This window comes from Oncorhynchus clarkii, chromosome 27 (assembly GCF_045791955.1).
Source record: "Oncorhynchus clarkii lewisi isolate Uvic-CL-2024 chromosome 27, UVic_Ocla_1.0, whole genome shotgun sequence".
Classification (NCBI taxonomy): domain Eukaryota; kingdom Metazoa; phylum Chordata; class Actinopteri; order Salmoniformes; family Salmonidae; genus Oncorhynchus; species Oncorhynchus clarkii.
Window position 1 is genome coordinate 5,984,626 of NC_092173.1, and position 144,179 is coordinate 6,128,804.

A 144,179-nucleotide genomic window follows, 5' to 3' on the forward strand; every position below is an offset into this window, starting at 1 on the left:
ATCATTAATACCTAAGAAATTCGCAGAAAATGACAGAGTGAAGGATCAAACTGCAATTGAAAGTCCTGCCTCAGTAGCCTCCTTCACTCATGCTGCCAAACATGCCCTTATTTTAAGTGTCTCTGAAATGGAAAAACAATTGTAACCATTTCCCTGTTTGGCCGCTAGGTTTGCTCATGGTTGCCCTACGTATTTGTTGCATAAAAAATATAAGGAAAGCTATTAGTGTTGCCAGTACAGACATTGGTGAAAAACACAATTGCATAGTAAACTGTCCTTTGGAGGCTTCTGCTGTGCACGAGTGATGTATGGATGTCCCATTCCCTATGGTTGTTTATCTCTCCTTAGTCCCTAACACTTGTTGCATTTTTGAAGGACACTCGCCCACCGAGGGACATTCGAAAACGAGGGGGGAGGGCTAAAATGAGTATTGGGATTGAGCCAATGGCCGTGTTCGAGATCATCAAAACGACTGCAGGTGAGTGGCGACTGACTGATCTACAAATCACTTTGCATCATAAATAATGACTCAATATTATTTGCAGATCAGTCCGTCAGTCACAATTTATCCATGATAAAATGTGGTTATGAGCCTCTCGAACACGGCCAATGGCTTTCAGTTCTGTAGCCTTCACCAAGTGAGTGCCAAAGTGAATATTTTGTTATAATTGAAATTAAACTCTCTATGACAATACATTTCATATATCATAAGGACATACTTTGACAGCCTAGTTTTACCCTAACACAGTGGTCTGAATCTCCTGGTTTGCAGGCACATCGGGCAGGTCACATTATGCTGGCTTGCAAAGTGATATGGAATTCCCAGCCAGAGTTAGGATATCCAATTTGTTTTACTTTTAATCACCCGCAACCTGCATTTGGAATGACTGCAACCTGCATTTGGAATGACTGCAACCTGCATTTGGAATGACTGCAACCTGCATTTGGAATGACTGCAACCTGCATTTGGAATGACTGCAACCTGCATTTGGAATGACTGCAACCTGCATTTGGAATGACTGCAACCTGCATTTGGAATGACTGCAACCTGCATTTGGAATGACTGCAACCTGCATTTGGAATGACTGCCAAGATAAGAGAACGAGACTAACTAAACCACCTAAACTGGAACAACCATCTCCGTAACGGGTTGGATTAGTTTAGAAAAATGTGTTTTATTTATCTTTGTCTGGCATAAAATCAACACATTTATGTGCATACAAAAACACACACATTGAAACAAAAATTAAATCTAAAAATAGACTGGCAATAGAACATGCTGGGAAATATGACAACGATGGGAGGGGTTTTTGAGTGTGTGATGATTGTACCTTCTTTATAGTCAACATTTTTGGTACAAAAATGTACCATTATACTAGATTATCTGCACATGTACCCTAAAAGGTACCACACCATGTTATATTATATGTGTACCTTGAAATGTACATTATGTGTATTTTAATATTTTTGTACCCCATGGAACAAATACCGTACCCTTAACCGTAACCTTTTTTTCTGAGAGCGAATGACAAGTTTAATGGGCTCCTGAGTGGCACAGTGGTCTAAGGTACTGCATCTCAATGCAAAAGGTGCCCATGGTTCAAATCCAGGCTGTATCACATATGGCCCTGATTTGGAGTCTCATAGGGCGACGCCCAGGTTTGGCCAGGGAAGGCGTCATTTTAAATAAGAATTTGTTAACTGACTTGCCTAGTTACATAAAGAACATTGTATATACAGTATATATTTATCACTGCGGCTGATGCAATCCAGCCCTTTGTGTAATTTAGGGCAGTGATAGGCTACCATGCAGGATTGAGAAATACTGATCTATCCTAATTTTAGTGTACTTCTAATTGCTAAAATGTAATGTCATTCATGTCATTTAAACATGAACATAAAAATAAGCATGATTTAATTGCTCATTATGTGTTTACTTATTTGTCCCATTGGAATATTTGAATTGTGCAGTTATGGTTTAGAAAATGTCAAATTATATTGCTCCTTTTCTATTAGATTTGTACAATTATTTTGGTATTAGGACAGATGGCCTAGGTAAATGCCTTTTTGATTAGGAATGGTTGGGGGACCTGCATGCAGGAGCCCGCCCCTGTGTGACGTCCTTACCAACGTGTCTATTTCGTGGAGAGATAGCGCGGGTCGGGTTATAAATTACGCGCTGAGAGGCACAGCAACACACGGACAACCCGGGCCATTTCGCTAAAATACAAGCCCATTACTACCGCCAACAGCTACACCAACAGACAATATAGTCAAACATTTTCTTCATATAAGTATTTCGTTCCTTTTTTAAGGTACACTCAGGGCGCACAATGGCAGAAAACATGGAGGGGAAGGTATCCAACGGAGAAGCGCATCTTGATGAGCCGGTAGCCAACGGACTCCGCCACAAGAAGTGTTCCAACGAGACAACCGTGGAGAAAATAAAGAGGTTAGTCATGGCCAACTTGCTGGTGATTCTCACAGTGGCCGGGGTGATCATCGGGGTGTTCATCGGACTTGGTGTGCGCCACATGGAGCTGAGCAGGACACAGATCCTCTACGTGGGCTTCCCCGGCGAGCTGCTCATCCGGCTGTTGAAAATGATCATCATCCCCCTGGTGGTGTGCAGCCTGGTGTCCGGGGCGGCCAGCATCGACCCCAAAGCTCTGGGCAAGCTGGGTGGCTGGGCGATGATTTTCTTTTTGGTCACCACTTTAATTGCATCAGCCATCGGGGTGATCATGGCGTTCATCATCTCCCCCGGATCAAACACCGGCTCCAAGCCAATTTTGTCGGATGACGGCGAGCTGCCCCAGGCCAAAGAAGTGGTGGACTCCTTCTTGGACCTGATCAGGTGAGATCATGGCAGGGGTGGTGATTTAGGCTTAGCAAAAAGGGCAGACGGGCTGATGTGGCATCTATCCATTTGGGGGTAGTTCACTGCCTTGTTTTGTCACCATGACAAAGTGCTCACACGTGGCAGACCCATTAGCCAACAGCAAGCTAACGAACCCACTGTTTGAATTTGACCGGGTCTCCTTTTTGATGTTGCTTTGTTCCCCCAAATTAGGCATACATTCCCATATATGAATTAGAAAACCGAGCAAAGTAGTCTGGCTGCGCTTGTATCGTCTTTAACACTTTTACAGTCAGTGCTCTCTTGCTGTGTCAGTACAAATAAGGTATCTTGAAACTGTGAAGGGTGGGTACTCTCAGCCCTGCTTTCTGGGATTGTTGGTGATATCCGCGACATCCAGTTTAATTAAAGGCACAGTATCCCCCAACCGGCCGGGGTTCCCTTCGCCCTGCGCCCAGAAAAGAATCTCGCATACCTCGGTCAAGTCCACACACCGTGCCATCATAGCGAGACGGTTGAGAAGGTATCGGTGTGCTAACGAGCTTTAGTAGTTGCTAACTACACTAGCCAGCCAATGAATTCCTCTTGCTGTAACATAGGGGGGGTAGTTGCATCAGCTCATGGTGCAGCCGGTTAAATCCTCGGAAGTTTATTCAGCGTCCAAAGACAGATGGATGTCTTGACCTGTCCCCTCTTGTCATTCCAACCCTCTTATCATCAGAAAAAAAATTACAACCTGTTTAGCCTACATACCTGATAGTATGTAACACATGCATGTGCTTAGGACAAATACACTGCATGGGAAACATTGTAATGATCGTCGTAGCGTGTGTGGGGCGGTAGTTCTGAGTAGGTTTTTAGGCTGGCCCCTTTCTTTCTAGGAATAGACCCTTGTATTTCCAAAAATGGGCAGTACGTTTCGTTCCAGCCGTGTGTTTTTTTTTTAGACACGGACGAGGAACGATTTCTTGAACATTCCGTTCTTTCAAATAAAACTTGTGTTGGTCACATACACGTGTTTAGCAGATGTTATTGCGAGTGTGGCGAAATGCTCTTGCTTCTAGTTCCCCGACAGTGCAGCAATATCTAACAATGTTTGGTAGTGAGTGGAAACGCCAAGGGGATGCTTCATATTTATACATCCCGTGACCTATCTTGTCTCATTGTTCTCTGTGCTTCTACTGCTTTGATGCCCTAAAAGCCTCTCAAGCGTATGAGTCAAGTCGTTTTGACTGGCCCGGGAGAGGGTGATCTCTTCTAAATGGAGAGCAAAAGGTGTTAGTGGAGGAATGTGTGCGCGTGTGTCGAGCCACTCCCTTTTGTACTTCTATTTATCTAAAGGATGACCACGGCTATGCCAAACTGAGCCTTGATTCAGAAACAAACCATCCTTTTTTACTAATTTAATATACCGTACATTTCTACATTGAGCGTACTTCTACGCACTCGCTCTCAATGTAACCTCGCTGTTGGGTTTAGGAAGGAAGTGGTGAACAGTTTGTCACCAAAGCCTCATGTTGGCGCCTACAGTACTCAAAATCCACTAGGAATGTGGTACAAAAGTGTCAGTCTGCCGCGAGCCCTTACTGCAACAGAACTGATGTCATAAAACAAACTATTTGCTGGACCTTGGGTGTTGTAAACCGTCTCCATACACTGCTGTTCCATAGCATCAGGTTGTGTTACAGATACCCCCTACAGTGACTGTTAACAGGAAGTGCTCAACTGTCAAAAGGTCCTTTGTGCGCATGTCACAAATTTCCTGCATCACAGGCACATCATAGGCGAGGGGAGTCATGCCCCCCCCCCACTGCTAGATTAGGCCTACTAGTTAGGGGTTTTCGAACCTAAACATCTTGCCAATCATTTAGCCTATCACATGTTGTGCCTCAATTGGATAATAAAGAACGGGCTATTCTCCAGGGCTCGAACTGAACTAAAGGACCCTGTGTTTTCCGGTAGGATTAGAAACCTGACTAGACCACACCCAATCTACAGAGAAGTCATTGTTTATGGTGTGCCCTCTCGTCTTTTCACCATTAAAAAAAGCGCCTCGCTCAGGTTATTTCAATTCATTTGGAGGCCCATTCTTCACACAACCTAAACGAGGCCTATGTCTGTTTCTTTGGGTTTATAAAGAGAAGCACATGTAGCGTCTCTGGCTGCATGGCATCAATTTAGTCTCGAGACTCCTTGAGATGTAGTCTAGTATGGATTGATGCCAGTTTCTGCCAGCGGCTTACTTCTTGTAAAACAATTAGCTAGCAAGGCAGATGTACTATTTTGCTCTATCTGGCAGAGGGAAGGCAGCCAAAAGCACCACCCCATATATCAAATCAAATTTATTTATATAGCCCTTCGTACATCAGCTGATATCTCAAAGTGCTGTACAGAAACCCAGCCTAAAACCCCAAACAGCAAGCAATGCAGGTGTAGAAGCACGGTGGCTAGGAAAAACTCCCTAGAAAGGCCAAAACCTAGGAAGAAACCTAGGGAGGAACCAGGCTATATACTCAACCTTTAAATTATTTATGAAGTTCACAATCTTTTTTGTTGTTGTTGTCAGTCAGCTGCTCTGTTCCTCCCGGTCAGCATTATGGGTGACCTCTAAACCTCAAAATTCATTGTGGGTGGTGAAAGTCAGAGGCTACTTTCCAAAGTCTGTCTCAGCCTTCAGCTAGTCCAGACCCCCTAGGTCCCAGTCCAGACCCCCTAGGTCCCAGTCCAGACCCCCTAGGTCCCAGTCCAGGAAAATGTCCTAAATACACTTCAAACTGTTATCAAACTCAGATTACACGGGTGGGGTGGAATTGGGTAATGCATATGCTTTAGTTTATAATCCTTCACCTATAGTTGTCGTTATGACTTAGTAACTCGCCCTTTGCATAATACAAGTTGCGACAGGGTGGTCTCTCCTTCCAAATCCAACGCATAAGGAATCTACTCGTTTATAATACTTCATTTCTATGTTTTCAATTCGGATTAGTCTTTCTTGGATGCGTGTGGCTCTCGGCGGGGAATCAATGAGAAAGGTTGTCAGTCTCGGGAGGACACACACAGACACACAGAAAGGCCACAAAGGATGATGGTTAATTGTGCCGCTTGCGTGGCTCATTAAAGCGACCACTCTCTGTCGGGGTCCCGTTTTGGCAGCGGCCGGCCCGAAGAGCAGTTCACTACAGCAGAAACGAGGATCCCTTTAAAGTATGCACGCTCACACACTGTATTTCAATTCCTCTCTCTCTCTCGCTCCTCCGTTCTCTCGCATACATACTAACACAATATCACAAACAGTTGTGGCAGGTTCTCGTAGTTACAAATGAACTACGACCGGCTTAAACCGGTCAATGGGTTAAATAAAGGTCATAAACCAACTGAAGTGGGATACGGCATCACATTTCCCGACCAGGTACGATAAACCCTCCCTCCCCTTCCACATCCTGGTATACTTTGCTGCTTATCTCACAAGAGGGTTGCCGGGCACCTTAATTGCGAGGACGGGCTGGTGGTAATGGCCGGAGCGGAATCAGTGGAATGGGATGCCCTTGGATCCGTTCCAGCCATTATTATGAGCCGTCCTCCCCTCAGCAGCCTCCGCTGCTTATATCCACCTGGCTCTCATCTGTTTTTGCTCTCCCGCCTGTCAGCCCAATGCGTCGTTCACAGGTATGCAGGCAGTGTTGTACCTCTTGTTTGTTTACGGATCAAGGTTTGATATGCCCAGTAACTCATTCACATGGAGTGACTGGTAGTGTTGGACTTCAGTTGAAAGTCATTGTCTGTCCCGTTTTCGACTTGTTAGTTTAACCCCGAGACGTAAACCCACAGACAAACATACAGGACAATGGAGGGTAGCTGTTATACGTAGACGGCGTTAAGAGAGAAGGGCGGCGCTACTATTCACTGGATTTGAATGGGGAGGCAAGTCATTTAAAAAAAAAAGCCTTGGGACAAAATAATTGGTCTGCAGGAACAAAGAAAGGTGGAGGTAGAGTATCAGGTGTTGCGTCAATCACCCCCCCCCCCCCTTCCTGTAACATGCCTCTACAGTTCGCTCTCTATGGCATTTGGTTCACCTACCTGAGCAGTATTTCAGGAGTGTCCAAGACAGAGAAAGCGTTTATTATATATTTTTTTATATATACATTTTTTTATATACCTTTTTATATACTTATATATAAAATTCTTATTTACAATGACAGCCTACCCCGGCCAAAACTGGGCCGATTGTGCGCCACGCTATGGGACTCCTAATCACGGCCGGATGTGATGCAGCCTGGATTCGAACCAGGGACTGCAGTGACGCCTCTTGCACTGTAAACACAACACACAGGCAGGCTGTGTTGTGTGTATTTATGCTGTTTTACCAGCCCCTTCGCTCTTTACTCAAACACCACGGTAATGCGAATACAGTACCAACCCGCTATTACACTAAGCGTGTACACCGCATTGATGGCAAAATGTAAACTGCACATTTTTACAATAACATGACAAACGGAGGCGTACGCACGGCTGGACGCACGCACACACCGACCGCATGCCAAAACTGGACCCTGGCCGAGATGGGTTACGGTTTAATATGTGCTCCGTTGCACGTTCAAAGTAGTGTGTCTACTTTTCCTTGGGTGTTTGGGTCTAGATCCGGCTGCCACCCGGGAGCGTTTGTTTCGCTTGAGGGTGTTTCTGTACTGGTCAGGGAGGGTGTATCAGTCCTTCGCCTGCAGCCCCGTTTGCGTTGTCTTTTTCCCTCGGTCTATTCCAACCACCACCCGATGTCCCAGCGTCTAGCCGCGTTAATTTGGCTTTAATGACCGTGGTGGCATTGGGTTGTCATGACACGGCCCACGGTGACATTGGGTTGTTATGACACGGCCTACCAGGAAGTAAAAATAAGGAAGGGGGGGGGGGGGGTTAGGTGGGGTCAGCCGGGTATTAAATCTAAACAGAGATATGTGGCCATCGTCCAGCGAGTTTTGGGCAGGCAGACGGTTGTCCGCTGAAACTTGACACCCACGTTAACGTCACTGCTTCCTGTTTCTGTGGAATCTTCACTCCCAGCCAGAGCAAGATGTTTTTATTTATTTAACTAGGCAAGTCATTTCCGTTCCCTTTAAAATATATATATATATATATATACCAAGTCCTGCGACAGCCATGGAAGTGGAGTGTGTTGAATTGACAGGGTTTGTTAGACGGTAGCGGTCAGCTTCCTAGAAGTGTGGTTTAAGGGCCACTTCTACCTTAACTCATTCTACCCTCGGTCACATGGTTGCGGCCGTTTAATCCCACAATGCGTTGTTTCCTGTCCCGCCCGTGTTCAGGTCAGAAAGAGCTGCAGGATAAACACACGAAACAAGTTCATCCCTTATTACTTTAAATCTATATGGATGTTGACGGAGAGGGACGTGTGGGGGTGTGACTTAGTGCTCTGAGGAGAGTTGGCCTGTATGTGGCTTTATTAAGGAGTGGTACAGTAACCCCACTGGGGTGGGTCTGTGCTGTATCGTAGAGCAGTAATCTGCCCACCTCTCTCTGTGAGGTCTGGGTTTGGGCATGAAATCCCAGCAGCAGCAGTTTTTGGGGGCAGGTCGGAGGATTAAAACACTGACATTTTTTCCCGCTTTTCCCACATGACAGAACTCGTGGTTGGTTCCCTCGTGAGGCGTCGGTGCCCGAGGGTATAGGCGCCGAGTTAGCATACAGGGATCCTGGAAAGATGGCTTAGAAGTTAGAACAAGGAGTTCAGTTAGGTGTTGTATCCCGTGGGTTGTAACCTTTAGCCACAGACCTCGGATCAGTTTACCTTTCCCCAAATTCCATTTTTGGAATGATAAGTTAATGATGGAGATAAATACCCATTGATTTTTGAAGAGTTGAATTCAGAAATGCCTATTTAAGCTTAGTTCAACTGTTGTACCCCACCAGAACTCAAAATATAAGTGCATTTTCGCCAATGTTTGTAAATATACACTGAATAGCATCAAAGAATGGTTAAGGCTATGTGAAGGGTCAGTTCTTGCATCCATAGCTGTGTCTGTTTTTGAGAGGCACGTAGAAAGCTTAGTTACGGTTTCAATTAAGGATTCTCTTTTGAGCCATTTAAGGGGGGAAACTCCAAATGGACTGTAGATGAATGTCCCGTGGCGACTTTTTAGATGAATGTCCCGTGGCGTTCTCTTGTAGAGCCTCTTGTAGAACGCCAAAGGGTACACGGCTCTCCGTATACCGTTACACACCAGAAAGTCAAGCCAATACATTTCAGCCCTGACTGTCACACACCTGCACTAGCAGAGTCCCTCAGAGATGAAGTGACTGAATGTTTCCCTTCCTGTAATCCCCCCCCCCCCATCCCCATATTCTGGTTTCTAGCTGTGGTTTCTGATCATAATTAGGGTCACTGTCAGCACAGCTGTTGCCTTTGTAGTGTACTGAATGTGTCTCTTGTTCTCTCTTCCAGAAACATCTTCCCCTCCAACTTGGTGTCTGCTGCCTTTCAGTCTGTGAGTGTCCTCTTGTACTGCACATACAATAGAAGGAGAGACACCGAGACGGAAAGGAATAATCCCACTCAAACTCTTTTTTTTGTGACATTTTTTGTTTTCCTCATTAGTCCGCTGTTGATACGATCCCAATTTTGTTTGCATGTCTGCAATCGCGTTTTCAAGATGCAGGGCTTTCAAAAAGCAAATTGTAATTTGCCCCGCGATGCAAAACGCGTCATCATGATGATGTGGCAAGTTACAATTGGCCGTTTTGAAAGTCAAATATCTTGAAAACGTGATTGCTGACATGCGAAGCATGTCAAGGTTTTTAAGGCTTTAAAAAAAAATCCACATAATTAGTTAAACAGAACACGTCTCGCATCGGTGTGCTAATGAAATATGTCCCTCTCTGTCTGCAGTACGCTACCAGTTACAAGTTTGTGACCAAGAATGTCTCTAATGGCTTGCCCAGCATCACAGTGGAGAAGGTGCGTTGACTTGAATGCCGAAATGAGTTTGTCATCTAAATGGGATGTCACATTTTACTTTCTAATATCTATGGCTGTTGACAGTTTGAACGCATCTAAAAGGGCATCACTCACGCCGACCTGAGTTACCGCATTGTGTTGAGTGGCTTGTGTGTGTGTGTGTCTAGGTTCCCTTTGGCACAGACCAGGACGGTATGAACATCCTAGGACTGGTGGTGTTTGCCATAGTGTTTGGTGTGGCCCTGAGGAAGCTGGGAGAGGAGGGAGAGATCCTCATCAAGTTCTTCAACTCCTTCAACGAGGCCACCATGGTGCTGGTGTCCTGGATCATGTGGTAAGGGAAGCCGTTTGCCCAGCAGCACTGCAGGGACTAGATCTTGGTGTGAGAGAGGATACGCGGATGATGTGTGTGTGCGTTTTGCCACCCCACGTTTGTTCTCTTCCACACGTCAACTCGTGATTTGTACTAATAATATGGTATTTAAATAGTATTTTTCAAGGACCTTAAGTCACTAATTGTTGTATTTGTACTTGCTTCATATGTGGTAATATTGATGCATATTTCTTCTTTTTTTTAAATTGTATTTGTACTTTGGATTGCGTCCTTACAAATTCATAACGGTAACCCACCTCTCCCTCCTCTCTCCAGGTATGCCCCCCTTGGAATCATGTTCTTGGTAGCAGGGAAGATCGTGGAGATGGAGGACGTGGGAAAGCTGTTTGCCAGCCTGGGCAAGTACATTGCTTGCTGTATCGTCGGCCACGCCATCCACGGCCTGCTGGTCCTGCCGGGCATCTACTTTATCATCACCCGCAAGAACCCCTACACCTTCCTGTGGGGCATCTTCACCGCTCTGGCCACCGGCTTTGGAACCAGCTCCAGGTACGGTTGGAGTCACTAGATCACCATACTAGAGAGGATGGTAAAATCCTTAATTACTCTTATACCAAGAATGCTCAACTCCATTACTATGCAGTTAAAATACAATTATTCAAGTGACATGTAACATGTTACCAAAAGTGTTACTGGGAGGAGAAACATTGGTGAATAAGTCAGAACAGAAATTAGCCCTCTTACACACACACACACACACACACACACTCATGCTCTCCCTCTCTCTCTCAGCTCTGCCACCCTGCCCCTGATGATGAAGTGCGTGGAGGAGAACAACGGTGTGTCGAAGCACATCAGTCGTTTCATCCTGCCCATCGGGGCCACGGTGAACATGGACGGTGCCGCCCTCTTCCAGTGTGTGGCGGCCGTCTTCATCGCTCAGCTCAACAACATCCCGCTCAACTTCATCCAAGTCTTCACCATCCTGTGAGTCCCGCTCCCTCTAGTCCGTTTGATTCGGTTCCGTTTGATTCGGTTCCGTGTGATTGTGTTGGGTAAAGCGGAGCAAATTCAAATGTAGTAGCTGTTCTACACGCATGCTAAACAGACTTGAATAAAGCTTGGGTCAAACTCGCCAGGATGAGTATTAGGAAACGCTGTGCTCTTTGAGTGGCTAATTCTCTGCATGTCCCGCCCCCACTGTCAGAGTGACAGCCACGGCGTCCAGTGTGGGAGCAGCAGGGATCCCCGCGGGGGGCGTGCTGACGCTGGCCATCATCCTGGAGGCAGTGGGACTGCCCACCAGCGACATCTCCCTCATCCTCGCCGTCGACTGGCTCGTGTGAGTACCTCGTGTTGACTGCGGTTCTACTGGAACAGCTCCTCCATCACACTCTATAATGCTGTCGTATACATGTCATAACACCCTGTGACCGTTTGTCTGCTTCATACACTTGACACAGCATTGACATGACAAATGAATGCATATGGTGACCACCCTGGGTTTGAATGGTTTAACCGTGGTCGGACCATTGTTTCAGGGACCGTACCTGCACCATTCTGAACGTGGAGGGCGACGCCTATGGAGCCGGACTGCTGCAGTGGTACGTGGACCGCTCTGACAAGCCCAGGGAGGGGCCGGAGCTAAGCGAGGTAAAGCTGGAGGATGGCACGCCCGCCTTGCCGGAGCACTCGCCCCTCATCGAGGAGAAGGAGAGCAGCAGGGGCGCGGGCGACGAGACGGCGGCGGCTCGCGGCTCTGAGAAAGAGTCGGTCATGTAGAGTGTTCGCTGACGTGTCATCGATGACCCTCCGTTTGACCCCTCAATCATGCCAGAAAGGAGGGGAAGAGGGCCTTTTTAGACTTCCATTTAAAGACGATTCCTCTCCTTGTGTCTTCTCTCTTTCTAAGCGAGACTGAGAGATCCAGGTAGGGGGGGTTGGTGGGGGGGGAGAAAGGAGAGTGTGAACAGAGGCTGTTCAGATTTGAACGGGACAGTGTTTTTGATTAAGGACTCTAATTAGAGTCCTTTGAATGCTGCTTTGGTTCAGAAGAGCTGGGCCCTGACTTCCACTCCCTTTTTAAATATTTATAACAGTAACCAGTCTTGAAAAGGCAAATATCTCCATGTTTTCTATATCATAGCCGCATGTACAGTTTGTTTCTCTGTTTATGAAGTAGCCTGCACTAATTCTCACTGTACTCTGTGAGAGTAGATGATGAAAATTCCAAAGTTATCACACAAGATCCTCTGTACTGTATGATGTACCAAATTAAGTTGAATCCTACATTATGTTCCACTGCTGGGAGAAAGGACTTTTCTCACACAAGAACTGTGGCTCTGCTCAATGCTTCTAATCTGTAGCTGTTTTTATCCCAAACATTTCAGTCAGTCTGGGGCCAAGCACAAGAGGGTTTGCACAGTCCAAATGGAGGCTTCATGTTCTCACAGTGGTTTTACAATGTTAAAAGAATGTGTGAGAGGTGTTGCAATAGAGATCCTATTAAATTACTAAGAGGGGAAATGTCATATCTCAAAGTTTCAGAATGGGACAAAATGGCAGCCATCTTGGTCAGGGCGAAATCCAAAAACAGTCATGGGAATGAATGGCAGTAGAGGCATAGGTGATGCATTTCCTGCTTTTACTTAAGCGGGGGGGGGGGGGGGGAGTAAGGCATGTTATACATCATGAATTGTGCTATATTTGAGCTAGTGTATGGCTGTGGATCGACTGCATTGTTTGAATAGGAATGTTGGCATTTTAGCAGTTAATTTGAAAAAATGTATAGGATCATTCCTCAAACTGTCTGGCTAGCTAGCTAATAGACACATGGAGTGCAGATAAATTTTTGTTTTACACTATATTATCACAGCACTGGCAAACCATGGTTGACCACCTCCCTGACCAACACGGCTGACCTTGATACGGAGGTTAATGGCCATTCTAGTGTTTGAATTCTTAATTCTATGGGTGTTGCCCTTCCTGTTCCTTCACTAGGCTAAGAGTCGCAGTAACCTAATGTTGCATGTCCTATGTTTATTGGAGAATAGGACTTCTGGCAGACGAGTGGGAAGATAAGTGGGGGGAGTTACAGTGAGCAAGTCTGAGGCAATTTCATTTAGAGGAATACATTATGAAATTTTGATTTGTCTCTATGACAAAAGTGTATCTTTTAAAGCAAGGGGTTATTGACTGTAGGCCGTTTATCAATTTGTGTTTATTTCACTGCTTTTTTTTTATTTTTTGAAATGTATTTCTTGAATCAGATATACTTCAAAGCAGGCGAGGCCAGTGGCTGAGTAGGAACATACTCGTCAGCCTCTTTTTGGATCAGTTCTACTGTTTTAAATTGTCTCCAAACTGGCTTCCCTTCATCAAGTGAAGAATGTACCTTACCCAAATCATGAACACTTTTTAAAAAAACATTTTATTTGTAGACTTATTAATGTTATTTGAAAGTTTATTTTTGCTAGTTATTTGATGCTTTAATAATTTGTTGGTAATAGCTTTTTATACTCAATGTTTATCATTCTGCACAGAGCCGCTTGAAAACCTTTTGGCGAGACAGCATTTTATTTTATTTAACTAGACAAGTCAGTCCCTATGGGACTCCCGATCACGGCCGGTTGTGATACAGCCCGGGATCAAACCCGGGTCTGTAGTGACACCTCTAGCACTGCAATGCAGTTTCACCACTTTCAATGCAGTTTTACCACTTTCAAAGCAGCAGCACCTATGGGCCAGTAACTTGTGTTCCAGTTCAACACTTACCTGCTCTGTAAACTGTTTTCCTGAGCAAAAATAAGCGACTATAAATCTACTCGCTGAGCTTATTTTTTGGGGGGAAAGTGATTTACAACGGTAAACCTTCAACAGTGAACATACAAGCAAAAACTTTTTAGCATTCGTCTTGGCTATCTTACTGTACTAGCCAGGTTGATTAAGCAATAAGGCCCAGGGGTGTGTGGTATATGGCCAATATACCACGGCTAAGGGCTGTTCTTAAGCACGACACAACGCGGAGTGCCTAGATACAGCCCTTAGCCGTGGTATGTTGGCAATATACCACAAACCCCAGAGGTGCCTTATTGCTATTATAAACTGGTTACCAACGTAATTAGAGCTGTAAAAATAAATGTTTTGTCATGACCGTGGTATACCGTTCATGACCGTGGTACACCATTCAGGGCTTGAACCACCCAGTTTATAAAATCTCTTTTGGAACGTAATTGTCTTAAAGGGACAGCGTCCTATTTTGAGATGTAAAACAAATATTCACAATGACATACTTTTAAAGAAAATAAGGGAATGCAATTAATACTTTATTCTTTAGAACTGCATTGTAATGGCTTGCATTGCGAAATTATATTAAACAGGTTTTTTTATACATATAATAGCCTATTAATAGCTGCATATAGAGAGAAAGCGTGCCAACATATGGGCTCTGCATGACCCCAGTGCATCGATTCTTTAAGGCCCAGTCAGGCCGACTGGCCTATTCGGGCCAGTGAGATAAAAGCTAATAGGCCGTCATTGTAAATAAGAATTGGTTCTTAAAATAACTGACTTGCCTAGTTAAATAAAGGTTAAATAAATAAATTGTGCTGGACCCTGCCATAGCCTATGAATAGGGCCCAGACCATGACCCGGTTCATGAGATTAGGAAAAACTCCAGGCACCAGAAAAGACACCTATGAATTATTTTGCTACGCTACTTTCGAACCTGTGGTGCCACCTCTGATTCTGCAGATTCTGCAGCCCCCCCTGCTGTCTCTTTATGTTTTGTGCAATGCTTTAAAAAAAACATTCCACAGGGTCTTTGGTGTGTGTGTGTGTGTGTGTGTACAGATGTATGTATGTATGTATGTGTGGTGATGGTGGATGTGTAGTCAGTCACCATGGTCACATGACAAAGTTACTAGAGCTGTAGAGAACCACGGTTTTGCTCTGAAATGACTCTGTTATTTCTAGAAATAAAATACTTTTTTATTAATATTCACTTGTTGACTTTGCCTCTTATTTCATATTTCTAAATAATAATACGATAATCTATGACATTTAGCAGGCGCGACTTTCAGCCCTGCCCGTATTCTTTTTGCGCCCCCGGGAATCAAACCCATTATCCTGCCGTTGCAAACGCCATGCTATACCAACGGCGCCACAGAGGACCTAATGGTAATGGCTGTGTACATAAATATTACAAAGGTTGATGTATAGACAGTGTACGGGTAACACCTTCCTAATATTGAGTCGCAACCCCTTTTTGCCCTCAGAACAGCCTCAGTTCGTGGGGGCGTGGACTCTACAACGTGTCGAAAGCATTTTCCAAGGGATGCGGGCCCATGTTGACTCCGACGCTTCACACAGTTGTGTCAAGTTGGCTTGTGTCTCAAACTCAAACCGGTGTGTCTGGCACCTACTATCACACCCTGTTCAAAGGCACTTCACCCTCTGAATGGCGCACACACACACACACACACATCCATGTCTCCGTTGTCTCAAAGCTTAAAAATCCTTCTTTAACCTGTCTCCTCCCCTTCACCTATATTGATTTTAAATGGATTTAAGTTATATCAATAAGGGATCATAGCTTTCACCTGGTCAGTCTTGGGCATTTTGTACACTCAGTGTATCCACTATGACACGTTGTGAATAGGCCCTCCGGACAAGACAAGTTTGTCAGGTTGTAGTTAACGGCGATGCCCATGAAGGAACATATTACACAGACTACCTGGTGCTATGTCCTGCTTCCATGAGGTGTTGACGGAGAGACATGTACTTCTATTCATTCTAATGGAACTTCAGACATGCCCCTGGCTATCGCCTTCTCTGCTCGCTGGTCACCATAGCAGCACCCACCCGTAGCACGCGTTCCAGCAGGTATATCTCACTTGGCACCCCCAAAGCCAATTCCTCCTTTGGCCGCCTCTCCTTGCAGTTCTCTGCTGCCATTGACTGGAACGAACTACAAAGATCTCTGAAACTGGAAACACTTATCTCCCTCACTAGCTTTAAGCACCAGCTGTCAGAGCAGCTCACAGATCACTGCACCTGTACATAGACCATCTATAAATAGCCCAAACAACTACCACTTCCCCTACTGTATTTATTTATTTTGCTCCTTTGCACCCAGTATTTCTACTTTGCAAACTCATCTACTGTCAAATCTACCATTCCAGTGTTTTACTTGCTATATTGAATTTACTTCAACATTGCCTATTTATTGCCTTTACCTCCCTTATCTCACCTCATTTGCTCACATTGTACATAGACTTATTTTTCTACTGTATTATTGACTGTATGTTTGTTTTACTCCATGTGTAACTCTGTGTTATACGTGTCGAACTGCTTTGCTTTATCTTGGCCAGGTCGCAGTTGTAAATGAGAACTTGTTCTCAACTTGCCTACCTGGTTAAATAAAGGTGAAATAAATAAATAAAATATAGACCTTTCCCAACACACACACACACACACACACAATGCAGTCACCAACATTACAATATTACATCACCTAACTGGGTTGTGTACGTACACACACACACACACAATGCAGTCACCAACATTACAATATTACATCACCTAACTGGGTTGTGTACGTACGTACACACACACACACACACACAATGCAGTCACCAACATTACAATATTACATCACCTAACTGGGTTGTGTACGTACACACACACACACACACACAATGCAGTCACCAACATTACAATATTACATCACCTAACTGGGTTGTGTACGTACACACACACACACACACACACAATGCAGTCACCAACATTACAATATTACATCACCTAACTGGGTTGTGTACGTACACACACACACACACACAATGCAGTCACCAACATTACAATATTACATCACCTAACTGGGTTGTGTACGTACACACACACACACACACAATGCAGTCACCAACATTACAATATTACATCACCTAACTGGGTTGTGTACGTACACACACACACACACACACTGGGAAAGTGCCCAATTTATTGATCCCACACTAACAGGTGTTGAGAGGTTTCATATCCTATAATGAGGTTCAGTGCTATATGGCCCCGTTGGTGGAAGAATAGCTGGCATTAGTTTTTACAACTGGGGACATTTAGGGTACGTCTTTCTATATTGACATTCCTAGGTCTCCTATTAGGCCTGTTCATTGTTGTTCTGTTAGCAATGTGGTAACTTTACACCCCTCTCAATTGAATTCAGCCAGTGGTTCAACTTTACATGCAGAGGGGACAGAACGGTTGGAAGTATTTTCAGTTCACTGAAATGTCTTCTGGTGTTCTTGAACTTGGATTTAGCAAATCAATGTAGGATTCAGAAATGTAATTTAGTTGGATGTATTTTGTCTGGGCGGATTTTGCAGCTAGTGACTTTCCCACGGCAATATTCACAAGTTACCCATTCAATGTCCACTACATGCCGTCTCTCATTCAGAGGTGGTTAGAAGTGGCCAAGGAAGCGGTGCAAATGTTAAGGCTCTTCTGCCACCTGCTGGTGAAACAGGGGAGTTGCATACTAAATCCTTCTATTTTTGTCAAACCCGAAGACAGCTTTCAGCCCTCCTGGTAAATGCATTTCTTAAATTATTCCCCCGAAACACTGGAATGTATACAACGTTGTCTCATCAAATCCACAAACCTCAAATGACGAAACACAAACAACAGTAGTGTTATAATTATTATTTTTTCTTCAGTACATGAAATGGAGTGACACACATTGACAGCAAGAATTCTTTTGTGCATTTTTCCTCACTTGTAAAACGATAGGTCAAGCGCAAACAAGTGGCACCTATCAGATATCAGTCTTTCACTCACAATTCAGATGACTTTATACATTCCAGTCAAGGCAGGACACGAATGAAACAGCAACACTCAACAGATGACACACACATTTAATTTAGTATATTGGATAGTTCAGTTTTTTATAATTCATACCTGGGATTTGAATGCACCTGAATGGACTGATGGAGCTTTAATCATGACATGAATATCCAAGTCAGAGTTTAAGAGAAAGCTCCTCATTTTACCACTGGGAAATGGACAGCCAAAATCGTCATGCTGATGGGACATGCCAAAGCCTACCCAGTGGCATCAGTTGACAGTTCAAAAGGTCAAAAGTCATACATATCGTACCCTGAACATGAAGTAAACAAATTGAAAATAAGAAAGTGAATCAGTGCAACAAATCCACACATATATTTCATGGAGTACATCTTTAGCTTTAGGGCAGAATTCAATTGTATATTCCTAATATCAATAATAACACAGCTATCAACACTGATTGTGTCAGATATTGCTTAAGAGCAGCTGATATTGTGGTGTATATCTGGTAGCACTTTAATGATCACCTGATAATTACCAGAAAACTATGTGGTAATGACAACTAATACTTTATGGTACTACATCAAACATTTCAAAACAATTCATAACCACCTTGTACCCAATGGTGCCCCCCCCAAAAAAAAATCTTGAAAATAAATGTATAATTACTGTGTAATTACCATTTTACCATAGCATTTCTTACTATATACCTGGTCATTTATGTACCGGAAAATGATGTGCAACAGAATACCGTTTTGAATGAATAAATACTCTGTCTCTATACTTAATTCACAGCTTATACAGAATAATGGACCTCTGCAAGGAGTCTTCAGTCGACCTGTCATGTAGGTCAGCAGCAGTCCCCTTGTGTTCCATAAAGTGCTGATCTAGGATCGGTTTTGCCTTTTAGCTCACACAGAATAAGATGACATGGGACGCCGGGGGACCTGGTCCTAGATCGGCACTCCTACTCGACGAGACGCTTTATGAATGCAGGCCCTGTTCCACAGTCTCAGTCGCAGTGACGGACACGTTCCTGACAGAGGTCAGTCAGTCACGCCTCCTGACGTAACGCGCAGTTGCTTCCCCCACGGTGAGGATATTGTGTTAAAGAGACAGATGACAAAGGCAGGCAGTAAATCAAACAAACACACGTCTGTTGCATCAGTGTGGCTGGCTCGGGTTAGAGCAGCAGCGTCTGTTCTCTCTTAACCCACTTCCCTCCAGGGAGTTTTAATTGATCCGTGCATTTTGGCAACCTTAAGGACAGTTATTCCCAAAGGATACCCACTTGCGACCCAATCACGGATTGCTATCAATATGTTTTGGGTTGTGGCTAGAATCGTTTTGTCCTTTTGGTGGGGCCACATGAAAACCCCAAAGGTCCCAGCCACACCCCTCCCTCACAGCCGGCTCCTGTCCAGCCTCTTCTTGGCAGGATTGGGGTACTGGGGGTTCTCGATGACCCCCTCCCCAAACTTGAGCTCCAGGAAGGCGCGGTGGTTGTTCGGGCCGTAGGCGGTGACGCCGGCGAACGGCATCGGCACCAGCGGCTGCAGGAAGTGCTCGGGGAACTCCACATCCTGCTTGTGCTCCATCCACGTGTCTTTGGTCATGACGCCGTTCCGCGGGTAGAAGGGCCACAGGTCGACGTGGAGGTGGTTAGCCTCGCTGTATTGCACCCGATAGAAGTCCCCCTCCACTGCCCGCTCCCACACATAGCCGTTAGCATCCACCAGAGAACCAGAGTCCAGGTTCTTCAGGTAGTCACAGTTGGGCACGTCCTCCAGGTAGATGCCCAGGTCCACATCATAGTCCCAGGGGATGATGTCCTGGTGGCGGGCCGCCCCCAGCAGGGAGCCTCCTTCCAGCCAGTAGCGCACCCCGGAGCTCTCCAGGATGTTGATCACATACTTGGTGGTCTCACGTAGGGCGCGCAGGCAGCAGGGAGGTGTCCAGCGATCCAGGTACAGGTACTCAGGGGTGTCGTCCCGGACTGTACCGAAGCAACGCGCCGTCTCCTTCCCACAGCCGTGCCACTGCTCCTTTCCATCAGCCAGTAGGAGACGCTTCAGCCCAAAGTTCCTCATCAGCCGGCTAGTGGCCTCCTTCAGATGGCTGTCTGCCTTCCACTGGTTGTGGGCTGAGCTGAAGAGAGGCCGGTGGCTGGCGGAGAAGCAGGGGCTCTCCAGGAGCTTGACCTTCCAGCCATGCAGGGAGGTCTGGATGAAGAGCGAGGGCAGCAGGGGCCTCCCCAGTGGGACAGACAGGTTGAAGAGGTCCTCGGAGCGGATGAGGACCACTGCGTCCCCCTGAAGGGCTGTACACACGCTACCACTGCTCCCAGACGCCGCTGGGGTGTAGGTGGCCGTCCACTCTCTCAGACTGACCCGCAGGTGCAGGCACTGGACGGCCGAGCGTGCCAACACGGGGGCCGCCACCAGCCTCACCGGCCCCCCACCTTCCCCCTCCAGCTCCCGGATCAGCCTCTCCACAGCCCGGCCCTGCTCCAGCTCCACCCCGTCAGGCACCAGCAGCACAAACTCTGTCTGGACGTGGAACTCTGGCCGGTGGGCCTGCGGAGGCTGCTCGGGGCTGGGGGAGAGGACCAGGAGACGGGCCCCATCGGGGAGAGACAGAGGGGGATAGGGCAGGGTGTCAGACACAGCCAAGAAGGGCAGCTCAGGTCTCTGGTGCAGGAAGGAGCGTGCCACATCACCGACGTAGTTCTCAAAGTCCTCAAACTCCCGTAGGAGGACAGTCACACGGGGGCCGTGGCTGTTCCCCTCTCCCCCGACACCTCCAGGGCCAACCATCCCCCCGCCAACCCCCACCAGGCCCCCCATGCCACCCCCCAGCCCGGACGCAGGTAAAGCAGCCTTCCTGGAGCCCCTTCCTGGGTCCCGGCGTTTCTCCATCATCTGCTGCTGGGCTCGTGACACATAGTAGAGGATGAGCAGGTTCAGAACAATGGCTCCAGTCAGAAGGCCCTGGCAGAAACTCACCCGCATGGCACCTCTTGCTGCACTCGTCTGGCTCAGGGAAAGGTATAGGATGGAGCTCTCTATTCAGAAAGCCTGTCCATAAACATCAGGAACCCATCAGTAAAGAGCTACAGCCTATGTGTGCCGGAATAATAATGGCCAGCTGCTGGAATAGCTGAAATACACAGAAAACACCACAGGAATTTAAAACGTGATTTTAAAACGAGTCCTAAAACAAAAAAGCACTTCAGATGGCTGTGACAGGCTTTAGAGGCTGTAGTCTAGTTTATTACATTATATTCAAACGTCAAGGGACTGGGTGCAGTGTGTCTCCCATACATGGACTGGATTGCCCTAGTTCTCTTCAGCCAATACATTGACCTAGATTGTATTCTTGACTATCAATTACAGCCAAATGAGCTACAGAGATGCTTCAAATTGATGCTCCATTTAAGTATAGGCCTATGCTCCCTTCTAGAATAGGTAACGTAGGCTATCAAGTATTGCTACAGCAATAATAGTGCCTAGAATTGTCTGCATAAGGCAAAATACGTTTTATTCCGTCATTTAACGCTGTCAGTAGACTACACCAATGCTGTATGGCTTTTATGCAACCATGGAACCAATGCAACCACGACCATTCTCAATAAATTATTTTTTATCATGATAAATAACCAAAGAATCATTTAATGTACATCATTTCATAAAGGCCACGCCATGACCCCTCTAAAAGCTTCATATGCAGAACTCATCGGTCTTCAAATGTGATTCATGTTCTCCCCGTTACATAGCCTAACATTCCCCAAATCGTTAAGAATAAGACAGAGCATACAAACCCACAACGCACGTACATCGAATTCGCTCTCTGTGTGTAGAGGTGGCTGAGCTAAGCACAACATGGAGACACCGCCAGTTCAATAGCTCTTACTTACAGTGCAAAATACTGATATTATACTGACAAATTAACTCAAATAGTGGTAATATACTGAGACGTTTAGTTTCATTTCAATGCCGCGGTCTGTAACATTGTACCCTTGCTTTGCCGTTTCGGGAAATAATCACAGGAAGCTTGCGTGAGATCACAATATGGCAGGAACGACGTCCCTGGTTACCACTCATGGAAAAAACGATTCCCGTCGAAGCAGTAGTGGATTTGCTCTTAGCTCATTTTTTGGCACCCTTTCTCCATGAGTTATTGCAGTTGCTCTTTACGCGAGAGAGGAAGAAAGAAGGGTAGAGTGCTTGTGCTGGGTCTGTGAGGGTTGGGTTGTTATTATTACCGCTGCTTGTTTTCCACCTCCTTGTCCTGGCGAAAGCGAGAGCGCTAAAATGGAGGCGGAAAGATCCGGCGGAGTAGCAGGGGGAACGAACCAGAACTCTGGAGGCAGCGGTGTGGGGCGCAATCCGAACGGGCCGAAATCGGTACTCGGGCAGGCGACGACGGAAGCGGCCGCGGCGGCATCAGCGGCCGGGGCGATGGCTGGATCGTCGCAGCCTCGGGAACCGCAAGACGGCGACGCAGGCCTATCGCTTCCTGGGATCTTGCACTTTATCCAGTTCGAATGGGGACGCTTCCAGGCCGAGAAATATCGCTGGGAGGCCGAGAGAGACGAACTCAGGGTAATTACAATGTTATTATTTAGCTATAGCTATGTAGACTATTTATGACTATAGTAGCTTGCTACGATTTTGGAGGAAAAAAAGCTAGCTTAGCATTGCCATTATTCAGATCCCACAGAAATCACGACCGCTCGTCAATAGTTTCACTAATCGGACGGGATACTGTCCACATAATCACAAATGTTTTCATCCTGTGTTCCAGGATGTTAGCTGGAGTAACTTCAAACAATGTTGCTATGTTTGCGTCAGTTCAAAAGCGTTGATGTGGTTTAGACGCACGCGTTATTCTGGGATCAAAGCAAACCCAATATTTGGGGATTCCAGAAAATGATGTCACCTTTCTTGACTAATCCAAAACACTGGATTGTGAATTTACTTAACATCTTGCATCACTCACAGGACTTTAAATTGTCCGTGTGTGTTAATTGCGGTGTTACATTGAGGCGCAGTCAATGTCGTTCACCCCCTGATCCCAACGCAGCCAGACATATAATCGACATTGTCTATATATATAGCGGATCACACAGGTGGAGGTGTCAATCGGCTATGTCGAGCTGCTCCAACGGTAATTAACGCGGTTAGAATTAACGCCAGGCGGTTGGCCTCCGCTGTTTCTGAACCTCTTTGATGGTTTCTATTTACGGTGGGCCACGTGACTCACTGTCAATTACAACAGGGGTTCAGTAATGACAATTGCGTTTGTAAAATCCCGGAGCCACGCACAAAAAAAGACAGGTGACGTAATGTGGTCCTTTTCCGCCGTTTACGCACATGAACATTTTCACTCATGCCTCCCTTAATTAAGGAGTGCAAAGCCTGTTTTTCTTCATTGCTTTCCCCATATGTGGCCTCCTGTCAACACGTTTTCTTATAAGTAAACTGAATGAGCATGAGCTGCTGAAATAGGAGTTTTCTTGATTATTTACAGTAGCCTAAAGGCCTGTGTAGAAAAACAATGCCATTCCACTGCTCTCAGTGTATTTCACTATCCTTCTCACTCTACCCTATAGGCTATAGCCTAGATATAAATAGGAGCTTTATATATTATGGATGAACCATAACAAACAGGCCCGTGTGGATATTATAGCAGCGGATGGATGTCGGAAGTACGTCACCACCACCACTAGTCTCTTACTGGGAAGAATTTCTATGTGTGAACATGTGTGTGAAGGCGTGAATGTTTGTGTGTGAAGGCGTGAACTTGAGTGTGTGTTTGTGCATGCGTGTGTGTGTGTGTGTGTGTGTGTGTGTGTGTGGTGTGGTCTGGTTTTCTCAGGCCAAATTAGCGGGGAGAACATGGGACAGGAGAGAGCGAGAGGAGCGGTTGAGTGCCCTGTTCAAACAGTAGCCCAGCAGTTTACATAAGAGAACCCCAGTGGCTGCTAAACTAGGGAAAGCCCAGTGGCACAAACACAAACACACAGAAGGCAATGTCTGGTGTGTTTTCTCTGCCAACCCTCTTGAGCCGAGGATGTGCCAGGGGTAGGCATGCTCTGAGACCATGTGTGCAGGACACACACTTGTCCATTTATAACTCACATGTGCTCTCTCATCTCCCACAAATACATGTATGTACAGTTGAAGTCAGAAGTTTACATACACCTTAGCCAAATACATTTAAACTCAGTTTTTCACAATTCCTGATATTTAATCCACGTAAAAATTCCCTGTCTTAGGTCAGTTAGGATCACCACTTTATTTTAAGAATGTGAAATGTCAGAATAATAGTAGAGAGAATGATCTATTTCAGCATTTATTTATTTCATCACATTCCCAGTGGGTCAGAAGTTTATATACACTCAATTAGTATTTGGTAGCATTGCCTTACAATTGTTTAACTTGGGTCAAACATATTGGATAGCCTTCCACAAGCATCCCACAATAATTTGGGTGAATTTAGGCCCATTCCTCCTGACAGAGCTGGTGTAACTGAGTCAGGTTTGTAGGCCTCCTTGCTCGCACACACTTTTTCAGATCTGCCCACAAATGTTCTATAGGATTGAGGTCAGGGCTTTGTGATGGCTACTCCAATGCCTTGACTTTGCTTGGGCTCACTGTCCATTTGGAAGACCCATTTGCGACCAAGCTTTAACTTCCTGAATGATGTCTTTAGATGTTGCTCCAATATCTCCACATCATTTTCCTGCCTCGTGAAGCCATCTATTTTGTGAAGTGCACCAGTCCGTCCTGCAGCAAAGCACCCCCAGAACATGATGCTGCCACCCCCGTGCTTCACGGTTGGGATGGTGTTCTTTGGCTTGCAAGCCTCCCCTTTTTCCTCCAAACATAATGATGGTCATTATGGTCAAACAGTTCTATTTTTGTTTCATCAGACCAGAGGACATTTCTCCAAAAAGTACGATCTTTGTCCCCATGTGCAGTTGCAAACCGTAGTCTGGCTATTTTATGGCGGTTTTGGAGCAGTGTCTTCTTCCTTGCTGAGCGGCCTTTCAGGTTATGTTGATATGACTCGGTTTACTGTGGATATAGATACTTTTGTACCTGTTTCCTCCAGCATCTTCACAAGGTCCTTTGCTGTTGTTCTGGGATTGCTTTGCACTTTTCGCACCAAAGTACGTTCATCTCTAGGAGACAAGGCGTCTCCTTCCTGAACGGCATGACGGCTGCGTGGTCCCATGGTGTTTATACTTGCGTACTATTGTTTGTACAGATGAACGTGGTACCTTCAGGTGTTTGGAAATTGCTCCCAAGGATGAACCAGACTTGTGGAGGTCTACAATTGTTTTTCTGAGGTCTTGGCTGATTTCTTTTGATTTTCCCATGATGTCAAGCAAAGAGGCACTGAGTTTGAAATACATCCACAGGTACACCTCCAATTGCCTCAAATTATGTCAATTAGCCTATCAGAAGCTTCTAAAGCCATGACATAATTTTCTGGAATTTTCCAAGCTGTTTAAAGGTACAGTCAACTTAGTGTATGTAAACTTCTGACCCACTGGAATTGTGATACAGTGAATTAGAAGTGAAATACTCTGTCTGTAAACAATTGTTGGAAAAATTACTTGTGTCATGAACAAAGTAGATGTCCTAACCGACTTGCCAAAACTATAGTTTGTTGAAAATACATTTGTGGAGTGGTTGAAAAACAAGTTTTAATTACTCCAACCTAAGTGTATGTAAACTTCCGACTTCAACTGTATGTATGTAGGCCTGAATTGTCTCCATACACACAGAACACACAACAATATACAGAATATAGCCTAGTTTGCTCTGGGCTGTTGCTCTGTCTCAACCCAAAAGTTGTCGATTGATGACTGCCCGGTGTGTGGAAAACACTTTTGACCTTCCCTCCCACGTGACTGTGTGTGTGTGTATGTGACATTGACAGTGTGTGTATGGTGTGCCAGTGGTGTGTTTTTTTTAGGGCTGAATCAGGTCGTTAAACGGGAACACTTGTGGCACTCTATCTCCTGTGACAGCCAGCCAGGCAGGCTGTGGAGGGGCCAGGCCGAGCAGTTGGCTGGGGCAGGCGTAACCTAACGTAGCAGGCGTTTCTTTTAGGGGGAAGTTCTCTTCTGCACTGTTCAACCAATCAAGTGGAGTGTCGCCTTGTTGACATCCAAAAGCGGAAGTCGCTTCACAGGCTATTTTTTTTCTCCATTTCCCCTGGAAACCGGATGCGTCCGTTTATATACACACCCAGCGTAGGGTGGACCAGGTGTGACGTCCCCAGAGCAGAGCCACAGGGCCACGTGACTACAGCCAGCAGGCCAGGCCAAGGGACAGACAGGTGGCACTGCAGAGGGCACCACTCTGGGCCCTGTTAGTCATCACTGATCTCACATGACAGGGGATAGGACTAAGGTGTGGTGGCAGCCCTGGCTTAATCCTGTCCGGTCAGGTAAGATCAGCGATTCCTTCAAGAAAGAGAGGATGAGGGATACTGCTATAAAACCCGTAAGCCTCTCAACCTCTGTCAGGCTATATCTGTCTCTTAGAACTGTAGAAGGGTTCCAAATCAAGCAGTCATTTCTCTACTGAATATCTGAATATACTCCTGCTGAGTCTGTGGAGAAAAGAGAAGAGTGTTTCTGCTCTTGTCCTAGTTCATTATGGTAATACAGTTGGTGCTGATCAAGGACCTACAGCAGTCCTAGTTGGATAATAAACGTCAGATTACTGTAGATTTAAACGTTGCGATCACAATTGTGGCACAGTTACTCCTTGCCATAAATAGAAGGACAGAGCGCTTTGTAGCCATTGCTACTCAAGATCAGTGGCACTCCCGACTAGTGGTGACCAAGATGACATCACTTCCTGCTGGGGCATGTTAAGTGGGGGGCCGTAATGCCCTTCTCTCAGCTCTAATGAAAAGCCCAGTGCTCTAATGCGTGGCACACGTACAGTGGGGCAAAAAAGTATTTAGTCAGCCACCAATTGTGCAAGTTCTCCCACTTAAAAAGATGAGAGAGGCCTGTAATTTTCATCATAGGTACACTTCAACTATGACAGACAAAATGAGAAAAAAAATCCAGAAAATCACATTGTAGGATTTTTAATGAATTTATTTGCAAATTATGGTGGAAAATAAGTATTTGGTCACTTACAAACAAGCAAGATTTCTGGCTCTCACAGACCTGTAACTTCTTTAAGAGGCTCCTCTGTCCTCCACTCGTTACCTGTATTAATGGCACCTGTTTGAACTTGTTATCAGTATAAAAGACACCTGTCCACAACCTCAAACAGTCACACTCCAAACTCCACTATGGCCAAGACCAAAGAGCTGTCAAAGGACACCAGAAACAAAATTGTAGACCTGCACCAGGCTGGGAAGACTGAATCTGCAATAGGTAAGCAGCTTGGTTTGAAGAAATCAACTGTGGGAGCAAATATTAGGAAATGGAAGACATACAAGACCACTGATAATCTCCCTCGATCTGGGGCTCCACGCAAGATCTCACCCCGTGGGGTCAAAATGATCACAAGAACGGTGAGCAAAAATCCCAGAACCACACGGGGGGACCTAGTGAATGACCTGCAGAGAGCTGGGACCAAAGTAACAAAGCCTACCATTAGTAACACACTACGCCGCCAGGGACTCAAATCCTGCAGTGCCAGACGTGTCCCCCTGCTTAAGCCAGTACATGTCCAGGCCCGTCTGAAGTTTGCTAGAGAGCATTTGGATGATCCAGAAGAAGATTGAGAGAATGTCATATGGTCAGATGAAACCAAAATATAACTTTTTGGTAAAAACTCAACTCGTCGTGTTTGAAGGACAAAGAATGCTGAGTTACATCCAAATAACACCATACCTACTGTGAAGCATGGGGGTGGAAACATCATGCTTTGGGGCTGTTTTTCTGCAAAGGGACTGCAAAGGGATTTTGAGTGAAAACCTCCTTCCATCTGCAAGGGCATTGAAGATGAAACGTGGCTGGGTCTTTCAGCATGACAATATCCCAAACACACCGCCCGGGCAACGAAGGAGTGGCTTCGTAAGAAGCATTTCAAGTTCCTGGAGTGGCCTAGCCAGTCTCCAGATCTGAACCCCATAGAAAATCTTTGGAGGGAGTTGAAAGTCTGTGTTGCCCAGCAACAGCCCCAAAACATCACTGCTCTAGAGGAGATCTGCATGGAGGAATGGGCCAAAATACCAGCAACAGTGTGTGAAAACCTTGTGAAGACTTACAGAAAACGTTTGACCTCTGTCATTGCCAACAATGTATTGAGATAAACTTTTGTTATTGACCAAATTCTTTTTTTCCACCATAATTTGCAAATAAATTCATTAAAAATCCTACAGTGTGATTTTCTGCATTTTTTTTCTCATTTTGTCTGTCATAGTTGAAGTGTACCTATGATGAAAATTACAGGCCTCTCTCATCTTTTTAAGTGGGAGAACATGCACAATTGGTGGCTGACTAAATACTTTTTTGCCCCACTGTATGTACAGTGGTGTGCTTCGCTCGCCCCCACGCACTTCTGGGCCCTTACTGTACGTCCCCCCCACTGACTCTCTCTCTCTCTCTTTCTCTCACACTCATACGCACGTAAAGACACACACACCCATGCACGCAAGTTGACATTTTTGCAGAACTTAAGCTCACACACACACACACACACACACACACACACACACACACACACACACACACACACACACACACACACTCCAGCTCCCTGTCCCAGTAAAGTCCTCTGCTCTACTTGTCGGCTGATGTGTCTCCGAAGGATGGAGGATGGCAGAGAGGGTATAGGAGAGGGAGAGCTGCCCTTGACCCTGTCCAGAGGCAGGGTGGGTGGGACTGACTGAGCTCCTCAGCAGGCCACACGGAGCTGGCCATACAGGAAGCGCGGTAGTGCTTTTACTGAGAAAGGTAGTTCTTTAGCCTGTCTTCGTGCTCAGACTGCTGTTGGTTTATGTGCCAGTTTTCAACAGGCATGTTTATAACATAGTTGATGCCCTTTTAATTACAGTTCACAGCTGTTTCTTTTGGCTGAAGTTTCAACTTAATTTGTCCCAGAGGGCAATTGGTTTCGCAGCAAAGAATAACGTGAAACATACATACGATGCTACAGCCATCGATATAAATACAACATTGCTCATGATCAACATTATCAGCGGCAATAGTATAAAGTAAGGCCCACACCGAAGGTAAGTGAAGTGCGCTGTGCACATTCTCAGAAACATCACGTCAACATCATCAAAATAGAGTATTCCCTGTATTCAAAAGGCCAGTGGCCGTAGGGGTAAAGGGTAACGGAGTGCTCGTACTTGTTTTAGTCTTAACAGTTGGGGAATCTACACAGTTGGGTCAGAGGGTAGGCCATGGAGCTCCTGTTGTAGGGGGTGGGCACTGTCAGACAGGGTGGATTCTGCCTTTCGCACCACGTCGTCTGTTGTACAGGTCAGACAGGTCGACCTGGATCTTTGGAAGGTGTTGCTGGCCCTTCTTTACCCTTCTTCCACAACTTGTCAGTGTTCCACTCGAAGCTCAATTCATCATCAATCACGGTCCCAAGACACTTAGAACTGGCTACAGTTTCTACCACCTGGCCCTGAAGGATGGCGTTATGAGGGGTAGGGGTCCATACACATATCTTTGTTTTTTGTGTGTCACATTCGGGTTGTAACGAAAGCACCGTGGCAACCATGTACAAAATTCTTAACAACCAGGACCGTGGTTACTTTCATCGGCGTGAAGCAGACTGACCATTACTGAGTCACCCGCAAACTTCAGGATGTGTTGGTTCTCGCACTGGCTACGACGTCAGTGTACAGGATACAGAGGAGGAGGGGACACAACCCCCTTGGGGGAGGCTATTGATGATGGGGTGTTCCCTGCCAGGCACCCGTTCACCCTCACCCTCTGGGTTCTGTTAGTAAGAAAATCAAGGATCCGGCCCATTATATTCGAGTCTACACCAAAATTGATTAGTGAGTTTGTTCATAGGCCCTGTGAGATACTTTTGGTCGTGTCGTGTATGTGGACACCTGCTCGTAGAACATCTCATTACAAAATCATGGGCATTAATGTGGAGTTGGTCCCCCCCCCTTTTGCTGCTATAACAGCATCCACTCCTCTGGGGAGGTTTTCCACTAGGTTTTCCACTAGATTGCTGCGGGGACTTCCATTCAGACACAAGTATTTGTGAGGTCGGGCACTGATGCTGGGCGATGGTTAGTCCTGGCTCGCAGTCCTGGCTTTCCAGTTCATCTCCAAAAGTGTTCGATGGGGTTGAGGTCAGGGCTCTGTGCAGGCCGGTCAAGTTCGTCCACACCGATCTCAACAAACCATTTCTGTATGGACCTTGCTGCCAGATGGATCTCGCTGACAAATTCATCACTCCAGAGAACGCGTTTCCACTGCTCCAGAGTCCAATGGCTGCGAGCTTTACACCACTCCAGCCGACGTTTGGGGTTGCTTATGGTGATCTCAGGCTTGTGTGCGGCTGCTCGGCCATGGAAAACCATTTCATGAAGCTCCCGACGAACAGATTGGAACCTGGGTAGTGAGTGTTTGCAACCGAGGACAGACGATTTTTACGCGCTGTGTGCTTCAGCCCTCGGCGGTCCCGTTCTTTGAGCTTGTGTGGCCTACCACTTTGTGGCTGAGCCGTTGTTGCTCCTAGACATTTCCACTTCACAAAAACAGCACTTAAAGTTGACCGGGGCAGCTCTAGCAGGGCAGTAATTTAAAGAACTGACTTGTTGGAAAGGTGGCATCCTATGACGGTGTCACGTTGAAAGTCACTGAGCTCTTCAGTAAGGCCATTCTACTGACAATGTTTGTCTATGGAGATTGCATGGCGGTGCACTCAATTTTTAGACACCCTTCAGCCGCGAGTGTGGCTGAAATAGACAAATCCACTAATTTGAAGGGGTTGTCCACATACTTTTGTGTGTGTATATATAGTGTATATGCTTGGAACATTTTGTGATGTGTGGTTGATCACAGATCACTGATCTGTAGGGAAGCCCTCTCAGAGTGAACTAAATCACCTACAGTAGACTCCTTTACTCCAGCTCTTCCAGGAAGGAAAGAAGGAAGGAAGGAAGGAAGGAAGGAAGGAAGGAAGAAAGAAAGAAAGAAAGAAAGAAAGAAAGAAAGAAAGAAAGAAAGAAAGAAAGAAAGAAAGAAAGAAAGAAAGAAAGAAAGAAAGAAAGAAAGAAAGAAAGAAAGAAAGGAAGGAAAGGTGCATGTCTGAAGCGTTCGAACGGGGCACTGGATTGGACAAAGTCCTGCTGTTAAGACAGGGAGTGGATGTGATGTTCATGGATCCTGATGACATGCTCCTGTGTGTACACTGTAACACCACACACACACACACACACACACACACACACACACACACACACACACACACACACACACACACACACACACACACACACGCACACACACACACAAGGCAAATAAAGCCATGTCAGATTGCAGTGGGCCAGTGGAGACAGAAGCCAGGAATGTAAGGAATAGTGTTGGGAGAGATCACTGATGCTTATCTGAGATGGGAGGGACATTCCAAAGAAGTAAGTGTGTGTGTGTAAAGAACAATGCGTTAGAATGACAGGTCGCAGCTCGCCCCTGTCAGGGAAGGAACAGAACCATGTGAGAACCCCACCCACTTTACGACGACGTCCACAACGCCCCCTCTCTGTGTCCCAGTGCTCTGCTCTCCTGGCTCCACCCAACCACAGTGCACCTACCCGGTAGCTTCCTTCACTACCTGGCTCGGCTGCTCCCCTGCTCCCCCAGACAGACACAGCCCTGAGCATGGTGCCCTGCAGGTGTATTTTAGTACCTGGAGTCTGTAGGTATGGCTGGAGTTGCTGCTAGAACCAGATAGACACTTCTAGCTGAAACACACAGGAGATGCTGTGTTCTCAGAATAATAGCCAGTTGTAACAGATATAGCATGTCCCAGTAGCGTGTCCCAAAATGATGCGCCATCAGCAGAGGTAGTTTTTGCAGTAGCACCGTGCCATTATTTTGTTTTCACGGGTGCGGTTTGTGTGTCCCGGCTGTATGATCTTGCCGGCGTCGCGCGGACCTGATGAGACTGCGTTTTCTTTTTAGGCTGTTCTACTTTTCTGGGGCTCTGTGTGTTAGCGAGTGTGTGTGTGTGTGTTTTGCGGTCTCAGAAAAGCAATGGGACCACGCACGCACGCAACACACACACACACACGCACGCACTCCTCTCCTCACGATTGTTTTCCCCTCCAGATGTCTGGCTCGGGTTTGCTGGTCAGTGGAAGTTCTAAATCCAGAACGCAGCTCCCTTCACAACCCACCACTTAGCCTGGGACTTGTAAGGAACGTCGGTTTGCCAAACCAAACAGCGAGCATTTCTGCACTGTACATGGCATTTGTTTAGTGGGTCCCAAACAGACTTCGCTCAAAATAACTGGGAAATGGTACACTCAAATTCAGTTGTGTTGATTGGTAAAAGACAATGTTATGTGTGTTGTGTGTGTGTGTGTGTGTGTTTGTGTGTGTGTGTGTGTGTGTGCGCTCAGGCTCAGGTGACGTTCCTCCAGGGTGAGAGGAAGGGGCAGGAGAACATGAAGCAGGACCTGGTCAGGAGGATAAAGATGCTGGAGTACGCCCTTAAACAAGAGAGGTCAGACACACACACACGCGCACGCACACAGAGTGTAGGGCTTGGGTAACACGGCCATCTTGTGGTTCTTCCTCTCTCTGCAGGTCCAAACACCAGAAGTTGAAGACAGGAAGTGACCAGAGCCCAGGGGAGAAGAAACCAGAGGCAGAACAAGGTATGCAGGCTCTATGTAGACCTTATGTCGACTCTATGTAGGCTCTAAGGTCTGTCTTCAACGAGGTCCGGAGGGCATCCAAATGTTCGAGATATGTTTCCTCTACCCATCATTTTCGATGCTCCCTGACCTTCTGGCTTTCATTAGGGTCATTATTAGCGAGCTAGACACAGTCAAGATACTGTATGAATGTATGTCCATGATCATTTCTACACTGGGTTTTAGTCATTTTAAAGTATATTGAGTTCGTTCCACCGTACCCCCTGATTTTTTGTTTTTAATAAGAAAAACACACAAAAACAACAACATTTATGTATTTTTTAGTCTGTGGACTATCCGAAGACATTCCATTTTTCCATGTAAAACTGTCATCCCTCTGTGTCAGCTCACTATATCTGCTACCAGACTTGGTTTTTTACCGTGGAGAATGTGTGTGGCCTAATGGGTTGCATCAGTGATTGGTTCACTATGTAGCCTAGATAAAGCAGAACTAGTAATTTCCCCATGCTTTTGTTTCCACATCTGTCCCATTTAACTGTGTGTGTGTGTGTGGGTGGGGGGGAGGTGCACCAAGCTTTGAGGGTTGCTCTGCTGCTTGCTTCTGTTACATCAAAGCTTCCTCCTCTGATCGACTCTTCGTCTATCCCACAGTGCCCAATGGGCCAGCAGAATCTGAATCTGAGCCAGCCAATCAGATGTCCTGGAAGGAGGGCCGTCAGCTACTGCGCAAGTAAGGCTTCCTCCCCATAGCGAGAGTAAGGCTTCCTCCCCATAGCGAGAGTAAGGCTTCCTCCCCATAGCGAGAGTAAGGCTTCCTCCCCATAGCGAGAGTAAGGCTTCCTCCCCATAGCGAGAGTAAGGCTTCCTCCCCATAGCGAGAGTAAGGCTTCCTCCCCATAGCGAGAGTAAGGCTTCCTCCCCATAGCGAGAGTAAGGCTTCCTCCCCATAGCGAGAGTAAGGCTTCCTCCCCATAGCGAGAGTAAGGCTTCCTCCCCATAGCGAGAGTAAGGCTTCCTCCCCATAGCGAGAGAGCAGCACTGTCTCCAACACTTTAAACAAACTGTTGAGTCTGAATGAAGAGTCTAATCGTGTGTGTGTGTGGCCATGGTTTGCGTGTGCGTGCGCGCGCGTGTGTGTGTAGGTACCTGGAGGAGGTGGGCTACTCGGACACCATCCTGGACATGCGTTCGAAGCGTGTGCGCTCCCTGCTGGGTCGTACCAGCCCCGAGGCTAACGGCGCCCCGGCCAGCAGCGAGGAGCAGCCCGCCCCGGACCCCGAGCCCCTGGCAGGGGGGGAGTCACTCCTCATCAGACAGATAGAGGAGCAGATCAAGAGGTGAGAGAGACACACACACACACCCCTGTCCTCGGTGTAGGGGGCTGTGGACAGTGATGAATGGAAGCTTGTCTCCGCGGTAGTTGATGAGTACTACGTCTGTGGTGGTGTATTGCACGTTTTTGTCAAATTTCTATAACTGTCAGTAATGTTGTTACCGTTGGAGGTTGCCTCTGATGTGTGTGTGTTGCCTCTGATGTGTGTGTGTGTCGGTAGGAACGCGGCGGGGAAGGATGGTTCTAAGGAGCGTCTGGGCGGTTCCGTGCTGGATAAGATCCCCTTCCTACACGGCTGCCAGGATGATGATGAGGATGACAGTGATGAGGAAGATGACTTCCAGGGCATGGGCACGGACCGTATAGATGGGCAGCGCAACAAGAACAAGAAGCCTCGCGTTAAGGTCCGATCACGTCAACACGACAAAGTGTGTGTGTGTGTGTGTGTGTATGTGTATTAAAGCCCCCTCTCTCTCTCTCTGTGTGTGTGTAGATGGGGACTGAGCCCATGACCACAGACCTGGACCCTGATGATGAGGAGGACGAAGACGACTCTGAGGATGCCCTGAGCGAGTTTGACTTCCTGGGATCAGGGGAGGAGGGGGAGGGGGCGGGAGAGGCCCGTATCTCAGGGGACGGCCGGGAGTTAGGTACGCCATCGTCATAGCAACCACCTCAGCCACACCTGTCTGTCTCTTCGTCTGTCCAGCTTTTTGTCTGTCTCTTTCTATTTGCCAGTCCCGCTCTCCCTTCATCCCTATCTCTCTCTTTCTAGGGAGTCACATGTTCTGTACTCTCACCTCTACTGCCAATAAACCATTGCCTATGGTGAACCATTGTCTGTGTGTCTCACTATCACATATGTTGTGTTTGGTGGGTGCCTTTTGTCATCCACGTGTCTCTCTCTCTCTCTGGAGCAATGTGTTCAGTTAGCAATAAGCATGCTCTTTGGTGTCTGGCTACTTTATCTCTACATCCACCTCTCAGCCTGTCTCTCGGCCTGTCTCTCGGCCTGTCTCTCGGCCTGTCTCTCGGCCTGTCTCTCGGCCTGTCTCTCGGCCTGTCTCTCGGCCCGTCTCTCGGTCCGTGTCTCTTCGTCTCTTTCTATTTCTCTGACCACTCATCGTCTCCTTCGGTATGCGTGGTCATGTGTACTCTCGACCTTCACGTCTCTCTATCTTTCTGTCTGCACTCTCTCTCTCTGCATGACAGTGTGTGTTGTGTGTGTGTCTCTCTCTCTCTCTCTCTCTCTCTCTCTGCATGACAGTGCGTGTTGTCCCTCTCTCTCGTTCTCTCGCTCTCTCTGCATGAATGGTGTTGTGTGTGTGTGTGTCTCTCTCTGCATGACAGTGCGTGTTGTCCCTCTCTCTCGTTCTCTCGCTCTCTCTGCATGACTGTGTGTGTTGTGTGTGTGTGTGTCTCTCTCTCTCTCTCTCTCGCTCTCTCTCTGCATGACTGTGTGTGTTGTGTCTCTCTCCTCTGGCCTGGTTCAGAGAAGCGCAGGAACAAGTTACAGGGCATGATGTCGGACTTCCCCCCCAAACCCTCCCCGCCCCCCTCTGTGTCGGGACAGTCTCGCTCCGGGGAAGGTAAGACAACACCCGACCCCCAAAACTCTCCCTGTCTTGCTGTACCAAATGTTCTACACTGTTCTGTATTGTTTCATGTTTTGCGTGGACCCCAGGAAGAGTAGCTGCTGCTTTCGCAACAGCTAATGGGGATCCTCAAATACCAAAGTAGCTAAATTGCTTCTCTCTCTCTCGTCTAAAGGGATACTGCTCTGAAGAGGTAATTGTTTAAGTATTGAAAAAAGGAAGGGATGTGTTTTTGATCAGATGGTGGGTGAATGTAGCCGTTCTTCCTCCGCTCCTTAAGGTGGCGCTCTGGGTTTTTCCTCTGACGTCTTCATCCTGGACGCCGTCGGGGGCGGAGACATGAACCTGGGAGAGCTGGCTGACCTCACCGTGGCCAACGACAACGACCTCACCGTGGATGTGAATACTTGAACACACACACACACACACACACACACACACACACACACACACACACACACACACACACACACACACAACAGAGGGGGGGGACGGGACTGAGAGAAGAAATTGCAGTTTTAAACATGGCTTAAGCCGTGTTCTTATGCTATCTGAGGGACTCAACCCCCCCCCCACCCCCAAAATAAATAAATAGGTGGCAACAATTTAGCAGTGGGGGCCCGCTGCTGTTAAATGAATACATTCACAAACACTCTGACACCTGTGTGCGTGTAGCTGCAGGATAACCGGGAGGAGTTCAAGAAGACGTGGAACCCTCGCTTCACGCTGCGTAGCCACTTTGATGCCATCAGAGCGTTGATGTTCCACCCCAGCCAGGCCGTTCTACTCACAGCCTCCGAGGATGGAACCCTGAAGCTGTGGAACCTCAACAAGGCCATACACTCCAAGAAGTAAGAGCCTAATGAATAGCTGATCTAGGATCAGGTCCCTCCTGTCCCATGTAATTTCATGAATGGTTATTTAAAGGGGGAAAAAAACAGATCCCAGATCAGCACTCACTCCTAATCTAAGATGCTTTATGAATACAGGCCCAGGAGTGGGAAAGAAACTGAATGGGGTCTGGTAGTTTGCTATAACACTGTGTTATAATGTGTAAACTGATGTTGGTCTTTGCCTCAACAGAAATGCAGCGCTGGACGTTGAACCCATCTACACCTTCAGAGCCCACAGGTGCTCTCAGACCACTCGCGCGCGCACCCACGCGTGACGCACGCACGCGTGACGCACGCACGCAAACACGTTTGTTGCAACTATCACGTGCTTTGGTGTGTTTCTGGGTATAATAGCTACTCTTTGTGTAATTGTGTGTGTGTACAGTGGTGCCGTTCTGTCTCTGGCAATGGGAGAGGACGGAGACTCGTGCTACAGCGGGGGTCTGGACGGAACCGTGCGCTGCTGGAAGATCCCTGACATCAACGTGGATCCCTACGACAACTACGGTCAGCCCCTGACCCCTGTCTGACCCCTCTATCACCTTTCACCTCCGGTCAACCAGTCAGAACTAGCCAGGTTTATCCCCAGCTAACGTATTCAGCTCTGAGTCAGTGGATTGCACATGATCATGATCATGCTATGCAATCTGGTTTCAGAGCTGGTCATGGGTGCACCTCAGCCACGCTCAAGGTCCTAAACGACATCATAACCACCATCGATAAGAGACATTACTGTGCAGCCGTATTCATCGACCTGGCCAAGGCTTTCGACTCTGTCAATCACCACATTCTTATTGGCAGACTCGACAGCCTTGGTTTACCAACTACTTCTCTGATAGAGTTCAGTGTGTCAAATCGGAGGGCCCGTTGTCCGGACCTCTGGCAGTCTCTATGGGGGTGCCACAGGGTTCAATCCTCGGGCCGACTCTCTTCTATGTATACATTAATGATGTTGCTCTTGCTGCTGGTGATTCTCTGGTATACCTCTAAGCAGACAAAAACATTCTGTATACTTCTGGCCCCTCTTTGGACACTGTGATAACTAACATCCAGACGAGCTTCAATGCCACACAACACTCCTTCTTTGGCCTCCAACTGCTCTTAAACGCAAGTCAAACTAAATGCATGCTATTCAACCGATCACTGCCCGCACCTGCTTGCCCGTCCAGCATCACTACTCTGGACAGCTCTGAATTGAAATACGTGGACAACTACAAATACCTAGGTGTCTAGTTAGACTGTAAACTCTCCTTCCAGACTCACATTAAGCATCTCCAATCCAAAATTAAATCTAGAATTGGCTTCCTATATCGCAACAAAGCATCCTTCACTCATGCTGCCAAACATACCCTCGTAAAACTGACCATCCTACCGATCCTCGACTTTGGTGATGTCATCTATAAAATAGCCTCCAACACTCTACTCAACAAACTGGATGCAGTCTATCACAGTGCCATCTGTTTTGTCACCAAAGCCCCATACACTACCCACCATTGCGACCTGTACGCTCTCGTTGGTTGGCCCTTGCTTCATACTCGTCGCCAAACCCACTGGCTCCAGGTTATCTACAAGTCTCTGCTAGGTAAAGCCCCACCTTATCTCAGCTCACTGGTCACCATAGCAGCACCCACTCGTAGCACGCGTTCCATTAGGTATATCTCACTGGTCACCCCCAAAGCCAATTCCTCATTTGGTCGTCTTTCCTTCCAGTTCTCTGCTGCCAATGACTGGAACGAACTACAGAAATCTCTGAAACTAGAAACACTTATCTCCCTCACTAGCTTTAAGCACCAGCTGTCAGAGCAGCTCACAGATCACTGCACCTGTACATAGCCCATCTACAGTGCCTTGCGAAAGTATTCGGCCCCCTTGAACTTTGCGACCTTTTGCCACATTTCAGGCTTCAAACATAAAGATATAAAACTGTATTTTTTTGTGAAGAATCAACAACAAGTGGGACACAATCATGAAGTGGAACGACATTTATTGGATATTTCAAACTTTTTTAACAAATCAAAAACTGAAAAATTGGGCGTGCAAAATTATTCAGCCCCCTTAAGTTAATACTTTGTAGCGCCACCTTTTGCTGCGATTACAGCTGTAAGTCGCTTGGGGTATGTCTCTATCAGTTTTGCACATCGAGAGACTGAAATTTTTTCCCATTCCTCCTTGCAAAACAGCTCGAGCTCAGTGAGGTTGGATGGAGAGCATTTGTGAACAGCAGTTTTCAGTTCTTTCCACAGATTCTCGATTGGATTCAGGTCTGGACTTTGACTTGGCCATTCTAACACCTGGATATGTTTATTTTTGAACCATTCCATTGTAGATTTTGCTTTATGTTTTGGATCATTGTCTTGTTGGAAGACAAATCTCCGTCCCTGTCTCAGGTCTTTTGCAGACTCCATCAGGTTTTCTTCCAGAATGGTCCTGCATTTGGCTCCATCCATCTTCCCATCAATTTTAACCATCTTCCCTGTCCCTGCTGAAGAAAAGCAGGCCCAAACCATGATGCTGCCACCACCATGTTTGACAGTGGGGATGGTGTGTTCAGCTGTGTTGCTTTTACGCCAAACATAACGTTTTGCATTGTTGCCAAGAAGTTAAATTTGGGTTTCATCTGACCAGAGCACCTTCTTCCACATGTTTGGTGTGTCTCCCAGGTGGCTTGTGGCAAACTTTAAACGACACTTTTTATGGATATCTTTAAGAAATGGCTTTCTTCTTGCCACTCTTCCATAAAGGCCAGATTTGTGCAATATACGACTGATTGTTGTCCTATGGACAGAGTCTCCCACCTCAGCTGTAGATCTCTGCAGTTCATCCAGAGTGATCATGGGCCTCTTGGCTGCATCTCTGATCAGTCTTCTCCTTGTATGAGCTGAAAGTTTAGAGGGACGGCCAGGTCTTGGTAGATTTGCAGTGGTCTGATACTCCTTCCATTTCAATATTATCGCTTGCACAGTGCTCCTTGGGATGTTTAAAGCTTGGGAAATCTTTTTGTATCCAAATCCGGCTTTAAACTTCTTCACAACAGTATCTCGGACCTGCCTGGTGTGTTCCTTGTTCTTCATGATGCTCTCTGCGCTTTTAACGGACCTCTGAGACTATTACAGTGCAGGTGCATTTATACGGAGACTTAATTACACACAGGTGGATTGTATTTATCATCATTAGTCATTTAGGTCAACATTGGATCATTCAGAGATCCTCACTGAACTTCTGGAGAGAGTTTGCTGCACTGAAAGTAAAGGGGCTGAATAATTTTGCACCCCCAATTTTTCAGTTTTTGATTTGTTAAAAAAGTTTGAAATATCCAATAAATGTCGTTCCACTTCATGATTGTGTCCCACTTGTTGTTGATTCTTCACAAAAAAATACAGTTTTACATCTTTATGTTTGAAGCCTGAAATGTGGCAAAAGGTCGCAAAGTTCAAGGGGGCCGAATACTTTCGCAAGGCACTGTATATACAGCCCATCTATCTACCTACCTCATCCCCATACTGTATTTATTTATTTATTTACCTTGCTTTTTTGCACCCGTGTATCTCTACTTGCACATTCATCTTCTGCACATCTACCATTCCAGTGTTTAATTGCTATATTGTAATTACTTCGCCACCATGGCCTATTTATTGCCTTAACTCTCTTATCTTACCTCATTTGCACTCACTGTATATAGACTTTTTGTTTTCTTTTTTCCACTGTATTATTGACTATGTTTTGTTGATTCCATGTGTAACTCTGTGTTGTTATTTGTGTCGCACTGCTTTGCTTTATCTTGGCCAGGTCGCAGTTGTAAAGGAGAACTTGTTCTCAACTAGCCTAGCTGGTTAAATAAAGGTGAAATAAAAACAGATTGACTGAAATTAGGGCTGTGACGGCCATGGAATTTTTGAAGGGGGGTTATTGGTCAGACAAATGACCGCGGTCACCGGTCGTTGCCTAGGCCAGGGGTTTTCAAACTTTTCTTGCCCAGGGAACCCCGCCCAAGCAAACCGGTGACCCAAGGGCCCCGTTTTAAAGGGATAGTTTGAGATTCTGGCAATGAATCCATGAATCTACGTACTTCCCCAGAGTTGTACGAACGGGAACAGCTAGCATGCTAACCGTTCCTATAGAGATCGTCATTGAGCTAACGCTAGTTACCGTTGCCTCGTGAAACTGTCTAAGAGACATAAAAATGGTATCCACAATGGTATTCTGTTGTAGATAATGATATTCATACAAAGTTATTTTACACATAAAAAAATCCCCCCCAAAAGAAAATCACGACCCCGTATATAAGGGGCCGCGGACCCCAATTTGAAAACCGAAGACTCGTTTGCTACAACACCTTGCTTGTTTCAGCAAGAAGCACCACAGTTTCATCCCGTTGTAGAATCCATTTGTGTGTTCTCTTTGTTGTGTAGACCCGGGTATAGAGAGCAGTGTGTTGTTGGGTCATGAGGACTCGGTGTGGAGTCTGACGTACTCTGCTGCCCACCATCGCCTGGCCTCCTGCTCCGCAGACGGGACCGTTCGCATCTGGGACCCACAGAACTCTGCCCCCTGTCTCTCCGTCTTCAACAAGGAGAAAGGTGAGCATGTGTGTTTCTGTGTGTGTGTGTGTGTGTGTGTGTTATATCTCAACTCTCTCCCCCCCCCCCCCCCCCCCCCCCCCCCCCTCAGAACACGGAACGCCCACCTCGGTGGCCTTTGTGAACTCTGACCCCAACCAGGCAGTGGTGTCATTTGACGGCGGCGAGACGCTGCTCTATGACCTCACCACAGAGCAGAGCATCATGGTCCTAGACACCGGCACCAAGGACGGTGAGTCCTAGGGCCTGTTCTAATACTGTCAGAATGTTTCCTGTGGCCTGGTTGGGCTAGCGGTAATGCCGCAGCCTCTGGCACACGCGTACTGTGTTGGCTAGGGGTGTAGTGGTTCACCGGTACCTATTGCGGTTTTTAGGGTCAAGGTTCGATTACATTTCGGTACAGCGGGAAAATGAAATGCCATTCACAATGTTTAGCATTCACAATGTTTAGCATTCACAATGTTTAGCATTCACAATGTTTAGCATTCACAATGTTTAGCATTCACAATGTTTAGCATTCACAATGTTTAGCATTCACAATTTTTCTTGGCATTGTCTGCTGTGAGAGGATTTTTCTGTTGGGCCTCTCAAGTTTACACTCTGATGCTGCGTTTGTAACCATGTGGGAGGTGGGAATTTGACCAAGTTCCCACCTCCCACAGAGGTTGTAGATACCAGTTGGGTGCGTTCACGTGATTTGAACTCGTTGAGAAACGGCGATTGGCTAATGGCCAACAAGCTGCGCAAACCATCAACTAAAATTACAGCTATCATGCTTTTAAATAAATTATAGAGTAAAAAAAACGAAACAATTCTAGATAGCTTTTTATATCTTATTTTGTTGTTGCATTTAACTGCCGAAAATGCTGTTATAGAGGCCATTTCCTTAGTAGATGATGTCAGAGGTCAACATGTGGGAGAAGTGGGTGCTCAGAATGATAGATGAGTTTCTCACTAGTAATTACCAGTTGAAGGGCCATTCAAGTGGATTTTTCCCAGTGGTATGTGGTAAATTCCCACTTCCCACATGGTTACGAATGCACCATGACGTTGCCTCCTTCAGTGCCAGATACGCACTTGTGACTCTCATAAAGGGGCGTGTCCGTAGCACATCTCCCACTCCGGGGTAATGTGATGGACTGTGACTTAAGCAAGCGCAACACAGGATGCATTGGCCAATTCATTGAAAACTTTGGCTTTGGCTTGCTTATATAGAGCGGGGTACTAGCTGTTTGCTGAAATGGATGCGAGAGGGAAGTTCGTAGCGTGGCTCGAGCACTTTCAACGAGGTGCTGAAACACCCTATTCTCAACCACCGAGAATGGACGCATATCCACGGCTATGTACTAAAGAATATAAACATAGCCTACCTATCGCTCTTCTATTTTCTTTGGCCCGGTCAGAATCAGCTGCCAAGGGCTGCTTGAATGCAGAAGGGAGACGATGTTGTGTTGTTTTTTTGCGTTTCCGTCTTGCTCCGGAATACTGGGGTGATGTCGGTGTTAATGTGTCAACATATTTGAGGTGTTGGCAGCTGCATAGACAGTTCTCGTTGCACGTGGCGACATACTGTTAACATTTTATCCACTACTCTCTGCCCATCGCCGTTGTAATCTACTGGGAAACCAACATTTTCCCAAACTGGCGATTTAAACAACGATGGGAGTATATTCACAAAATGATTGTTTTAAAATGTTCATCTGAGGTACCTGAACGTCTTCGGTACGAAAATGTGTACCCTTACACCCCTAGTCGGCACAAGTTCAAATCGGGCATACTGCTCCATCCTTCCCCTCTCTCATCCTCTCTCTGTTCAATAAAATCTGAAAATACCTTAATATATATATATAAAATGCATCCCTCTGTGCCTCCCTTCCATGAGAGGAGCCAGGAGGATCTCCCTCTACTGATCTGTATGTGTCTGTGAGCTGATCTGTGAGCTGATCTGTGTGTGTGTCGCCCCCTGCAGGCAGTGAGCTGATTAACTGTGTGGTCAGCCACCCCTCGGAGCCCATCTCCATCACCGCACACGAGAACCGCACTATCCGCTATCTGGACAACAAGACAGGTCAGCCCCCTGTCCACGGCTAAATCCTACCTTTCTGTAACTACGCCAGAGTTAGGCCTCGTGCCTGATCTGTTTTTATCTGGGTCGAACTAGCCCATAGCTCCAAAACTTGCTTTTACCATTTGATTTACTTCAATGAAATGTAATGCCCACCTGTGTGTGTTACCAGGTAAACTGATCCACTCCATGGTGGCACACCTGGATGCTGTCACCTGTCTGACCACGGACCCCAAAGGCACTTACCTCATCTCTGGCAGTGAGTACCAGTAATCCAGTGTTTCTTAAAAGGGCTGCAATTGAGTCCCCAGGACCTTTGAGTCCCCAGGAATTGAGTCCCCAGGACCTTTGAGTCCCCAGGAATTGAGTCCCCAGGACCTTTGAGTCCCCAGGACCAGGACTGAGAACCATTGCTTCTAACCTCACCACGTGCTTCCGCTGTTACTCTAACCGTGCTCTCCGCTTCCTCCCTGCAGGCCATGACTGTTCGGTGCGTCTGTGGATGCTGGACAACAGGACGTGTGTGCAGGAGATCACGGCCCACAGGAAGAAGCACGACGAGGCCATTCACGACGTGGCCTTCCACCCCTCGCAGCCCTTCATCGCCTCGGCTGGCGCCGACGCACTCGCCAAGGTCTTCGTCTGAGAGGAGGCACAGACAGGGACTCAACATCATCTTCACTGGTAGAGAGAGAGAGAGAGAGAGTGTGTGTGTGTGCTTTATCTTACAATCTGTTAGTTGAGTTTCTTTACAGTTTCTGCTTCTATGAACTTGTCCCTTCTTTTCATTACAGCCCGACTAACACAACTCGGCCAGAGGAGAGTGATGACTACAATGGACGAACCTCACACACAATTCCACATTCACAGTTACACACGTACCCATCCAGTGACATACACACACAAAAACTGTTGTCCTGCACCCCACTGGCTGGGTCATCGCCAACAGGACACTATTAACCACAGTTCTCTAGCTGATCCCATGATGCCTCAGTAACTTGTTGCAATACTAACCATACTGCTTTTCTAACGACTAGATCGGACTGCTCGGTTTATTAGGTCAGTTTACTACACTACAATACTCTCATTCATTTCTACTTTTTACAGTCCACTGGCGGTTATTATAAGACAATGTGTGTTGACTTGGATCACTACGCATGCTGATGCGGCACCTACTATGACGCGGCGCGCACCCGGGTTCACTTTCCGTTTAAAGCTTTTTGGTTTTTTAAGAGATAAGAAGCTTAGCTCACCAGTTGCTAACACACGTAAGCACCTAACTACAGTAGAGTCCAGTACCCACCCGTTGATGGCAGTAGCAATTGTCTGCTGCACCACAGTGTGGGGGAACAATGCATTTCATTCCAAAGACTTCTGAGGGTTTTAGTTTTTTTGTGTGTGTGTGTTTTGGAGACGCCTCCTAACCGGTGTTGGACAAACGGCTTTAATATCAGCCTCATCGTCAAGATACTAAGCCTGAGCGTTTGTGTGTCCGGTATTGTACGGTCGGTCGGTCGGTCATCCATTTCAGTAGAAAGGTGTGTTTGTGTGTGTGTTGCACTTGTTTAATCTTGGTGCTAAGACCTCATCAGTCCGAGTCTGAATCAGGGACCTGTTTTCATTCGAGGTGTGTGTGTGTGTGTGTGTGTGTGTGGGGGTCCTGTTTGTCTCACTGGGATATTTGTCATCAAAAGTAGCATGATATAGCTTGTATCGTCACTCTCCAGCCACGTCAACTGTTTGTGTTGAGATACTGTATGGGTCATTTGTATCTCATAGGAAACTAACACGCTATGCTAAGCAGACACTTTTCTACTGGTTTCTTTTTATATATAGTGTGTGTGTGTGTGTGTGTGTGTGTGTGTGTGTGTGTGAAGTTTTGTCATTTCATCGGGACAGCTGGTTTGTGAAAGAGTATGTGGAGATGACGGGAGTAATTTAATGTTGATGCCGCAGTAACCCCTCTGACTGAAACGGTGGACATTACCAGAAAGTGGCGTCCTGTATTCTCTCTCTGTCCCTTAAGTCGGCATCTAGTCACAACGGCCTTTGGAAACAATCTTATTGTCCAATGAAATGACTGTTGTTGATTAGGTTTCTGTTTCTTGTGCGAGGGGCGGGGGGGGGGGGGGGGGTTTGGGTTGCACTGAATTGCCCAGAGTGCTCATAGTGGGAAACTGGTGCCTCTCTCCCGTGTCAACGGGGCCAGCAGGATACATTTGCCCCCAGGATATGGGAACAAAAGCCACATAAAGAGCCCTCCTTCCTCTCCCTTTCCCCTTTGGAGAGGAAACAAGAACAAACACTACCTGAATCCCCCCCCCCCCCCAAGACCCTTTACATTGGCCTCCGACGAAGACTGAGTTTAGACAGGGCTGGTGACCGTTCACCAAGCCACCACTTTGTGCTTGGATTATTGCGGAGCTGTTTTTCCTGGAAGTGGTAACGAGGTTGGACAAAGGGCGGAGCCTTGGGCGTCTGCTAAAGATTGACATATAGGTCAGAGGTCAGGGGTGATGTCGTTGAGTAACCGGCCTCCTGCATCCTTCAAGTTTATTTTTGAACTTTCCGGGGTGGAAGATAGGCGGCGGGTAGTGGTGGGGGGGGGGGGGCCGAGGGCAGATCTCTGGCTGTGGAAACATGGTTCCACCAGACCAGGGCAGAGCAGGGCATGGCAGTAAAGATTGAATGGCCCAGTAGCTCCATGTCAATCAGTAACTGGCCCCGAGCTGACCCCCCCCCCCCCCAAACGTACTAATCAACCCCTAGCACATACGTCAGAGGGAGGGGGTAGAACTCGTCTCAAACCACTGATACCAGATCAGGTATTTTTTCCATCCCCTTAATGGTTAAAGTCAGCATTGGGGTTAGGGTAATCTAATCCTAGATATGTGGTTAAGGTCAACTTTAACCAAGAGCGCCTACATGCAACAGGGGTCAGAGAATCAAAGGTTGCTGGTAAAAAAATGACTGAGACGTCAACGTTTCTCTCCACTGCAAGACCTTCTGGGAAGCCACTCTCTCTGGTTAGTCAGGTTTTTGTGGGCTTGGTTTAGTTAATGTCAGCTTCATGTGTTTGCTTTTACATGATGGTTTCAGATGCATTGAATTTGATGAGGCAGAGAGAATGCCTAAGTGCTACTTACTGTAGCACACTGGGTGCTGTCATGCGTTGTTGTGGAGAGGATAACTATAGTACGCAGTTGTCAATCACCCAGCTGATGGTATCACCCACCTCTTGGAAGTCCGGTGGCCATTTTTTGTGTAACAGTGCATCCACTCCCACCAACGTTATAGCTTCCATACGAAGTGCATTCCAGTGACACACTAACTAACGGTTGGCTATATGCTGCATTGCATCAGCTGCACTAGACCCCAAGACTAGACCAAGAGGTTACCTGGAGCCTGTTTGTGTCTTAGTGCGGCTGTGGAGCCCATGGCCCAGTTTCCCAAAAGAGTCTTAAAGAGCGACTGGCCCTAAAAAGTAGCATTGGTGTAGCATCGGTGTGAGTCAGAAGCATTTATTTTACTGTCAAAATTGACTACAATGTGCAACTAGAATAATTTTGGTCATAAAGTCAGTCTTGTCCGAAACTGAGATTTGCGAGATAGGAAAAAAACTGTATTTCACGGAATGAAAAGCACCATAACAGTTTTCCATAGGTTGGGTTTATTTGAATCCTTCCCACAGCTGGCTGCACCCAAGTAATCATCAATTCTGAGTGCAGCTGCATCATGACCCAATGTAATGTTCATGGTCAATTTGGTTTGTCTTTGGATATCCTTATGGGGCAAGTTAGGGACCATCAGTAAATTACACAATGTACATGGGACAATATTTGAAATGTTCAAACCAACTATACAATGCAGAAAACCAACTATAAATCATATCGCAATATTGAAAGCAATTAATGAGACACCTAAAAGATGTGCAACATGAAAATATTGTCCCGGTTACATTGTGTAATTTATTGACGTCCCAAACTATCCCCAGAGATAAGCTATCCAAAGTTAAACTAATTTTGCCACGGTGACGTACCAGCTAGCTGAAGCTAATTCGCGAAACGATTTTGGCGAACTCTTCCCTCCTGCGAACACGCACAAGAGACACTCACATCAAACCACACCCCGACTGAATTCAGTCCTGGCCGCTAGCATTTACTAATGAACCGAATCTAAAATGAGGACAAATCAGGAAGTGCAGTTCATCGTTAGCATCTTCATAGGAGCGTCGTTAAATCGCCAAGCTGTTTCCCAAAACCATTACTAAAGTCGCATTTGAAATCGACTGCCTCAGAACAGCGAAGTGTGTCGTTAGATGCTTAAATTATTATTATTATTTTTTTTTTACCCATCCTGGTCACTTTATACACAGATCAGAAGATGTAATCTAAACAGAATTTGAGATGTTTATCTGTCTCACTGTGAACGCAGATAACTTCAGACCGAAGTTGACTGCTAAGTTGACCGCAATATGTATCAAATGAAAACCGAGTTGACTGCATTAAAAGATGGATACAGAAAATAGGTTTATAAAGGCTACATACATAGGCCTGTTTATTTAAATCATATTGAAATCCATTCCATGTTCAATCAATTGAGTTCTATTTAGCTGGCTAGTCTGTCTGCAATTTTTGCCTCAATACATTTCATTTGTAATGTGCGCAATGATATGCCAAATCTGTGATTTGTGCATTATTATTGGTTAAGCATTAGAATAAACCACCTCAATATTTGCAGCCATTAGGTGATCATCTCTCTAGGAGCTGACCGGTTGCCAGTATTGTGAAATAATTATGTTAAGGTAAGATATGAATAGCGAAAGCGGCCTTTCTTTTTATCCTATAGGTATCGACACATGCTCCAACGACGCACTTGGCGAACGTTCTTTCTGCGTGGTGTTTTGGGAAACGCATGTTACATCTTCGGCCGTTGCAGGAACGATGCATCGGTTAAAATACTTGTACGCCTAAATTCCATCGCTACCGGGAAACCAAGCCCTGAAGTGTCTCCCTGGTATTTCTCCTCCCTTCAAGTAAATATTAAGACTGCATGAGTGTGTTGGACGAACTCTGCACTCCGTGTTTGTGTGTCAGTCAGAGTCCACATGTACGTCTGCAGCATTGAGCTACAGACTGGTCCTGATATAACGCTCAAATATGTCCCGTCTTCTGAGTACAGACAAATCAATGTGAATCAAAAAAATCAAGAAAGCAAGAGGAAAATAGATATGACTGTAAATGATAGAAGACTAGAGCAACCATTATCTGATTTACATGTCCAGTCTCATTTTTTATTTGTTGCTTTTTTCCCCCCTTTGATTATAATTATTATCTAAGAATACTGTAGTATCATCAGTGAAATCTTTCTTCTTTGCTAGGCTTAGAACTTGCTTGTGATTGATAATGACAATGTATACCTTGTAAAAAAAAACAACAACTAAACGGTTAACAAATCAGAAGGAAAAAAGTGATCAGTCCGAGGCCAAGGTAAAGGACTCGTTTCTTTGTGTTTTTATTTTTTTAATAGCAACTTATCACTGTGTGATATTTTGTACATCATATTAAGCGGTATTCAAACAATGTCCTCTAACTACAAGGGATAAGAGACCTGCTTCTTATTGAGTTTGTTTTATTATATATATTTTTGGAGCTGCATTCTAGCTCGTATCAAATTACAGATTTTCCTTTCTCTTTATTTTGCGGGTCTCGTGTTGTATGTCATTAAAGAAGAAAAACACAAAAAATTCGAATAAAATAACGATTTTGTACAGTGAATTGAGAGCAGTGTTGTCGTTCATTGTATCATGGCAACTGTAATTGATTACTGTATTACTACATATTCATTATCAACTTATTGATACATGGTTTCTTTATTTATGTTATTTTTATTTTAAAATGTATCTAAATTATATATATCTTTTTTCAATGACGATCTTTTCTCATGGCTGCAACTCCCCAACAGGCTCGGGAGATGCGAAAGTCGAGGCATGCGTCTTTTGAAACATGACCCGCCAAACCGTGCTCCTTAAAACACGCTCGCCAGCTGCACCAATGTGTCAGAGGAAACACTGTTCAACTGACGACCGAAGTCAGCCTGTCCTTCTGTGCACCCTCTGAGACTTCTAGGAAGATTTAAAGCCACTTAACCTCAACATTTCTCCCAAGTTTTCCCCATTATTGCAAAGCCCTAGTTATTTTGTTGCTTTGACAAAGTCATTTCGTCCCCAGTCCACCTGGCCATGCTGCTGCTCCAGTTTCAACTGTTCTGCCATATTATTATTGGACCATGCTGGTCATTTATGAACATTTGAACATCTTGGCCATGTTCTGTTATAATCTCCACCCCGCACAGCCAGAAGAGGACTGGCCACCCCACATAGCCTGGTTCCTCTAGGTTTCGTCCTAGGTTTTGGCCTTTCTAGGGAGTTTTTCCTAGCCACCGTGCTTCTACACCTGCATTGCTTGCTGTTTGGGGTTTTAGGCTGGGTTTCTGTACAGCACTTTGAGATATCAGCTGATGTACGAAGGGCTATATAAATACATTTTATTTGATTTGATTTTGATTTCTAAAGATGATTATTTATTAGTGATTCATTTTATGCTTACATTTTTTTCTCTCACTAATTGTAAGTTACGTTACGTGGACTGAACTCTCATTTTAATATGGTGAAACTATTCCTTTTTAAATCTTTTTTTTTTCTCCAAAAGAAACATTGAACATAAAATAGTTAAATCATAGCATGAAATCATGACCTGGTTCTACTCTTTTCGGCCATTTTGTGGTGGAAAACTGAGCGTGTCGGGCATAATACGTCAACCCTGTTGCCCATAGCTCGACAGGCTAGAAATGTTTGAACGTTCTCCCTGTCACAAGGAGCTTTATGATGTAAGATGGCGTCGTCAACCCTGTTACTTTGCAGGTATTTTTGATTTGCTTATTTAAAACCGCCTGAGATGGGGAAAGCATGTTTTTTTATTCAGTGTATCCTGTCCTCTTTATGACAGAGTGTAAACATTTGCAGAAATCAAACAGGTTTTTTCCAGCACCAAGTTCCACTGCCCAAAAGGGACTCATTTCGTGGAACGACCCAATACGCTCTTCTCTCCCTCACCTGACTTCTCTTCAGACCAGGAATGCCTGAAGTACCCGTCTTCTAACCCGGTCATTGCCAATTCTGCAACTAGACAGTTTTTCACAGGGCTCTAGGAAAAGATACAACAGGACCCACAGCAAGCAAGTGACCAAGGGATTGTTAACGAACAAGCCACATTAACATGACAATCTTGACAGCCACCTGCTACCCATGCTCTGGAGAAGACAACCCAGAAATATCAAGCTCACAGCACCCCTTCCTGAAGATGAGCAAGGCCGGTTTTATTAGTTATGTGATGAAGATCAAAACAGACCATGGATCTGTTCCAGTGTTATGATTATGTCAGAGACTCTGGGGGATACAGCACCCTCTAGTGGCCCTTAAAGGAGGTACAACTCAGAACAACCATCATAAGAAAGTGCTTCTTACAGTAGGTTTATTGTGGCCACGTCTCTTATTTAAATTAGCATCATCTATGGCTAATTACCTATATCTAAATAATCGTTTTTCACAATAAGCAATTATACGTTGAACAGATATCAAACAAAGAGTACCTACCACAAGTTATAAACTGAGTGAACTATCAAAAGTCATTTTTTTACAGCTCTTTTCTACTTCACTGAGTAGAATGGTAGTTGCACTGTAGGTGTGGTCCTACATTCGAATCAGAGAGAGGCCTGAATGTCATTGGCACTGCCAAGAGGGTGAGGAGAGAGAACAAAAAGCAAAGCCACAGAGAAAAGAGGGATAGTGTTTTAGAGGGAGAGAGATACATAATTGTGTGCAGTTCCCCTCGGGCTAGAGTAAGAAGAGCCCAGCTGTTAGAGAAGGAGTAAACAAGACAAATTACTGCAACATAAAACATAGAGCATGGGAGAAGACCAGGGAGTGGGAGGGACTGACATGGGCTTATCCAGAGCTCTCCTCCACCCATTGGCCGAGAGTTGTGTCAGTCATATCACTTCCTCCTTGGCTGTTGCAAGTTCAGAAAGGAGGGAGCAGGAGGGAGAGGGAGGTACTCTCGGTCTTGCTTTTCTACAGAAAAATAGTTAACTCGGCTGAAACTGAAACAGGACAAGACTTGTTAAAGAAAAGCACCACCAGGCTGTCTCTCCTTCATTCTCTCAGTTTCCTGCTCAAGGAAGCCATTTTGTACAGGCTGGAGTCTAAGGACAACAAACTTTTTCCCCCCTTCTTTCTCCTTCCTCAAGTGTTTCCTGTGAAAATTGAGACTTTCTCATCAGCAGAACAACTTCTTCACCCGAGAAGGAGGAGCGGTGGGTAGGAGGGGATACGTTTTTCTCAGTCTGTCCCTCACGCTTGCCTTGCCGGGATAATGAAAGAAGACGTGTGAGTGCAGATGACAAAAAATCAAGAGGGAGAGATAGAAAGAAAGAAAAGAAGAAGCAGGTCTTCCTGGATAGGGATCTCCTCCTGACTCCTCTGGGAGAAGGGGTGGTCACAGGGCAGAGACTCCCAGTAGAGGTGTGTATTTGTCTGTGGATCACCGTGTCGACACCCTCGCGCTCCTGCTCTTTTGAGGGAGGTAGAGCGTGCGCGTGTGTAGCGAGGGATGGCCAACGCCAGCCCCTGTATGTCGTCGGGACCCCTACCCCAGGTCTTCTTCCACACGGGGGGCCCCTCTCCCCCAGGCTCTGTGGTGATGCAGCAGGGGACCCCCATGGCCGTGCCTCCCTCCCCTGCTCACGGTGGTCTCCCCCCTGTGGAACTGGGGGCTGGGCTGGGCCCTGGGGGGGTTGCCAATTCCTACGTGCCCCCCACCCCAGCTGGGGTCTCCTTCATCATCCAGATTGGGCTGACCAGAGAGTCAGTGCTGCTGCCACAGACCGCTGACCTTGCCTACGTCAAACAGATTGCCTGCTCCATTGTCGACATCAAGGTGAGAGCACAAGGTGTGTGTGTGTGTGTGTGTGTGTGTGTGTGTGTGTGTGTGTGTGTGTGTGTGTGTGTGTGTGTGTGTGTGTGTGTGTGTGTGTGTGTGTGCGCGCGCAGCCTGGTACAAAACATACATTACGTATTTCTGAGCATCTCCAAGATGTATGGTCTAGTTACTTTAGACAGAAACAAAAGTAGGGAGGTTGATCAGGGAGGATAGGTGGGCGTACTCTGCGACCGTCTAGCAATCCAAAGGTTGCTTGTTTGAGTCGCGATGTGTCACATATTTAAGTACAGAATAATACAAATTGCTCTGAGACCATGTCGGCGTGTGTGAGATTTACCTACGGAATACTATATTTGCCCTGAATTGGTGTGTGTGTGAGTGTGTGTGTGTGTGTGTGTGTGTGTGTGTGTGTGTGTGTGTGTGTGTGTGTGTGTGTGTGTTGTGTTTATCTGTTTAGTAATCGCCGATCAGCCCTAAATGCCAGTGCTATCTTTTTCCAGCTGTCTCTGACATCTCATAGCTAATGGTGAGGAATTTTGGCAGTGAATGTCTCTCTCTCACACACACACACACACACACACACACACACATACACACACACACACTGAGTACATCCAGGTGCCATGAAGTGACGTATAGATGTATATGATTTTGCCTCGAAGTAAGTCCATGTTCATGTAACGAGCAGTTGATGACATCCAGGCCAACACCGTTACATCACTGTGACAGACTATGAGCTAAAAAAGGTCACAAAACCAGGACGCCTACCAGGCCACTCTAATAACGACAAGTACCCCTGCTTGAGCATCCCATGTCTGAAAGGATACCTTCCATAATCTGCATTCGCAGTCCAATTTATGAAACGCATTTAAAGCCACTGATGATGTTTTCGTTTGATTTGGTTGTGCTCAGAGTGGCACCCAATCTATGTGCATCAAAAGGAAAAGTGAACAATTACTGAGCAATCCGCCGTGGTGTCTTACAGCCAGGTTTTTACCTGGGCCATGCATGTGCAGTACAGGGAAGAAGGCGGCCATTTTGCAGCAGCCAGCAGGAGAGCATAATCCTCAAGTCAGTGTCTGGCATGAGAGGCGTTGGTTTCTCTCAGCCAATTACACTCTGAGATGGTTAGATTACCAGATTTCCAAAGCCAGTCGCTGGAGGTTGGCCAACAGCAGCTTGAAAAATGTGCAACAGGGTAACTGTTCCAGGGAACGCTGCTTTCCCTAATCTGTTTATTGTTTTGCGGGAACAAAATCAGCTCCACGCCTGCCCCTTCATATCCCGGGTTTCAGAAGTCCCTGTGTCAACTGTAGATGTTTATGCTAGGACTCCCCTTTTCTCCCCCTTCGGGAAACACTCTACCGTACTCGTCACGGTTCACATTTTAATGTCACGTGCGCGAGTACAGTGAGGTGCCTCGCTTGCAAGCGCTGAGCCCAACGATGCGGTCTTCAGCATCAATGTGGCGCCACAAATAAATAGAACTCAAGAACACACGGAAAATCAAGAAATAGGAAGAACACGAGATGGTAAGAAGCTATGACACCGGGTCAGTTCCCATAACATATTTCCAAGGTGCAGGGATACTGGAGTGACGGAGGCAAATATGCATCGGGGTTAAGGAGACTGGGCATCAGGATGTGTGATAAACAAGAGTAGCAGCGGGCGTAAAGGAAGATTGCATTGGAGTGTGTGTGTGTGTGCATGTTATGTGTGTGTTGGAGTGTCAGTGTGCGTGAGTGTGTAGAGTCCCGTGTGGGGCAGTCTTATTGCTTGTGGATAGAAGCTGTTTCAGGCGTCTGTTGGTGTCAGACTTGATGCACCGGTGCCGCGCGGAGAACAGTTGATGGGTTGGGTGGCTGGAGTCTTTTAACGTTTTTCCGGGACTTTGTTTCACGCCGCTTGAGGGTGGAAGGCAGGGAGCTCGGCCCCAGTGATGTACTGGGCTGTCCACACCACCCCCTGTAGCTCCATGCGATCGAGGGCGGTGCTATTGCCACACCAAGCAGGGATGCAGCCAGTCAAGATGCTCTTAATGGTGCAGCTGTAGAGCTTTTTGAGGATTGGAGGGCCCACATGCTAAACTTTTTCAACCTCCTGAGGGGGAAGAGGCGCTGCCGTGCCTTCTTCACGACTGTGCGTGCGTGTGGACCATTTTAAGTCTTTAGTGATTTGGACCAGAGGAACTTGACGCTCTCTACCCGCTCCACTGCAGCCCCATCGATGTGGATGGGTGCATGCTATTGGTTCAAAGGAGACTGGAGGGCCACTTTAATGAACACCAGCACCTGAAAACCAGTCAGTCAGTCCCCCTGTCCTTACATATGGATGGCATGACAGGGACTTTGTATTTAGGGAGATTTCAGGTTTGGCAGTGTGTGTTCGTGTGTGTGTGTGTGTGTGTGTGTGTGTGTGTGTGTGTGTGTGTCAGGAGTAGGGGTGTTTTGTCACGGTTCCATCATTCCCTTCAGCTCTCCTCTCCCGTCCGTCCGTCTCAATCAGAAATGTTGAGTCACCAGCCACGGCCAGGCCAGGCTGCTCTCTCTCTCTCTCTCTCTGTTTATTTAACAGCCAGCCAGCCTCGCTGTGTTCCACTGACACGTTTTTCCATTAACTTCAGAGCCTACAATATGTAGGAGGACACTCTCTTTCCCTGCCCCCCAGCCCCTGCTCCTAGTGGCATAAGATCAAATAAGACCTTAACGCTAGTGCTGTGTATGTCTGTTCAACCCTGAAACAGCACAACACTTGATGGTTTATTCAGTGATTTGTGGACTCTCCTTCCTTCATTCTCTTCTTCCCAAAAGCTGTTTTTCTCTCTTCGCCTCCCGTCCTCCCTTCCTCTCCCCCATCCTCACCTCTCTCCCCTATCTGCTCCTCTCTTCCCCTGTCCTTCCCTCTCTTCTTCTCACATCTGTTCTTCCCTCCTCCTCCTCCTCTCCCTTTCTCCCCACTCCTCCTCTCCCCATCACTCTCCCTGCTAACGGTGGCCCCTTGTCTGACAGATAAAGAGGAGGAAATGAGGCCTGTTTCCTCTTGGAGTCCACTCCGTCCGGGGGCGATCCACGTCCTCCTCCTCCTCTTCCTCCTCATCCTTCCACCTCCATCCCCTCCCGTCGTCCTCCACGTATTCCCCCAGGGCGCCTCCCCCTCTCTATGGGGTTGGTGGGAGACGAGGTAGGGTAGGGGGAATTTGGTGCTGACCGTTGGGCAGATCTCCCTCATTGTTTCCGGACAATTGGGGCCTATTGAGCCCCTATTGTTGCTGAGTTTCATACAGTAACTCTGACTCATAGAGACCACCCCCGTTTCCCATTGGTCCGAGGCTAATATGGACTTCCTGTGAAGCCACAGGATCAAACGTTAAGTCCCCATAAGACCATGGCTGGAAGGCAAACCTACGGGACAATATACAGTAGATATGTGTGTCGGGGATGTTGTACTGCATGCTAGAGACGTTTTAATGTCGCAAACAAGCACCAATTGAAAAGTGGCAATTTGTGTCTCGTCATAGAGCCATTCAGTCCCATGTGGCTGTGAGCTTGTTGTGTCTCTTTCATCGGCCAATCAAGTCTCACTCTGCCAAGAGGTGTGCCTATTCAAGCTGATCCTTACCTCTCAGACCAATAACCTGTTTACTAATTGGACTTGTAATGAATGGTGCGTGTGTGCGCCCGTGAGACTGGGGTGGGCCGACCTGTCGAGGCTTGACTGTGTCATTTGAAGTGTTACCATAGTTTCATCACGTCAGATGATTGTTGTAACAGGATTGTAATAACTGATGCCTGAACGTTGCACTGAGGTTGGTATGGTTATTCACTAAGAAAACACTAGCAAACCCACCCTTCATTGGTTTCCCGCAGACGGAGAGAAAATACTCTCAGGATCACAGATTTCTACTGTAAGTCAACCTTGTTTGCTTGCTATTTAGGTTTCAAAATGGCAATGTCCCCGTGCGCAAAGCGAGGTGTGTATTTAGTGTAGGTGTCTGTGATTCTCAGTCTAGCATACAACACGTGGCCACCCTCACTACTCCTGCACTCTAGATTGGCATCTGTAGTGAATGAGTCTCACAGAGTGATAGAGAGGAATGGAGAGACCAAGAGAGAAGAAGAAAGAGTTTAAAATAAAAAAATAAAAAACACTATAAAGACAGAGAGCAATTGAAATGTGGAACTGTACACAGGAAGAGGTGTAGCGATTTGGACAGGTGGGCCATATCCCCTCACACACACGCACACGCACACACACACAGCTGCAACTGAAAGTTCCTGGCCATTGTTTCCACCTCCGTTCTGGCAGTTTCTTTATCTGCCTCCCTGGAGGAGCTGGGCCTGGGAATGTGATCATACACACACACTATCTCCTGTTTACCTCTGTCTCTCTTTTACACACACACACACACACACACACACACACACACACACACACACACACGCCCATGTGTACGCACGCATGTAAGCACACATAGACACCCAGTGGTGTTGTCATACTTGAGCGAAAGTAAAGATACCTTTTTAATATAAAATGACTAAAGTGGAAGTCCCCAGTAAAATACTACTTGAGTAAAAGTTTAAAAGTATTTGGTTTTAAATGTACTTCAAGTATCAAAAGTAAAAGTAGAAATAGTTTCAAAATCCTTATATTAAGCAAACTAGACTGCACAACTTTCACGTTTTTTATTATTACGGATAGCCAGGGTCACACTCCAAACCTCTGTCACGTATACTCCCTCTCCGGCCTCTAGGTCATCAGCCTGCTGATTATCCCGCACACCTGTCACCATCGTCTCGCGCCTCATGACACTCACCTGGACTCCCATCACCTCCTTGATTACCTGTCACTCCCCTTGGTTCTTTCCTCAGGTGTTAGTGACTCGGACTCTGTTTCAGTTTCATGTCTGTTCGTGTTTCTTGTTTTGTATTATGTTTTCATTTATTTATTCAATTATTCACTCCCTGAACTTGCTTCCCGACTCCCAGCGCGCACGTTACAACCTCAGACATAATTTACAAACAAACCATTTGCGTTTATTGAGTCCGCCAGATCAGAGGCAGTAGAGACGACCAGGGTGTTCTCTTGATAAGTGTGGGAATTGGGCCATTTTCCTGTCCTGCTAAGCATTCAAAATGTAACGAGTACTTTTGGGTGTGAGGGAAAAATGTATGAAGTTAACTTCTTGACGCTACCCATCCCTGTCGCGGGATCATTTTCGTCAGCAACCGCTGAATAGCATAGCGCAACAGTCAAATAATATTACTAAAAAATATTCATGAAATCACAAGTGCAATATTGCAAAACACAGCTAGCCTTTTGTTAATCCACCTGTCGACTCAGATTTTGAAATTATGCTTTACAACGAAAGCAATCCAAGTGTTTGTGTAAGTTTATCAATAGCCTAGCATAGCATTATGTACACTTAGCATCAGGAAGCTTGGTCACGAAAATCAGAAAAGCAATCAAATTAACCGTTTACCTTTGATGATCTTCGGATGTTTTCACTCACAAGACTCCCAGTTACACAACAAATGTTCCTTTTGTTCCATAAAGATAATTTTTATACCCAAAATACCAACGTTTGTTTGTCGCGTTATGTTCAGAAATCCACAGGAAAGAGCGGTCACGACAACGCAGACGGAAATTCCAAATAGTCTTCATAATGTCCACAGAAAAATGTCAAACGTTTTTTATAATCATTCCTCAGGTAGTTTTTAAAATATATATTCGATAATATATCAACCGAGTGTGTAGGTTTTTCAATAACAGCGGCTTTACTCTGTAACGCAAAAACTCACTCTGAGAGCCCCCACCTATCCACTTACGCATTGTGATCTTTCACGCTAATTTTTCAAAATAAAAGCCTGAAACTATGTCTAAAGACTGTTGACACCTTAGGGAAGCCAGAGAAAAAGGAATCTGGTTGATATCCCTTTAAATGGAGGATAGGCATGCATAGGAACAGAAGGGTTTCAAAATAAGAGGCACTTCCTGATTGGATTTTCCTCAGGGTTTCGCCTGCAATATCAGTTCTGTTATACTCACAGACAATATTTTGACAGTTTTGGAAGCTTTATAGTGTATTCTATCATAATCTGTCAATTATATGCATATTCTAGCATCTGGTTCTGAGAAATAGGCCGTTTACAAGAGGTTAAAAGTACATTTCCTTTAGGAATGTAGTGAAGTGAAAGTAAAAGTAGTCAAAAATATAAATGGTAAAAAATATAAATGGTATAAATGGTGAAGTACATTTCCCCCACAAAACAACTTTAAGTAGTTATTTAACCCTTTGACGCGTATCAACACACAGGTGTGATCATTCTACAGTTGTCCCTGTAGCATAACCTCAAACCGCTTTGATTAAAGCACTTATTTAGAATGCCCAACGCAACAGTCCGTGTTAAAGCTGGCTACACTGTTTTTTCACAGATGCATTTTGCACAAACACGGTCTTTACAAGGTTATGTCCTCAACGCGACCAATTTATTTTTGGATGCATTTTTCAGACTTTCACAGATGTAGCGACAGCATAACACAATTCTCATCCAAACCGGAAAATGTAGGCTACATTTAGTCATAGCGCTAACTGAGGAAAGATTGACATAACACAAGGGTTATATTTAGTTAACTCTTGGCTGACAGAATCCATCATCTGAATGAGCTAATAGCAATTACGATCTAAATAACTGAGTAAAACACTTTTTAAAAATCAAAAGTAATTCAACGATGGGTGGTTTGTGCACTCCGCCATGTTTGTTTTTTCGCGTCAACCAAGATAAGAAGAGGAGACAAGATGAGTTCGGTCTGTTCGCAGTGTGCATGTTGAAGGGCGTGTGTCATCTACCATCATTCACTTCTGGAAGTTTACTCGAAAGATGAGTGAACCATCCCTTCACCTCATTTTGTTATAACATCTTTGGTCTGACAGACATGTCCAAAGTTATTATTTGTAAGGAAAACAACAATGAAGGCAATGCGGGTACCAGCCGGAAAATGTGCCAGGGGGAAAAAGTTTGTTTAAGGCCTGTTCTGACTGGAAATGCGCAAATGCCTGCATCGTTGATCTTGGGAAACACTGGGGAAGTGCTTGGGCTCTTGTTGAAGAGAGAAGTATCTCCACTCAGTAAAGCCTCAAACAAAAATTGTCCACAACAATGAAATGGGCCCCCAAAAAATATTTGCATTTTATTTATTTTTTTACCCCCTTTTTTCTCCCCAATTTCAATCTAGTCTCATCGCTGCAACTCCCAAAGGGCTCTGTAGGCGAAGGTCGAGTTATGCATCCTCCCGAAACATGACCCGCCAAACCTCGCTTCTTAACACCCTCCCGTTTAACCTGGACGCCAGCCGCACCAATGTGTCCGAGGAAACCCCGTTCTCCTGATGACCCGAGGTCAGCCTGCAGGCACCTGGCCCACCACAAGGAGGCGCTAGAGCGTGATGAGCCAAGTAAAGCCCCCCGGCCAAACTCTCCCCTAACCCAGACGACGCTGGGCGTTACTACAGACCCGGGATCAAACCCGGGTCTGTAGTAACGCCTCTATCACTGCAACTGTCCTGTTGTGTAACAATCACATTTTGGAACAGTGAGAGCATTCTGACATCCCGCACATAAAAAAAACTCCCGCTGGGGCGACCGTTAGAGATGTTTGGAACTCACATGTGAAAACGTTAAAGTATTTTTACCAAAATACACCACTGCACACACCACACACAGGCAGGAGCATACACACACACACACACACACACACACACACACACACACACACACACAAGAAAGCAGTAAAGAATACTTGCGCACGCACACACACTGCACCGCCAGTCCTGATCGTGACGAAAAGGGTCCAGACTGATGGACAACGTTGTATTGTGTGGCGGAAGACAATCCTCTAGCATTCAATATTATTGCTGTTATTGCAGCTACATGACGACTCCGCCTAATCCAGGTCTGTCTGTCTCAACCAATCCAGCCCTCCGAACGAATGATCTGCGTGTATCACATATGTTCATTTGATACATTTTGATCTTGTTCTAACGCATTTTGGTTGAGTGTGTGTGTGTGTGTGTGTGCGTGTGTGTGTTTTGGGAGCCCTAAATCAAATTGTATTTGTCACACGCGCGGAATACAACCGGTGTAGACATTACAGTGAAATCCTTACTCACAAGCCCTTAACCAACAATGCAGTTTTAAGAAAAATACCTAATAAAATAAAAAATTAAGAAATAAACAAAGTAACAAATAATTAAAGAGTGGCAGTAAAATAACAATAGCGAGGATATATACAGGGGGTGCCGGTACAGAGTCAATGTGGTGGCTATATACAGGGGGTACCGGTACAGAGTCAATGTGGAGGCTATATACAGGGGGTACCGGTACAGAGTCAATGTGGAGGCTATATACAGGGGGTACCGGTACAGAGTCAATGTGCAGGCTATATACAGGGGGTACCGGTACAGAGTCAATGTGCAGGCTATATACAGTATATACAGGGGGTACCGGTACAGAGTCAATGTGGAGGCTATATACAGGGGGTACCGGTACAGAGTCAATGTGCAGGCTATATACAGTATATACAGGGGGTACCGGTACAGAGTCAATGTGGAGGCTATATACAGGGGGTACCGGTACAGAGTCAATGTGCAGGCTATATACAGTATATACAGGGGGTACCGGTACAGAGTCAATGTGGAGGCTATATACAGTATATACAGGGGGTACCGGTACAGAGTCAATGTGCAGGCTATATACAGTATATACAGGGGGTACCGGTACAGAGTCAATTTGGAGGCTATATACAGTATATACAGGGGGTACCGGTACAGAGTCAATGTGGAGGCTATATACAGGGGGTACCGGTACAGAGTCAATGTGCGGGGGGACCGGTTAGTTGAGGTAATATATTCAAGTAGGTAGAGTTATTTTAGTGACTTATGCATAGATAATAACAGAGAGTAGCAGCAGCGTAAAAGAGTGAAGGGTGGGGGGTGGGGGGCAATGCAAATAGTCTGAGTAGCCATTTCATTAGATGTTAAGTCTTATGACTTGGGGGTAGAAGCTGTTTAGAAGCCTCTTGGACCTAGACTTATCAGACCAATTCGCTAAACCCAGGCAGGTGCACAGCTCAGTGAGTCAGGAAAGCATTAGCGTGGTAGCACAATGGTCTGAGCCGCCACACCTTTACCACACCACAGCTTTATGAAGTCACACACACAACCAGCAGGCTTCTAGAGGAAATGGTGTCCCATATTGAAACGACAGCTTCCGCCATTGATCCACACAGCGCTCCTTTACCCAAACCCCGTACTCTTCCCTCTTCCCCACTCTGTTCATTTGCATCATAGCAGAGCAGCTCGGAGCAGCTTTGCATGAACGTACAGTGTTTCCTGGCGGGCATTAGCAGGCAGCGTACTCCTCCATTTGACTATTCAAAGCACTGCTAATGACATGTCCACTTATCAATTAGAGGAGGGGGAGAGGGAGAGAGGATGACAGAGAGAGAAAGAGAGCGATATAAAGGGGTATTGACAGGGATTGAGAGATTTAGAAAGAGGGAGAGAGAGAGAGAGAGAGCGAGAGAGGAAAATGACATTTACAGAGATTGAGAAATAGGGAGGGAGAGAGAGAGAAAGAGAGAGATGGGAAGCAAGGTTCAGGCCATACGCTGCTAGGATCAAGGGGAATGCTGTGGTTTTGTACCTAGTTTGAAGCCACGGTTTTCTAGAGTTGAGCAATCGTTCTTTTAAGCGCACTGAAAGTGGACTCGATCATTTCGAAAATGTTGAGGCCCGTCCGTCACTCAGTTAGTCTAGGTAGTAACAACCTTGTCAGTGTTTTTCTACAGAAGGTGTCAAAGGCTGTAGAGTAGGTCCATACTTACTGTTACTGTAGAGCCCTGCATTCCAGATCACCCCGAGACATTATGATACTAATCCAATGATTTAGCTCTGCTAAAAACCCGTTTTGTACCATAATCCAATTTGAGGCAGCAGAAGCATTCGGTGGCATGTTACTATGCAAAACCCTCCCAGCTGGTCCGGCAGGCAGGCAAGCAAGCAGGCAGGAAAATTCCTCACATTTCCAGGGCAGCAGACGGAACACACAGGGCTCTTTGAGAGCAGGGAGAGAGCTCTGCGGATCAAGGGCAGACAGACATGTGCACTTCTATCTCTTCAGACAACAACGCTCACTCACGTAAATGCCATGAATCCCTAACCCAGTTGGTATACATTCAAACCCGAGGAAGGGGTTCCTAAAGGTGCACTATTCAGAAATGGCTCTGCCATTTCCTGGTTGCTAAAGTTCCAATTTCCGTTTGGTGACGAAACAAGCAAGTGTCGGTTAGAGAATCGCTGTACCATTTAAACCGCTGTGAAATACGCCACATGGCCATAAGTATCGTCGAACATGTCATTCCAAAATCGCGGGCATTATTATGGAGTTGGTCCCCGCTTCGCTGCTATAACAGCCTCTACTCTTCTGGGAAGGCTTTCCTCTAGACGTTGAAACATTGCTGCTGGGACTTGCTTCCATTCAGCCACAAGGGCATTAGTGCGGTCGGCTGATGTTGGGCGATTCCAATTCATCCCAAAGGTGTCCGATGGGGTTGAGGTCAGGGCTCTGTGCAGGCCAGTCAAGTTCTTCAACGCCGATCTCGACAAACCATTTCTGTATGGACCTCGCTTTGTGCACGGGGGGCATTGTCATGCTGAAACAGGAAAGGGCCTTCCACAAAGTTGGAAGCACAGAATTGTCTAGAATGTCATTGTATGCTGTAGTGTTAAGCACACATAGAACAGATCTACCTCTTCTTAGACTTGCTTTCAATGACAATGACAGATCTGTAACTCACATTTCATTTTTAGGTGAATTTGGTCAGATCGGCCCATATTGCAGCTTCAACTTAGATGCCGTTTCTTTTGGAGATGCTGCCTGGACGATGTTCTTCGGTGCTTTCCAGGAAATGCCGTGTTTGCTTTGGAGGGTCTGGGGCGGCCTTTTTCTACAAGGTCACGGATGGTATCCGTGGTTACCAGGCACGGCAGCAGATACTCAGAGGGTTACGTGTGTGTCGGTGCTGGTCCGCGACGTGTGTCGGAGGCCTACGTAGGCACGCACGCACGCGCACACACACTCTACCGCACTCGGGGGAACCTGAGGTTAGAGAAGCATTTAGTAAATACACTTAACACTGAGGCTGGCACTGCTGTGACTTTCATAAAAAGAGGAAGGAGGGGACATAGATGATTATCAAAGATAGATTATATGAGAGAAAGATATAGGTGTGTCATGTGGGTCTTCAACCCTATCGGTCTCGTGCGCTGGGCTCACAGTGAAAAGCTGTTCAACCGTGGCTAATTACTTTGAGTATGTGGGCTGACAAACGTGATTTATCCCAACTAGTGGTTTCACACTCTTATGGGTTTTCTAACATGCTACTTTGATTTTGTTAGAGCCGTGGTGTGTGGTTTGAGGAAGGCCAGGACTAAAAACAAACAAAAGATAACTACTGTAAAATATAGTGTGTCCGTAAAATGTATATAGTATGTATAAGCTGGAAGTAGAAGCCTAAGTGTTGTTGTCCATTAGTTTACTACAATTAGGTTAGGGGAAAATAATGAAGGAAATTATATTTTTTAAATATGTGTGTGTATATACAATATAAATCTAGATATTTGCAAAACATATATGGGGGATTGGAAATGATGCAGACAATTACATTGATGAAAGCTACAATCTATCTGCAGTATTAAAGCTCATCTACCACCTAAAAAAAACACCAAAAAATACACAGGAAGTACAAAAACCTTAAAGATCAATTCTACAGAAGTCGGTATGTAGTTTCATATCCACATTACAATCCAACATGAAGCAATACCAAAATGGCCGCCATATGACAAGAAGGGTTTAGTTTAAGAGTTAAGGTTGGTGTTTTAGTAATGGGCCGTGTTAGGTAAGCCTGACGACAATGGGGTCAGTGTGCTAGCTGGCTGGGTGGGGTCACCCTTGTCCGCCTGGGGCTGTTTTGGGACTGAGCCTGAGGGGGTGAGAGGACTGCCAGACTGGCTGGGGGAAGGGATGGGGGGTGGGAGGGCAGGAGAGGAGCTACCTCAAGTAGGTAAACAAATTACATTAGGGCTGAGGAGAGGACTCTGGCAGTGGAAAGACAAGAGTGGAGAGAAAATGAAGCAGGAAGGTTAGGGAGAGAGATGAAGTCAGAATGAAATGATTTGTTTCTAGTATTATGCTGGGAGAATCACTAGAAGGGAACGCTGATGTCTCTTGTAAAAATGTCTAGACAAACTCTTTGTAGAGGGGAGCGCTGACATTAGTCATGTGACTGGAGCTGCAGCACCAGCCTGCATCTCTCTCTCCATCTTGTTCTCTCTCCACCCTCTCTCTCCACTCACTCACTCACTCAATCTTGTTCTCTCTCCACTCTCTCTCACTTGTTCTCTCTCTCTCTCTCTCTCACTCACTCACTCACTCACTCACTCACTCACTCACTCACTCACTCACTCACACACACACACAAAAGCAGTGAAAACCCCTCCATCCTGACCTGGGAATGAGGGATAAAAACCAGAACGGGTTATGGGAGGAGGGAAGGAACAAAAGCAGAGGGAGGAGAGGGAGCCTACATAAAGGGAATGACTCACAGCCCAGTAATGTGTCCATTGTGGTTCCCAGTGTGGATGGGGAGGGATGTGTGTGTGTGTGACCGACCATGCACTCCCAGCACGCCTTGGGAATGTTCAGCAAACACATGTTGTGCAGTGTTCTTTTGAGATCTCCCTGGAGAGTCCCATCTATAACACCCGGCCTGCTGAGTGGAGGTGGGATGGAGGGAGGAGGAGGCGTTTGTAGGGAAAAGAAGAGGGGGTCTTTCTATTTTCTTTACATTTTGCCCATCTTAATCTCCTCCTCTTCCATCTCTTTTCCTGCTCTACAGATGCAGGACCTTCATTTGATCCCCCTGTTGTTGCACAGCAGGAAATGTAAACTTGTTGTGCATTGAAGGTTTCAAAAGGCTTCTAAAGTTTGCACTTTCCACTTAAAAATGTCAGATTTGTATCAACCCCTACGAAAAATGTCCATGAATTATAATCCACACAGCAATTCACAATTTCCTGTTGCTGCAGGTTTATTTTCCTGCTGTGAGAAACATGGTCAAATGAAGATCCTACATCGGTATGCTTCGTACACCTGTTCCTCTCTCATATCCCTGACTCCTTTACTTTCTCTCTTTTTTTTCTTTCAGGTCTCGCTCTCCATCACCCTTTTTCCCTCTCCCTCCTTCTCTTGTGAATAAAGAAAGCTGTGCTCAGTTCCGAGTGTGTAGAGCGAGGCCCGGGGGGATCAGGGGCCAGGTTCCTATCGGCTTACCTGGCCAGGCAGAGGGAGAGGCAGGCCCACAAAAGCCCAGTCCAGTGCAGCGGAGCGCAGCTCCTTTATCCCCAGCCCCCCCGCCCCAGTCTGGACACGCCTCTCATATTACCTCCCCGCTCCCCCAGAGCAGAATAAGACGCTTTGTCGCCGAGCCCCCACCCGAGACCAGCCCCCTCTAACACACCGATCCCACCAAACAAACTTAAATGCATGTGTGCCCACACATGGAAATGAACACAGACCTTGCTTATAGCGTATAAGCTATCCCTCTCTCCTACGCATAATCCTCCCGTTTCATAAGAGACACCTCACAGGACTGGGCTGCTGGTTTCTGTGTACTATAATAGCTGTGTGTGTGTGTGTGTGTGTGTGTGTGTGTGTGTGTGTGTGTGTGTGTGTGTGTGTGTGTGTGTGTGTGTGTGTGTGTGTGTGTGTGTGTGTGTGTGTGTGTGTGTGTGTGTAAAATATGCCAGATGTTGTTGTGGGGGGAGGCCAGAGGGAGGAGCTTATTTTGGTAGTGGGTTGCTTTTTCAGCTCCTACTTGGAGCAGACCTTTGCCGACAATTTACTGAAATGCCAGCCCCTTGTGTTACACCTTAGTAGCTTTGGTTATCAGCGCAAGCCTGTGGGGCTGATATTCAGGAGTCTCAGCCATGTACTTAGGCTGACAGTATGTGGCCTTCAGATTGCAGGCCTGAATAAGCAGCTAGCGAGTTAACGCTCTGTGTCGGCTTTGCTGTGTGGAGAAGGTACTATCTGTATCCACAAGTGTCCAGATATCCATGTCCTTTGAAATGGTTGAATCCTTCTCAACTGTAAAGTGATTTGTGGATTCAAATAAAGTATTTAAAATTGAGTGTGTGTGTGTGTGTGTGTGTGTCTGTAGAGGATATTGGTCAAGTTATTACTATAAATGATTAATTTATCTTGTTATAAATCGGGGCACCAGTCCGTTATTGGACAAAAATGACCTTTTTAAGAAGACCTGACCCATGATGTATCTTAACAATTGCACAATAAGAACAAAATGTGAACAATAGTACAAATGGAATTATCTGACGGTATATCGGAGGAGCCTAATGTCAGACTGGTGAATTCGTACTGTTTTCTAGAGTGTTTTGTATCAGAGAAACAGCAGGTAAAATACAAAAGCTGAATAATAAAAAGAGTAAGATTGAAGGATGATAATGGCAGATGATACAGGGGGGGGGGAAGGTGAATAATAAAAAGAGTAAGATTGAAGGATGATAATGGCAGATGATACAGGGGGGGGGAAAAGGTGAATAATAAAAAGAGTAAGATTGAAGGATGATAATGGCAGATGATACAGGGGGGGGGGAAAGGTGAATAATAAAAAGAGTAAGATTGAAGGATGATAATGGCAGATGATACAGGGGGGGGAGGTGAATAATAAAAAGAGTAAGATTGAAGGATGATAATGGCAGATGATACAGGGGGGAAAAAAGGTGAATAATAAAAAGAGTAAGATTGAAGGATGATAATGGCAGATGATACAGGGGGGGGGGGGGTGAATAATAAAAAGAGTAAGATTGAAGGATGATAATGGCAGATGATACAGGGGGGAAAAAAGGTGAATAATAAAAAGAGTAAGATTGAAGGATGATAATGGCAGATGATACAGTGGGGGGGAAAAGGTGAATAATAAAAAGAGTAAGATTGAAGGATGATAATGGCAGATGATACAGGGGGGGAAAAAGGTGAATAATAAAAAGAGTAAGATTGAAGGATGATAATGGCAGATGATACAGGGGGGGAGGTGAATAATAAAAAGAGTAAGATTGAAGGATGATAATGGCAGATGATACAGGGGGGGAGGTGAATAATAAAAAGAGTAAGATTGAAGGATGATAATGGCAGATGATACAGTGGGGGGAAAAAGGTTCATAATAAAAAGAGTAAGATTGAAGGATGATAATGGCAGATGATACAGGGGGGGAGGTGAATAATAAAAAGAGTAAGATTGAAGGATGATAATGCAGATGATACAGTGGGGGGGGGAAAAGGTGAATAATAAAAAGAGTAAGATTGAAGGATGATAATGCAGATGATACAGTGGGGGGGAAAAGGTGAATAATAAAAAGAGTAAGATTGAAGGATGATAATGCAGATGATACAGTGGGGGGGAAAAGGTGAATAAAAAAAGAGTAAGATTGAAGGATGATAATGGCAGATGATACAGGGGGGGTAAAAGGTGAATTCAATAGTTTGTTTACCAGCAAAGTGTTAGAGCATAATACTGTCAATTTGCATAGAGCAACATTTACATACTCAAGACTATTAACAGGTCAAGCAGGTGCATACCGCGAAAGAGTATGGTCTGTGAATTATGAATGGAGGAAGCAACTTAAAAGGGCAAGTAGTGGTTCGGTTATAATGTTAAAGTTACCTAAAGAGCTACATATTACACATCATGCCAATGCTAGGGAGAGAAAGGGACATTTGCTGTATAGTTACACTCAATTGATGGAATGGGGGTCTTTGGTCAGATGACAGTGCTGCCGCACTATCTGACAGTAACCCTTAACCCGTTAACCTAACTCCTAACCTTAACCTCAAACCCTAACCCCTAGCCTAGCTAACATTAGCCACCTAGCTAACATTAGCATTAGCCACCCAGCTAACATTAGCAACAACAGATTGGAATTTGTAAAATATCATACATTTAGCAAATGTGTAATACATCATACGAATTGTAATTCGTAACATACAGTATCACACAAAATGGATGATGGATGTCCACAAATGAATACATATCATACTGATGGTAGTGTCTCGGATTTACGGTAACTATGTTACGTCTACCCCTGAGTCCAGGTTGGATATGTTGGTCCATTGTTGAATAAGTAGGCCTGTTTTCTTAGGCTTGCCACGTTCTGTGGTCAAGAGGAGGTATATGAATCTGGACTTTTATTCCCTTGTTGTATACTGGAGCAAAAATGATTCCAGCTTGGGCTCTTCCGGTTTGTGTAGAATATGTCATATAGCCTTGGATCCAGATAGCAGGCTGATTGCCGCCATATCCTGGCCCTGCTGGTCAAGATTGGCATTATTGGTACTAGATGTGGGCATATCTGTATTTGCACTCTAGTGTGTGTGTATCTGTGTTGTCACGCTTGTGTGTGTGTGTGTCATCAGTTTTTCCACTCCTCTCCCACTCCTGTCCTGCTGGTTTACAGAGTGTGTTCTGGTATGCAGCAGCCACGTCAGGAATGTAAACCTGTGTGCCTTTCCATGCCCTGCTCTCCATGACGAAGTTCAGACAGAGCACTGCCTCATACTTCCTTCCACCGCTAACCACGAGTCAGCAAAAAAAGGCGCGTTCACTGAACAAGAACACATAAATAGCATTCCTCTCTGTTTGAGTAGACTAAATTAGCTGCATTAGCTAATTAAGTGAAAGGCAAACAAATAAAATGAAATATAGTTAGCTCTCTCTGCTGCTTCTCCTGCATTTTTGAACAAAATGATTTGCTCAAACTGTTAACTATTGCCTTTCTCTCTCTTTGACTCAAGTACGTACCACACATTACGCACTGCAGTGCTAGCTAGCTGTAGCTTATGCTTTCAGTACTAGATTCATTCTCTGATCCTTTGATTGGGTGGACAGCATGTCAGTTCATGCTGCAAGAGCTCTGATATGTTGGAAGACGTCCTCCAGAAGTTGTCATAATTACTGTGCAAGTCTATGGAAGGGGGTGAGAACCACGAGCCTCCTAGGTTTTGTACTGAAGCCAATGTACCCAGAGGAGGACGGAAGCTAGCTGTCCTCCGGATACACCATGGCGATACCCTATAGAGTGCTGTTGATGCTACTGTAGACCTTCATTGCAAAATAGTGTTTCAATCAGTTATTTGGTGACGTGAATATATTTAGTATAGTTTTATCTTAAAATTATAACTAAGGTTTCACAATTTTTATTTTTATTTTTATGAAATTCACTGAGTAGGATGTTCCTTTCCTTCCTCAGAGGAGGAGCCTCCACTGCATTACACAGCACTATGCCTATAACCATGTAGAGGGCAAATGTTAAAATCACATACTTAGGGTTAATATTACTATAACTTTATGTTATTCTCTGAAACTTGCGCCAACAGTCTGGCTATTAGGAGGCCCGGGCCTGTTTCTTCCTCTGTGTGTGTGTGCGTGTGCGTGTGCGTGTGCGTGTGCGTGTGTGTGTGTGTGTGTGTGTGTGTGTGTGTGTGTGTGTGTGTGTGTGTGTGTGGTAAGGCTGAATGTGAGGACGCAGGGGAATACTGCACTCAGGCTTGTGACACAAACACACTCTTCTAGCGAACGATCTCACTTCCTGTCTTTCAGAGAGTATTGGGCCTTGTGTCTAGGTGTAGTTAGTAGGTTTGGATATCAGCGATTCTGCAGTCATCTCAGAGTTTGCAACAACCGGTCACTCTCACACTTCCGCATTGGATTTATGGCATTAACAATAGGCAATATTCCTACCACCACCCTCCACTATGTTTTTCATTTTACTGTTGAAATCGGAAGTTTACATACACTTAGGTTGGAGTCATTAAAACTCGTTTTTCAACCACTCCACTAATTTCTTTTCAACAAACTATAGTTTTGGCAAGTCAGTTAGGACATCTACTTTATTCATGACACAAGTAAGTTTTCCAACAATTGTTTACAGACATTATTTCACTATAATTCACTGTATCACAATTCTAGAGGGTCAGAAGTTTACATACACTAAGTTGACTGTGCCTTTTAAACAGCTTGGAAAATTCCAGAAAATTATGTCATGGCTTTAGAAGCTTCTGATAGGCTAATTGACATAATTTGAGTCAATTGGAGGTGTACCTGTGGATGTATTTCAAGGCCTACCTTCAAACTCAGTGCCTTGACGTCACGGGAAAATCAGAAAAGAAATCAGCCAAGAATTGTAGACCTCCACAAGTCTGGTTCATCCTTGCGAGCAATTTCCAAACGCCTGAAGGTACCACGTTCATCTGTACAAACAATAGTACGTAAGTATAAACACCATGGGACCACGCAGCCATCATACCACTCAGGAAGGAGACGCATTCTGTCCCCAAGAGATAAACGTACTTTGGTGTGAAAAGTACAAATCAATAGATACAAAAGTATCTATATCCACAGTAAAACGAGTCCTATATCGATATAACCTGAAAGGCCACTCAGCAAGGACGAACCCTCTGTTCCAAAACTGCCATAAAAAAAGACAGACTATGGTTTGCAACTGCACATGGGGACAAAGATCGTACTTTTTGTCTGATGAAACAAATATCGAACTGTTTGGCCATGATGACCATCGTTATGTTTGGAGGAATAAGGGGGATGCTTGCAAGCTGAAGAACACCATCCCAACCGTGAAGCACGGGGGTGGCAGCATCATGTTGTGGGGGTGCTTTGCTGCAGGAGGGACTGGTGCACTTCACAAAATAGATGGCATAATGAGACAGTAAAATTATGTGGATAAATTGAAGCAACATCTCGAGACATCAGCCAGGAAGTTAAAGCTTGGTCGCAAATGGGTCTTCCAAATGGACAATGACACCGAGCATACTTCCAAAGTTATGGTAAATTGGATTAAGAACAACAATGTGAAGGAATTGGAGTGGCCATCACAAGCCCTGATCTCAATCCTATAGAAAATTTGTGGGCAGAACTGAAAAAGCGTGTGGGAGCAAGGAGGCCTACAAACCTGATTCAGTTACACCAGCTCTGTCAGGAGGAATGGGCCAAAATTCACCCAACTTATTGTGGGAAGCTTGCGGAAGGCTACCCAAAACGTTTGACCCAAGTTAAACAATTTAAAGGCAATGCTACCAAATACTAATTGAGTGTATGTAAACTTCTGACCCACTGTGAATGTGATGAAAGAAATAAAAGTTGAAATAAATAATTCTCTCTACTATTATTCTGACATTTCACATTCTTAAAATAAAGTGGTGATCCTAACTGACCCAAGACAGGGAATTTTTACTAGGATTAAATGTCAGAAATGGTGAAAAACTGAGTTTAAATGTATTTGGCCAAGGTGTATGTAAACGTCTGACTTCACCTCTATCTGTCATTCTCTCTCTCTATAAACTCTGACGTCACTGGCCTGTGCTGCCACTCTTACCCTGCCGGTGCTGATTCGGGGGCAAAGGGAGGACAGGAATAGAAGACATTCCTGTCGTCTGTTTCATCCCTCCGTCACAGTGACCTCACGGGGTTAAGAATAGCCCATGCCCCGCTTACCCACAATGAGAAAGGAGAAATTCCAGCTACGAGCCAAGCTGTTGTCAGGTGCTAATGAGGCTGCACGCTGACGTCTTTTACACCCCAGTCACCGCGGCAACGCCTCATTAAACACTTGTCCCTGTGTTCAGTGGCAGCATGGTTCTCTTTCATGTCCTCTGTTAGGCCTCGTTCTAAACATGTCCCTGAACAGGGAGGGTCCCAACTCCCCACAGGACTTTCCCACTATGGAGGACTTTCCACGCCCTGTCTGGAGATACTCACACTCCCAGTGATGGGGATTGGCATTGGTGCTGTATACTGTACAGTGTGTTCAGCTGAAAAACGAGACATGGCTGTCTAAACAATGGCTGTTGTTTGAGGAGGGTGTATGTTCCTCTTACCTTTAGAAGAACAGGAGGACAAAGCTATCGTGAGAACTCTTCTGTTTCTGACTCTGTCGTAAAGCCATGTATGGCTATTGAAATATTGTACTGAGGAGCCTTGTTCACAACACAAGGCACGAGTTATGTTATTGATAAAAGCAACTTTTTGGATAGTTGCATAGTATTGAGGTAGAGGGAGGATAAAAGCGGTATTTCTGTGTCCCTGCGATCATAGATTGTGTGAAAATGTCATCACTTTGGCGATCTAAAGGCTGTCAGAATAGCTGGAGGGGTACACGGTAGAGGTAGACCGATTATGATTTTTCAACGCCGATACCGATATTTGGAGGACCAAAAAAAGCCGATAACGATTAATCTGACTTTTTATTTATTCATTTGTAATAATGACAATTACAACAATACTGAATGAACACTTATTTTAACTTGATATAATACATTAATAAAAATCTATTTAGCCTCAAATAAATAATGAAACATGTTCAATTTGGTTTAAATAATGCAAAAACAAAGTGTTGGAGAAGAAAGTAAAAGTGCAATATGTGCCATGTAAAAAACTACCTTTGAGTTCCTTGCTCAGAACATGAGAACATATGAAAGTTGGTGGTTCCTTTTAACATGAGACTTCAATATTCCAAGGTAAGAGGTTTTAGGTTGTAGTTAATATAGTATTTATAGGACTATTTCTCTCTATACCATTTGTATTTCATATACCTTTGACTATTGGATGTTCTTATAGGCAATATTGTATTTCCAGTGTAACATTATAGCTTCCGTCCCTCTCCTCGCCCCTACCTGGGCTCGAACCAGGAACACATCGACAACAGCCACACTCGAAGCAGCGTTACCCTCTGCAAGGGGAATAACTACTCCAAGTATCAGAGTGAGTGATGTTTGAAACGCTATTAGCGCGCACCCACTAACTAGATAGCCATTTCACATCGGTTACACCAGCCATTAGGCTGATAGGCTTGAAGTCATGAACAGCGCTGTGCTTGTGAAGAGCTGCTGGCAAAACGCACGAAAATGCTGTTTGAATGAATGCTTACGAGTCTGCTGCTGCCTACCATCTCTCAGTCAGACTGCTCTATCAAATCATAGACTTAATTATAACATAACACACAGAAATACGAGCCTTTGGTCATTGATATGGTCGAACCCGGAAACTATCATTTCGAAAACAAAACGTTTATTATTTCAGTGAAATACGGAACCGTTCGGTATTTTATCTAACGGGTGGCAACCCTAAGTCTAAATATTCTTGTTACATTGCACAACCTTCAATGTTATGTCATAATTACGTAAAATTCTGGCAAATTAGTTCGCATTGAGCTAGCCTGCCCAAACTGTTGCATAAACCCGGACTCTGCGTGCAATGAACGCAAGAGAAGTGACACAATTTCACCTGGTTAATATTGCCTGCTAACCTGGATTCCTTTTAGCTAAATATGCAGGTTTAAAAATATATACTTCTGTGTATTGATTTTAAGAAAGGCATTGGTGTTTATGGTTAGGTACAGTCGTCCAACGATTGTGCTTTTTTCACTAATGCGCTTTCGTTGAAATCAACCTCCACCGCTGCATCGATTATATGCAACGCAGGACACGCTAGATAAACTAGTAATATCATCAACCATGCGTAGTTATAACTAGTGATTATGATTGATTGATTGTTTTTTATCAAATAAAATAAGATTTCCAAAATTAAAACCACTTGAATCTGATTTCCTGGTGTTTTTAAGTGTTTTATGTCCAAAAAAGAAAAATCTGTAAAAAATAATAATAAAAATAATTTGCTCAGAAAACTTGGGGGCCCACATAAAACCACCTGCAAGCTAAATTCAGCCCGCGGGTCACCAGTTGGTGAACCATGCCAAAGACAGTCCCTCTCTCTTGCTTTCTCTCTGTCTGTGATGTCATAGACAAAGTTGCTCTTTCTGTGAGGTCATAAACACAGTCCTTTCTGTTGCTGTGAGGCCATGGTGTAAGCACTGTAGAATGCTATGAATGCTCTAAATGAGAGTTTTTCCTAGGAGAGGTCACCATAAAAAACCTCACATGTCTAATCTCTCTCAGGGCACCTCTTTAATAATGTCGGGGAGTTGTGGTTTTGCCTCGCATCATGTTGTTGTTTCCTGTTACGGCTTTGTGTTTTACTGAGCGAACCCACATGAAAAAATACTATAGAATACTACAGTACTTTCTATAGAATTCTGTAGTAAACTGTAGTATACTGTAGAATACTATACTACATACTGTAGTATCCCTCAATTGTGTACTACTTACTAAATAATGTTGTAGTATATTGTAGAATACTATAAAAAATGCTAAAATAGTATCCATAAAAACACTATATTAAATACTACAGTAATGTCCGCAAAAACGCTACACTTTAAAAAAAAACCTGTAGTAAACACTACAGTATTTAATTTGAGTATACCCTGTGCATCCCCCTCCCCCATTTCCCGATTTATTGCCACCCATATGTGAGAAACCTTACAGTACATGCCAAGTATAGACAACATACTGTGTTCCCAATAGGTTATAGAAAAGAGAATAAGCTCTGGAAAATGTGCCCTTTTAACATTTCTCCAGTAGGTTTCCTCAAGGAGAAAGCCTCCACTTCTATGTCAAAGATAATAAAACAGAAACACTATAGTAAATACACGCCTCATTTCCCTGTGGTTTTCCAACACATTTTCATCATATCCTATTCTACCATATGATCACATGGCAGTGATATGTCTGGTCAATCCAGGACAGGAGCGAAAGTCAAACGATTTAGGGTTGGATTAAATCCGTAGCACGTTGTAGCTCAATTTACATTTAAATGTAAATGTTCCCACATTAGCGGAGTTTGCATTCACTGTAAAAAACTGCACACTCGGCTCAATCGGAAATTACCTTTTCATTTCAATCGAGCGATCACACAGATTGAATCTAATCAAACCCTTAGCCTCAAGAGAGAAAGAGAAAGAGATGGAGAGAAAATATGTCAGGAGAAGCCGGGCCAGAATCAGGACAAGGAGCTCTCTGCCAGAGGCTACTGAATACAGCCTGGATGATCACAACAGATGACCACGAGGTCAGGTGATAGCACTGTTAAAAGAAACAAGAAAGCAAATAAACAAACAAACTGATCGAGAGCAGCGATGTGGAGAGGGCTGCTTATGAAGCATGACGTCATTTGGTCTGAATAGAATATATTGTTCTCTGAGCTCCCATTTCAAAATCAAAGAGACTTCTCCATGACACCCAGCCTATTCATTTGTTTGTACTGTGTGCGTGTGTGTGTGTGTGTGTGTGTGTGTGTGTGTGTGTGTGTGTGTGTGTGTGTGTGTGTGTGTGTGTGTACCCTTGACTTCACTATGTTTGTTTTGAGTGCTGACGTTTTTATATTTTTGATGTGTGTTTATTTCAATTACTTCGGTTTGGACAATCTACCCTCTGCCCAAGGTAAAGATTCTAAACTCAGCAAAAAAAGAAACGTCCTCTCACTGCCAACTGCGTTTATTTTCAGCAAACTTAACATGTGTAAACATTTGTATGAATATAACAAGATTCAACAACTGAGACATAAACTGAACAAGTTCCACAGACATGTGACCTCTCAGAAATTGAATAATGTGTCCCTGAACAAAGGGGGGAGGGGGGGTCAAAATCAAAAGTAACAGTCAGTAGCTGGTGTTGCCACCAGCTGCATTAAGTACTGCAGTGTATCTCCTCCTCATGGACTGCACCAGATTTGCCAGTTCTTGCTGTGAGATGTTACCCCACTCTTCCACCAAGGCACCTGCAAGTTTCTGGGGGGATTGGCCTTCACCCTCCGATCCACCAGGTCCCAGATGTGCTCAATGAGATTGAGATCCGGGCTCTTCGTTGGCCATGGCAGAACACTGACATTCCTGTCTTGTCGGAAATCATGCACAGAACAAGCAGTATGGCTGGCAGCTTTGTCATGCTGGAGGGTCATGTCAGGATGAGCCTGCAGGAAGGGTACCACATGAGGTAGGAGGATGTCTTCCCTGTAATGCACAGTGTTGAGATTGCCTGCAATGACAAATCCCGCTCCAGAGTACAGGCCACGGTGTAATGCTCATTCCTTCGACGATAAACGCAAATCCGACCGTCACCCCTGGTGAGACAAAACCGCAACTCGTCAGTGAAGACTTTGTCAGTCCTGTCTGGTCCAGCGACGGTGGTTTTGTGCCCATAGGCAAAGTTGTTGCCGGTGATGTCTGGTGAGAACCTGCCTTACAACAGGCCTACAAGCCCTCAGTACAGTCTCTCTCAGCCTATTGAGGACAGTCTGAGCACTGATGGAGGTATTGTGCGTTCCTGCTGTAACTCGGGCAGTTGTTGTTGCCATCCTGTACCTGTCCCGCAGGTGTGATGTTCGGGTGTACTGATCCCGTGCAGGTGTTGATACATGTGGGCTGCCACTGCGCGGACGATCAGCTGTCCGCCCTGTCTCCCTGTAGCGCTGTCTTAGGCATCTCACTGTACAGACATTGCAATTTATTGCCCTGGCCACATCTGCAGTCCTCATGCCTCCTTGCAGCATGCCTAAGGCACATTCACGCAGATGAGCTGGGACCCTGGGCATTCTTATTTTTGTGTTTTTCAGAGTCAGTAGAAAGGCCTCTTTAGTGTCCTAAGTTTTCATAACTGTGACCTTAATTGCCGTCTGTAAGCTGTTAGTGTCTTAACGACCGTTCCACAGGTGCATGTTCCTTAATTGTTTATGGTTCATTGAACAAGCATGGGAAACAGTCTGTTTGGGATAGGAGGCAGCATTTTCACTTTTGGATGAAATGCGTGTCCAGAGTAAACTGCCTCCTACTCAGTCCCAGATGCTAATATATGCATATTATTAGTAGTATTGGATAGAAAACACTCTTGGGTTTCTAAAACTGTTTGAATGATGTCTATGATTATAACAGAACTCATATGGCAGTGGAAAACCTGAGAAAAATCCAACCAGGAAGTGGGAAATATGAGGTTTGTAGTTTTTCAAAGCTTGGCCTACCGAATACACCGTGTCTATGGGGTCAAGTTGCACTTCCTAAGGCTTTCACTAGATGTCAACCGTCTTTAGAAACTTGTTTCAGGCTTCTGCTATAAATGAGGGGGAATGGGAGCTGAATGAGTCATGGGTCTGGCAGAGTATCTCAGGCTCGTGACGCGTGGTCCCGACAGAGTTAGCTCTCGTTCCAGTGCTTTTCTACAGGCAATGGAATTCTCCGGTTGGAACATTATTGAAGTTTTATGTTAAAAATATCCTAAAGATTGATTCTATACATCGTTTGACATGTTTCTACGACAAGTGGCTATTTGGACATAAATTATGGACTTTATGGAACTTTATGAAATAAATCAGTCATTTATTGTCGAACTGGGATTCCTGGGAGTGTATTCTGATGAAGATCATGAAAGGTAAGTGAATATTTATAATGTTATTTCTAACTTCTGTTGACTCCAACATGGCGGATATTTTTTGGGCTGGATTGGGCTCTGAGCGCCATATTCAGATTATGCTTTTTCCTTAAAGTTTTTTTGAAATCTGACACAGCGGTTGCATTAAGGAGAGTCTATCTTTTCTCAATGTTTATTATGAGTATTTCTGGGATTTTATGTGGCTATCTGCAAAATCACCGGATTTTTTTAAATCAAAACATTACTGCACATAACGCGCCAATGTAAACTGAGATTTTTGGATATAAATATGCACATTATCGAGCAAAACATACCTGTATTGTGTAACATGATGTCCTATGAGTGTCATCTGATGATCATCAAAGCTTAGTGATTAATTTTATCCATATTTCTGCTTTTTGTGACTCCTATCTTTGGCTGGAAAAACGGCTGTGTGTTTTTGTGACTTGGCTCTGACCTAACATGTTGTGCTTTTGCTGTAAAGCCTTTTTGAAATCGGACACGATGGGTAGATTAACAAGAAGTTTATCTTTCATTTGATGTATTGGACTTAATGTGTGAAAGTTCCATATTTCTAAAAAATATTTTTGAATTTCGCGCACTGCCTTTTCAGCAGAATGTTGTCGAGGGGTTCCCTTTACAATGAAGATCTGTGAAGTTATTTGGATTTTTACGAATTATCTTTGAAAGACAGGGTCCCGAAAAAGGGACGTTTCTTTTTTTTGTTGCTGAGTTTAGTTGTTATTGACAGCGTCAACATGGTGGACACTTGGATAAAGGGACAGTGTGCAGTCTGTAGTACATTTTCTGATGAGGGCTGGCTGCTATAGGGACTGCTATAGGGTCATCTCTCTCCCTTCTACTCTTTGTGTGACTCAAAACATAGTCCAGTCAGTGAGAATAGAATGAGAGAGAATAGATCCTGTACAATTAATATACAGTGCCTTGCGAAAGTATTCGGCCCCCTTGAACTTTGCGACCTTTTGCCACATTTCAGGCTTCAAACATAAAGATATAAAACTGTATTTTTTTGTGAAGAATCAACAACAAGTGGGACACAATCATGAAGTGGAACAACATTTATTGGATATTTCAAACTTTTTTAACAAATCAAAAACAGAAAAATTGGGCGTGCAAAATTATTCAGCCCCTTTACTTTCAGTGCAGCAAACTCTCTCCAGAAGTTCAGTGAGGATCTCTGACTGATCCAATGTTGACCTAAATGACTAATGATGATAAATACAATCCACCTGTGTGTAATCAAGTCTCCGTATAAATGCACCTGCACTGTGATAGTCTCAGAGGTCCGTTAAAAGCGCAGAGAGCATCATGAAGAACAAGGAACACACCAGGCAGGTCCGAGATACTGTTGTGAAGAAGTTTAAAGCCGGATTTGGATACAAAAAGATTTCCCAAGCTTTAAACATCCCAAGGAGCACTGTGCAAGCGATTATATTGAAATGGAAGGAGTATCACTCCACTGCAAATCTACCAAGACCTGGCCGTCCCTCTAAACTTTCAGCTCATACAAGGAGAAGACTGATCAGAGATGCAGCCAAGAGGCACCCATGATCACTCTGGATGAACTGCAGAGATCTACAGCTGAGGTGGGAGACTCTGTCCATAGGACAACAATCAGTCGTATATTGCACAAATCTGGCCTTTATGGAAGAGTGGCAAGAAGAAAGCCATTTCTTAAAGATATCCATAAAAAGTGTCGTTTAAAGTTTGCCACAAGCCACCTGGGAGACACACCAAACATCTGGTCAGATGAAACCAAAATTGAACTTTTTGGCAACAATGCAAAACGTTATGTTTGGCGTAAAAGCAACACAGCTGAACACACCATCCCCACTGTCAAACATGGTGGTGGCAGCATCATGGTTTGGGCCTGCTTTTCTTCAGCAGGGACAGGGAAGATGGTTAAAATTGATGGGAAGATGGATGGAGCCAAATACAGGACCATTCTGGAAGAAAACCTGATGGAGTCTGCAAAAGACCTGAGACTGGGACAGAGATTTGTCTTCCAACAAGTCAATGATCCAAAACATAAAGCAAAATCTACAATGGAATGGTTCAAAAATAAACATATCCAGGTGTTAGAATGGCCAAGTCAAAGTCCAGACCTGAATCCAATCAAGAATCCGTGGAAAGAACTGAAAACTGCTGTTCACAAATGCTCTCCATCCAACCTCACTGAGCTCGAGCTGTTTTGCAAGGAGGAATGGGAAAAAAATTCAGTCTCTCGATGTGCAAAACTGATAGAGACATACCCCAAGCGACTTACAGCTGTAATCGCAGCAAAAGGTGGCGCTACAAAGTATTAACTTAAGGGGGCTGAATAATTTTGCACGCCCAATTTTTCAGTTTTTGATTTGTTAAAAAAGTTTGAAATATCCAATAAATGTCATTCCACTTCATGATTGTGTCCCACTTGTTGTTGATTCTTCACAAAAAAATACAGTTTTATATCTTTATGTTTGAAGCCTGAAATGTGGCAAAAGGTCGCAAAGTTCAAGGGGGCCGAATACTTTCGCAAGGCACTGTATTTGATCTCACTTTAATAGATCTCAGCTTTTTGTTGTCGAGTGCTCCAACTCCTTTCAACCTCAAATTAGTCCTTTTGGAAGTTTTTCTTGGCAAGCCCTTCCCTTGTTCGAGATCTGTTTGTGCTTTTTGCGTACTCCATTGTCAAGCATGACAATCCATATGGCGTTGGCAAAAGAGCAGAAACAGAATAGTACCCAGGCTAGAATGAATAGCCCACCGACAGAAATCCTGGAGAATTTGATCATCTAACATCAAACCCAGAAACAGCAGAGCTCCTCCAACCACTAGCCAATCCAGAACAGAACTCCCTCCCCTCAGTCACAGCCAACAGCAACATGACTTCATCTGCTAATAGAGGGAATGAACCCACCTCGCTGGTGGACACATTTCTCCCCATGTTTGTTGGACTTCTGAACGACGGGGCAGGAAGAGGTCAGACGGCTGGAGGTGACAAACGTGGCAATGGCATCACTGCTTATTAGCGACAACCTGAGGTACTTTGTCGAGATTGACTGGGGTTAGAATGAGTGGTTGGTTAGATTTTTAAAGCCCTGCCGTCCTGACGGGTTTTACCTTGAGCTGGGCAACTCTTCCTCTTCCTAACTTATTCTGAAGCAGTGGATGATGGGGATGGAAAGAGCAGGGAGGAGTGTGTGAGAGGAGGCAGAATTGAGAGAGTGGAGGAACCAGGAAAGAGGGGAGTCGAGAGAGAGAGTAGGGCAGGAGAAAGTAGGAAGGGGGAGGAAAAACAAAGGAGGAATATGGCAGGATGGAGAGTGGGAATGGGCGGAGAGGAGGGCCTCCATAATTGATCAGTCAGTCATAATGAAGGCATTGGCCCGAGGAGGGAGCAGGCGGGAAACCTGATCCTTGGCAACACAAAGACGCTGGCTAGAGACACAGCCCTGTCTCCAGGCAAAGAACTAACTCAATCTGCCAACAAGATATGATTGCACCCGCTCCCATTGTCTGAATACATACTGCACAAACGCGCCTGTGCAAATAAATACTCACACAGTCTACATGCATTTAGATATAGACTGCTTAGAAGCCTAGTACACTATGCCGCCCATGCACTATGCTAACCCAGATACTGTGAAAGAGAGGATGTCTTGTTACCCACACCACAAGTCGCTCCACTTAAAAGTAGAAGAGCCAGGCCAATGAAAAGGGAGGTTTGGTTATGTCATCTAGCCGAGGTGTCAGACTGTTAATGCATTCAACAATACTACATCGTTGCCTAGGTTAAGTTTGGCCCAACCCAAATTGGCTAAAGACGCTGGCAGCCAGGCTAAGGATGTTATTATCGTCCGCATCAAGGCCAGGAGGCTAGCAGTGCTACAGTGTGAGGAGGAGGCAGTGTTGAGAGCATTGGAAGCTGCTGAACGCCTGTTTGCCTCAGTAGAAGCGCGGCAATTGCCCTAGGACGCCTAGCAGGGGCGCCATCGCGTGGATCGACTGGGGCCTGTCGTCGGGTGGGAAGGCAGTGGTTGCGGAGTCGCGTCTGCAGCAGCAACATGGCAGTGTGTGTGGCGTACTTGGATAGTGTGACAGTGTTGTGATTAGGGCCCACTGTGGTTTGGGACGATGGACATTATAACCTTGAGTAGGTCTGTGGTGACAGTGTTCTGGTCTGGCCCTATAGCAGGTTTGGGTGTGATGTTGACAAACAGAGTTGGAAGGTTAGTGTGGGAGCAGTAAGGATGGGGGGGTTCCTTTGTGGTTCTGGGTATTGGGACAGGCCTGGTTTGGGTCTCACTCTGTGTGTTGTTGACTCCTGTTCGGCAGCATAGTAGCATGACCCAGCTGGGTGTGGTGGGCTAACAGGGTTGTGTTGTTTGGCAGGGAGTCAAGCAAAGCTCTTGGCCTCCCTCAGATGTGATGTTATTGATTCCCCGCTGGGAGAAAGAAAGAGGGTGTGTTTGGTGAGCAGCAGAGACGTAAACAGAGGGACTGTGGGAGTGTGTGTAATGTGTACAGGCAGGGAGTGTGTAGTGTTGTTTTTACAGCTTGTTCTTTTGTTGTTATATATAGACATTTTACATACATGGCATTATTAGTAAAAATGTAAAAAATTCATTGCATGAATGAAGTAATCTGTCATCAAGGCAAAGGGTGGCTACTTTGAAGAATCTCAAACATAAAATATATTTTGTTTAACACTTTTTAACGTCACTCCATGATTCCATATGTGTCATTTCATAGTTTTGATGCCTTCACTATTGTTCTACAATGTAGAAAATAAAGAAAAACCCCCTTGAATGAGTAGGTGTGTCCAAACTTTTCACTGCTAATGTATATACTTATAATGCATGTGATTTTTCAGCCATTCCTGAACCTGTGACCAGAAACAAGCCACATACTGTAGGGGCAATTCCAGAATAAGTTATCTAATAATTCTGTCTCTTCCTAGCAAAATCTGCAGAGCTCAGATCATTGTGTGCCCCATATACATAATGTCTGTTTGAGGCAAGAAATGTGTAGAATCATTTAAATTGAAGAAAAAACAAACTACTTCAGTTCTGAATCAAATGTCGTTTTGCGTATCAGTTCGTAAACCATGTGGCATGGAATCGGCACGTCGAGAATCTCTTTCCAACTTTTTTGCAACCGCAGTCAACATTTTGGTCCCCCCACCAAACAGAAAGTTGCTAATTCTGGTCTTTGATAACGGGAAGAAAAAACAACTTCCCTATCTTCTCCCCCTTCCGCTTCCCTCTTCCTGTTAGTGTGTAGGGTCTGGCCAGATGGGCTGCAGGGTGGAATCATGGGAACAACCGGGGGGGGGGGGGGGGTGGGGAGAGATGGGGGTGGAACAGAGAAGGAGAGAGACAGATGCTGAATACCAAACCAGTCCCTTCCCCACTCTCTCCAGCCCTCCATTTGCACGACAAATGTCCCAAAATTGATCGAGGGTGTACAGTAGGGGATAGGCTGCGAGGAGTTTACGCAATTTCATGCTAAATAATGGAGAGGCGTGCGTGATTATATGCCGCGTGCATTTGTTTGTCTCTGGTTGTCGCGGCGTGACACGTAAGACACGAAACGCCTCCCAAGTGAAACGGTTGAATTGTTACCGAGGTCGACACGGTATATTGTAAAACGACAGGGAGAATTGTTCTTTTGAAATTCATGCTCGTTTCATCATGTGGAATATGGAATTGCATCATTCGAGTCCCGATTGCTTCCAGAAGTTGATGGGTTTATTTGATATTCTTCTCGCCAGTCTGGAATTCGACAAACATGAGGGCCTTCCGGGTGAGGTGGTAGGGGGCGAGCGAGAGGTCGGGGCCGCTTTCTCTTGACCAGCTCCAGTGCTCTGTTAACAGTATGTACGTTCCAGCACGCAGGCCTTCTCTCCTAGTAAACGAGTAACGCTATCCCATAACCCCATCATCCCTTTGACAGGCCTAGTAAACAAGTTCAACGTACCTGTGCCACGCCCCATATGGGAGAGGTCACCACCTCGCTGTTCTCGATGACCCAGATACACCGACTCCCTTACTAACATTAGCAGCATGCTGCATTTTATGCCGCCACCAAGCAATCCTATTTCATAGGCCCATATACTGTGCGTGCCAGCTGTTTTATACATCACCCTGGGGATTCTTGTGGTGCTGGATGAAGTGGTCATGTCCCAGCCCTGTTGACCCGCGCCCTGTAACATGTATAGTGCTGCTGACTTGAACCAGACTATACGAACTATTCAGGAGCACAGGGCTGTCCATACAAACCACTAGCCTCGCTTAGGTGGCATTGACTGACTCATTCATAACTGCCAGGGCACTTTTGGAAGTGTGTGTGTGTGTGTGTGAGAGACAGGGGTATAGTGTTACCCCTGTGGCTTTTTCGATGTATGCCGAGGAACTTAAAACTTGCTACCCTCTCCACTACTGTTCCATCGATGTGGATAGGGGGGTGTTCCCTCTGCTGTTTCCTGAAGTCCACAATCATCTCCTTAGTTTTGTTGACGTTGAGTGTGAGGTTGTTTTCCTGACACCACACTCCGAGGGCCCTCACCTCCTCCCTGTAGGCCGTCTCATCGTTGTTGGTAATCAAGCCTACCACTGTTGTGTCGTCCGCAAACTTGATGATTGAGTTGGAGGCGTGCGTGGCCACGCAGTCGTGGGTGAACAGGGAGTACAGGAGAGGGCTCAGAACGCAACCTTGTGGGGCCCCAGTGTTGAGGATCAGCGGGGAGGAGATGTTGTTGCCTACCCTCACCACCTGGGGGCGGCCCGTCAGGAAGTCCAGTACCCAGTTGCACAGGGCGGGGTCGAGACCCAGGGTCTCGAGCTTGATGACGAGCTTGGAGGGTACTATGGTGTTGAATGCCGAGCTGTAGTCGATGAACAGCATTCTCACATAGGTATTCCTCTTGTCCAGATGGGTTAGGGCAGTGTGCAGTGTGGTTGAGATTGCATCGTCTGTGGACCTATTTGGGCGGTAAGCAAATTGGAGTGGGTCTAGGGTGTCAGGTAGGGTGGAGGTGATATGGTCCTTGACTAGTCTCTCAAAGCACTTCATGATGACGGATGTGAGTGCTACGGGGCGGTAGTCATTTAGCTCAGTTACCTTAGCTTTCTTGGGAACAGGAACAATGGTGGCCCTCTTGAAGCATGTGGGAACAGCAGACTGGTATAGGGATTGATTGAATATGTCCGTAAACACACCGGCCAGCTGGTCTGCGCATGCTCTGAGGGCGCGGCTGGGGATGCCATCTGGGCCTGCAGCCTTGCGAGGGTTAACACGTTTAAATGTCTTACTCACCTCGGCTGCAGTGAAGGAGAGACCGCATGTTTTCGTTGCAGGCCGTGTCAGTGGCACTGTATTGTCCTCAAAGCGGGCAAAAAAGTTATTTAGTCTGCCTGGGAGCAAGACATCCTGGTCCGTGACTGGGCTGGGTTTCTTCCTGTAGTCCGTGATTGACTGTAGACCCTGCCACATGCCTCTTGTGTCTGAGCCGTTGAATTGAGATTCTACTTTGTCTCTGTACTGGCGCTTAGCTTGTTTGATAGCCTTGCGGAGGGAATAGCTGCACTGTTTGTATTCGGTCATGTTACCAGACACCTTGCCCTGATTAAAAGCAGTGGTTCGCGCTTTCAGTTTCACACGAATGCTGCCATCAATCCACGGTTTCTGGTTAGGGAATGTTTTAATCGTTGCTATGGGAACGACATCTTCAACGCACGTTCTAATGAACTCGCACACCGAATCAGCGTATTCGTCAATGTTGTTATCTGACGCAATACGAAACATCTCCCAGTCCACGTGATGGAAGCAGTCTTGGAGTGTGGAGTCAGCTTGGTCGGACCAGCGTTGGACAGACCTCAGCGTGGGAGCCTCTTGTTTTAGTTTCTGTCTGTAGGCAGGGATCAACAAAATGGAGTCGTGGTCAGCTTTTCCGAAAGGGGGGCGGGGCAGGGCCTTATATGCGTCGCGGAAGTTAGAGTAACAATGGTCCAAGGTCTTTCCTCCCCTGGTTGCGCAATCGATATGCTGATAAAATTTGGGGAGTCTTGTTTTCAGATTAGCCTTGTTAAAATCCCCAGCTACAATGAATGCAGCCTCCGGATAAATTGTTTCCAGTTTGCAGAGAGTTAAATAAAGTTCGTTCAGAGCCATCGATGTGTCTGCTTGGGGGGGGATATATACGGCTGTGATTATAATCGAAGAGAATTCTCTTGGTAGATAATGCGGTCTACATTTGATTGTGAGGAATTCTAAATCAGGTGAACAGAAGGATTTGAGTTCCTGTATGTTTCTTTCATCGCACCATGTCACGTTAGTCATAAGGCATACGCCCCCGCCCCTCTTTTTACCAGAAAGATGTTTTTTCCTTGCGCGATGCGTGGAGAAACCTGTTGGCTGCACCGCTTCGGATTGCGTCTCTCCAGTAAGCCACGTTTCCGTGAAGCAAAGAACGTTACAGTCTCTGATGTCCCTCTGGAATGCTACCCTTGCTCGGATTTCATCAACCTTGTTGTCAAGAGACTGGACATTGGCAAGAAGAATGCTAGGGAGTGGTGAGCGCTGTGCCCGTCTCCGGAGTCTGACCAGTAGACCGCCTCGTTTCCCTCTCTTTCGGAGTCGTTTTTTTGGGTCGCTGCATAGGATCCACTCCGTTGTCCTGTTTGTAAGGCAGAACACAGGATCCGCGTCGCGAAAAAACATATTCTTGGTCGTACTGATGGTGAGTTGATGCTGATCTTATATTCAGTAGTTCTTCTCGACTGTATGTAATGAAACCTAAGATGACCTGGGGTACTAATGTAAGAAATAACACGTAAAAAAACAAAAAACTGCATAGTTTCCTAGGAACGCGAAGCGAGGCGGCCATCTCTGTCGGCGCCGGAAGTAGACAATGTGGATACTACAATTCCATACAGAGCACCCCTGCCCATCCACGTATGATATGGAGTTGTCTTATCTATCCTGTTGCCTCGTCACTTCACCCCTAGCTATATGTACAGTACATAGCTACCACAATGACCTCGTACCCCTGCACAACGACTCGGTCCTGGTACTCTCTGTATTATAGCATGTTCATTTTTTATTCGTTATTCCCTGTGTATTTATTTCTATACATTTTATTTATTTTATATTTATCTCTGGACAAAGGAAGTATTTCAACTGTTAGTCTACACCTGTTGTTTACGAAGCATGTGACAAATAACATAAGATTTGATTGTTGCTTCTCAGTTCTGTGGCTCGGGGATGGGTTATCTTAACACTGACCCCCAGTCAGCTGTGAATTTGATTTGACAGCTGCTCACTGAGCCTTCATTTTGCACCGTTTAGAATGAATCTTTTTTCGAAAACTCTCTTGTCAGTACATTTTAACCGCTTGATATCTGAAATAGGATTCTGGATTATATACAGTGAGGTCTGAAATGATTGACATAGCCCTAAGACACGCTAACCTCTCGCCGTTACCAATGACACGAGAGGTTAGCGTGTCCTAGAGATATGGCCTTTGACCCTCCTGAAACTTTCTCACTCATCATTGTTCACGATTCGTTCAGGATTTTCCGTAATAATTGTAGTATCCACATGAATGTAAAGTGGCATAGAAACATATATTCTATTCTTATTTACACTAAAAGTGACTCCAAAAATGACACAGTACATTATTCACCATTCAATTCTATTGGGCACAAAGTCATTTGAAAACATTAGTCTCATGATATAGCACATTATTTTAATTATTTACTTAATATAGTCATTATTGCTCATCCTTATCAAGGGTGTTAATTATTTTGGAGCCCACTGTATGTGTGTATGTGTTTGCCATGTGACCAGCATGGTTTTCTCAGAATAGTGAGTGTGTGTGAGAGCCACACACACACACAACAGGAAACGGTTAATTACCCCCCTTCCCCCTAACTCACCACCCAGTTGCCAGGTGTGTATGTGCATGTTTGCCTGTGTATGTGCGTGCCCCCCCCCCCCCCCCCCCCCCCATTCCCTTTGTGTTATCCTTAACGCTTCACTGAATAGAGTGTTCCACTGGGGGCACACCTGCAGCCTATCACTATGCAAAGAAAAATCTGTTTTGTCAGCATTTATTTAACAACTTGGGTGTGACACCATATAGCAATTCCGTAGACTACACATGATATGTCTCTCACTCTCATATGAGTGTCTCCAAGATTACCTTGGTTTTTAGAGATGGTGAAATGATACAAAAAAGAAGAAGATATGAATGAGGTATTCATCTATTCTTTCTGTCTGTCTGTTGTAGTTCCCAGAGTGTGGCTTCTATGGCATCTATGACAAGATCCTGCTATTTAAACATGACACAGGCACCAACAACATCCTGCAGCTGGTCAAGGCTCCCCAGGACATCCAGGAGGGAGACCTGGTGGAGGTGGTGCTCTCCGGTGGGTAGCAGTCTCTCATCCACTTCTGCTCTCTTTTCATCCGCCCGTCCCTCTTCTCCCCTTACTCATCCTTTCATCCGCCCGTCCTCTTCTCCACTTACTCATCCTTTCATCCGCCCGTCCCTCTTCTCCCTTACTCATCCTTTCATCCGCCCGTCCTCTTCTCCCCTTACTCATCCTTTCATCCGCTAGTCCTCTTCTCCCTTACTCATCCTTTCATCCGCCCGTCCCCTTCTCCCCTTACTCATCCTTTCACCGCCCGTCCTCTTCTCCCTTACTCATCCACTCGTCCCCTTCTCCCCTTATTCATCCTTTCATCCGCCCGTCCTCTTCTCCCTTACTCATCCACCCGTCCCCTTCTCCCCTTATTCATCCTTTCATCCGCCCGTCCTCTTCTCCCTTACTCATCCACCCATTCCCTTCTCCCCTTACTCATCCTTTCATCCACCCATCCTCGTCTTCCTGCTCCCCTCCTCTTTTTTTCTCTCTGATCCCCTCGGCCTCTTATTCCTCCGAACCCTCTCTGTTCCCATCCCTTGTATCCTTATGGAACGCTAAGTAGAGCCACAGGGAACATGCATAACACCATGCACTCAACACCATATGTGTTTGGACAATTTGCCTCTGTACTCCAGCATTTTGGATTTGGGCCAAAGATAATCGGAAACGCAACCAAAACAACCTGTAAATGCATCCACTTGCAGAGTCACACGCTTCATGTAATCATTGTGTGCAGGGAATATAGGACCAAATACGACACTTTTGACTACTTTTGAAGTGTTTGACTACACTATAAGTGCATTTGTCCAAATACTGATGACTCCTGCAAATGGGGACTAGATACAAACAGCGCTTTCATTTCTATCCGGAAAAAAACAAATATGTATGAAAATACCCTCAAATGAAAGGTGACATTCTGTAATGTTGCCTGTGAAACATGTGGTCTCAACTCCAAAAGGCTGAAGTACGAAACATATTCACAGACAGTATATCATTGCTAATGTGTTTAACAGGTTGATACCCAGGTTGATGCCCAGACTGACTGTTGTGTTCTCTGTTGTGTTGTCCGTCTGCAGCTGCGGCCACCTTTGAGGATTTTCAGATTCGGCCTCATGCCCTGAACGTCCACTCGTACCGTGCCCCAGCCTTCTGCGACCACTGTGGAGAGATGCTGTTTGGACTGGTCAGACAGGGCCTCAAATGTGACGGTATGAGAGAGAGAGAGAGAGAGTGAGAGGAGGGGAGGAGGAGGGGAGGAGGAGGGGGCCTGTTCTGCTTGCCCGTTAAGAACTTTGTCTGACGAAGGATATGGGTTTATATTTACATTAAGCGACTTACTAACTGTGAGCATTCATCTCAAGATAGCTAGGTGGGAAAACCACATCTCAGTATTCTTTCTCAAATACAGTTGCTATCAGCAAAGTCATTTCCCCTTCGTGGGTGAGCTCATCTCCCCATCTCCTCCCCCTTCCTTTCTCTCTATCACGCTCTCTCTCTCTCTCTCTCTCTCTCTCTCTCTCTCTTATTATATATATATATATATATATATATATATATATATATATATCCGTCTCTCCCCTCTCTCTATATATATATATATATATATCCGTCTCTCTCTCTCTCTATATATATATATATATATATATATCCGTCTCTCCCCTCTCTCTCTCTATATATATATATCTCTCTCTCTATATATATATATATATATATCCGTCTCTCCCCCTCTCTCCTATCACGCTCTCTCTCTCTCTATATATATATATATATATCCTCTCTCTCTCTCTCTCTCTCTATATATATATATATATATATATATATCCGTCTCTCCCCTCTCCCCTCTATCACGCTCTCTCTCTCTCTCTATATATATATATATATATATATCTCTCTCTCTCTATATATATATCTCTCTCTCTCTCTCTCTATATATATATATATATATATATATATCCGTCTCTCCCCTCTCTCTCTCTATATATATATATCCATCTCTCTCTCTCTCTCTCTCTATATATATATATATATATATATCCGTCTCTCTCTCTCTCTCTCTCTCTCTCTCTCTCTATATATATATATATATATATATATATCCGTCTCTCCCCTCTCTCTCTCTCTCTTTCTCTCTCTCTGCCACCCTCCCCCCTTGCAGGCTGTGGACTGAACTACCACAAGCGCTGTGCCTTCAGCATCCCCAACAACTGCAGCGGCGCTCGCAAGCGGCGCCTGTCCACCACGTCTCTGACCAGTAGCCCGTCGCTGCGTCTGTCCACCAGCGAGTCCCTGAGCAGCGTGGGGACCAGCTCAGTCAGTACCTGCATGGAGGATGCCAGCCTGATCCGCTCTCACACCACCCAGACGCTCCCGAACTCCACCTGTACCGCGTCAGCGTCCCTGGGCCTGTCCACCAGCGCCTCCATCACCAGACCCATGGCCCGCACCAACACTCACATGGTGAGCCAACGCTCGCATTCCATTTCAATTCAATATATGCAGGAAGTCATGTGACGCGTGGCTTTTCAGGAACATTTGAGTGATGTCAGGTTTACTCCCCCCCCCCCCCCCCCCCACCGAACCGTGGCTCTGTGCGGTAGTTAAGGGGAAAGCCAGCGCTCTGATTTACATAGGTAGAAATGCCACTGATAGATCTGTGTAAGTCTAGTTTCTTGGTCTCCTCCCGTCCCCAGCCGCGGACCCCCAGCGAGGCGCGGCGGTTCTACACGGGCCGGCCGGTGCACCTGGACAAGATCCTGATGAGCAAAGTGAAGGTGCCGCACACGTTCGCCGTGCACTCCTACACGCGCCCCACCGTGTGCCAGTACTGCAAGAGGCTGCTCCGGGGCCTCTTCCGACAAGGGCTGCAATGCAAAGGTTAGTATGGAGTCAAAGGTTAGTGTGGGGGCCCCAGGGGTTTATCAAGAGGGGGATAAACGTATTTGGAGTGCATATTGGGAGGAAGATGAACTGTCTTAACAATGCCGCTGATTGTTCGCGTTGTGTCGTAGACTGCAAGTTCAACTGCCACAAGCGCTGTGCGTACAAGGTTCCCAACGACTGCCTGGGGGAGACCATAGGAGGTAAAGCTGACAAAACACGTCTTTGTTGTGTCACGTTGTGTCATGTTTTATCGGGTTGTGTCACATTGTGTCATGTTGTACCATGATTTGTCATGTTATGTCATGTTTCATCGGGTTGTGTCACATTGTGTCATGTTGTACCATGATTTGTCATGTTGTGTCATGCTGTGTCACGTTGTGTCATGTAGTGTCATGTTGTGTCATGTTGTGTCACGTTGTGTCATGTTGTGTCATGTTTCATCGGGTTGTGTCACGTTGTGTCATGTTGTACCATGATTTGTCACGTTGTGTCACGTTGTGTCACGTTGTGTCACGTTGTGTCACGTTTCATCGGGTTGTGTCACGTTGTGTCATGTTGTACCATGATTTGTCATGTTGTGTCATGTTTCATCGGGTTGTGTCACGTTGTGTCATGTTGTACCGTGGGCAGTGGCTTGTGGGCCTGCGTACCCACATCCATATCCCCAATATTATATACAGTATTAGTACTTATATGGAGCACTAATATTATATAGTACTTACTTTGCGCATTTTATTTATTTTATCAGACAACGCAAGTGGTAAGTACAGCCTACATACGTACTGGTATAGTGGGGCGTTGTAATGGAAGGTGGTGTTACCCTGTTTTCTCTGTCTATTCTCTAGATCAATTTGTAGTCATGTGTGGCTGGCTCTGTCCTCCTCTCTCCTGCAGACATGTTGAGTCCCAGTGTGGACCACGAGGTGCCTATGGACTACAGCAGTGAGTATGCCGACTCAGACAAGTCTTCTCTGATGGACGATTCAGACGAGGCCTGCAGCATCCCTGGCTCTTTCTCCCCCGAGAGCAGCCAGGATGGGGTCGGCGGGGACCAGAGGTACGCGCGTACGCTCACGCACACTAACGCCCACACGCATCAAACCCGCCGACCACCTAACCCTGTCCCGCTTGTTCCTCAGCGCTAACATCCCGTTGATGAGGGTGGTTCAGTCCATGAGGCAGACCACCCGTCGCTCCAGCACATCCATCAAAGAGGGCTGGGTGGTGCACTACAGCAACAAGGACACACTGGTAATGCTACTGACTGACTGACTGACCGACTGACAATGTGAGACATTTTCTGTACCACACCAGATTCTATTCTCTATTCTCTCTCTCTCTCTCTCTCTCTCTCTCTCTCTCTCTCTCTCTCTCTCAACTTTTGCATACAATACATTTTCTCTACCACACCAAATGTTACTTTTTTACTACTTCTTTTCTAAAACGTTCCTTTATTTTTTTATTCTACTCTATTTTAAGGGTACCTAATTAACATGAATATATATTTTCTTACACATCCTGTTTTGTGTGCTTCTTCTTTTACCAGGTACTGCAGTAATGTCTACCAATGGCTATCCGATTAAACTCAACGATTTACGCTAGAATTGTGCGGCGACTAGTGTGGGCGGACTGGAGCTCCACATTAACTTCACATAAAAGGATGTTTTTATCAAAAAATGACTGATTTCAGCACCCAAGGAATAGCCCGCAATTACACACCACATAGTTCTGTGTAAATGGGGGCTATTCTTTGGGTGCTAAAATCAATCGTTTACATTTAAAAAAATATATATATATTTTAAAAATTGTGACGTCAGAGCTCCAGTCCTCCTAGTCGCCGCTCAACGCCATCATAAAACGTTGAAGTTGAGTTTAGTCAGCTAGCCAATCACATGCCCATCCTGTTGTGACAAATTAAACTGGTCACTTAAAAAAAAGACTTAAAAAGTACAAATAGTGCTCACTTTAGATTAGGGACTGCAAAAAGACTTAACTAATGGTAAATGGTTTATACATGTAATAATACATGTTGTAGTAATGATTAATACATGGTGAACACATACAAAGGCTGTAGAAAGGGTTTATTAGGTTCCCTTACAATAGTGTTTCCACTCCTTCTTTTCTAGAACTTTCAGAGAAGCTTTCTCCTCCACCTTTGTTCTCCGCGACATTGACACACCGTTTATCATTCTCCCCTACCCCTCCAGTCCTCCGCCTCTTCTTCACAATGTTTTCGGTCGGAGTTTCTCTTACCTCTGCAACTTTGACCTTCCCCTTTTTAATGCTCTCGTTAATGCTCTCCCTTTTTTCATCTGTGTGAAAGTGTGTGTGTGTGTCTCCGGCTGAGTGGGATAGATAGTGTATACCTGCTCCCCGCCGCAGGAAAACACCCGGGAGACGTGTGTTGAATTCACATCCGCAGCCCTTTTTTTCTCTCTTCTTCTTCTCTCTCTCCTTCCTCTTAGAAAGTGTTGCTGTTTACCTGAACTCAGGCCTGAGACACTTTCTGCCTTCTCAAAGCCAACCTGTCCTGGCTTTACTGACACTGTCACTGTCTCTTTTCTCCTTCTCTCTTCCTACCGTTCCCTTTCGTTCCCTCTCCTCCACCCATCAGCTGGCCCGCCTCATCCTTCTCCTTGTCCACTCTTCCTGGACCACAGCTTAACCTCTGACCCCCTCAGTGAACCTTGGTTGACCCCCTTTACCCCCCTGTCCCCTCCTACTCCTCCGGCACCCCCCACAGAGAAAGCGGCACTACTGGCGTCTGGACTGCAAGTGCATCATCTTGTTCCAGAACAACACCACCAACAAGTACTATAAGGTATTGTATTCTCCAGCTCCGCTCAACTAGGTTAGCAAGCCAATAAACTTCACAGGTACTATGTGAGTCGGGTCTCAGTCAATCGATCAGTCAACTTTATTTTATAGAGCCTTTTTTTTTTTTACATCGGTAGTGGTCACAAAGTGCTTATACAGATACCCAGCCTAAAACTCAGAAGAGAAAGCGATACAGATGGGTAGACGCTCTCACATACATTGACCTGGTGAAAGTCTACACACCCCTTGCGGAGTTTTCACATTTTTCTGCCTTAAAATGTCATCTAAAAAGGGATTGAAAAAAACAAACAATCCTATTGATCTACACAACCTATTCCACATTTTCAAAGTAAAAAAAAATAAAAAATGTCTCGATTGCACTTGTCTTCACATGATTGATTGCGTACATCCCCTGGCCTCACGTCCTTCCCCCCCGTCCTGTAGGAGATCCCTCTGTCTGAGATTCTGGAGGTGCGCCCCGCAGGTGACTTCACCCTGGTCCCGCCGGGCACCAGCCCCCACTGCTTCGAGCTTGTCATGGGCACCATGCGCTACTTTGTAGGGGAGGACCCCAACGTCCACGTCCCCACCCTGCCCCCCAACACCCCCCAGGCCTTCCCCCCCACACCCCCCTCCCCCAGCAACGTGGTGCCCAATAGCGGCGTGGGGCGGGAGGTGGCCAAGGCGTGGGAGGGCGCCATTCGCCAGGCCCTCATGCCAGTCATCTTCCAGGATGCACCACCGGTAGAGGGACACACTCCTCACAGTAAGATATAATATCACCTTACAATAATAATATGTTCATTTAGCGAAACTTTCATTCCCAAGTTTCTTAGTTCTAACGTTAGCCATCTGAAGAACAGAATCACGAGGTCTGGATCTGATCTCAGTCCTGCTCTTAGTCTGGATTTAGTGTGTGTGTGTGTGTGTGGGGGGGGGGGGGGGACTGGTGTTGTGGGAGATTAACAGTGAAAGGCTTCTGAGTGGTATGCAATCCATAGCTCGAGGAACTCAGAAGCTTGTTTTCAGAGCTCTTTGCACACACACACACACACACACACACACACACACACACACACACACACACACACACACACACACACACACACACACACACACACACACACACACACACAAGCTCAATCATTCTGTAGTGACCCCACATAAGCTCAGGTGGAAGTCCTGTATATGTTAGTGTGGATGGTTAGCATTTTTGACTTTGATCCGCAGGACAGGCTTCAGTCAGCATCTCAGTGTCCAACAGTGTGATCCAGGAGAACGTGGTGAGTCGTCTCTTGCCACGCGGTCGTAATACACCATCGTACATTATACCCGTTCACAATCATTACCCAGGACTTTGTAGTGATGATGATGGTGATGATGCTTTTTAAAAAATCTATTTCTCCTCCAGGACATTGGTATGGTGTACCAGATATTTGCAGATGAAATCCTCGGCTCTGGACAGTTTGGAGTGGTGTATGGGGGTGAGTGTCCCTAATCGTCTACACTCTCTGTTTTGAGTCGTTGAATCTCAGTTAATCAGACTCCTGTAATTTCCTCTCTTCCTCTCTTCTCCCCCCCCCCCACCACCAGGGAAGCACAGGAAGACAGGGCGCGACGTGGCGGTGAAGGTGATTGACAAGCTGCGCTTCCCCACCAAGCAGGAGAGCCAGCTGAGGAACGAGGTGGCCATACTGCAGGTGACCACCAGGGGGAGACGCAGAAACACATTTTCAACGGGTCTCCCACTACAAGTCTAGTTCATCAGCTAATTGTTGGCTGGCTGGTGACTTACTGCTGCCACACAAGCGTTGCATCCCAAATGGCACCATATTTTTACCCCGATAAAAAGTAGTGCAATATGTAGGGAATGGGGTGCCATTTGGCATGCAAACCTCGAAAACACTACACGCTATCAGCAACAAAAGAGTGATCAAATTAAGGTCCAACGTCTGTACAGGCCACGAGGGTTCATTTTTACATCATGGGGTTGTCATGCCAACTGCATTCAATTACATTGGCAGGTTTTGCAGCATCGTTATCAGCTCTATGGGGTGTAGTTAGATAAAGGTCAGTAAACACTGCCTTCACACTATACTCTAACTAACTGATACTCATTCTAAATCTCTCTCACTCTTCCATCCCCTCCGCTCTACCTCTGTTTCTTTCTCTACCGCCCTGTGTGTCACTCCCCCCTCTTCTTCTGCCCGTTCTCTCTCTCTCTTCTTCTCTCTCACTGTCTCTCGCACTTTTTCCCCACTTTCCCCACGCTTTCCCTCTCTCGCTCAAACCCCTCCCCCTCTCCCTCCTCCCCCTCCCTCTCTCCATCTCCCAGAGTCTACGTCACCTGGGCATAGTGAACCTGGAGTGTATGTTTGAGACTCCAGAGAAGGTGTTTGTGGTGATGGAGAAGCTCCATGGAGACATGTTGGAGATGATCCTGTCCAGTGAGAAAGGACGGCTCCCAGAGAGGCTCACCAAGTTCCTCATCACACAGGTGTGTGTGTGTGTGTGTGTGTGTGTGTGTGTGTGTGTGTGTGTGTGTGTGTGTGTGTGTGTGTGTGTGTGTGTGTGTGTGTGCGCGCTCTTGCTCCCATATGGGGGGAAAAAATACATTTAAAATTGTATTTTTCATAATCCTTTTAGGATACATGTGAAATATTTACAATCGGGCAATTAATGTATTTGTCCAATTGAAATGTTCCACGAAATGAGTGCCTTTTTTATAAGTTAAGTAACAATTATGCACTAATATTGAATTTGTAAATGTCTGTTTATATGAAATGAAGTCCCCTGAAAACGGAAGATTTTAACCCCCTGGAAATACTCCAGGTTTTCACCGTAGTTAGGTTTCCATCCAATTGGCGACAAATTTTCATGCGAATATTAAAAAAATCTCCATGAAGAAAACATGTGCATTTTCCCACCGGTGGTTCCACCAAACTGACTTGTTGCGGATAAAAAATCAGTGTGTGATGACGTAGTGCAAACAAAATTAGATTTTTTTTTCTTGTTCTGAATAAAAATCTACATTTCAATGTGTTTCCATCGCATTTTTAACTCAACGGAAAGTTTTGTCACAAAAAAAGCTGTTATGACAAAACAAATGTGCCTACTCTGGTCTTGGTACACACGCTCAACAGCCAACAGCTCACAGATACATTGCGGGTAGGCTGTGCAGGTAGGCTAGTCTACATGATGAGATTCTTATGGATAAGAGCGAGGCTATTTGTATTTGTCAAACAGTAGTCAAGCATCGATCATCATGTCACCAGAATAAGACCCTCGATATTTATTGGAAAGGAGCGTTATAAAGCTCATCACCGAGCGCTTTCGCCACCCTGTGAAGTTCATCGTAACTTATTTCATCTGTAGCCTAGTAAACTGCATGGTTACCTCAGTCGTAGTGGGAGGATCACACAACATAACATGACTTCGATATGACGGTTATTATATCAATATTTGAGCAAAAAGGCGTTTCCACCTCCATTTCTCGCATCATTCATTTTACCAACACAAAAAGATCCCACCATGTTGAACAAACAAATGATCTGTCGCCATTTATAAAATTGTACCAAAACTTCCTGTTTCCATTGCAGCTGTCGTGATGTTTTTGTATATTTTTTAAATACGGTATGACTTTACTCGCAAAACAACTGTGGATGGAAACTTGTTTTTTTGTAAAGCCTTAGTTATTGTGTTAACTTATTTCTGAATAATATTCTGTATTTAATGTGATTTAATGATTTGTCTACACATGTCCCTCCTTTTAAGGTCTACCCCGTTACGGGAACCAAACTGGTTTTAATATGATGAAACTATTCCTTTTTTTAAAAATATATATTTATTTGAAAAGAAACATTGAACATCTACCGGTCAAATCATAGTATAATAGCAGCTGATCTGGTTCTACTTTGTCCATTTTCTGCTGTTTTGTGGTGAAAAACTGAGCGGGTCGAGCATAACACATAAACCTTGTTTACCTATACATAGGCAGGCTAGAAATGTTTGAACAATTACATGTTTTTTTCTCTTGCATTTACGGTAATTGCCCCTCCCTGTTGCACATAACAAGCTTCCATTACCCTTGTCACATGGGGATTCATGGCTGATTTAACCAGTTGGAGTGCGTTCAAGGGATTTTCCCCAGATGTGGTAAATCCCCACTTCCCCCTTGGTTACAAACGCACCCCTGTAGAGCCGTATAATACCCCTCCTTGGAAGCAGAAGACCTAGACCTACACGTTGACATGTTGCGGAGTTGTGCGATGTATAGATTTAGTTTGAATCGGTATTTTCAGCTGTTTGAAGCTGGTGTACAAAACTGAACGTAAAAGATGCAAGAAACGAAACTTAAGAACGGGAAGCATAGAAATTGCACACACAGAACAGATCTACTGCTTCTTTGACTTGCTTGCAATGAGAATGACAGATCTCACATTTCTATGTGAATTTGTTTTATTCGGGTCACAAGATAATTGATGCTTGGCTGCCCTTTGGAAAAAAATAAAATCTTATAAAAATAAAATTGTTTTGGTCCATAATAATCTCATTATGTACGCAATACACTGAGTATACCAAACATTAAGAACACCTGCTCTTTCCATGAGATAGCTTTCACCTGGTCAGGCTATGATCACTTGTTAAATCCACTTCAATCAGTTTGGATGAAGGGGAGGAGACAGGTTAAAGAAGGATTTTTGAGCCTTGAGACAACTGAGACGGATTGTGTATGTGTGCCATTCAGAGGGTGCATGGGCAAGACAAAATATTTAAGTGCCTTTTGAACGGGGTATGGTAGTAGGTGCCAGGCGCACCGGATTGTGTGGAGAAATGCAACGCTAGTAGCAACAGAACGTATGATGCAGAAAACATTTCTAAACAATGTTTTGTACTGATGGAAAATTAAGTTATTCACAACTCTATTCCTCAATTTCATATTTCATTGTAAAAGATAAATGCGAACTTCATCGTGAAAGATAAATGCGAACTCCAAGCATCACACAGAACACATCCACAGCCAAACTCAATCCATGAACCAGTCTAAAATAACAAAAATAAAACACAAGTTAGCGAGCGAACAGCTAGACTTGTTTACAATGTACCACATCTCTGGCAGGCACAACGAGATACGTGTCAGCTAACAGCAGATAAATTGTTTACGACGGCAGCCATGTTTGTTTGTGTTTGACAAGTGAAAACTCCCTAATCCCAGAATGCCATTCACTATAAAACACAAGTACTCAAAGTCAAAGATGGCCGTGCCCATTGCCCGAATAAGATCAACTTAGTTTAGCCACTTTGGCAACTCAATATTAGGAAGGTGTTCCTAATGTTTGATATACTCAGTGTACGTGTTCTCTAGCCAACAGCAGATAGCGCTGTTGGCTAGAGTGCATGTGCCAATACCATAGAGGACACACTCGCTATATAAGGCAACATTTTTGTGAGAAAACCTTCAGTAGAGTTGAAAATGTGATGGAAACCCATTTAACTTGTATTGTCTACCTTGTATTTTTTATTCAGTACTTGGGAATTTTAACCACAAAATGTATTTTTTTTTTTGTGCACTGCGTCATCACAGGACACCCTTTCATCCTTTCATCTGCAACAAGTCAATTTGATGGAAACACATCTCTGGTGGGAATATTCACAGTCAAATCTGTGCCAATTTGGATGGAAACCTAACTACTGATCAATACGAGTCATTTAAGAAGCCAAATTAGTAACCAGTTTAGCCACCCTGTAGACTAGATGTCACAGCCACGCATTTCTGGAATACGGTCAGGCATTACATGCATTTTTTAGCAGAGATTCAAATTTGAAATGCATTTGAAATATATATAAAAAAAGATTTGATACTGTTTTGGATACAGTTAAAAAGAAAAAAAATGTAAAGCCGCAATGTTCATATTCGCTTGAGGGTTTGCTGGTCACCGTTTCGTGTTGCTTTACTCCACAGATCACTCACTATGTAACACACACGTTCTAGGTGTATGTGTTTTTTTTCGGGGGTGTATTCTCACTCTCTGTGTGTTTTTTTTTTTTAGTTTCTTGTTACGACCCAGAAAGTCAAAGCCAAATCCCGGTTTGTTTGTGTGTGTAGATTCTGGCAGCTCTGAGGAACCTGCACTTTAAGAACATCGTCCACTGTGATCTGAAGCCTGAGAATGTCCTGCTGGCCTCTGCCGAGCCCTTCCCCCAGGTACAGAACCCTGTCATCGCACTATCACACACAGACTCTACACATCCAAGCTAATGTAGACAGCCCTTTACTCCATGTAATGCACCTTCATGCATAGTATACAAATTCACCCTGACTTTATTCTACTCCAAAGTAGCGATTCATGCAGTATTTCTTCTTCTTATTTACTCCCTCTCACTCTTGTCTGCCCCCCCCCCAGGTGAAGCTGTGTGACTTTGGCTTTGCCCGTATCATTGGTGAGAAGTCGTTCAGGCGTTCGGTGGTGGGCACCCCGGCCTACCTGGCCCCAGAGGTGCTCCTCAACCAGGGCTATAACCGCTCCCTGGACATGTGGTCTGTAGGAGTCATCATGTACGTCAGCCTCAGTGGCACCTTCCCCTTCAACGAGGATGAGGACATCAACGACCAGATCCACAACGCTGCCTTCATGTACCCACCCAACCCCTGGAAACAGATCTCACCTGATGGTAAGACACACGCACACTTGCACCGTTAAATGGCCAATGCAAGTGTCTTGTGCATGGTTAAGTATACCCAAATATACAGATTATTTTGGCATACACATACTGTTCTCACCTGTGTCCCTGTGTTTCTCTTCAGCCACTGACCTGATCAACAACCTGCTCCAGGTGAAGATGAGGAAACGCTACAGCGTGGACAAGAGCCTGAGTCACTCCTATCTACAGGTACGCTAGTCAACAGAATCATGGCGGCTATACAGAAGTCCATTACCTACAGTGGAGACACAAGGCCCCCTAACTTACTTATTTCTCATGTTTCTCTCCATCCTCATACCTCTTGTCTCATCCACTTCCCTCCTTCTATGCTCTTATCTTCTTCCCCCTCATGTCTATTCTCCCTCCCTCCCTCCCTCCCTCCCTCCCTCCCTCCCTCCCTCCCTCCCTCCCTCCCTCCCTCCCTCCCTCCCTCCCTCCCTCCAACCCTTCCTCTCCAGGACTACCAGACGTGGTTGGATCTGAGGGAGCTGGAGACCAAGCTGGGTGAGCGCTACATCACCCATGAGAGCGACGACTGCCGCTGGCAGATGTTTGCCCACGAGCACACGCTCCCCTACCCGGCCCACCTGGTTCCCCCTCTGCCTGCGCCTGGCTCCGACGATGAGGCCGGGGAGGACGCAGACATGCAGGGACTCACCGAGAGGGTCAGCATACTCTGAGAACCTGGAGAACCAGCAGAACCAGGACCCACGAGGGCCCAAGGGACTCAAGACTGACCCAGGGAAGAGGAGGGGAGTGTGGGGAGCGAGTGGAGAGACAGAGGGGCTGGCTGGATGGATGGTTGGAGGTCTGGAGAGTGGGGAGGGTGAGGCTGGGAGGTTTAGCTGTAGAACACCGCCTTCTATAGACATGATCCCGCCCCTGTCCGTCTACTAATGGTGTCCCACTCCTGCCCAAGCCTGTCCAATCTCCAGACCCCATCCTTGACCACTCTCTCTTCAACCCTAGAACTCTTTGAGTTTAACAGACTGCTCTTCTATATCCCACAAGGACATACTGTATCCAGTGGTCAGGGGATGTGTAGAATATCGTTGCTGCAGTGTGCTCATTCAGTCAAAACTGCAGTATGGCAAAGGTCAGTTTGGATGCGAGAGAGAGAGATGGAGAGGGAGAGAGACAGACAAAAAAAACATTAAGGACTTGATCGATCCACTAATGCGTAACTTATACCCACCCATAAACAAATCCTTATGAACCGTTCCTTTTTATTTTCATTGAATGTGATGAGTGGAATCGCCCTGCATGTGCTGTCAGACCTGTTTGCTGCAGACCAGTCATTTAGTGCCTGTGACTGGTAGATAAAAGGCTTATAACTGTAGGCAGCAGACCAGTGCTTGTGGGGTGTCATGGTCTCAGAGGAAATCTGCAGTTCAAATGACAGCAAAGAAAACAAAGCCAGAAATGGATGTAGTAATCGAAGATTGCCCCTTTTAAAACTGTCATCTGATACAGTGGCTTACGAAAGTATTCACACCCCTTGGCATTTTTCCTATTTTGTTGCCTTACAACCTGGAATTAAAATGATTTTGGGGGGGGTTGTATATAATTTGATTTACACAACATGCCTACCACTTTGAAAACGCAAAACATTTTTTATTGTGGAACAAGAAATAAGACAAAAAAAACAGGACTTGAGCGTGCATAACTATTCACCCCACTAAAGTCAATACTTTATAGTGCCACCTTTTGCAGCAATTACAGCTGCAAGTCTCTTGGAGTATGTCTCCATAAGCTTGGCACATCTAGCTACTGGGATATTTGCCCATTCTTCAAGGCAAAACTGCTCCAGCTCCTTCAAGTTGGATGGGTTCCGCTGGTGTACAGCAATCTTTAAGTTATATAACTGATTCTCAATTGTATTGAGGTCTGGGCTTTGACAAGGCCATTCCCCTTAAACCACTTGAGTATTGCTTTAGCAGTATGCTTAGGGTCATTGTCCTGCTGGAAGGTGAACCTCCATCCCAGTCTCAAATCTCTGGAAGACTGAAACCGGTTTCCCTCAAGAATTTCCCTGTATTTAGCTCCATCCATCATTCCTTCAATTCTGACCATTTTCCCAGTCCCTACCGGTGAAAAACATCCACGCAGCATGATGCTGCCACCACCATGCTTCACTGTGGGGATGGTATTCTCGGGGTGATGAGGTGTTGGGTTTGCGCCAGACATAGTGCTTTCCTTGATGGTCAAAAAGCTAAATCTGACTAGAGTATCTTCTCCCATATGCCTTTTGGCAAACACCAAATGCGTTTGCTTATTTTTTTATTTAAGCAATGGCTTTTTTTCTGGCCACTCTTCCGTAAAGCCCAGCTCTGTGGAGCATATGGCTTAAAGTGGTCCTATGGACAGATACTCCAATCCCCGCTGTGGAGCTTTGCAGCTCCTTCAGAGTTATCTTTGGTCTCTTTGTTGCCTCTGATTAATGCCCTCCTTGCCTGATCTGTGAGTTTTGGTGGGTGGCCCTCTCTTGGCAGGTTTGTTGTGGTGCCATATTCTTTCCATTTTTTTAATAATGGGTTTAATGGTGCTCCGTGGGATGCTCAAAGTTTCTGATCTTTTTTTTATAACCCAACCCTGATCTGTACGTCTCCACAACTTTGTCCCTGATCTGTTTGGAGAGCTCCTTGGTCTTCATGGTGCTGCTTGCTTGGTGGTGCCCCTTGCTTAGTGGTGTTGCAGACTCTGGGGCCTTTCAGAACAGGTGTATATATACTGAGATCATGTAACAGATCATGTGACACTTAGATTGCACACAGGTGGCCTTTATTTAACTAATTATGTGACTTCTGAAGGAAATTGGTTGCACCAGATCTTATTTAGGGGCTTTGCACACACAGCTTTTCCGTTTTTAGTTTTTTCACTCCACCAATTTGGACTCTTTTGTGTATGACCATTACATGAAATCCAAATAAAAATCTACTTCAATTACAGGTTGTAATGCAACAAAATAGGAAAAATTCACGGAACTGTCCTGGTTGGTGCAACACCATTATTGATGATGACTTATTAGGGAAGACTAGAGACTACTCGTCTTCCGGAAGTGCTAAATCACAAGCCATGGTGGTTCGAGTGGGCCCTAGACCTGTAGACATACACTGCTATGATGGAGGCAATGTGGACGTTTTCTGAATTGTTTGTCATGGACACCATTAAACACCAATGGGCAGTTGGGGGGGTGCTATTGCTCTTTTAGATACTGCAGAAAGACAACAAACGGCCCATCTCTGGAGTCAATGTTAAAGTGTGGGAGGAGGGCTATGATATTGATGACTGACTATGAACCTAGCATGTCAACAAGTTGCATGTCCATGTGAAGTAGATTTGTCTAGGAGAAAAGCATAGTTATGAAGGACTATTAATGTACACGTATAACCATGTCTTTATGTAGTGTGATCGATGTATGCCTGGCGAATGTAAACCTATCGAAGATCCCGGCATTTATATGTAACATCAGTACAAACCTTGACATACCATTTTTCATCTGTGTCATTTTATTCAGCGCGTTGCCTCTTGAACAATGAGACGGAAGATTAGGGGGGCATATGGAAGACTTGGGAGAATTACGGGGGTGAATAATGATGGTTGTGCATGCCACTCGTATCTAGATCAAATTGCGCCCCGGCACGTATGTTTTTGTGACATGCCTCAGTGGTGCTCATCAGACATTATCTGCTCAGAGTTTCCATCACACTGCAACACATACAGTATGTGGATTGAATGACCGATTGAGAGAGAGAAATACACAGAGAGAGAACGAGAGCGTCGACCATGCTTAATAATCAACGCGTGTGGGATGAGATTTTCCTCGTAAGATGTTTTCTCCCCTTCTGATTGACAGGCCAATATCTGCCTACTTAATACATCTTCATCACATTTTGGGGGTCCTGCTTCCAAGGCCTTTTCACAGCCTGTCAATCAGCTCTCCTAGATCTCGAGTGTAAATGCCATACTACAGATGGGAGAGAACTGGGGCTTCAGATAGACATGGCTTCCAACCGCCTTCCATTCAATTCTCATGGTTTAGAAGGGGGTAGTGCGAAACTCATTCCATGCAGAGCCGAGTGTCTGTTGATTCTTGTTATTTTCTTTCAATTTGTGTCCACTTTAGACCGAGACAACCAGGTAAGGGGATTTCTTAACTAATCCGTGACCTTAATTGATCAATCATGTACAATAGAGGAGAGAAAACCGCAGACACTCGTCCCTCCATGAAATGAGTTTGACACTTGTCAGGATACAAAGCCAGCTTTTTGCATGATTCTACACGGGTATATTATGAGAGCCTTGTGGCCAGCTGTGAAGGAAAGTACCTGCTATATATATATATGCCATTTAGCAGATGCTTATTTCACATTTGCATATGGTGGACCCAGCTGGAATTGAAACCACGACTCTTGACGTTGCAAGCCCCCATGCTCTACCGACTTAGCTGCACAGGACCAAACTGAATGGTGAGAGTTCTTCACTAGCCTGCTGGGTCTGACAGAGGAACACTTGTTACTCCTACTGGTTGGTAAGTGGCAATCTCACACAGCAGGTAAAAAGGACATCATACTCTGAACTTATTGGTGGCAACAATAAACCCATCAAACATGAGTTCAAATACTTCGGTATTTGTTATTTAAATATGTATTTTCTGTGTATTTGAGTATTTTCAAATAATCAACTACTTCTATTGGAAGTATTTGAAAGATCTGTCAAATAATTTCCTATAAAAAGCCTACCATTTGAAAGTGTATTTTAATACTTATTTCAAATCCTATTTTCAAATACCAGGGTTAAATGAATGTATTAGAGTGAGGGTATTTGAGTATTTTCAAATACTTTCCAAGTGAATTTCCAAATACATTCAACTGTCTTTTCAATAAAAACAACATTTAAATAAACCCAAAAAGTATTTGAAAGTAATTTAAATACACTAAATAGTATTTTAACCTAGGTATGGAACCCATACTTGTTAAATTATGCGACGTGATCCAGAAAGATGGTTCCTTCACAGTCAAGTTATGGAAGGGGGTATTTCAATGAGAGGACTCTGCCTAGACCTTTAGCTGCCATGGCAACAGACAATAGGCCTACAGTATACATTTTTAGACTTAGTTCAGTTTTCCTCTCGGTACAATGCCAAACATGGTCATGAGTTAGGAGTCATCACATGCACACAGACACATGGAAACACACACACACACCAACTATTTAAAAAAAAAAAAAAATGTAAGTACAGTGCTGGATGTCATTGTGACATTGTAATCCCTCTCATATATACTGTATCTCAGAAACAGACCAGGCCAGCGCTCACCTCTATGCATCCACCCACCTTGTCCTACAGAGTTTCTAATAATGGGCTGACATATCCCAGTTTTGACCCACGTAACGTACAGCCATATTGATTTAAGACTTCATAACATGTTAAATGTATGTCATTTGACAACTACTTTGGCAAAGCAAGTGGAACTGATAATGAAAAGCTTAAGTTGCTCTACTACGCACAGATAATGTGGAAGAATACATGACCTGTCCATTATCATATTTTTTCCAGCTCAAACAAAATATGGTATAACATGGATACACGTTGTTTGGCTCTAAAATACCAACTACACTTTACAAAAGATAAACAGTGTCACGCTGGAGGTTAAATGCGTCATGATTCATCAACCATTTATCTGCAAAAAATAAATACAGATTTAAAAAAAAGAAAAGAAAAGTGAGATGAACAAACTGCGTAAAGATATGTGAAGCTGAAGCATGTGTAATCATAGCAGAGCTATCTGTCCTCCAAGCTGAGGGCTTGTTTACCATACAGCCGTGATTGGACAGCTGCAGTCATCAGAAAAACAGTCCCTGGTTAGCTAACACAGGACTCGACTTGGCACCAGCTGCTCTGCGGACTGTCAGCCAGGGTGATGTGGCTAGAATCATAAGTAGCATGATGGTGCCATGGTGAATTCTGTGCCCCTATGTGCATCTGTGACCAGTAGCTGTTTCCAGGCACTAAAAAGGTTATATGTTAGATTTTAGAGAAGATTATAAACATGGGCAAGTTTACTTTTTTTTTACCCATACAGGGAAATTAGATGGCCTAGTGGTGATGGATGTCACGTGCCAGTGATTGGTCTATTCAGTCTTAAATGTCATCAAACAGAGAACACACAATGCCCTGTTATCAACCTAGATTACACGGTAGAGACATCCTGTCCAAGATCTTATTTTGCACAACTTCCTGAATTTGCTGTGGATAAGTTGACACTATTGGTAACTGTAGAGCAGGGATTCTTGAAAGTCGGGACAGTCCTTATCCGGCAGGGAAACTTTTTTTTTTTAAAGTTGACATTTTTGCATTTGGTTACATTATTTGACCTTAAACATTTTACAAGGGGAAATGTTCAATAGTATTCATTTCCATGTCAACTTTATACCCAGAAATGCCCTTTCAATGCCCTTTCAAACTCTCCGAAAAAGTGTTTTGGCTAGTCAACTTTCAGTGGACACCCCTCCTAAAACCCCACGTTTCATTTTGGTTGTTGTCAGTGACTCTTTGTTAGTTTCCCCTTTTGTGTGGGCAACATTTTTCTGGCAGCTTCATTAAATAGTACAATCAAAACACCAGTCTCAACGTCAACCGTGAAGGGGTGACTCCGGGATACTGGCCTTCTAGGCAGAGTTCCTCTGTCCAGTGTCTGTGATCTTTAACCCATCTTAATCTTTTCTTCTTATTGGCCAGTCTGAGATATGGCTTTTTCTTTGCAACTCTGCCTAGAAGGCCAGCATCCCGGAGTCGCCTCTTCACTGTTGACGTTGAGACTGGTGTTTTGCGGGTACTATTTAATGAAGCTGCCAGTTGAGGACTTGTGAGGCATCTGTTTCTCAAACTAGACACTCTAATGTACTTGTCCTCTTGCTTAGTGGTACACCGGGGCTTCCCACTCTTTCTATTCTGGGCCAGTTTGCGCTGTTCTGTGAAGGGAGTAGTACACAGCGTTTGTACGAGATTTAGATTTTCTTGGCAATTTCTCGCATGGAATAGCCTTCATTTCTCAGAACAAGGACAAACCGACAAGTTTCAGAAGAAAGGCCTTTGTTTCTGGCCATTTTGAGCCTGAAATCGAACCCACAAATGCTGATGCTCCAGATACTCAACTAGTCTAAAGAAGGTCAGTTTTATTGCTTCTTTAATCAGAACAACAGTTTTCAGCTGTGTTAACATAATTGCAAAAGGGGTTTCTAATGATCAATTAGCCTTTTAAAATGATCAACTTAGATTAGCTAACACAACATGCCATTGGAACACAGGAGTGATGGTTGCTGACGCAAGAGCACAAAAAAGGGCACCTCCTCCATTGGCCCCGCCTCTGGAATGGGAGCCGAACAACTGGTTCAATGACATACCTCGGGTTCAGGCACCACCCCCAGATGAAGGGGAGGATGAGTCATCAAGCAAGACGGAGGGAGTCAAACCAGAAGTAGAGTTTGACTGGGTGAACTTGACGGAAGATTTGGGTTTAGATGATGCATAGACACAGCCACCAGAAGCACTGCAAATAATAATAGCACTGCCACCTCACGACACAGCCACCCGAAGTACTGCAACTAATAATAGCACTGCTGCGACACGCTCACAGCGGCATTTTCAGTGCTAGGCTACGCTGTGAAAAAAACATAATTCAGAGCATGGGTTGACTTGGTCCCGACAAAAGAGTACATAAGAAGCATGCCTTCAACAGATAGGCATGACAGTGCTACTTGACTTAACACTGACAGACAGCTCGTGATACTTCAACTATCATCAACCTAAAAGGTCATATCTGACTTTCATACTCTAGAACAATTGTATCTCTTGACTTCTGATTTCTGAACGAGACAAACTGAGACAACTACCCTCTACACCCCTGTTGCTTAAAGATATCCACCCCTTAACCGGAGTAGATAAATAGCATCAGTGTTGTTACAAAGGGTCTTGATCTCGAACCGTTCTCTTCACTAATCAGTAAATCATAGTACAAACGTCTAGTAGGAGAAACAGATTGAGTGATTGAATAAGCCTCTAGAGAAATTGTGAGTTGGAAGAATACTCTTTGGGGACCAACCAGGTCAACCTGTTCTAAGGTAATTAACCGCTTGTTGTAATACATATATAAGGCATTAATAGTAGTAAGTGTTTTGATGATTGTTGATGTTATAGATTAAGGACTAAAAATAAACTGTAATAAGGTGTACAACTGTGTGAATTGCAAACATTGAATAAAAAGCAGAAACTAGACCCAAAACCCTAGGGGAGAGAACACCTCTGTAACGGTTTTCTTCAGGTGAAAGAGAGTCGGACCAAAATGCAGCGTGGTATTCTTGATACATGTTTAATGACGATGAAAAAACGAACAATACAAAAACAACAAACGGAACGTGAAAACCTACACAGCCTATCTGGTGACAACAAACACAGAGACAGGAACAATCACCCACCAAACACTCAAAGAATATGGCTGCCTAAACATGGTTCCCAATCAGAGACAACGATAAACACCTGCCTCTGATTGAGAACCACTCTAGACAGCCATAGACTATACTAGATACCCCTACTAAGCCACAAACCCAATACCTAACAAAACCCCAAGACAAAACACACCACATACAAAACCCATGTCACACCCTGGCCTGACCAAATTAATAAAGAAAAACACAAAATACTAAGACCAGGGCGTGACAACCTCTGACACTCCCAATCTAGGGAAACAAGTCTAGTTTCTACACTAAAGACAATATAATGGTTTGGACAGAATAATCATTTTATTGTAATAGTAAAACTCTATATTAATACTCAAGCAGTATTAGTCGACGGACATAGACTGTAAATCGTAACCAAGGTATAGCTTGCGTGAGTATAGATATAAAAGCATACAAAGGGAAAGCTGAAGTAAAACAAGAGGTACTCTAAGTCTGATTGATATTATCTAAGATCCCGAAACCAGCCTAACGGCATCACATAAGGCTAATCTCTGAATAAAAGGGCAGGATACATAACCAGGCCAGTCCGGCGGACCTGTGAATCACCTGTTAGCCGGGTGACATAAGAACTTGAGTGAGACGACTTGTATCACTCTCGACGGGGGTACCTTAATAACGGTCCTATAGCAAAATCCCCTACCGCGATAATGCTGATAATGTGCCCCTGCATGCCTATGTAGATATTCCATTCAAAATTAGCTTTTCCTTTCAAAAACGAGGACATTTCTAAGTGACCCAAAACTTTTGAATGGTAGTGTAGCTCTGTCTCTCGTCCCATCTTTCAAGAATCCCTGAGATATCAGTTTCTCCTCTGGGCTACAATGTATTAAGAGCTCTATTCAATCCGATTCGATTTCGCTGACAATCGCATAGAGCTGTTTTGGCGGTGTCAGAGGTGGAACTATAATAGAGGTGTCAAATCTACAAGTGGCCTCAAAGCAGACATTGCCATTGGCTGCACAGAATCACATGAACAGAAATCCCATGCAGCCGTGTAAACAAGTTAAAGCACTGGAATGTGAGATGCAATCTACACCTCCATTTAAGATGAACGAAACCCTCATTATTTAGTTGAATGATTTTTCAATTTGAGAGTTATTATTTCTATATGGCCTACACTTACTCATTCTGAACTTCCAATATGAATGTGGCAGGTGTGACTTCATGAAAATGATGCATGAGCAGCATCCCACGGAATTGAGTGCTCCAACGCAATTTCCCCTCCGACACAGCCACAATATGCCCTATGTGGGTGTCTGCTATCACACGTTAACACGTCATCTGATTGAATCTAGGCCTTAGTAATACATTCACATCGTATTTGTAATATCTCCAAACATTCAAAAGGCATGGATGGACATATACACTCTCAATTGTGCACTCAGAGTAGAGTAAGACCATCACCCATATTTTTCATGACATTTCTACCCAAATTAAATGTTCCTACTTGCTAAGTACAGATGACCTTGATGCTAACTGCTACAGAATGTTACAGGAGACAGGCATCGCCATAACTACTGTATGATGCAGTGTAGAGTTTTGGCAGACACAGACAGCAGGAACTAACTGAATTCAGGGAGGAGAGCAGAGGTGGGACAAGGAGACATGTTGTCCGCAGAAAAATGTCAATTCAAATATGTCTGCCTGTCTGCCTGCCTGCCTGTCTGTCTCTGCCTGCCTGCCTGTCTGCCTGTCTGTCTCTGCCTGCCTGCCTGTCTGCCTGTCTCTCTGCCTGCCTGTCTCTCTGCCTGCCTGTCTCTCTGCCTGCCTGTCTGTCTGTCTACCTGTCTCTCTGCCTGCCTGTCTGTCTCTGCCTGCCTGCCTGCCTGCCTGTCTGTCTGTCTCTGCCTGCCTGCCTGCCTGCCTGCCTGCCTGCCTCCCTCCCTCCCTCCCTCCCTCCCTCCCTCCCTCCCTCCCTCCCTCCCTCCCTCCCTCCCTCCCTCCCTCCAGGATGACATACCTGAGGGGGCATAACTACTATTGTGTTACAGCCCTAATAACACAAGATACAAAAATGTATCTGAAATGTAGCCGTGGACATCAACAACTGTCATTTAACAGAATAACACAAGAAAGTAACCCAGTCTTAATTTGTACATATAGTACATCATTAAAGAGAGACTGGGTTGCAAGAAGGATATGTGCCCCACTAGGATATGTGTATCCGAAATGCAGCTGTAGATGCAGTAGGCCAACGTATAATTTGCGGCTTTTAAAAATATATATATTATTTAACTAGGAAAGGTGCACAATATTTTCTGTGTGGGAGAGTTTCAGGAAAGCAAACTCAATCAAAGTAAGTGCATGTTCCACAGTCATAGCTGATGTAAAATGTTCTACAGTCATAGCTGATGTAAAATGTTCCACAGTCATAGCTGATGTAAAATGTTCTACAGTCATAGCTGATGTAAAATGTTCTACAGTCATAGCTGCTGTAAAATGTTCTACAGTCATAGCTGTTGTAAAATGTTCTACAGTCATAGCTGATGTAAAATGTTCTACAGTCATAGCTGATGTAAAATGTTCCACAGTCATAGCTGATGTAAAATGTTCTACAGTCATAGCTGATGTAAAATGTTCTACAGTCATAGCTGCTGTAAAATGTTCTACAGTCATAGCTGATGTAAAATGTTCCACAGTCATAGCTGATGTAAAATGTTCTACAGTCATAGCTGATGTAAAATGTTCTACAGTCATAGCTGCTGTAAAATGTTCTAAAGTCATAGCTGTTGTAAAATGTTCTACAGTCATAGCTGATGTAAAATGTTCTACAGTCATAGCTGATGTAAAATGTTCTACAGTCATAGCTGTTGTAAAATGTTCTACAGTCATAGCTGATGTAAAATGTTCTACAGTCATAGCTGATGTAAAATGTTCTACAGTCATAGCTGATGTAAAATGTTCTACAGTCATAGCTGTTGTAAAATGTTCTACAGTCATAGCTGATGTAAAATGTTCTACAGTCATAGCTGATGTAAAATGTTCTACAGTCATAGCTGATGTAAAATGTTCTACAGTCATAGCTGATGTAAAATGTTCTACAGTCATAGCTGATGTAAAATGTTCTACAGTCATAGCTGATGTAAAATGTTCTACAGTCATAGCTGATGTAAAATGTTCCACAGTCATAGCTGTTGTAAAATGTTCCACAGTCATAGCTGATGTAAAATGTTCTACAGTCATAGCTGATGTAAAATGTTCTACAGTCATAGCTGATGTAAAATGTTCTACAGTCATAGCTGATGTAAAATGTTCCACAGTCATAGCTGATGTAAAATGTTCTACAGTCATAGCTGATGTAAAATGTTCTACAGTCATAGCTGATGTAAAATGTTCCACAGTCATAGCTGATGTAAAATGTTCCACAGTCATAGCTGATGTAAAATGTTCTACAGTCATAGCTGATGTAAAATGTTCTACAGTCATAGCTGTTGTAAAATGTTCTACAGTCATAGCTGATGTAAAATGTTCCACAGTCATAGCTGATGTAAAATGTTCCACAGTCATAGCTGATGTAAAATGTTCTACAGTCATAGCTGATGTAAAATGTTCTACAGTCATAGCTGATGTAAAATGTTCTACAGTCATAGCTGATGTAAAATGTTCCACAGTCATAGCTGATGTAAAATGTTCCACAGTCATAGCTGTTGTAAAATGTTCTACAGTCATAGCTGATGTAAAATGTTCCACAGTCATAGCTGTTGTAAAATGTTCTACAGTCATAGCTGATGTAAAATGTTCTACAGTCATAGCTGATGTAAAATGTTCCACAGTCATATCTGTTGTAAAATGTTCTACAGTCATAGCTGATGTAAAATGTTCTACAGTCATAGCTGATGTAAAATGTTCTACAGTCATAGCTGTTGTAAAATGTTCTACAGTCATAGCTGATGTAAAATGTTCTACAGTCATAGCTGATGTAAAATGTTCTACAGTCATAGCTGATGTAAAATGTTCTACAGTCATAGCTGTTGTAAAATGTTCTACAGTCATAGCTGATGTAAAATGTTCTACAGTCAAAGCTGATGTAAAAAGTTCTACAGTCATAGCTGATGTAAAATGTTCTACAGTCATAGCTGATGTAAAATTTTCTACAGTCATAGCTGATGTAAAATGTTCTACAGTCATAGCTGATGTAAAATGTTCTACAGTCATAGCTGATGTAAAATGTTCCACAGTCATAGCTGTTGTAAAATGTTCTACAGTCATAGCTGATGTAAAATGTTCTACAGTCATAGCTGATGTAAAATGTTCTACAGTCATAGCTGATGTAAAATGTTCCACAGTCATAGCTGATGTAAAATGTTCCACAGTCATAGCTGTTGTAAAATGTTCTACAGTCATAGCTGATGTAAAATGTTCCACAGTCATAGCTGTTGTAAAATCTTCTACAGTCATAGCTGATGTAAAATGTTCTACAGTCATAGCTGATGTAAAATGTTCCACAGTCATAGCTGTTGTAAAATGTTCTACAGTCATAGCTGATGTAAAATGTTCTACAGTCATAGCTGATGTAAAATGTTCTACAGTCATAGCTGATGTAAAATGTTCCACAGTCATAGCTGATGTAAAATGTTCTACAGTCATAGCTGATGTAAAATGTTCTACAGTCATAGCTGATGTAAAATGTTCTACAGTCATAGCTGATGTAAAATGTTTTACAGTCATAGCTGATGTAAAATGTTCTACAGTCATAGCTGATGTAAAATGTTCCACAGTCATAGCTGATGTAAAATGTTCTACAGTCATAGCTGATGTAAAATGTTCCACAGTCATAGCTGATGTAAAATGTTCCACAGTCATAGCTGTTGTAAAATGTTCCACAGTCATAGCTGATGTAAAATGTTCTACAGTCATAGCTGTTGTAAAATGTTCCACAGTCATAGCTGTTGTAAAATGTTCCACAGTCATAGCTGTTGTAAAATGTTCTACAGTCATAGCTGTTGTAAAATGTTCTACAGTCATAGCTGATGTAAAATGTTCCACAGTCATAGCTGATGTAAAATGTTCCACAGTCATAGCTGTTGTAAAATGTTCTACAGTCATAGCTGATGTAAAATGTTCTACAGTCATAGCTGATGTAAAATGTTCCACAGTCATAGCTGTTGTAAAATGTTCCACAGTCATAGCTGATGTAAAATGTTCTACAGTCATAGCTGTTGTAAAATGTTCCACAGTCATAGCTGTTGTAAAATGTTCCACAGTCATAGCTGTTGTAAAATGTTCTACAGTCATAGCTGTTGTAAAATGTTCTACAGTCATAGCTGATGTAAAATGTTCCACAGTCATAGCTGATGTAAAATGTTCCACAGTCATAGCTGTTGTAAAATGTTCTACAGTCATAGCTGATGTAAAATGTTCTACAGTCATAGCTGATGTAAAATGTTCCACAGTCATAGCTGTTGTAAAATGTTCTACAGTCATAGCTGATGTAAAATGTTCTACAGTCATAGCTGATGTAAAATGTTCTACAGTCATAGCTGATGTAAAATGTTCTACAGTCATAGCTGATGTAAAATGTTCTACAGTCATAGCTGATGTAAAATGTTCCACAGTCATAGCTGATGTAAAATGTTCCACAGTCATAGCTGTTGTAAAATGTTCTACAGTCATAGCTGATGTAAAATGTTCTACAGTCATAGCTGTTGTAAAATGTTCTACAGTCATAGCTGATGTAAAATGTTCTACAGTCATAGCTGATGTAAAATGTTCTACAGTCATAGCTGATGTAAAATGTTCCACAGTCATAGCTGATGTAAAATGTTCTACAGTCATAGCTGATGTAAAATGTTCTACAGTCATAGCTGATGTAAAATGTTCCACAGTCATAGCTGATGTAAAATGTTCCACAGTCATAGCTGATGTAAAATGTTCCACAGTCATAGCTGATGTAAAATGTTCCACAGTCATAGCTGATGTAAAATGTTCTACAGTCATAGCTGATGTAAAATGTTCTACAGTCATAGCTGATGTAAAATGTTCTACAGTAATAGCTGATGTAAAATGTTCTACAGTCATAGCTGATGTAAAATGTTCTACAGTAATAGCTGATGTAAAATGTTCTACCTGGCAGTATCTAATTTGAATCTGCCGTGAGCTCAACACACACAAACACAAACGGCATAGAGAGAGAGCAGGGAGAGGTGAGAAAGTAGGCTATATTGTTATCATAGTATTGACCACTTTTACAATAGCCTATCACACAATAACTGTAAAGCAAATTAATAAGAACCGAGTGAAAGTTTGCCCACTTGTTTTAGTAGGCTACACACGGTATGGGTCCTACATACAAAATGTACAACAAATGGAGGCCTATCTGAAATGCAGTCATATAAACAACAACTGTCTTGTCATTTTGCACACAAGAAAGCACCAGCTGTAGATGTCCCCATGAAGACTGGTAGCCCAAGATGCGCTCATTAAAACAACACACACTGGAAACGTCATTCAGGACCGTGGACAGAAGGCTACAGCCAGTCAGCTCGATGAAAGGATAATGTTAGATGTGCTGGCAGCGTCACCTCCGAGCACACCCAATAGGCTACATTGGTCATTGTGCCTATACCCGTCAAATAACACAAAACTGTATATCTATCAATAGCAATTAGTCCCACAAAAGCAAGGAATGACATGAATCACAGATACATCTAAAATATGAATTGAAGTAAAAAGCAAAGGCCTAAACTCTACATTACATAAAAAAAATGAGCCTAACAACAAGTAGGGTTGCATGAGGGAAAACCAACGAATGAATCATTCAGGCACGGTAGCCAGGGCCATAAAGGTTGTAGCTTACCATTTAGATGAGTTGCAGCCTCCTCCATGCTGTGTTGAACCTCATGAGAAATGTCAGATTCCATTCTCCTTTCCTGTCGAAATGTACTTGTCAGCTCCCGTTCATATGCCAGCCGGACCAGCTAGGCTTTTCGTTTATGTAACATGCTGCGCCTGTGCTCACTGAGTAAGCCCTTAAGAGTGGAGAAGGAATTTTCACACATTGCTGTAGATGTCCCCAAATATTAATCCAAACCCATGCTTCAGTGTCAACAGCACAGTCTGCATTGCTGACAAAGGCCCGCCGTATCTTTGAAGACAACTGATTGGGGTCCATTTGTTGTTGCTGCCTGTGGTGGCGATTTCGTTTTGCAACAACCAATGAACTCTGCTTTCACTGGTTCAGTTTTGGTTAGATCCAACAAGTCCTCGGGAGCTAGTTACTAGTGGCTGGGGTAATGGAGGTGCAGGTGCTTGTTGTGATGTTGCCCTTGTGGTGTTGGTGCTAGGCCCTGGCTCTCCTCAATCTTGTTGGTCAGCAGGCAGCGTGGGGGATGGGCGGGTATTACATTTGCTGCTAGGCTCCTCAATCTCGGGGGTAGGCCTAGTGGGCTGCTCGGTGAGCTTGGCATCGCACTCGACATGGTGGTCCTTTTCTTTTTGCTTTAGGCAGTGCCTAGCCATTTTCGGATATCCATGCTGATTAGGCAGCTATAAATATTCAGCTCACCGCTTCCTGACCTTAACGAAGCTAGTAGCTACTAGCTAGCCTATTATTAGCTGTAGCGGTCTGGAAAAGTGAACAACTTTTTTTTCTCTCTTGGAGAAAAAAGAACGTTTAATTTGACCCCGATCTGGGTGGGATCCAGTTAGATTCGTAAATGAAGGTGATGAAGACGGTATCTTATGGCATTGCATGGCTAGGTGCCCAATCACAATGCATTTTTACATTACTTTACATTATTACATTATATATTATATTATTACAGCCCCCCCTCCATCCCCTCCTCAGATCATGAAAGCGCACCGGCATAGCCTCTGTCCCGGTCTGCGCTACTGGCAGGCCCAACAACACTACATTGGCAAAACCAGGCATTGTAATTCATATACCATTCATTATGTTTATAGGGAAACAAAACAGAGGGGGCACAAATTCTGTCTGGTGAGACCACGCCCGGCTTTGCCACCCCGTAGAGGCTCTGTCTTTCTCACTTCATCTCTCCATCTCCCTGTTGAGCACAACACATCCCCACGTCAGGACAGATTTTCCTTTTCTCTCCAACTCCAACTTCTAATCTCTGAAACGTATCACCACTGACATTTACATCTGCTCACTTACCCACATACAGTGCATTAGGAAAGTAAGCAGATCCCTTGACTTTTTCCACATTTTGTTACGTTACAGACTTCTTCTAAAATGGATGAGAAAAAAAATCCCTCTTCAATCTACACACCAGACCCAATAATGACAAAGCAAGGTTGTTAGAAAAGTTAGCGAATTTATTACAAATAAAAACTGAAATATCACAGTATTCAGACCCTTTACTCAGTACTTTGTTGAAGCACCTTTGGCAGCGTTTACAGCCTCGAATCTTCTTGGGTATGAAACTACAAGCTTGGCACAGCTGTATTTGGGGAGTTTCTTCCATTCTTCTCTGCAGATCCTCTCAAGTCCTGTCAGGTTGGATGGGGAGAGTCGCTGCACAGCTATTTTCAGGCCTCTCCAGAGATGTTCGGTTGTGTTCAAGTCCGGGCTCTGGCTGGGCCACTCAAGGACATTCAGAGACTTGTCCCGAAGCCACTCCTGTGTTGTCTTGTCTGTGTGCTTAGGGTTGTTGTACTGTTGGAAGGTGAACCTTCGCCCCAGTCTGAAGTCCTGAGCACTCCGGAGCAGGTTTTCATCTAGGATCTCTCTGTACTTTGTCCGTTCACCCTCGATCCTGACTAGTCTCCCAGTCCCTGCCCCTAAAAAACATTGCCACAGCATGATGCTGCCACCACCATGCTTCACTGTAGGGATGGTGCCAGGTTTCCTCCAGACGTGACACTTGGCATTTAGGCCAAAGAGTTCAATCTTGGTTTCATCAGACCAGAGAAGCTTGTTTGTCATGGTCTGAGAGTCCTATAGGTGCCTTTTTGCAAACTCCAAGCGAGCTGTCTTTTACTGAGGAGTGTCTTCCATCTCTGCCATAAAGGCCTGATTGGTGGAGTTCTGCAGAGATGGTTGTCGTTCTGGATGGTTCTCCCATCTCCACAGAGGAACTCTGAAGCTCTGTCAGAGTGAACATCGGGTTCTTGGTTCTTGGTCACCTCCCTGACCAAGGCCCTTCTCCCCCGATTGCTCAGTTTGGCCTGGTGGCCAGCTCTAGGAAGAGTGTTGGTGGTTCCAAACTTCTTCACTGTGTTCTTGGGGACCTTCAATGCTGCAGACATTTTTTGGTACCTTTCCCAGATCTGTGCTTCAACACAATCCTGTCTCGGAGCTCTAGGGACAATTCCTTCGACCTCATGGCTTGGTTCTTTGCTCTGACATGCACTGTCAACTGTGGGACCTTATATAGACTGGTGTGTTCCTTTCCAAATCATGTTCAATCAATTAGATTTACCACAAGTGTTTCTGTTTTTTTATTTTTAATACATTTGCAAAAATTTCCAAAAACCTGTTTTCGCGTTGTAATTATTATGGGACGTTGTTAAATAAAAATACAATAATTATGTGTAGATTGATGAGCAAAACAATTCATCTAATACATTTTAGAATAAGGCTGTAATGAAACAAAATGTGGAAAATAGAAGGGGTCTGAATACTTTCCAAATGCACTGTCCCTTCATGCATTCCTGTACTGTACATCTCCTTGCGGCGACGTTCATTAAAACATAATTTTTTTGTCACAGCTGTGACTCATTGAACCTCACATGCATGTTGAGAGAGCACTACAAGACAAAATTCAAAGACCGAATGACACATGTTTACACAGAGCGTAGGGAGAGCCGGTTTATATAGGATATTCACTTCCCATTCCCAGATAAACATAGACTGTGATACACATATCTCCCTCCTGTACTAATAGGCAGATGCTGTCCAAGACATGTGATTCCCCCCAGATGTGGTTCACCTCTAGTACAGAGATGACGTTAGGGACGACCTGACCCGTGTTGAATCATTTCGGCATTTTCACTGGCGGTTTCAGTCCGCTTGACGTGTTGTATTGGACATCTACGTCACAGGAATAGCCCGTTAGACAGATATCAAAGATCGTTATCTTCCATTGTATTATTGACTCACAATGCCTGCATGTCTGGAGAATCTGCTGTTTCTGTTAGCTCTCTTTTGTCTCTTGTTAGTTTCAATGTGGTCTCTTGTGGAGGAAACTACCATTTGTGGTCAGCCTGACTGCCAGTCAAGTTGAATGTTTCAGTAAGAATGATCCATCTGGAGGTGCTGGGGGAAGTTAGTGTGTGTGACAGGGGGCTCTAGCTGAGTCTCTACCCTCCCGCCCCCGCCCTAAAGTCATTACTTTTAAGATGCACGTGTATTCTGAAATGAAACTCCCACCCTCTTGCCCTAAACATCCCTCTTCTCTTCCCCTCTCGTGGCTGACTTATTCTCTCTCCGTGTCTCCTCTTGTGCACTGGCTGTCTGTCTGACGTCTTGACTTCAGTGAGTGGACTGACTGCTAATGGTTGGCATTTCCCCGTCACGGAGGACGTGTACTGGGTTGAAAAACACCAGCCTGTCGGTTGTCTTCTCTCATCGGAGTGCTTCTGACTGGAGTGGTCGCAGCTTTCTTCCTGTCGCCATGTGGGACTCTCACGGTCTGGCAGTACCTCAAATGTTCTGAAGCCTCCCCTCAGGCTGACTGAACGGAAATCTCCTGTGCATGAGGGTTACGGAAGGAGACAGAAGTTCTTGACCCACTGTGGAGAACCGTTGTCGACAACAAGCAAAGTCCCACAACTGACAGGTGAGGGCTTCTAAAAACGGTGTTCAAGGACTCAGAAGTGATTTAAAAGTGTAGCTGAAGGAATGATAAAGCTTTTGTCAACGTCTTCCTCTCTGATGGAGTTAAGACATTCACTAAAAGTTAGTGCACAGAGTATCACTGTATGTTTTAGAAGATAAGACATTCTCTCATGTTGATCGGTGAGTCCTTTAGGTCTCAGTTGAAATCGCCTCACAGATGCAGGTGCGTGCTTTTTAAATATTCTACCTAAAGATTGCGCTGACAAGTTTAATTTGAATTCGGCCCTAAAAGAACTCCCCCCCCCCCCCCCCCCAACACGCCCTTAACCCTGTTGCTCTGGCCCCAGGATGACAGTGGTAAAAAGAAGGATGACTAGCCTGTAGCAGTGTGTCAGCCTTAATGATTAGACTAAAGAGGCCTGGGAATGTAGCCAGTGACTGGTTCAATGATCGAAGACATGCTAATTGCTCCCACAGGTGCTTATAGGGCGAAACAGAGGGTGGATTCTGAGAACTGTGGACATGTGGAGGAGAACAGTCTTCTGATTTGAGAAAGAAGAGGACATTTTTCTCAAGATGTAAACGAGTTGTGCTTCGAGACCGTTGGGACACGAGGCTGACTGTAGCCTGGGAGGGGCTGACTTTTCGCTGTCACTGGACGTCTGAGAGTCCACGCCTGTGTGTTTGGTGAAGAGAACGTTAGCGTATACTGCTGGATGGATGTAATGAACTTTAAACCCTCATTAGAAACGTCTTTAGAGGGCTAGGAAGGGTGGCGTCAGTGGGTAGATATTACGTGTCGTGTCAGTCAAATGTACTCTTCTAGGCGCTAAGCAAGGTTCATTTGACGCTGAGAGAAGAGGGACAATACAAGGAGGAAAGTACACCCACAATCTCGGGGAGTTATCCAAGACGGTGTTTAAATCTGACATGTAGCAGACCGAGACACCTGTGGGAGCGAGCACAAGGACAGGTAGCATGTTGCAGACTCCTTATGAAGGGTTGCCCGCTACACTCACAATGCTTTATTAATGAGACAGGTCAGATAGCTTCAAAAAAAAAAGAAGTGCATTCTCCAGGTCAAACTTGAGACATAACCAAAGATTGCCTGAGAAAGTAGACCCCCGGTGTTCTTCAGTAATGTACTGGAATGTACAAGTTTGGACAGGCATTCAGCGAGCATTTCTTTTCTAAAGAAAGAGGAAATGGAACTGTGTTCGAGTGAAGGGTAACCACAATAGCACAGGTATCAAGAACACACGCACAGCGGTCACAGTGTTACAGTATCATGCACTATGTGTCCGCAATATGAATGTATTTTAGGAGTCGACAAAAGATTAGTGATCCTTGTTACTACGAGGGGAATACCAGAGTTACTCACACCTCAAGCTGTTGGCAAAAGGTTCAACAACGCAATGATTATCCCACCAATGTCTCTGAAACTAGAAGATGTTTTTAGATTCCACAGTGGTTACTGTGGGCCAAATGGTTTGACTAGTCAGTGCTCTAGTACAGGGTTTTCCAAACTTGGTCCTGGGGCCCCCTCTGGGTTTCTCCCCCCCAGCACTACACAGTTGATTCAACTAATCAAAGCTTGATGATGAGTTGGTTATTTGAGTTAGCTGTGTGACGGGTGGGAAAAAAACAAAACGTGCCCCCAGGGGGTTATTGGTTTACGCAAGTTGCCTTTCAGGTCTGGAGTCTTTCAGCAAACCAAAATACAGTTCTCAGGTTGCCCCTATTTACGAGGGTTTAGACTACCGTGGTAAAAATGAAAACTTCACATAGTCAATGCTCAGTCTTAGAGGGTACATAATGAACGACTAATCCCACCTCATGGACCATTGGTCAGGCAGGCTCTTTTTATTTTGCATGTTATGTCTCAGTCATCCACATGGTGAGAGCTTAGATGAATGGCTCATCTGTGGATCACCCATAAGAATGACCTTTTAGATCAATACCACGAGGACTAAACCAGGGAATAGGATTGAGTGCTTTATCAGGCTAGATAAACATACTAATTCTATACTGTAGAGTACCTTTACATCACATTTCATGCCAATTTAGTGAGACTGCCAACTTCCGTAACACATGCACTGCTACATACACCCATAGGCCTACCCACACCCACAAATGCACACCAACACACCCATACTTACACGTGTACACTCTTAGAAAAAAGGCTTCCAAAAGGGTTCTTTGGCTGTCCCAATAGGAGAACCCTTTTTGGTTCCAGGTAGAACCCCTTTGGGATCCATGTAGACTCCTGAAGGTGGTTCTAGCTGGAACTAAAAGTGTTCTACCTGGAACCAAAAAGGGTTCTCCAAAGGGTCCTCCTATGAGGCCAGCCGAACAACTCTTTTATGTTCTAGAGAGCACCATTTTTCCCCTAGCGTTTAGGATCTTAATTTGATCACCCTGTAACAGTATAACTTTTTTGGAAATGCAGGAAATGCTCAACTTATAGGGTATTTGAGGTTTAAGACGGCTTCTGAAGTTTGGAATTTCCACTTTCAAATTTCAGACTTGATTGTCTCTCAAGAAAAATGTATCAACCCCTACAAGAATGCCCATTAATTAAAATCCACATTATAAGTCACATTTTCTGTTGCTGCAGGAATATTTTCCTGTTTTAGCAAACTGGATCAAATTAAGATCATACATACTGTACATTGCCTGGCACTCGCTCACACAACACACACACACACGCACTCCGCTCTACTTCCAAATGGCATCTCAATTCATGAGGCTGGATACGAAATCAACCTTCCTCCCTATCATCCACTTATACCATTAAGGGTCTTCTGTTTCTGCACACTGACAACAACAAAGCCCGAGTAGGAGGTGGATGGAACATAGCAACATGATCTACTCAGCCTCATAAATAAATAAAAAACGGATTTCCTGTCTTATCTTTCATAACTAATTCTTTCTCCAATGAGCTCGAACCAAACTACTCCTCAATACCAATCAACACCTTTTAGTGCAATCAACAGCAAAATAAATGGTACCTTGTATTACTCCACAGGAGACCTGAAAAGGTAATTGTGTGATTGTGCTACTAATAATCTAAATGCACGTTGGTGTAGATGGTATTGAAAGGAATACAGATATCCATCCGATTGTTGCTACCGTGTTTCCCAGAGTCTAATTGGGATTTAGATTTGAATGATGATCTCGGTTTCATGTGACAGTCGGACTTGCCTGTCTATTTATTAATGAGCAAGCTAGGACAGAAGCTTAGATCTGATTATCAGTGTGCAGTACCAGTCCGAATGCCATTACCAAGTTACAGCCGCAGGACAGATTTCTTCCTGCTATTATCACAACAACACATATGAACTCTATAGAACTACTGTATGTCCGTCCTTACATTAGAGTAAAGGATTTAAACAAGTGTTAAACCTACGAACTGTCCTGCTGTCAGTCTTATTGCCTCCAAATATCTAGTTAATCCAATCACAGAGCCTGGCTCTGGCACATCGGACGTCACAATGAAGTGCAAATGCTCTCCCACTAATCACAACCTGTGCTGTAGCAGATAGTCAGCCAGTTTGAAATCATGCAGAGCAATATCCATGGCAAATTTAGATGCAATTACTGGACAGTGGCATTAACATAAGGTCATAAAAACCCGTTAGGAGGTGGGAGCCAATATTTCCATGACAGATTTTTGTCCAATCATAAGGTCCTGAACCCTATGACAGTAACTGCTATCATACACTGAGGGGGTCAGAAAAGATGAGTCACAAAGCCTGAAATTGGTGAAACTTTTCACACGAAAGGGTTAAAAGTGGGGAGATGCTGTAGTTTCATAGGCAATTTGGAATTGGCGAGTTGCACTGAAATCGATATTTTTTATTTTTTAAATTTTTTATTTCACCTTTATTTAACCAGGTAGGCCAGTTGAGAACAAGTTCTCATTTACAACTGCGGCCTGGCCAAGATAAAGCAAAGCAATGCGACACAAACAACACAGAGTTACACATGGAATAAACATGTCTATATACAGTGTGTGCAAATGAAGTAAGATTAGGGAGGTAAGGCAATAAATAGGCCATAGTGGCGAAATAATTACAGTTTAGCAATTAAGAATGTGCAAGTACAGATACTGGGGTGCAAAGGAGCAAAAAAAGTCAAATAACAATATGGGGATGAGGTAGTTGGGTGGGCTATTTACAGATGGGCTATGTACAGGTGCAATGATCTGTAAGCTGCTCTGACAGCTGATGCTTAAAGTTAGTGAGGGAGATATCAATCTCCAGCTTCAATGATTTTTGCAATTTGTTCCAGTCATTGGCAGCAGAGAACTGGAAGGAAAGGCAGCCAAAGTAGGAGTTGGCATTGGGGGTGACCAGTTAAATATACCTTCTGGAGTGTGTGCTATGGGTGGGTGCTGCTATGGTGACCAGTGAGCTGAGATAAGGCAGGGCTTTACCTAGCGAAGACTTATAGATGACCTGGAGCCAGTGGGTTTGGCGACGAATATGAAGCGAGGGCCAGCCAACAAGAGCATACAGGTCGCAGTGGTGGATAGAATATGGGGCTTTGGTGACAAAACAGATGGCACTGTGATAGACTGCATCCAATTTGCTGAGTAGAGGGTTGGAGGCTATTTTGTAAATGACATCGCCGAAGTCAAGGATCACCAGGATAGTCCGTTTTACGAGGGCATTTTTTAAAATATATTTGTATTTCACCTTTATTTAACCAGGTTGGCAAGTTGAGAACAAGTTCTCATTTACAATTGCAACCTGGCCAAGCTAAAGCAAAGCAGTTTGACAGATACAACAACAGAGTTACACATGGAGTAAAACAAACATACAGTCAATAATACAGTAGAAAAATAAATCTATATACAATGTGAGCAAATGAGGTGAGATAAGGGAGGTAAAGGCAAAAAAAAGGCCATGGTGGCGAAGTAAATACAATATAGCAAGTAAAACACTGGAATGGTAGATTTGCAGTGGAAGAATGTGCAAGGTAGAGATAGAAATAATGGGGTTCAAAGGAGAAAAATAAATAAATACAGTAGGGGGAGAGGAAGTTGTTTGGGCTAAATTATAGATGGGCTATGTACAGGTGCAGTAACTGACAGCTGGTGCTTAAAGCTAGTGTGGGAGATAAGTGTTTCCAGTTTGAGATGTTTGTAGTTCGTTCCAGTCTTTGGCAGCAGAGAACTGGAAGGAGAGGCGGCCAAAGGAAGAATTGGTTTTGGGGGTGACAAGAGAGATATACCTGCTGGAGCGCAGATTTCAGAATTTTTGGTGGTCTTCCTAAGCCAGGATTCAGACACGGCTAGAACATCCGGGTTGGCAGAGTGTGCTAAAGCAGGGAATAAAACACATTTAGGGAGGAGGTTTCTAATGTTAACATGCATGAAACCAAGTTTATTACGGTTACAGAAGTCATCAAAAGAGAGCGCCTGGGGAATAGGAGTGGAGCTAGGCACTGCAGGGCCTGGATTCACCTCGACATCACCAGAGGAACAGAGGAGGAGTAGGATAAGGGTATGGCTAAAAGCTATGAGAATTGGTCGTCTAGAACGTCCGGAACAGAGAGTAAAAGGTAAAATCAAAAGGAGGTTTCTGGGGGCGATAAAATAGCTTCAAAGTATAATGTACAGACAAAGGTATGGTAGGATGTGAATACAGTGGAGGTAAACCTAGGTATTGAGTGATGATGAGAGAGATATTGTCTCGAGAAACATAATTGAAACCAGGTGATGTCATTGCATGTGTGGGTGGTGGAACTGAAAGGTTGGTTGGGGTCACGACGATTCAGACAGCTAGCCGGGCCATCGGTAACAAGCTAGCATAGGAAGGAGGTCTGTTTCTAGCCACCTTGTGCGTTTCCGTCGGTAGATTAGTGGGGTTCCGTGTGGTAGAGGGAATCAATCCAATTGCCAAAATAGATTAAGTTATAGTGACCCAAGAAAAATTGTCCGATAGACCTATTCAGATAGCAGCCGATAAGACAGCTAAATATTAGATGGAAGTTCAGGTAACGTCGCGACAGAGGGGCCAGTTGGATAACTCCCTCGGGCAGATAACGTCGGTAGTCCAGTCGTGAAGGCCCGGTGGGGCTCCGCATCGGCAGTAAAACGGGTCCGGGTAGGTGATTGTAAGCCCAGGAGTGGCTGATGGAACTCTTCAGCTGGCTATCTCCGGAATAATTGATGTTTGCTCTGGGATAGACGTAAGCCAATAGTCACACGGATAGCAGCTAGTTAGCTGCGAGATCCAGGTGTAAATGTCCAGAGCTTGCGGTTGAAATCTGTGGATATGGAGAGAAAAATAGGTCCGGTATGTTCTGGTCTGGGTCGCGTTGCCAGTAAACTGGCTAGCTTCTGGTTAGCTTCTGGTTAGCTTCTGGCTAGCTTCTGGCTAGCTTCTGGTTAGCTTCTGGCTAGCTTCTATTGTGGATTTCAGATTTGAGGTAAATAATACTTATTTTTTTAAATTGGTGAGGCGGGTTGCAGGAGAGTGTTTTGAACTTGAGTTTTTGGAAAAGAAAATACATAAAAGATATGCGAAGAAAGATGTAAATATACACAGTGGGGCAACTATGACAGACAAAATGAGAAAAAAAAATCCAGAAAATCACATTGTAGTATTTGTAATGAATTTATTTGCAAATTATGGTGGAAAATAAGTATTTGGCCAATAACAAAACATCCCTGCTCTAGAGGAGATCTGCATGGAGGAATGGGCCAAAATACCAGCAACAGTGTGTGAAAACCTTGTGAAGACTTACAGAAAACGTTTGACCTCTGTCATTGCTAACAAAGGGTATATAACAAAGTATTGAGATAAACTTTTGTAATTGACCAAATACTTATTTTCCACCATAACTTGCAAATAAATAAATTAAAAATCCTACAATGTGATTTTCTGGATTTTTTTTCCTCATTTTGTCTGTCATAGTTTAAGTGTACCTATGATGAAAATTACAGGCCTCTCTTATCTTTTTAAGTGGGAGAACTTGCACAATTGGCGGATGACTAAATACTTTTTTGCCCCACTGTATATACACGGGACACGACAAGACGAGGAAAAAGGACATCTTTCAGCTATGCCATCTTGGTCATGACCTGTTGTTTGGCAGCATGAGTGAAGGATGCTTTGTTGCGAAATAGGCAACTGATTCTAGATTTAATTTTGGATTGGAGATAATTAATGTGAGTCTGAAAGGACAGTTTACAGTCACACCTAGGTATTTATAGTTGTCCACATATTCTAAGTCAGAACCGTCCAGAGTAGTGATGCTAGATGGGTGGGCAGGTGTGGGCAGCGATTGGTTGAAGAGCATGCATTTAGTTTGACATGCATTTAAGAGCAGTTGGAGGCCACAGAAGGAGTGTTGTATGGCATTGAAGCTCGTCGGCAGGTTTGTTAACGGTGTCCAAAGAAGGGCCAGTGTTACGCCCCTGAAAAAGGGGAGAAATAATCACGAGAGTGATACGGTCTTGTTTTCTCAATAATAACTTTTAGTGCAAATCATTTTACAAAAGTAACACATTTTACAGAACAACAGATCTACAGGAAATAGATAGTCTTTAGGGTACAAGGCTTATTCAAGTCACAACACTGGAATTCACTGAAACAGATACTAATTTCAATATAACTGTCAAGTACAAAGCTTTAACTCAGTAAACCAACAGGCAATAAAGTGTCTGAAAAACCATTATACAAATAACACAGCAAAATATCTTATTAACAACGCACATGTTCATTCACAATCGACATAAAATGGCAGCTACTCTCAGTACGAAGCTATTCTTCGCTACAACCGAGCAGGGCTCATATTACTCTCTGCAAACTTAACTCTAACTTCCTCAAGATGTTACTAAGACACACCTTAAACACTCTTGACATGTTAGCGAGTTAAGGGCAGTCAAGTCTGGAGTGAACCAAGGGCTATATCTGTTCCTTGTTCTACATTTTATGAATGGGGCATGCTTATTTAAGATGGTGAGGAAAGCACTTTTAAAGAATAACCAGACATCCTCTACTGACGGAATGAGGTCAATATCCTTCCAGGATACCCGGGTCAGGTCGATTAGAAAGGCCTGCTCACTGAAGTGGTTTAGGGAGTGTTTGACAGTGATGAGGGGGGATCGTTTGACCACGGACCCATTACGGACGCAGGCAATAGGGCAGTGATCACTGAGATCCTGGTTGAAGACAGCAGAGGTGTATTTAGAGGGCACGTTGGTCAGGATGATATCTATGAGGGTGCCCGTGTTTACTGATTTAGGGTTGTACCTGGTAGGTTCCATGATAACTTGAGGGCATCAAGCTTAGATATCCGTGAGACTATTACTAAACCTCAGAGACCCAATCTTGAAGGGTAGACTCATATTTTTATCCAGAGCCCATTACGAAGCTAAAATAGTATGTAACAGTTTTGACTGTGTAAGAATGGATAGTCAAAAGTGTCTTTTTGACACATGAATGATTTTGCTAACGAAATGGGGTTGGAGAAAAGTATGATGAGCTGGATATTGAGATTTTTTTTTAATGATTGTGAGTAAGAGGATGTCATCTTTTGAGGGATGAGTTCAACTGTGTTCAATGGATATGTTATACAGTATTGTGTGTTTATTTTTATGTGTCTCTATAGTATACTTTATTGGGCTCTATTGAATCTATAAAGCTGAAGCGTTACAGATTCCGCAATATAAAATTTAAGGTATTTTCCAAATGACCCGATATATGCAGCGTTTACCTTGAATGCGGACTCCGCTATAAACCTTCCTATAGTTTACCCAGATTTTTAGCAGAGAAGCAGAAAATAATGTTTTGTTTCTTTAAAAAAAAAAGAACCACCAGGTATGCTTAGATATGTAGAAAAACACTTTGTTTAAAGGTAATCTGTCACCTTATGAAAATATGTTATTTGTGTATTAATTAGGATGCCATGATACAGTGCCTTGCGAAAGTATTCGGCCCGCTTGAACTTTGCGACCTTTTGCCACATTTCAGGCTTCAAACATAAAGATATAAAACTGTATTTTTTTGTGAAGAATCAACAACAAGTGGGACACAATCATGAAGTGGAACGACATTTATTGGATATTTCAAACTTTTTTAACAAATCAAAAACTGAAAAATTGGGCGTGCAAAATGATTCAGTCCCCTTAAGTTAATACTTTGTAGCGCCACCTTTTGCTGCGATTACAGCTGTAAGTCGCTTGGGGTATGTCTCTATCAGTTTTGCACATCGAGAGACTGAAATTTTTTCACATTCCTCCTTGCAAAACAGCTCGAGCTCAGTGAGGTTGGATGGAGAGCATTTATGAACAGCAGTTTTCAGTTCTTTCCACAGATTCTCGATTGGATTCAGGTCTGGACTTTGATTTGGCCATTCTAACACCTGGATATGTTTATTTTTGAACCATTCCATTGTAGATTTTGCTTTATGTTTTGGATCATTGTCTTGTTGGAAGACAAATCTCCGTCCCAGTCTCAGGTCTTTTGCAGACTCCATCAGGTTTTCTTCCAGAATGGTCCTGTATTTGGCTCCATCCATCTTCCCATCAATTTTAATTATCTTCCCTGTCCCTGCTGAAGAAAAGCAGGCCCAAACCATGATGCTGCCACCACCATGTTTGACAGTGGGGATGGTGTGTTGCTTTTACGCCAAACTTAACGTTTTGCATTGTTGCCAAAAAGTTCAATTTTGGTTTCATCTGACCAGAGCACCTTCTTCCACATGTTTGGTGTGTCTCCCAGGTGGCTTGTGGCAAACTTTAACCGACACTTTTTATGGATATCTTTAAGAAATGGCTTTCTTCTTGCCACTCTTCCATAAAGGCCAGATTTGTGCAATATACGACTGATTGTTGTCCTATGGACAGAGTCTCCCACCTCAGCTGTAGATCTCTGCAGTTCATCCAGAGTGATCATGGGCCTCTTGGCTGCATCTCTGATCAGTCTTCTCCTTGTATGAGCTGAAAGTTTAGAGGGACGGCCAGGTCTTGGTAGATTTGCAGTGGTCTGATACTCCTTCCATTTCAATATTATCGCTTGCACAGTGCTCCTTGGGATGTTTAAAGCTTGGGAAATCTTTTTGTATCCAAATCCGGCTTTAAACTTCTTCACAACAGTATCTCGGACCTGCCTGGTGTGTTCCTTGTTCTTCATGATGCTCTCTGCGCTTTTAACGGACCTCCGTTGTTGATTCTTCACAAAAAAATACAGTTTTATATCTTTATGTTTGAAGCCTGAAATGTGGCAAAAGGTCGCAAAGTTCAAGGGGGACGAATACTTTCGCAAGGCACTGTATATGCCTGTATTGATGATGTGGGTTATCGTTCCATGTACTGTGTCTGGTAATTTGGATGTAATATCCTGTGCAGTATATTGAGATGTGAGATTTACAACAGTCAGAATGACAACCTCATTAATATTGAACAAGTAAAGAGGTATGCTTAGATAAAACATCCCAATCACAGACGGCTGTGATGTAGCCTGGATTTTGAACCAGGTACTGCAGTGATGCTTCTTGTTCTGAGATGTGGTGTCTTAGACCACTGCACCACTCGGGAGCCCCTTAACTTCCAATCACGCTGTAAAGTTGAACTTCTGCGACGTGGATTGAACAGAGCCCTATGTGAGTAACTTTCTGATAAATTAGACTATGCGAAGTTCTAGGAAAGAGAGACTAGTCTGTCTCATTCATGAGTCATGGCCTTGTAAAAGAGACTAAATATGACTTTCCTGATTAAATAAAGGGGGAAAAAATGCATAGACGTGATAATCAAGCTTTTCTGATCAGGGTTCATACATCACAAGCGATTCAAACTGTATTTTATTTTACACGAATTACATACAAAATGTACTTGTTTGTCTTTTCAGGAACTACTCCAGTTTGGACCTGAACAAAGATGGAGAAACAGATGGATAAAACAAACTTTACTTGCGTGACAATCTCTCAAAGCCCTATCAGTGACTTCCTGATGGGCATCTACATCCTGGCCTTTATCCTGGGCTTGGCCTTTAACCTCTTGACCCTTGGCCCCATCGTCCAGCAGGTCCGCAGCCAGAACGTCCTTGGGGTATTCCTGCTCAACCTGTCCCTGTCTGACATACTCTATATCCTCACCATGCCTCTCTGGATCAACTACTACCACCAGGACCACCACTGGAGCCTGGGCAGCCTGTCCTGCAGCGTGGCCGGCTTCTTCTACTACTCCAACATGTACCTTAGCATCTACCTGCTGTGCTGCATCTCTGTGGACCGCTGCCTGGCCGTCACCTACCCCCTGAGGACCAAGGCCTTCCGCAGCATACGCTACGCCTGGGTGCTGTGTCTGGTTGTGTGCGTGGCTGTCATGTCCGCACACGGCCTGGTGCTGTTCAAGGACAACCTGCAGGACGCCCACGACGACACGCAGGACCGCTGCTACGAGACCTACCCCATGCCAAAGCCCGTGGCCCTGTTCAACCTGCTGCGGGTGGGCATCGGCTTCCTGCTGCCCCTGCTGGTGCTGGGGCTGTGTTACTGGAGAATCCTGGGCCAGGTGAAGCAGAGCGAGGGGCTGGGGGAGCAGATTAAGAGGAAGGTACGGCTGCTCTCCTTCGGGGTGATGGGGATATTCTCTGTGTGCTTCGCCCCCTACCATCTCCTCCTGCTGACCCGTTCCCTGGCCTACTACTATATGGGCAGAGAGAGGTACTGTGAGTTTGAGGAGATCATGCACTTCCCCTTCTCGTGCACGCTGGCCCTGTCCAGCCTGAACAGTGTGGTGGACCCAGTGCTGTATGTGCTGATCAGTAATGGGGTGAGGGAGGACATGAGACTGTGCTGCTGTGGGAATAGAAAGAGTCAAAGGGAGAGAGACAGTTCCGTCATCGCAGTAACATGGAAGACACATACAAACATGATCTGATTACATACAGTGTTTGTGTGCAGGGTTGGGTAGGTTACTTTCTAAATGTAATCAATTACTAGTTACCTGTCTAAAATTGTAATCAGTAACGTAACTTTTGAATTACCCAAACTCCCTTTCTGTTACTTTTGGATTACTTTCCCTTTAAGAGGCATTAGAAGAAGACGAAAAGGATCCATCAAACGCATTTGGTGTGTCATCATAGTAATCCCTGACTCGCTCAGGTGGAACAAACGAATGCTTTTTCAATACTGAATTGAATACCATTGAGAAAACAACATCCTTTCTGAATTTAAAAGTAATCTAAGAAGTAATCATCTAGTTTTTCAAAAGTATCTGTAATCTGATTACAATATTCTTGCTGGTAACTTAATTGAATACAGTTACAGTTTTTTTTGTAATCAGATTACATGTAACTGTGAGCGTGTCTGTTGTATTTATGCCCTTCCTCTACTGCAGTAAATCCCTTCCGTGCACATTGTAAAAAAAGGATGGCATGTTTGGCTGTGGGACTTCAATAACATGTTCTTTCATATCAACCCACTTCCATGGACAATCAGTCAATCAGGTTGTCCTTGAAATGTTCAAAGAACAGGACTGCAGCCTTTGTGTAGTTTTTCTAATATCCTGCTTGGTGATGAGGATGGATATTCATTCATATGCATCATGTTCTTTTTAATTGGAGCTTTCTCTTAATGCCTGTCCTCATTGGTATGGAAAATCCTTTCAAAGGCTGTCTGTTCTGGCTTTATGTTTCAGGGTCGTTCCGCTTGAAGGGCCCTTGTATCTCTTCAGGTCTGCCAGAGGTTTTTATTGATATACGCTTGGTTTACAAACGAACCTTTATATTCTAATTTGCCTGCTTTGTGGACCGACAAATGAGAACATTGTTCAATTTCGTATTTATCCTAAACAAAATCTATGTAGTAAACAATGCTGGTGTTGAAATCCCAGAAAATACAGTATGGGACAATGAAGACATGTTGACAATGTTCATCCAATAAACAAAAAAGGAAGCTACCCACATTTGCATATGTGTTTCTTCTGTTTACACGTGCAGTTCCATTATGGGTTCAATCAGTTCCTCTCTCTGTCCCTCAAGGTAAAATACAAAAAGAGAACAAACATACAGTACTGGAAAATAATGAACTTCCTCATCAACTGAGTCAGTACACCTTTTTTTAACTCATGTTCTGAACATTAGAGATCACTGTAGGCCACTGCTTTAACGAAGGAGTGTGATGTGGCTGTGGGGATGGCGCCAGGGTAGGGTATTTGTAGGGCTCATGGTTCCCATCCTAGTGGTGGTCCCTATGGTCCTTACGGTCTGGATAAGAGCGCTCTGGTGCTGATGAGGAAAGCTGAACCGAAAACTCTGGAGACACCGTGGCTCATGGAGAGGAAGGCTCCAATCCGCCTCACTGACAGCTAACATACTACAAAATACAGCAAACGGAGCCGCAATTAAAACGGACACGCAGTCTGTAATCTCGAGCTGGTACCACAGATGGCCCCACATGCCAATAATTAAAACGGCTATGTTGCTGCAGTTACAGAGAGAGATGGGCGTTTTCTTCGGAGCTTGCGTTGCGAGTCCCCACACATGGTTGTCTCTCTCTGATAATCCGTCTGTGTGTGTGTAGGGACAACTTGAGTGGTGTTTAAATGTGAGGGACAAAGAGAGCTAGGTGGAAGGGAGAGATATAGAGAGATACTGGAAAAGAGAGAGAGAAAATAGAGAGTGTGGGGGGGGGATAGGGGAAGACAGGAAAGAAAAAGAGAGAAAGCACAGAGACTGGGACGGGAAAGTAGACCGGAGAAACAGAATGAGAGCGAAGGTAAAAGTAGAGAAAGTGAGCGAGAAAGTGTGAGGAAAGATTGAGACATTTACCATCTGATATCCATCAATCTGTCAGATAAACTAAACATAACAAGATTCCACTGCTGGTCCCGGAGAAGCTGAAACTTTGGACACTTTTTTTTTGACTGCTTCTCCTTCCTTCCTTCTTTTACCCCCCCCCCCCCCCCCCCCCCCCCCCCCCCCCCCCCCCCCCACACACACACACACACACACACACACACACACAGAACCGTGCCTCTGAGCTTACAATGACCTTTTTCTCCAGAGGAACGCCGACATCACTCTTTCTGGCAGCTGCTCGACTCCTTTTCTGATGCATCACAAAAATACACATTCCTCCACTGACTGAGGATGATTAGCCGTAAAGCCACGTAGAGCTCACCAATCGCCATACTGCAATGCCTTTGTAATCAACCTGTCTAATCAGAAGCATTGAGTGTTTCACGACTCATTGATGAGCAACATGATATCATCCACTGCTTTCAAACTGTTTATTTGAGTATCGCTGCCAAACAAGGTCATTTCAGTCCTGCTTGATTCCTTGGAGGAACGCCGTCATAAGCTAATATCAGTAGGTCTCATTAAGCAAATCCAATAAACAGTGTTGAGAAGGAAAGTTTACAATGAAATAATTTACTCCAAACCAATATAACAGTGTTTGCATGAATGACGCTGAGATGGTCCTAATTTATTAGAAGTGAAGTTTGTTCTATCTGCTCAGCGCTGATAAGGGCTGAGAAGAGAAGATCTTTAACTAAATCTGACAGGAACGGTCGGGTTCCAGACACAGTCCAGACTGCATTGATTTTGGAACACAATCGGGCCACCACATTCTTTGTCACCAAACGGAGGGTTCAATTATCGCTTCTCAGTGGCAATCATTTTTGTGACCTTCTCAGCTCTGACAGTGGAGTAAGTTAAAGAGGGACCGTGTTGGACTATGTGTGGAATGGTGTTGAATGATTCCCATTATAGCATGTGGCTCGTCAATAAAGCTCCCACGGTGCCCGTCGATATGGTAGCAGGCTGAGTGGTTGGCATTTTACTGGTGGGAACAGTAGGCTTTGATGTGAATGCTTGCTCTGATTCTGAGCTGCTCACGGGGACTAAACTCTTGAAATGAGACGCACAGATTTATCTGTCATATTGAATTGGTTTCATGAGGGCTGGGGACAGCCTGTTTACAGAAGGAAACACCCCTCTACTAGAGATAAGGTACTTTCACAGAGCAAAAAAAATGTAATTTCCAGAGTAATTTCCTCTCTTTACTTCACTGAATCACTATTGGTCTGTCTCAGTGCCCGAGCTTTGTTGGACATGATGCCAAGGAAAGATATGCAGACAGTGTTAGTTTTGGAGACTGTGAACATTCTGCAGGAATAGAACTAATTCAAGGTAGCAAACTAGGTCCTATTTCTTAAAAAGCCACGGGTGTGTTCCGTTGTCTGCTTGCTCTGTTTGTGAAGCTGCTTCCGGGAAGCAACTCATAAATTATGTATGATCCATTAGTGAGTTTCGTTTGCAAACACAACATGTCATTATAGGATCTTTATAAATGTAGCCCCTCAGTGAAAACCAATCTCCTCTGTCTGAGGGTCCTTGATATTTCTCATCAAATTATGGATCAATATTAGATTGCCTAAACCCTTATTTCGTAGTGTAACATTTGTGAAAGCAATGTGCTAAATTATGTAACTGTAGCAATATCATGTTATTTTTTAGTCAATGAATGCAGCTCTCTAGCACCCAGGCACAAATGGCCTAGATGAATGGAGTTTTGAACACGTGACATGTAAAATTATGCAAATAAATGCATATGTGACTTCACCCCATTGATGCAGACCTTATCTCGGTTACCCAGACGTAAAACTATCTTGCAGAGTTTGTCATGTCCTCTTCTACTTCTGGGGGAATGCCATTAACAGTTTTGATGACCTTTTTGCAAAAGAAGGAAGTGAAGTCTCTCTGGAAAACGGAAACTTTAGGCCAAACCCCTCCCTTCTGCTAATTCCACCAGTGTTCATCATGGCCAAAAAAATAAAATGTTTGTTTTCATGATTTTTTTATGATATAGACAATTTTGACTTTGTGTATGGACTCTAGCGGAAACCATTTATCATCTGCACACGGGCTTGAAAATCACTGCACCGTCATAGAAAATCAATGACGAAAACCAGGAACTACTGCTGCTCGTAATCACATAATTCTACATGAGCCCAGACAGATTTGCGCCGTTTCATCTGTCCACGAGAGATAAATCCAGCTGACGCTTGTATATGATCACGCTACATAAAATGGCTGTATGTACAGAAAACACTTGACCAATGAGCAGTTTGTAAACAATAGCAAAGGATTGTCACTCTGTGGAACAAACAGTTACGATACTCTCCTTGATATGCATGTTTTGTGTGACCGTGTATGCTTGGAGACACTTCCAAGACCCTTGTCCAAGTCTCTTCATGTCAACTATGGCTTGCACACACACGTGTATACACACCGTCGATCATGTTCGTCGGAGGATCTCTGCAGCGCTCTCGGAAGGCTACACGCTGTCCCATTCACTCCACACAGATCTGTGTAAAAACTATGGTTGCAATCGGGAATCGGGTGAAAATAAGCAGGAAATCCGGAATTTTTGCAACCCTAGGAAAAACACTGAAACCGTATTGCTATGCTACAAGAAGAAAGAACACCAAGACATTTGCTTTCAATGACCAACGTGTAAAAGCTTCGCTCTCCCCGTGCCTGAAGGACACCATGGTCTTAGAGAGTGTGTGTTGGTACTATCCATGACAAGCTCCCTAAACATGAGTATATTGTACCCCGACAGCAATCCTGCGAGATACAACTAAGCACTAAGCTTCTAGAGGAGTAGACAATAGAACACAGAAATCACAAAAGACAAGTACTTCAGATCCAAGTTAAAAGCTTGTCTATTGTATCTCAATGCCACGTCTTCCATTACTGCCAAATGTGACATGGAGCAGCTACAATGAACGCGCCAGTGACAACTGACAGATTCCCTGCCACGCCACTCTCACAGTTGGAGTCCCAATCAATGTGCCATTATTACTGATCACACAGAGTGCTGTGTGTTATGGTGAACACTTGCAGCGTTTCCCACATTGACAAGGTTGGAGTATGCAGTCGGGGTAAACTGAAAGCGAGATCTGTAGTTGGTGAAACTGCCATCGCCGTGTTCAATATTACAACAACAACAAAGAGGTTTAACCTCGAACATCGCACACTCTTTTGTCCCGTGGACATCAAAGCGCGATTAAAACGGCCAAATTTTTACCCTGATGCCGGATGCCCCCTTTTAATTTCATCAACAACACAATAACAAAGGCGCTGGGGTGAACAGTGGCACTCTTTCCCCTTCCACAGATTTCTGCTTCAAGGGCTCTATTTCAATCCGTATCGCTGAAGATACACTTTATAACAGGATTGACAATTAATAACAGGATTGACAATTCTAACAGGATTGACAATTAATAACAGGATTGACAATTAAAGTCAAAGGCATGGTAGCAGAAACGGCATTCATGGTAAACGCTGCATGTGTCACTTTTTAACACGGATCTTCCGCAATGCTTTGGCGATACGAATTGAATACAGCCCTCAAGATAGAATCATGAGGCATTTATAATTTAAATACTTACAGGAATCATTGGGTATATCATTAATGTATGAGTCCAAAAATGGATGTAGCAACTAAGGATTCTAGCTATAAAGACAGTTTTGTTGACAACCAAAAATGGCGTTGATTTTACATTACATCAGGTTTTTGCACGGGCATTTTTGGTTGTAATCTATGTTTGTTGTAGCTGTCTATTTACCACCCCAAACCGATGCTGGCACTAAGACCAAGCTCAACGAGCTCTACGGGGCCATAAGCAAACAAGAAAATGTTAATCTAGAGGTGGCACTTCTGGTGGCAGGTGAATTTAATTCTACCAGCATGTCACATGTGCAACTATAGGTGAAAAAACTGTAGATCACCTTTACTCCACACACAGAAACACACACAAAGCTCTCCCTCGCCCTCCATTTGGCAAATTTGACAATAACTCTATTTTCCTAATTCTTGCTTACAACCGAAAAAACCTTTTGGGACTATGCATCTGATTCAAATAACCAACTCATCATCAAGCTTAGATTAGTTGAAGCAGCTGTGTAGTGCTAGGGCAAAAACAAAATGTGCACCCGGGGGGGGGGCCCATGACCGAGTTTGGGCAGCCTACCAATCATTGTTTTTGCGACCTGTAGACAGCCAGTGCAGATCCCAGCCTATGGAATAAAAGTTTGAGGGAGTTCCTACCTTCTTTAATCCTCTGTGGTATTGTGTTCCATACTGTCAAAAACAAGTTTAATTTAAGAAGACCACGTGCTGATTAAAAAAAATAACTAAAACCCATAGGCCCAATGGACACACAGACTTAAAAAGGCAATCTGCAGTTGCTACTGTACATGCATTTGTGGACTTATAAATTCATGTTATACTGTATATACCCTTGATTCTTGAAGAATACAACTTAGAAATGCCTCTTGAGCTTAGTTCAACTGTCATGCCCCATGAAAACCCAAAAGGTAGAGCTTGTTTTTCTCCAATGTCCAATATGGCTGCCATAATACCATTTGATGGTCAATTTATTACTTTTTTATTTATCTGTTATCTTACCACGTAAGTTGACTGAGAACACATTCTCATTTAAAGCAACGACCTGGGGAATAGTTACAGGGGAGAGGAGGGGTATCATGTGTCAATATACATTTTGCTGATGAGAGGCATTTTTTTTCAGAAACATTCATGCCCATAGAGACTGTTTTTGGTGAAAATACATTTGACTCTGAATCCAGTACGGTCAACGTAATTACACTCCAACACCTCCGCCTGCATATAAATTGCCCTGGTTTATTTTTGCATTGAGGTATTCTGTCTTTAAAGGAAGGACTTTTGGTATAACTAGGACTATGAGTTCCACTGCCGTGCCCGACATTGTGTTTGAATAGCTGAAGCCAACTAGCTTTTTGATGTGTTCATCAATTCTCACGACACAAGCACGAAGCAGTGTAACCAATGTACAGGAAAGCAACCTGCAACCACAACAGTCAGCCACTCTAGCAGCGCATATGTACAGCTCTAACACCCCCCCCCCCCCCCCCCAGTTACACAGCTAACTGGTCATTCTGGGAAAGATACAGAGACAAAGGCTGTATCCTTCCTGTATGACTGGCAGGGCACTCGGGGGCTGTGTGGTGATCAGTTTTCGTTTCTACAAAAGTTGGGTGCAGGCACTCGGCAGACGCAGCTTGCATGCCAATGAGACCCATCCGCCTGACTGACGCTGGGGATACTGCAGTAGTGGAATGGTTCGTTGTCTGGTTGTCTGTGAAAGGGCTGTCGCAAACAGACCAGCCCGTAGATATTTCCAACACCTAATTGACCTGCGGTTGTAGTTTATTTACATGTTAATGTTGAATGTGGTCCTGCAGGTCACATCCTACATATTCCTATATTCAATTGGATGTCGGGTAGGATGATTATTTGGCCGATATTTACATCGGGTAGTCGGCTGTAATTATGGTCTGGGGCAGGCCCAGCAGGAGATGAGGAGAGTGACAGTACCTGTGAGGGTGACTTCAGGTTACCGAGAGGCTACTTAGAGTGTAGGTCATAGACTATGACTATGACGGATTGGTTATGAGGGACGTAAGCACATCTCCACACACATACTGTATACATTTGAAGAAAATCTTTGAGCTTTTCATGGGAGGTACAGGGGTGGCAGAGGTGGTGGAACAGGATCACGCATGGTGCACAAAGACCACTGTGACACGGTCAATCCCCAGCCACCATACACGATCACATACAGCGTATTCATTTGCTTGACCATCCTAAGGGGCCTCTTGTTTGCCTAGATGGTATTATGTCCTTTATAGGGACGAACAGTTTCCCAGACCAATGCATGAGTCACCAGAGCATGAGAGATCATTCTTCACATGCAAGTCCAGGTCAGGTGCCACAATGGGCTGGCCAGCCATGGATGGTAGTAAAATAGGGACATGAGAGGGCAATGCACGCCAGCACTTCCCAGATGGCATTTTGGCTGTTGAATGGCCTCCTGACGTGTGGCAGTCTAGTTACACGACATTTCTGTCTTTACTAACTGCCAGAGGGGGACTGATGGTGGAGTGGGCCTATCAAGGACAGTTCTTGGATAATAAGAATGGGGGTCAGGGTTAGGGTTAACCCTTCACTGGAACTAAGGGGCCTAGTCCAAACCATGAAAAACATGGCCAACCAAACGTTACAGTTGGCTCATCCGTTGAACTGCCAGAAGGCGAAGCATGATTCATCACTCCAGACAGCGCGTTCCCACTGCTCCAGAGTCCAATGGCAGCGAGCTTTACATCACTTCAGCCGACACTTGACATTGAGATCTCTGCAACAGGTATGGCTGAAAGAGTTGAATCCACTAATTTGAAGGGGTGTCCACATACACCTGTATATAGTGTATACTGACCAAAAATAAAAAGGCAACATGTAATGTGTTGGTCCCATGTTTCAGGAGCTGAAATTAAAGATCCCAGAAATGTGACATACACACAAGAAGCGTATTTCTCTCAAATTTTGTGCACAAATTTGTTTTCATCTCTGTTAGTGAGCATTTCTGCTATTGCCAAGATAATCGATCCACCTGACAGGTGTGGCATATCAAGAAGCTGATTAAACAGTATGATCATTACACAGGTGCACCTTGTGCTGTGGACAATAAATGGACACTAACATGTGCAGTTTTGCCACACAACACAATGCCACAGATGTCTCAAGTTTTGAGGGAGCGTGCAATTGCAGCATGCTGACTGCAGGAATGTCCACCAGAGCTGTTTCCAGAGAATTTAATGTTCATTTCTCTACCGTAAGTGTTGTTTTAGAGAACTTCGCAGGACGTCCAACCGGCCTCAAAACCGCATACCATATATGGTGTTGTGTGGGTCAGCGGTTTGCTGATGTCAACGATGTGAACAGAGTGCCCCATGGTGGCAATGGGGCTATGGTATGGGCAGGCATAAGCTACGGCCAACGAACATAAGTGCATTTTATTGATGGTAATTTGAATGCACAGAGATACCGTGACGAGATCCTTTGTCGTGCCCTTCATCCGCCGCCATCACCTCATGTTTCGGCATGATTAATCGCAAGGATCGGTACACAATTCCTGAAAGCTGAAAATGTCCCAGTTCTTCCATGCCTGCGTACTCACCAGCCGTTTCACCAATTGAGCACGTTTGGGATGCTCTGTTCCAGTTTGCACCAATGTCCAGAAACTTCGCACAGCCATTGAAGAGGAGTGGGGCAACATTCCACAGGCCAATATCAACAGCCGGATTAACTCTATGCGAAGGAGATCGCGCTGCATGAGGCAAAAAAGTGTCCACAACAGATACTGACTGTTTTTTTGATCCACGCCCCTACCCTTTTCTTAAAGGTATCTGTGACCAACAGAGGTATATCTGTATTCCCAGTCATGTGAAATCCATAGAACTGTAACTCTGGAAAATGTAGACATTTTTGAACAATTTTGACTTGGAAAGTAGTCTATCACTCAGCGACTAAAAAGTAAAGCTTACATTCATTATACATATTCATAGTTGATATTTTAGCCTGTTGTATCTCTTTGTTTACAGGTTTATGTGTGTGTGTAGGGCAGACAACCGACAGCTTGTATTTCAAATTTGAGCAATATCAGCGCTTGTATAATTGGGTTACATGAGTTTATGTGGCCCACAACCCCTCCTTCCAACTAGGGATTATTCTGCACTGTTTGAGTTTAGGTGGTGTGTCACAATATTTATTAATTTAACCACTTTTACAGTAAAATATTTTTTCACCACCATCCATTTCATAAATGTTAGACATTAGAGATGTGAAAAAAACATGTTTGTGTTTTGTTCTATCTCGTTTAGTGGTATCTCAAAAAACCTAAAGCCCTTTTTGAGAATTGGCCACTAGCCTAATATTCATCTAATGCTATTTGTATAAAAAAAATATTGAAATTACACCTCAATTTGAGAACATTTGGAATTTGCGATTAATCCCAGCAAATCCTGCAGTTAACTTGATTACATTGTTTTTTTATTGTTTGACAGCCCTAATTGCAATGCATGTCAATGTTATATAGGTAATATGACTCACACACACACACACACACACACACACACACGGAGAAGGGACTTGTCTAGGGAGCCAACACCAGCTCGAGAGAGGAGATAAAGTGAGAACGGTCTCTAGGGTTCATCCATAGACTATATACTTATAAGGCCATGGGCTGAAACTACTGCTGTTGTGTGTTGAGCCCTGCTGGGATTGGGGAAGACAGCCTATATCCAGGCTTTCTAATCCCATTACTGTCATGGCTGCCAGATAGGATAAATGAAACCAATTAGCATGCACACACATTTAACATCATGACATTACTGGTCCGTCTAACTGCTCTGCCCTTTGTTTAGAGCCACTTCCTGTGGCACTTGTCACTGGTACTGGTTTAAATAGCTACATCATTTCGCTATTGGTGGATGTGCATGTGTGTATTTAAGTGTTTATCTTTGTTTGTCTCTGTGTGAAAATGTGACGTGTGAAATAGGCGAAAAGAGAATTGAGTCATTTTTTTTTCACAAGACTGATTTCACAGGCTTTTTAATTTGCAAACAAACAGGATCAGGGGCGTGCGTCATGCACCAATTATTCTCGGAGGATGGGGCGGGGGGGGGGGGGGGGAATTTAGCATGTTTCAAACACTTGACACAGCTTTTTCCTACAATGAATGAATCATTATGCCTAATTTTATGTAAAAAAAAATGTATATTTCTCTGCGTAGGTTATCTAAGCATACCTCTTAATTTGTTCATTTGTAATTTTAATGAGGGTGTCAATCTGACTGTTGTAAATCACACATCTCAATATACTGCACTAACATGCCTAGGATATTACATCCAAATGACCAAACACAGTACATGGAATGATAACACACATGATCAATACAGGCATATATCAGGGCATCATAATTAATACACAAATAACATGTTATCATAAGGTGACAGATTACATTTAAACAACGTATTATTCTGCATATCTAAGCATGTTTTTTTAGTTGTTTTTTTAAGAAACTAAATATTATTTTCTGCATCTCTGCTAAAATCTGGGTAAAATATAGAAATGGATGTGAGCTAAGACAGTTAGAAAAGCTACTCCAACTTGATTGATAGCCTGAAATAGCTGGGTAGAGGTTTGGAGATTGGGAACATATCTAGCTGGCTAGCTAAAACCAACTTCATACAATTGCTAGGTGGCTAGTATTACAGAGAAACAACAAAACATTTTTGCTTTATTTATTCATCAAGAAGGAACAATAGGCTACATGGCTTGATTGAATTAATTTACAAGCATACCCCCCCGCGAGTCCTAGCCATCACTGGCCATTACAACCAAATCAACTGCTGTGTGTGTCACGACACTCTCTCTCCTCCTCCACTGACGACACTGTCTGCACACACTGTAGCCCTCAAATCTGGACCTCGAAGCCAGCTCTACTTCTTGTTTTCATTGTTCCCCTCTAATCGGGGACTGATTTAGACCTGAGACACCAGGTGGGTGCAGTTACTTATCAGGTCGAACAAAAAAACAGTAGGCTCCGGACCTCATAGGGTAAGAATTGAATACCGCTGCACTAGAGTACAGTATCTAGCGTCCTGCCTATCTATACTCTGTGATGCACCTGGGAAGGAACCATTTGCCAGGGGCTCCCGAGTGGTGCAGCAGTCTAAGGCACTGCCTCTCAGTGCTTGAGGCGTCACTACAGACACTCTGGTTCAATTCCAGGCTGTATCCCAACCGGCCGTGATTGGGAGTCCCATAGGGGAGCACACAATTGGCCCAGCGTCGTCCGGGTTTGGCCGGGGGTAGGCCGTCATTGTAAACAAGAATTTGTTCTTAACTGACTTGCCTAGTTCATTTTTTTTTATTCATCTCCACAGAATAAGGGGGTACACTTTGCCTGGTCCAGTCATTGTGCCCCCCACTGCAAAATACAGCTGTCAGATCTTTTTTTATTATTATAAATAATTATGATTAAAATGTGGGCTTAAAAATGAAAGTTCAGTAATTCATGCAACATCGGAAAAATAAAGCAACAGGAAAAGTCTAATGGGGTACGTGCCCCTGTGCCCCCTATGGGCATGGGGCCCCTGAACAGCATACAGGAAGCCACGCTGATGCCAACAAAGAGGTAGGGTAGAACAGGTGCCTCTTCAGAGAAGGAACAGAAACCGTGTGCGGGGCATGCGCATTGGCAGGAGGAACTGTTTCAAATGTGTGTATGTGTGACTCACAACCTACATGAACCGTTTGTTTAAAGCAGTTTCATTCAAAACCCCTGAGACTTTTCCATTATATTTAGCAGATTGGGGAAAAAAAACACATTTTGCTCACACGTAACAGCAGCATTCAGTTTGGATTAAATCGGGTTGAACACTAACATCCATAACTATCACAATTAAAGTCGTTCCGGCC

General features: G+C 44.5%; 5 protein-coding genes across 6 annotated transcripts; 4 read left to right on the plus strand and 1 right to left on the minus strand.

Moving 5' to 3' along the window:
- Positions 1–2,160: 2,160 nt before the first annotated feature.
- LOC139385514 (neutral amino acid transporter B(0)-like) lies at positions 2,161–15,166 on the plus strand. Of its 2 annotated transcripts, XR_011628960.1 has the most exons (9): positions 2,161–2,857; positions 9,318–9,360; positions 9,762–9,830; positions 9,998–10,164; positions 10,480–10,713; positions 10,957–11,151; positions 11,372–11,506; positions 11,706–12,616; positions 12,783–15,166. XR_011628960.1 is itself a non-coding variant. In XM_071130636.1 (8 exons), exons 1-8 carry the CDS (start codon positions 2,334–2,336, stop codon positions 11,944–11,946), a joined length of 1,608 nt encoding a protein of 535 aa, XP_070986737.1. In that variant the 5' UTR covers positions 2,161–2,333; the 3' UTR covers positions 11,947–15,166. The 2 variants fall into 2 exon arrangements, 1 of the variants encoding a protein (XP_070986737.1); XM_071130636.1 differs by having other exon boundaries at positions 11,706–15,166.
- A 2,666-nt stretch (positions 15,167–17,832) lies between these two features.
- On the minus strand, positions 17,833–22,030 carry LOC139386119 (ribitol 5-phosphate transferase FKRP-like). Its single transcript, XM_071131547.1, has 2 exons — positions 21,839–22,030; positions 17,833–21,162 (listed from the first exon to the last, which is right to left on the minus strand). The coding sequence occupies exon 2, from the start codon at positions 21,012–21,014 to the stop codon at positions 19,407–19,409; it is 1,608 nt and encodes a 535-aa protein (XP_070987648.1). The 5' UTR covers positions 21,015–21,162; positions 21,839–22,030; the 3' UTR covers positions 17,833–19,406.
- LOC139386118 (striatin-4-like) lies at positions 21,855–49,084 on the plus strand. The gene is made up of 18 exons (XM_071131546.1): positions 21,855–22,607; positions 32,587–32,690; positions 32,774–32,844; positions 33,496–33,574; positions 33,987–34,181; positions 34,398–34,581; positions 34,671–34,827; positions 35,671–35,766; positions 36,053–36,171; positions 36,448–36,623; positions 36,856–36,903; positions 37,051–37,172; positions 41,075–41,242; positions 41,334–41,474; positions 43,212–43,310; positions 43,480–43,566; positions 43,784–43,991; positions 44,102–49,084. The coding sequence occupies exons 1-17, from the start codon at positions 22,317–22,319 to the stop codon at positions 43,951–43,953; spliced, it is 2,307 nt and encodes a 768-aa protein (XP_070987647.1). The 5' UTR covers positions 21,855–22,316; the 3' UTR covers positions 43,954–43,991; positions 44,102–49,084.
- Positions 49,085–51,391: 2,307 nt separating this feature from the next.
- Positions 51,392–104,083, plus strand: LOC139386117 (serine/threonine-protein kinase D2-like). The gene is made up of 19 exons (XM_071131544.1): positions 51,392–52,303; positions 88,057–88,195; positions 89,272–89,403; positions 90,351–90,652; positions 90,886–91,069; positions 91,204–91,275; positions 91,970–92,132; positions 92,215–92,326; positions 93,819–93,896; positions 94,337–94,658; positions 95,123–95,175; positions 95,304–95,376; positions 95,486–95,592; positions 96,228–96,389; positions 99,999–100,097; positions 100,297–100,564; positions 100,698–100,783; positions 101,053–103,901; positions 103,942–104,083. The coding sequence occupies exons 1-18, from the start codon at positions 51,977–51,979 to the stop codon at positions 101,272–101,274; spliced, it is 2,901 nt and encodes a 966-aa protein (XP_070987645.1). The 5' UTR covers positions 51,392–51,976; the 3' UTR covers positions 101,275–103,901; positions 103,942–104,083.
- Positions 104,084–119,401: 15,318 nt separating this feature from the next.
- LOC139386120 (G-protein coupled receptor 4-like) lies at positions 119,402–132,765 on the plus strand. The gene is made up of 2 exons (XM_071131548.1): positions 119,402–119,850; positions 130,712–132,765. The coding sequence occupies exon 2, from the start codon at positions 130,741–130,743 to the stop codon at positions 131,743–131,745; it is 1,005 nt and encodes a 334-aa protein (XP_070987649.1). The 5' UTR covers positions 119,402–119,850; positions 130,712–130,740; the 3' UTR covers positions 131,746–132,765.
- Positions 132,766–144,179: the final 11,414 nt, after the last annotated feature.

Excerpts from the sequence above, each read along its gene's own strand:
- LOC139385514 (XM_071130636.1), top strand. The coding sequence starts at position 2,334 with ATGGCAGAAAACATGGAGGGGAAGGTATCCAACGGAGAAGCGCATCTT. Across the intron at positions 2,858-9,317 it reads TCCTTCTTGGACCTGATCAG|AAACATCTTCCCCTCCAACT; the intron begins GTGAGATCATGG and ends TCTCTCTTCCAG. Across the intron at positions 9,361-9,761 it reads TGTCTGCTGCCTTTCAGTCT|TACGCTACCAGTTACAAGTT; the intron begins GTGAGTGTCCTC and ends CTCTGTCTGCAG.
- LOC139386119 (XM_071131547.1), bottom strand. The coding sequence starts at position 21,014 with ATGCGGGTGAGTTTCTGCCAGGGCCTTCTGACTGGAGCCATTGTTCTG.
- LOC139386118 (XM_071131546.1), top strand. The coding sequence starts at position 22,317 with ATGGAGGCGGAAAGATCCGGCGGAGTAGCAGGGGGAACGAACCAGAAC. Across the intron at positions 35,767-36,052 it reads ACAGTCTCGCTCCGGGGAAG|GTGGCGCTCTGGGTTTTTCC; the intron begins GTAAGACAACAC and ends CCGCTCCTTAAG. Across the intron at positions 43,311-43,479 it reads CTATCTGGACAACAAGACAG|GTAAACTGATCCACTCCATG; the intron begins GTCAGCCCCCTG and ends GTGTGTTACCAG.
- LOC139386117 (XM_071131544.1), top strand. The coding sequence starts at position 51,977 with ATGGCCAACGCCAGCCCCTGTATGTCGTCGGGACCCCTACCCCAGGTC. Across the intron at positions 92,133-92,214 it reads GGGGTCGGCGGGGACCAGAG|CGCTAACATCCCGTTGATGA; the intron begins GTACGCGCGTAC and ends CTTGTTCCTCAG. Across the intron at positions 92,327-93,818 it reads ACAGCAACAAGGACACACTG|AGAAAGCGGCACTACTGGCG; the intron begins GTAATGCTACTG and ends CACCCCCCACAG.
- LOC139386120 (XM_071131548.1), top strand. The coding sequence starts at position 130,741 with ATGGAGAAACAGATGGATAAAACAAACTTTACTTGCGTGACAATCTCT.